The sequence below is a fragment of the Magnolia sinica genome, chromosome 1, assembly GCF_029962835.1.
Source record: "Magnolia sinica isolate HGM2019 chromosome 1, MsV1, whole genome shotgun sequence".
Taxonomy (NCBI): domain Eukaryota; kingdom Viridiplantae; phylum Streptophyta; class Magnoliopsida; order Magnoliales; family Magnoliaceae; genus Magnolia; species Magnolia sinica.
The window spans coordinates 105,378,575-105,500,470 of record NC_080573.1 but is presented as its reverse complement, the minus strand read 5'-3'; the positions used below and the strand labels follow the sequence as shown (position 1 = coordinate 105,500,470).

Sequence of the window (121,896 nt, the reverse complement as noted above, 5' to 3'; positions counted from 1 at the left end):
TTGTTGCTGCATTAATGCCAACAAGTTCGGTGGATTTGATCATGAGGTATGTGTTATACCACACCATTCATCCATTGGCAGTGTGGGACCCACCCCACACATGCTGCACATGTGGGGGTGGGGCCCACCTTAATGTATGTAATCTATATCCACATCGTCCATGGTTGGGACGGTGGGACTTCACTGTGATGTATCTGTTATCCAGCCGTCCGTCCAATGCACGGACGTGGGGCCCACCTTGGTGGATGCCTTGCATCCACATGTGTAGGGCCCTACCTTAATATATGTATTCTTTATACACACCGTCCATCTGGATGGTGCTGTGAGAGGCCGACCATGATGTATGGGTCCGATCTGCACTGTCCAGAGTGCTGGACGGTGGGACCCACCCCATGTATGTGTTGTATATCTAGTCTGTCCATCCTTGGATGGTACTATTTGGGGCCCACCTTTGATGAATGTATTGTACATCCACCCCATGCATCCGTGAGGCCCATATGATGTATGTCCACACCGTCCACATAGGATACGTGTTTGATCTTAGGTGTCCATTTGGTGGGGCCCATTTGGAATGTGCAGGGCCTACCTCAATATAATGTATTTGAGGCCCGATGTGTTGTATTTGCGGCCCATTTGGTGAGGCCCGATGTAATGTATGAGGCCCATATGATGAGGCCCAATGTGTTGTATTTGAGGCCCATTTGGTGAGGCCCAATGTAATGTATGAGGCCCATATGATGAGGCCCGATGTGTTGTATTTGAGGCCCATTTGGTGAGGCCCGATGTGATGTATGAGGTTGATATGATGAGGCCCGATGTGTTGTATTAGAGGCCCATTAGGTGAGGCCCAATGTGATGTATGTGGCCCATGTGTGAGGCCCAATGTGATGTATTATGATGTATATTAGGTTCTTGTGCGAGGCCATGGGCCCACTATATGTTTGGCTCTATGTGGTTCACTCCTTGGGAGCAATGATGGTTAAATGTCTACATTGATGGGCAATTATGGTTAAATGTCTTCATTCTGACCTTTCTTTAGGCCTTATTAGGCCCATTCTCATCATTCTCTAAGTAGGTTGACCCTAATCATTGGGCCCCATTTGCACGATCCATCTATTCTCATTGGGCTATCCCAAGATGTTGAGCCCCCATTGGTTGTTAGTAGGATTTATTTATTTATCTTGGAGTCCACCTATGATTTATTTGGGCCCCCTAGGACATCTAGCGGGCTATATAATAGTATGGAGAAAGAACCCTTTCCGGATCCTTAGGAATATAGGTAGGCCATCTAGGGCCAACCTTGATATGAGGAGAGTTCATCATCATCGTAGACGGATGGATCCGTGTTATCGAATTTAATATATCCATAGTTGAGGGCCGATCTTTATGGTTTAGATCGGCTGTCCATTTATAAACCTAGTCTTGTATATAGGGCGATTATCGATACCGATTATGAGTATGTGATAGCATAACATCATGATACATGCCCATACTCATCATCTGTATGCTTGATACGAGATGTGGTTGACCATTGCATATGCCATTGGGTAGGTTATTTATGGGACTTCCTGATAGACAGAGTTGTCCCACATGAGTGCACGGTATACGCCGGATTGATACATGATTGAACTGCGTGATTCATGTATCTTGTATTGTGTGATTATGATTACTGTACGCCCTAGCGACATCAAGGCTGTAGCCTCCGTAGATATAGCGTGAGCGATAGGATTGGATACCGAAAATTCTTGTTAAACATGGAGGCGCGACGGATGTCTCAGGGTGAAAGTCCCCAAACCCTTATGGTACCATGGAGGATGCTCCAATGCCTAGACCGAGTGGATATATGAGCGCATGAAGGCCGAATACTAGGAAGCCACGTCTTCCACTTGTTGTGATCGGTTGGAAGAGGGTGTGACCTTACCCGCCCGAGGGTAGGGGCAATTGCTAGCCTGAGTTTGACCAACTCATAAATGAGTCGGATAGGTATTGGCAGACTATTGGCCAAGCGGATAGTAAGGTTTCTTACACTCACTTGGACTGCAAACCCGGGAAAGGGGCAATGCCATTTGGAATGTACTAGACCCTGATGATTTTTTAGAGAGATGAACTATATTAATATGTGGATTCCAGCTAAGGACTAGTGTGCTTACGTTTCATCTTGCATATGACATTTGGCCATGTAGGCCTTGCATTGCATAGCCTTGATATGGCCGTTAGCATTCATGCATCTTGCATCGCATGACCTTGGTACAACTGATAGCATTCATGGACTTACTAGTATGTTTCCACATTACTATGATATTATATTCTTGCATTGCTACCTTGCACACACACTTTCACCACCCTTTAAGTTTTCTATAAGCTTATGCACAATCGTCGGGTGCAGGTGACGTTAGGACGTCGCAATAACAATGAGATTGGAGTGTGCAGCGGACTTTTATGCATTGTACTTAAAAGTTTTTGATCATAGTGGAAATGTGATGAAGTTGTTGGTTGTGGATTATGATTATGGTTATGCTTATTACGAATCAAATTCACATTGAAAATTCTCTTTTTAGGATCCTAAGATCGAAACCTGGTATATGGGTGTCGGAAGCCGAGAATGGGGTACTACGGAGGCTGTCGGCGCCGGATTCGGCGATTGAGAATTTTGTGAACCCGATTTCCAAGTTTGGGGCGTGATAGTTTAGATTGATTGGAAGGGGCTAATGGTCGGCTCGGGATGTACAACACGTGGGCCACTCTTTTAATTTCATGTCCCTGATCACTTGGGCTCGAAGATCCCAACCGTCCCCTCAACCACAAAGATGGACTGTCCAAATTAATTGTGGGAGAGTTGGTGTAATTGCATCAATCATGTGACTTTTTATTGCATATGCCTCTCAAGAGACGCTTTGTTCTAATAATCTTAACCAAAAGGGCTAATGGTCGTAAAAGTGGACCGTCCATATTGTTGACCATAAGAGGAGCAACACCCTTTTTACACGTTCCCAAGCTCTGTGGGCCGAGCAACTTTTCTGTATTACATCCACTCCGTCCATCAGGTGTGCTCTTTAATGCAAGGCCGTGAGGCCAAGGATCAATCAGATAGACAATTCAGGTGGGCCACACCACATGAATCAACAGAGACCGAATGCCAATGATATGATTGTGTGTGGGGCCACAATGGCATTTACCTTTCATCAAACCCATTCATCAGGTGTGGCTCACAGGGATGTGAATATAAAAATATTAGCCTGATCCAAAACTCTCGCAGGCCTTTAGCACAAATTTACATTGTTACCATTGGTTTTGCCCATATAAGTTCAGTATTGGGTTGATATTTTGTATGAAGTGTGAAATCAAGGTTATCACCTAATGGGCGGAGTGGATTCTACATCTACAATACGATGGGCCCCACCCAGTTTGAGAGCTTTACCCGCTGCCTTAAACATAGATGATTTCGATCAGGAAGGAAAAGAGGAAGACCGTCGTGTCTTGAGTTGTTAAGTTGGCAATAGCATCATCACTACCATGGCTCATCCTTCTCACATATCTAGACCATCTCTTAAACTAAAAAAATAAATCTCAACTATTCATTCCGTAGATTTTAAGTAGATTATTAGAAGTAAAATAGTGAATCATCTCAGCCCAAAAAGTACAATAAACAGTTACGATCACATTCTTGGTGTGATTTTTAAGTCATGCTCTAATCTAGTTAGGTTAACGATTTGAACGGTCAAGATCAATGTACAACCATATCATGTGTATGGCTCATAAGTTGCTGTCACTTCTAAAATGGGGCAAATTATCATAGAATTTTCTGTAAAATCACAAGTAGGCAGTTCCAGAAACGCCAAAATAAGTAAAATAACCGTCATACACCTGTGTACGGCCCACGTGATATTTTTGTGATATCGCACCCAAGATGTTAATAGGAACTAAAAAAAATTAAAAAAAAATCAATCTAAACATAAGGCGAGTCACATTATAAAAATAATACACTGCTTAAAAGCATCAAAATGTACGTGCAGCCCTTCTGCAGATTCAATCAAAATATTTTTTGGTCCTCGTAGTTATTATACTTGAGTGCATATGTTTGATAAGCTATATGTCATACACATATCATGTGGGCACCCGCACGTCCCACCACCACATGAGCATGCCTGGCACATTTGATAAGGGATCCAAACCATCCGTCATGGAGGTCCCACTTTGTTGATGTTTTTTGCTCAAGAATCATTTGGACACATTAATCAGATCTGTGATACTTGGCCATCCTTAGATGATGGTGACTCATCCACCTTATGTATGGTATACATGGATAAAAATCTGGACGTCCAAATCTTGAGGCCTATCATGGATGGAGTATACACCAAAAACTGATTGAATGATCATAGCCATCAATTAGACTGTCAAATAATGGACGCCTACAAACAAAGTTGTTAATCGTCCGGACGATCGTTACTCTTGGGCCATGGAAACATACTTCAATTACACATAGAGGCCAAGCACGATTTTACGACTCCGATTGAGTCTGTTACGACTTGTCTGAGTTGACTCGGATTGAGTCCGATATGACTCATCTGACTCAACTCGGACTTGGTAACACCTGATCCGTTTCGATACCAATGAATGGATTCTACAACACCTGATTGGGCAACACAACCAATGAATAGATTCTACACCACCTGATTGGGCAACAAAACCAATGAATAGATTCTACAATGCTTGATTGGGTAACACCTGATCCAGTTACAATACAAATCAGTAAATATGACTAACATCTGATCCAGTCCGATAAGAATAATTGAGGACAACATCATAGATGAGGAAGTAAGAAATATTTGTATGATATTTCTCCAATTAATAGACATTTTCATGCGTAAAGAATGGATGCAATAAGTGGATTTTGGGAATACACACGAATCACTCGCAACGGATCTAAATACAGGATAAATGTATATCACTATCAGGGGCAGGCACATTTGAATGGTCGAGAAGGTTACAATATTCTCCTTGACTTGAGATAAGAATACATAATGAAAAATGCAGCTACACCACCAACGATTATCCCAGCAGTCGTCAGCCAAAAGGCCCACTGCACCAAGCAGAATAGATTGTATTAGCAGTAAATGGTGATAGTTCACGACTGGAAAAGTTTTACAGGTTGAGCTTGTACCACATGCTCTTCAAGATAGGACTTCAAATTCATGCCAAATATACCTGAAACCACGGTCATGCCAATTTGGTACAACCATTTGTAAGTGCTCGATCAACTGAGAACACATTGGGAAGATTTGCAGAGTAAAGCTTTTTGAAAAAGAAAATTCAAATAAAAATGTAACAATGGAAATGTCAATGGGAACTTTCACAAAATCGAGGTCTTTATGGCCAATGAATGCCCGAGTCCAGACAGCATGTTAGGCATATACGCAGGCAATAATATCATGAAAAATAAAAGAATATATAGAGCAAGCATTGTAATTGTCACTTTGCTCAGAAATGACAAGATATAATTTCTCGACAGCAGTGAGCAGCAGCTAGCTACAAATCTTGTTTCGGCAGTTCCTCAGGAGATTTTCAAAATTGGACGTCTTTCTCGGGATATTGTTGGCAAAATCTAACCAAAAATAAAATATTTGTTGTAAATTAATAAATAAATTTGAAATCTAAATATTTTATATATAATGGTTTTTTTTTTTTTAAATTTTTTTAATTTATTTTTTTAAATACTAAATATTGAGATAATAATGAAAAAAATCATGATATTTGAAAATCTGCCGACAGTTTGACAATCTCAGGATAATGTCACAATAATATCATTTAAGTATTTTTCACAACACTATTGCAAGATTTTCAAAAACTCTGGGATATTTGTCACACTGAGCAACAGGAGATGCAAAGGACATGCAGGACTGAAATAGGTTCTGGCATTGATATATAGGTTTTTAGGAAAGAACAGAATGCTAAAGGAAGATGAATTCCTACAGTTAGAGAAATAACATTATACATCACTTTAAGAAAGAGGATTAAGAAAAGAAAAGATAGATTCAGTCATTCAAGGATCAAAATTTATTGATCATTCATGGAGAAGAATATACCGGCCACCAGAGCACCGATTGCAACACAAAATGTCCCAACCTGGAGAAGCAATTCCACTCTGCTTACTTCCAGCCTCCTTGAGCTGAAAACCACCAAAATAAAAATCTTCATAGGTCAAAAAACTACCCAACATCTACAATGACATGATGAATATTTGAATTGCCTGATTTGTCGACCACATAAATCTTTAGAAAGCTACTTCAATCATGCATAGGTGCAACATGCCTTTTGTGTTTGTTTGCAAACTATTACAATAATCCCAAATCATGTGCTTGCGATCATGTAGATGCTAGATGATAAAAAATCAGATCACAGTAAAATAAATGAAACTTTTTTGCACGTATCATGCTATGAGGCAGCACTACCAAAAAGAAAAGTCACATCGAACCCCTTAGCTGTTGAATTGATCGAGGTGCTCATGTGTTTATGTATATGTGAAAGTTCACATGCAGCCCCATCTTTCTCACCAATTGTGTCACGTGTGTTGGACATCTGACCCATGCAAAAGGTCAAACACAGATCATCTGATGACAAAATAATGTTAGGCAACTCACTAGGCAGGCCACACCGGAAAAATCAATGAAAACCAATGATTTGACTCAATGCACAGGTCTGATCTGCCTAATAAGGGAAACTGACTGATTTTAATGCTTGATGATCTTCATGGTGTGACCAACCTTTTGGATGGCTTAGATGTCCAACACACCAAGCTTTGGTAGGACAGATGGGGCCGTGTTTGAAAGTTCTGTGTGTGGGTGTGTGTGCACTCACGTAACGGCTGATATGCCCCCTGTAATGGTAAAAAAAAATTGTTCTAAAAAAATTCAAAAAAAATATCCATTAAATTCAGAAAATTCTAAATATTTCAAATATGCATTCATTTATAATTTTGAACGTGTTTATGGTAGTATAACAGTCTAATCTATGGTGAGAAGCTGTATCAGGTGGTTTGATGAATTTATAAACTTCCCTATGTCTTCAATTTGAAAATACAACAAAAAAATAAAAATACCAAATCAATTGCATAATTTATAAAAATAACATTTATATGTTCTACTAACATTAACACATCATATTCAACCATTAAAATACAAAAAGATTGAACAAAATTTGATTTTTCCTAATTTTTAAAAATAGGTCGAAAATAGTTTGAAAATAAAAAAAATACAAAAAAAAAATAGAAAATCAATTGCATGATATATAAAAAGAACATTTATATCCTCTAATATCATTAACACATCATATTCAACCATTAAAAAAGAAAAATATTGATTTTTTTCCTAATTTTTAAAAATAGTCCAAAAAATAAAAACCAAATCATTTGCATAATCTGTAAAAAGAACATTTATATGTTTTATTATCATTAACACATCATATTCAACCGTTAAAACAGAAAAAGATTGAGAAAAATTTGATTTTTCCTAATTTTTTAAAAATAGGCCAAAAATAGTCCGTAAATACAAAAAAAAAAAAATACCAAATCAATTGCATAATCTGTAAAAATAACATTTATATGTTCTACTATCATTAACACACAATGTTCAACCATTAAAACAGAAAAATATTAAAAAAATGATTTTTTTTTAATTTTTAAAAATTGACTAAAAATAATAAAAAAATACAAAAAAAAAATAAATAATCAGTTGCATAATCCGTAAAAATTCATATGTTTTAATTTGAATAACGCATCATATTCAACCATAACAATAAAGATTAAAAAAAAAAAAATTGTATAAATACCTAATTTTGAATATTTTTCGAAAAATGGCCTACGGAGTTTTGATTCAACAAAATCTTTAAAATATTTTGTTTTGATCCTCAAATTCAAGCTAAAAAATTGGTCAGAATTTGCAGTAGAATAGTTACGAAATAATTTGGAAAAGAAAAAGTGCCTTAAAATGAGAAAAATCGCAACTTAAAGAGACAAAAAACTAGCTGTTTATGACTGTTATGCCCTGACCGTTACGGGGCAGTAACGGCCGTTATGGGGGGTAATGGCTGTTACGGCCCCCGTAACGGCTGATCCGAGCAAAAACCTTAGGGGTCACCGCTTCGACCCCCATATTGCGTAACAGACTCGGCCATTGCCATTACGTATAGGCCATTATATAATATATAATTGATTTGGTACACCTCTCTCTCTCTCTCTTTCTCTCTCTCTCTCTCTCAATTCACATACATCCCATGCATGTGATCATCTCTCTCCACTCACACCCATGTGTGCGCACATGTAAGCGGTGGGTCACCATTGTCTCTCTCTCTCTCTCTCTCTCTCTCACAGTTCACATACATCTCATGCATGTGATCATCTCTCTCTACTCACACCCATGTGTGTGCGTGTGTAAGAGGTGGGCCACCTTTGTGTGTGAGTGTGTGAGCGCACATGCGTGTGTGCGCACATGTGTGTGTGCTAACAACCCCACCTTACAATGTTCCCAAAGCTTTTAAATGAGATTGGGGACAACCAATCATCAACATATTATTAATTTTCTTTTAGGGATCAATATTAAGCACTTCTTTTTATTTTTCCTTGCATTTGATATAGATTAATTGCTAGGGTCTAGGATGAGGATCCTTGGTGTAAATTGTTTATGATGACACGGTGTTGGTTAAAGAGACTAGAGAGGGGCAAATGCTAAATTGGAGGTTTGGAGGGGGTAGAGGCTTAAAAATTCATAGAACCAATATTGAGTATCTAGAATGTGAGTTAGTAAGTACAATTTAGAGGCAATGCTTGATTGTCAAGAGATTCCTCAACACGAAGTGTTTTTTTCACCCTTTATTCAAAATTCAAAAGGAGATTGATATAGATGTTTCAATAGAATTAAGCTGGGTCGATGATGTGATGTACCTTTGGGGTCTTTTGTGATCTCCGCATACTATTAAAATTTTAAGGGAAATTTTTATGAGGCATCTACCCGACCAGTTATGTTATATAGGACAGTGTTGGCAATTAGGAAGTAGAATAAGTAGAGATTGTATGTTGCAAAGACAAGGATGTTGGGATGGATGTGCGGAAAAACTAGGAACAATAGAATTAACAATAAGGTTAGCCAAGGAGAGTCCAAATAAGAAATAAAATTGTCAACAAATTGAGATGTTTTGGTCATGTGCAACAAAGACTAGAGATGGCTTGAGTACAGAGGGGAACATTGATTAAGGTTTGAAGGGCCTAAAAGGACGATGCGAGGAAGACACAAAAGGACTTGGATTGAGGTGATGAGAAGGGAGACGAAGGCTTGTTCACTTATCGAGAATAGGCCCCAAAATAGGATTGATTGCCGAAACAAGGTTGTAAAGCCAACCTAAAATAATTGGGAGAAGGCTATAATGATGGCGGCGGCAGTGATAACGATATATACCTTCCCAGTTTAGCATGCTTGTTTGGAACTACATGAACTAGACATCAACTATCCCTCCTACTTTGAGAAGACAACTACTTGAGCATGACCTTAATGTCTATGGGCCTTAGATAGGATTGCTTGGCGAAATAGAATTTGTAAAGCAACTCTAAATTGTCAAGGCAATGCTATTATGGTGATATCAATATGTCATACTTGATACCAAATTACCCATGTTGTGTTATATTCGACATGGGTACCCAACGGATTTGAAGGATTCATGTATCATTTCCCCTGTAATACCCAACGGATTTGAAGGATCCAGGTACCATTTCCCCTTCTACAGTGGAATCTTGGACAAAATATTAAACATCGCACTTCTTGATGCTCTTTTTTATATTTCCTCTTGTAGAGTTTTCAGTATATCTAGAGGGAGCACACCTAGGTGCATGAGGATGTGAGGATTGGGTTGGTGTGGACGAAAGAAAAATAAGGGGTATTCTCTGTAAAATCTTGGCACAAAGTTTTAGGCGGATCTTCTGAAAGTAGTCATGGTTATCATATAGTTTGGCGTTATGGCACTCTTCCAAAGTTTGCGGTGTTGGCTTGGCTAGTAGGTAGAAAAAATGTGCTTACAGTGGATAACTTGTGCAAGAGAGGAATGATTCTCCTGAATGTTTGTGTTATGTTTTCGAAATGCCGAGTTGGTTGAACATCTCTTTCTCCCTTTTGCGAGAGGTATTTGGTATGGTTTTCTACATATCTCTGGGTCGTCTGGGGTAATGCGGGGATCAATTGAAGCTTTCTTCTCCATAGACAAGGAGGTGGAGTGGGCGAATAGAAGTGGGTGAATTTTGGAGGTGCTTGAGGAGGTGAAAATCAAGTGTAATGGAATGGGCAATAGCTTCAATGTAGTAGCTAGTAGCCTTTTTTTTTTTCCTTTATCTGCTTTGTAATTCTTTAGGCTTTGACCTCGATACCAACAAAATAATTGCCTTTCAAAAAAACAATGGTGATGATTGGAACTAAATTATGAACTCCACTTCCAATTTATTTTTATAAATTTCTAGATTTTATTTTTTATTATTTTTTTGGACGATACCACCTTATTGTCATGGTTTCTTGATCTAGCCATGCCAAACAATTCTGTGGTGTCAAAGTAACTTCAGCCTCTTCATGCTTTCAATTAGTATTGTTATTTCAAAGAGTTGGATTTGTGTGTGTGTGTGTTTTTGTGTTTTTTTTTTGCTGGGGGGCGCATTTACCACATAACTTTTATTTATTTATTTATTTAAATTATCAAATAATCACCAAAATCTTCTTGTCATCACTAAGGAACGATCTTGAACCATTTTACCCTTTATCTAGTGCCCTTAGCAATGGCAAATCTTAGTTGTTGTGGTCTAAATATTAGTTGCAATGGCTAGTTTTAATTGCGCCAGCTAAATAAGCCAAAATGTATATTTTTTTTAAAACCAAAACTTTTACCAGTGGCTAAAGGGTGGAAATGTCAAAAGAAAGTCTTGATTAAAGAATAGGTTTGAGTCAATATTTTCCCAAAGCAAATAGGTTCTAGAGATACCCAAATCTCAAGCAGGTTAGGACATTAAAATTAAAAGCAAGTAGGCTTTGGTGATTTCCCCCCATCTTAACTCAAGTATGTGTGTTTTAGAAATGCTCACACAAAACTAGTTGTATGTCCAACTAGTTGGCATGTAGGCCCTACCATGGTGTTTGTATGACATCTTGCCTGTCCGGCAAGGTCATCCCACCATGAAATTGGGATGCCCCAAAAATCAGTTCAATCCAACCATTAGATGGGCACCCCCTGTTAATGTAAGTTTTTTGGGTAGTTGTTCATTGTTTTCTATGGTGGACTTGATTTTTGGGGCATCCCATTTTCATGATGGGACAACCTTGCTTGAAGGGCAGGGCGAGATGCCATACACAGTGGTGGGCTCCACAAGCCAGCTAGTTGTTTACCATCTCTCTCTCTCTCTCTCTCTCTCTCTCTCTCCCCAAATGTGCGTGTGAAAGAATATTCTTTTTTATAGTTTCCAGGGGACAATTGATGTTCTTTGAAGGATGTTTGTATTTCTGAAAATAATTACCAAGTGGCTTCACTATACTTTCCTGTAACTGGCTGTCCATTACCACTGATTTTTCTATTTGATATTCATTTGAACAAAAATGATATTTTTTCAACTTTAATTCTATTTTATTGGTATATCTTAATTAATTTTGTATGCTGTGCTCAGGTTCTGTCGTATATTTCTTTAAACCAATGGACTTCAACAAACGAAAACAGTAAGAGGTCAATAGTTAGGAATTTGAAGAGCCAAAATGTTGTTCCATTAATTGAAGCACTGGAAAATGAAATGCCTACAGAAGGAACTCATCAAACAAATAAATCAAAGGGAAGCATCAAACAGACCTTAGGTTCACAGCAATGGAGTCTTCCATTTCCCTTGCAGAATCAAGAAGCCTTTCTGCTTGACCGTGACAAGATTCACATCTGCAAAAGCATCAATATGATCATCAATGCTGACCACAACATGGTAATAGACAGTTGAAGGTGGCAAATACAAAATGCTAAACCTGAATAGTTGCTTGTTTGAACTTCGACGCTTTTATTTGGTACAAGCTAGAACAAAAATTAAATATCAAGAAATTTACTTATACAAAATGAATTTATCCGCGTGAAAGTTTAAAACAAGCTGACATCCAATGTTCTTGGCATACGCTGCAAGCCCCATTCAAAATGAAACTTAGAATAGTCAACAAACTTGTCTTATTTTGTTATGGCTGGCTTTGGGGAACTAAAGGTGTAGGTAGGGATAAGTTTACCATTAGCTGTTGTTTCAAGTTACTTGCTGTGGTTAGTTTCCTAGTTGGATTAGATATGGGGTTGCTATGAAACCATAATTTATATGTACCATCTGAAATGCGGCAGTCAGATTTTAATTACTTAATAGAAATATTGTTCTTTTGGTTTTTCTGCACAAAACCACACTGGTTTAGGAATTGCCCCATGACATCACGATATAAGCACATTAGAGGATGCACTGACTCTTTTCCCTATGACTTGAATTATATCATCATCATGACATCATCATCCTCATCGTCATAACCTTATCCATGGTTCTAAATGTCAGTATCGGACGGCGTATCAGTCTGGCAGAAAAATGATACGGTATGACGTCGCGTATTGATTTCAAGGCCGTTTCAGCCTGTATCGGTCAGAATTTTTTTTAAGCAAAAAAATATAGGAAAATATTATAAAAATAGAAAAAAAAAATGAGATATCCAAGAATCCATCTGTTTGTGTGTGTGTTTTGACCATGCATTCAATGGTGTATCGGATCATTCTTTGATGAGAATGTTATTTATCGGTTTGACTTGTTGAAGGTCAACTAAATAGGCCCTAATTGAACACAAATCAAGCATGATTTGGTAAACTAGGGCCCATTACATTGAAATACAACAAAAAGAACATGAAAATATAAAATTAAAAAAAATGAAGGTTTACCCTTCTTTCCGATTTGTTCCATAATGGTCTACTTCACTTCGATTTGTCGAATTCCATTCAAATCATTCGTTTTGATCCCAAAATAGGTCTAGATCTAGCCTAAAATGAGTTTTTAAGTTTCTTCCATGGTTTAAATGAAAAGAAGAAGAGGAGACAAGTGCAATTTTGAAAAAAATAATAATTCAAAATTGGGCTTTTATGGGTGTATCGGCCGATACAGGTTAGTTTTTTCGTATTGGGCCAATACAACCTTGTATCCCTTATCATCTCATACAGATACGGCCGTATCGGCTGATACGATACCGATATTCATATCACTGGCCTTATCCCAACTAATTGGGGTCAACTACATGAATCTTTTTACGCCGTTCCATTCTATCAATGGCCATAATCAGTTAGACATACGTCTTTAAGTCTTTTCTTAGTACTTCCACTCACATCCTTATAGCTGGCACAATTCTTGGTCTCCATTGTACATGACAAACCATCTTAAGTCTACTTTCCCTCACCGTATTAGTGATTGGTCCTACTCCTAAATTCCCTATAACACATTCATTTCTAATTCTAGCCTTCCTTTTCTTGCCACTCATTCATCTCAACATCCTCATTTCTGCCACACTCATCCTACGGTTGTTCCCTAACTACCCAACATTCTCTCACATAACACATGGCTAATCTTAAATGCCTTGTTAACTCATCCACAATTGTATATACTCTAAATACTAAACTCTCTTAGCAAATTAGTATTTACGATTTATTTTCTAATTTATACCTAATTTCGTATTATAATTGTTTGTCCAACCCATTTTCTTATGTATATTTTTCTCTTATATCCACATGAAGAGAGGATATACATAGGGCAAAAAGAAAATGTTCCAGGCTCCATGCAAAGCAACCAACATCTAAACGAGGAGTCTTGGCAAGTGTTAAGAAGCCAAGAAGCCATGATCCCTTTTGTCTTGACAACCTGGGTGTTGGGGGGTAAGTCATCAACGTTTGAGGGCAATAATCCATCATGGCTAGATGGATGTTGGAGCATTAAAGCTTCATAGGCAGAGAATTGGATAGTGTGCCCATCATGAATAACATCAATGGAAGAGGAAGAGGATGTTTATTAAAAGAGAGAATATTCAGTGTATGTAGAGGACAGAGATGAGGCGATGATTGCGCAAAAGAGGGAGATAGAGAGGATGATAACATTGAATAGTTAAATGCACTTATCAGCGGCTTTAAGAATTATGACAGTGAAAATTTCTTTAAACTATCAGTCATTTAATTATTTCTGATTGTCAGTGCAATTAAATTGGCACAGTTGTTCACGCTCAGCAACTAGTAGGCATGTCAACAAGGCTCATCACATGTGATGTAATACATTGTTCATGGACACAAACTAAGGCTGCATCGGGCACCAAGAAACAGCAGTTGCGCAGGATTGATTTGAAAAAAAAATGCATAAAACTGATGTCCCATGTATTTTTTAGCACCTAGACCAAACAGGCAGAATCATCCTTTTGGGCCAGTTTGACAGGCGAGAATCCACTTCATGCAGAATCCATTTTTGGTAATTTTCCAAACACCACCTTTCTCATGCTGGCTGGCCTCAACATTCGGCCAGAAACATAGTTGGGGGTACAGACAAAACACAGCCTAAATATACAAGAATTATCAATTGTCAGTCAATAGTTAGTTGTTTGAATGGTATTCATACTTATAAATGGTAGTAATTACAATAAAAGTAGTATAAGATAGTAGTTTTACAAGTACAATAGCTAGAAAACCATTCAACAAGTGATTTATAATGCTATCTATATAAAGATACATCAAGGACATGTATTTCACCTCCTTGGACACTGGGCACTGCTTTCAACAGCCATCTAGGAGGGGTAATGCATCAGATAATGTTTGCAAATGTTTGCAATAGTTAGTTGTTTTGCATAGTATTCATGCTTATAAATGGTAGTAATTACAATAAAAGTAGTATAAGAAAGTAGTTTAACAAGTACAATAGCTATAAAACCATTCAACACGTGATTTATAATGCTATCTATATACAAATACATCAAGGACATGTATTTCACCTCCTTGGACACTGGGCACTGCTTTCTACAGCCATCTAGGAGGGGAAATGTATCAGATAATGTTTGCATGTGCTAAACATGTAATGTTCTGGTGACACAATCTTAGGGGCATGATAATTGGTGGGAATCAAGCTATGCAACTAGTAGATGATGTGCTGTGGAATCATCTCATCTTTAACCTGTAATCAGATTCAACCATAGCTATTCCTAACATGTTTTTTAACAGAAAAAACCATTTGAAATGGATCCATCTCACCGAAAACTGCAAAGAACGCAACAGTAAGGTCATTTGCTAACCTACCATGGAAATGTACCATGTAACTGGACCATCAATTTGTGTAGCTGACCCCAATAAGTTGGATAAGAGATGATGATGATGATCACAAAGAAAAGAGTACAGGAGAAAAGACATTGTAACATATTGGTGAAGAAATCATACATAAACAGCAATCCACAAAGAAAGAACATGAACAGAAGATACATGTAACTAAGAATATGTTGCAACATTTTGTATATGGCAACATACAACATTCTCAGGATCTAATACTTCTGTTATAACACAACAAGGTAATAGAAACTAACACAGAGAAAGCAAAGTAATATAAGAATAGTTAGAGTTATTTAACATATAAGGATGATAGAATGAATTCAAAGATATGTATGGCAGGTTACTTGATGAGGACATCACGCGCGCACGCGCACGCATGCCTCCCCCTACGCACGTACGTACGAAGAAGGAGGGCCCCACCATCGATCTGGCTCAATGACAATGTCTAGAGAGGGCCTCCTAGTTAGAAGACGAAGTTTTGATTCACAAGGGTGGGCCTGATAGTCACGAAAAGCCCATCATGGGATCTCATGATCGTGGCCCATTAGTCAGATTAAGTTCATACTTTAGGTTTTACTTATTTATATTATTTAGAACATCATGAATGCTTTAGATTTCTTTGTTTGATTTTTTATTTTAGTTTACTTCATCGCCAAGTAAGAGGTTGCGAACATGGTGCGAGTTTATGGGTATAGGATTTTCCCTATAAATAGGCACCCCTTGTAGTTCTTTTGATTCATTGAAGTTGAATAAAAATTCCTGCGTGGTTTTTTCTGCTCTCTGAGTTTCTGAGTTGTGGAAAAATTAAAGTGGGTGCGAAGCCCTCTCTTTTCGAAGGGCTGAGATTAAGGTGGGTGTGAAGCCCTCCCTTTTCGAAGGGTTAACTACCGTGGTGCAAAGCCACGTTTATCCCCATCCGCCCCTCCATCTTATTTCATCTTTCCCACAATCATCTTTGCGCCCAATCCGTTTGTTTTGCAGCTGTTCATCCCTTCACAGCCCGTTTTCAAAATTTGGCCCTGCAGGAGGGCTAAAACTTCGACGGAGCACCACGCCCAGACCACAGCCTGGATCGACGTGAGATTTGGAAGTTTTGCAGCCCCAGCTTGGCCGATCAGGGCTAAGAAGCCGATTTGGGAAGGCGGGCCTTCATCGCATGTGCGGCGAGCCCATCTGCGCACGTGCGTCAGCCCCGGGGCACCGTCTGCACGCGGGAGCTATTTCTGGATCAGGTTTTTCTTTTGTTTTGCTCTTTTCATCCCTAATTTTATAAACCCTAACCCTATATTGCCCTAAATCCCCAATTTCTATCTCTTTTCTCACCCTAGGGTTCCTTGATTTGAAATTGGTGAATTCCTTAGATTAGGGATTGATTGTCATGCATATGTGGATGATTTCTATTTTCCTTTGAGTATCGTTTGGTTCATAATTTTTATTGATCCAGCCCTAACGTGTGTAGGCCTGGACCTACATAGATTCCCCTTAATTGAATATTTGGACTTTTATGTGGGATGTGGAATTTGGGTAATTGTTTATGAACTATGTGATCTTAAATCTGAAATCTTGCACATCATATCTGAATTTCATGTCTTGCATCAAATTTGGCATCAGAGCTTATGGTTTTTATAGGGGAATACATTACATGTTTAGGTTTAGTTTGTTTAAGTCCTTCATGCATCCAGTTTCATCACATATAGCTGTTTAGAAGCCCGTAGTCCCTGATATTAGTTGTCGAAATTTCTGTTAGCAGGGAGTTAGCAATTCATATTGCTGTAACTTTCTGTTATTCCCGTATTTTGCCAACTATGATGCTGGATTTTAGTAACACTGTGTAGTTTCCCTCATATAGAGTCTCATAGCATCATTTAGTCCTATCTAGTTGTATATAGTCATCATAGAAAGTCGTTGGGTGGAGTTAGCAAGTGTATGCCCACACGTACGAGTCATGGTTTTAGTTTGCACCCTACTCTAAACATGGAGCAACTGCTAGAGTCACTAAACAAATTATCCCAGCTGGGTAAGTGCTTGGAACAACATATAGACCAACGCTTTGATCAATTTGATGTGCGCATTACCCAACTAAAGGCCTCCGCCGGGACAAACCCCCCATTGGGGTAGATGTTCAATCTCAGACAGGTGGTCAGGAGGATAGACCAATGAATGGAATTGGCCAAGGAATCAGTTATGGGCGTGTACCCACCCCATGAGGGACATCAAGACCATTATTTTGAGGGGTACAACATGTGCGGCCTTATGACTGGAGAGAGTGCACCAGAGGCTAGTGTAGAGTTACGCACTGAGGCTATTTCGGTAGTGGATGAGTTTCGTAATGTCTGTCCTGATGATCTACCGGCCCCCTAGGAAGGATATAGAGCACACCAGAACATGGGACATCGTTATACCTACAGCCGAGTTTGCGTTTAATAGTTCTGTTGATAGGTCCACAGGTCTTAGTTCTTATGAAGTCGTTACTGGTTATAAACCTTGAAAACCTATTGATCTTGTCCCTATGTCACTGTCCCATAGGCCATCAGAGCCTACAGAGTTTTTTGCGCATCACATTCATTCATGACATTAAGAAATCAGGCAGAAGATCACTACTAGTAATGAACATTACAAATTTTCTGCAGACCAGCATGGACTTTTCAAAGAATTCAATATTGGGGACTCTGTGATGGTTCGCATCAGGCCTGAGCGGTATCCTCCGGAGGTCGTTTGTAAGTTACACGCGCGTGCCGCTGGACCCTTCAAAATTATAAAACAAAACAATCTCAATGCGTATGAGATAAATCTTGCACCTTCCATGGGAATTAGTTCCGCATTCAATGTGGAGGATCTAGTTACTTTTCAGGGGACCACTGAAACTTTGTCCGGCCTTTCGCCCACCCATCCTGATTCCCTAGATTTATCCCTTGATCCATGGCCCCCTCCCGACCCATCTTCCCAACCTCTAACTCCTATACCTACCATTCTCGACCCATTTTCCCAGCCTCTACGTCCCATACCTACCCGTCCCAACCCATTTTCCTAGCCTCTACCTCCCATACCTACCCTTCTCGACCCATTTTCCCAGCCTCTACATCCCATACCTACCCGTCCCAACCCATTTTTCCAGCCTCTACCTCCCATACCTACTCTTTTTGACATTTCTTCCCAGCCTCTACCTCCCATACCTAACCTTCACACACCCAGAGAGGAAATAAAGGATATCATGGACCAACAGATAGTTTCAACGTCAGACGACAGGATTTAGAAATACCTGGTTAAATGGAAGTCACGCCCAGCTTCAGACAGCACGTGGCTCACTGAGGAGGAGCTTCAGAGACTTGAATCCTGGATCGGTTCAGGAGTTTTATTTCGCAAGTGGCAAAATCTTCGCAGCTAGGGAGAATTGATGAGGACATCACGTGCACACGCGCACGCACGCCGCCCCCTACGGACGTACGTACGAAGGAGGGCCCCACCGCCGATCTGTCTCTATGACGATGTCCAGGGAGGGTCTTTTAGTTAGAAAACGAAGTTTTGATTCACAAGAGTGGGTCCGGTAGTCATGAAAAACCCATCATGGGATCTTATGATCATAGCCCACTAGTCAGATTAAGTTCATACTTTAGCTTTTGCTTATTTATATTAGTTAGAACATCATAAATACTTTAGATTTCTTTGTTTGGTTTTTATTTTAGTTTACTTCATCGCCAAGTAAGAGATTGCGCACATGACGTGAGTTTAGGGGTATAGGATTTTCCCTATAAATAGGCACCCCTTGTAGTTCGTTTGATTCATTGAAGTTGAATAAAAATTTCTGCGTGGTTTTTTCTGCTCTTTGAGTTTCTGAGTTGTGGAAAAATTAAAGTGGGTGTGAAGCCCTCCCTTTTCGAACGGTTAACTACCACAGTGCGAAGCCACGTTTATCCCCATCCGCCTCTCCATCTTATTTAATCTTTCTTACAACCATCTTCGCGCCTAATCTGTTTGTTTTGCAACTGTTCATCCCTCCATAGCCAGTTTTCAAAATCTGGCCTTGTAAGAGAGCTAAAACTTCGACGGAGCACCACGCCCAGACTACAGCCTGGATCAACGTGAGATTTGGAGGTTTTGCAGCCCCAGCCTGACTGACTAGGGCCAAGAAGCCGATTTGGGAAGGCGGACCTTCATCGCATGTGCGGCCAGCCCATTTGCGCATGTGCGTCAGCCTCGGGGCACCGTTTGCACGCGGGAGCTATTTTTGGGTCAGGTTTTTCTCTTGTTTTGCTCTTTGCATCCCTAATTTTATAAACCCTAACCCTATATTACCCTAAATCCCCAATTTCTATCTCTTTTTTCACCCTAGGGTTCCTTGATTTGAAATTGGTGAATTCCTTGGATTAGGGATTAATTGTCATGCATATGTGGATGATTTCTACTTCCCCTTGAGTATCGTTTGGTTCATAATTTTTATTGATCCAGCCCTACCGTGTGTAGGCCTGGACCTACATAAATTCTCCTTAATTGAATATTTGGACTTTTGTGTGGGATGTGGAATTTGTGTAATTGTTTATGAACTATGTGATCTTAAAACTGAAATCTTGCACATCATATCTAAATTTCATGTCCTGCATCATTATTGTTATTCCAAAAGTTTGATTTGATGCAAACATTTGAAATGTGACTAAAACAATACCTCTGTAGATAGTTTTCCAAGAGCATTTCAATTTCCTCCTCCTCTTCTGCATATGACAAATAAAATGTAAAATCAATGTGTTAGTTTATCAATAGAGAGTACGTATTTATGTGTGGCCTAAATAGATAAAATGAGTAATGATGGCTTATGCTATAAGATGGGCTTATAACCTATTATCAAGTGTACAAGGATGAGATGAATCAAAATATGGATCACTATGAAAGTCGTTGAGCTTGGCTCCAGAAACAAGTGTAGGAAAGAGCTTACTGATTTGGCCAAAATAAGTTTGACCATTTTTGCTGGACAATTTAATTGTTTGCAAATTTCCCTTTCCCAAATGCTAAGTAGGCTAAGGTGCAACGTTGGGCATGATTGTGATAGCATTTGAACAGTTTTTGGTACACATTAATCGGACTCCTTGATATTCCCTACAAATAACTACTTGAGCATGTCCTTTCCACTTTTGATCTGATGGAGGTAAATTTGTGTGCCCTTCATGAGCATGGAGCTTTGTGCTTAGAGGTTTTCGTGGCAACTGTCCCTCCATGACCCTCTTTTGCTTGTTCACCTATGGAGCCTGTGTGTGATATGGGGTTGCGGGTAAATACTGGTCGGACCATGCTCGCACGTGACTTGTGTCCATGGCTAGTTCCAAGAGCTCAGGTAAAAGATCTAGGTTGATGTCAGTCTAGAGGGCAGCCCATTGTAAAACTTTTGCTGACCAACCAATTTTAAAAGCCAACCCAAATTGCTGAGAGAGCCCAAGATCATGCTAATGATCATAAGCATACAACAAGTTATTATGTCAACTCCTTAAAGCATGATTTACATGCAGTTCATTGGATTATCAAAATCATAGGTTTACCATTTACCCAGGGTCCTGGTTTGCTTATGGCATCAAAGGTATCATGTGAGTTGATTGATTATGACTATTGATTATACAAAATAAGTAGACATCAAGAAGTGCACTACAGGGTACTGTGATGTTTCAGCACTTCTTTGATCTTTTAGAAGAGAAACAAACAGGGCAAACCACAAATTCTGCAGCAAAGTTGAATATAGAGTTGTATCTGTAGGTTGCAGTTACAAAATTTGGGTTTGTTTCTCTTCTTGCAGATATGGAGGTCCATTTAGAGAAGGCAGCTACATTAGCAGACAACATCAGAGCCATATACAATGGAATCAGTTTTGTCTTTCATTAGCACAATAAACAAACTCAAGTGGACAACTGTTTCGTTTGTAAAGAGCTTATAGAATGTTGTGTTCCTGGTACCGCCAATATTATTGATCATATAATCTGATATTATCTGTATGTCAGCGGTATAGATACAGGGTGTAATATGAAAAATGCATTGCATCAATCGATATAATCAATATTGCTGATATCGCATAATATTTTCCATATTGGGAGCTATCGACAACAGCCCTTTGAATAAATAAAATACAGTGCATCATTGATGCATGCAATAATATTGCCGATTATGTCGACAATACCAGCATCAATACCTGCCAAAATGGACAGAATAAAAAACCCCATTTTTCTCGATTTTTTTGCGGGGGATCTCTTCATAGGGGTGTTTTAGTGTATAATATGTGCAGGTTTATTGCATTATTTCTTAAAAATCAGAGCATTAAGTCACATAATTTGGGCCCTTATACAACAGAAACCTATTATGTATAGTTGTTTTTTATAATATTTTGAGCCCAAAGTGGGTAATCATGTGTCTGTCAACATCTCTTAAAGTTCCACTGAAAGAATTCCAACTTTTTCTTAATGTTTTCTTCAAACAGAGATACGCTCCTGGTATCTGTGATACCTCTCAAACAACGGAAACCTATAATGTATAGTTCCGCTGAAAGAATTCCAACTTTTTCATAATTTGGGCCCTTATACAACAGAAATCTATTATGTACAGTTGTTTTTTTAAAATAATATTTTGAGTCCAAAGTGGGAAATCATGTGTCTGTCAACATCTCTTGAAGTTCCACTGAAAGAATTCCAACTTATTCTTAATGTTTCCTTCAAACAGCGATACGCTCCTTGTATCTGTGATACCTCTCTCTTGTTTAGTCACCAATAAAGTGTTGCCTTTTTTACTTTCTTTTTTCTTTCTTCCTTCCATTTGGGTGGGTTGGGAGGATATGGCTCCGGATGCATATTTACATTCAAACTTTTCTTACCATCCACTTAAGGCACGTCCATTCCCTTTGTAATTTATTATACTCATATTAACCACAGAATGTAATTCATACTTCTCCAAAGCTCCACTTATCACAGCTCTTTTATCTTTTTAGTTTATGAACTTCAACCAGCCGATCTTCAAGTAATTCTTTCCATAAGAATTTTATTTGAAGTTTTCAATCAATTGCTAAACACATCGACCTTCATTCTTCAATGGAAATTGCCACTTGGGCATGAATCCCACAACCTATACTTCCATCCGACTACAGCATGAAAATCTTTAAATTCACCATCCCTTCTAATTGCTTGCATAGGATTCTCTGTGCACCCATGATTGGAAAGTGTACTCTAGCATATCATCATGTAGTTGTTGATTTTAAGCTGCTTCTCAATGCAAAATAAGTTGTGCATGTTGATATGTGTTGTTGGCGGTGTGACAAAACTTCTTTTTATTGTCATCAACTCTGCACACAACCATCACAATTGTTTAACGAAACAGATACTTAAGAATGACAAGGATCTCCAGAACAAACTTATTGTGGTGCCAAATTGATGCAATAAGGTTGGGAATGCAAGAAATCCAAGAATCCAGAACCAAATAATAAAGAAAGCCCCGAAAAAAAAATTCTAAGCAATCAATTAAACAAAATACCTTAAAACAGGAAAACAATCATGAAAGAAACTTTTTTTTTTTTTTTTTCCAAATTGCCAAAACTTGGGTCGAACGATCCAGAAACCTGTCCAATGATCCCATTAGTCTTAATTTATTGTTTTGGATTTTGGAGCTCTACCTGTTGATTCGCTTACTGCCGCTGAGGTTCACTTTTGTAAGTATCCTGTAGGGGATTACAGACCAGTTGACCATTGTGAATTTGTTTCCCTAATGTTTTCTCTTTGCAATCTTATTGCAGTGCATTCATTTCATGAGATTTAAAAAAAATAAAATACTGAGAGGCATTTCTTACTTATCGTTTGCAGTAGGTAAAACAAGAACTTTGAGTTTTTAAATGGTATCTCACACGGAATTAATTGACCCTCCTAGAAGGAAATTTGCTATAGACTACGAGTGGTTATAAAGTGTGGAGGTAGACCGTTGCGGGAGTTACAAGGTTGGCCCACCTTTCCCTAGAGAGGAACATTATAGTAGCTCACTGTTTTTCTATCTGCGGAGGTTCTGTGGTTTGGGCTCCCCTTGTTGTAGGGATCTGTTAGGAGAGGAAGTGGGTGATTTTGTTAGACTTTTGGACCGGTTGCAGGGTTGTTACCCCTCCCTGGGTGAAAAGGATTCAACAGTGTGGCATGTGCATAGTTCAGGTCGCTCCACTGTTTGATCTTTCTATAACTTAGATTCCGATGTTGCCTTCGAAACCGAAGTCTGGTCACCCTTTCTACTCATGGTTATATGGCAACCCCCTAAAAGTTGCGGTTTTTGTTTGGTTGGTGGGTAAGGAAAAGGGTGTTGTCATAAATAATCCCCAAAAGAGAACCACAATCCTTCCCAACATTTGTGTTATATGCATGGACGATGCCAAACCAATTGATCACCTTCTCATCCATTGCCCTTTTGGTCAAAAGTTGTGGGGGTGCTCCCTTGATTTCTTCAAAATATTGTACGTGATGTCGAAGTCTGTTGAAGACCTCCCATGGACTTGCCACGTCAAAGGAATAGGGAAGGAAGGAAAGTCAGTGTGGCAGCTCGTCTAAATGGCAGTGCTATGGGTGCTTATTATTATTATTATTTTATTATTTTTATTATTATTATTATTATTTTTTTATTATTATTTTTTGGTGTGGGCCACTAATATGTGTTGCTTTCATAATAGGAGTGGATCTATGAAAGAGGTGGTGAGGAAAATTAAGGTCGAAGTGGTGGGATGGGCGTCCAGCCTGAAGGCCGTGAATGTTTGTAATCTTTTGTCTTTCTTTGGGTTGTAATTTGGTTCTTTTTAAAATTTCCCTACCTTAAAAAAAAGTAATATATGATAAAGACAAACTACGGTGGTTCTTTTCAATGGCATAAAGCCTGTTAGGTCACAAATAGTTATGTTCAAGGGGACAGGACTGATTATAGTGAAGATGATGTCAATAAAGACCCTTCTTGTTGCAATTGTTGATTAGTGCAGATACTTCAGATGGATGTAAAGAATGCATTTCGTAATAGTGACTTGCATGAAGAGGTATGCATGAAGCCACTGATTGAACTACTCAATCTATGCATTAGGTTTGCCATTTTTATGAAGCATTATATGGACTCAAATAGGCCCCAAGAGTCTAGTTCAATAAATTTAGTTCAACAGTGATAGCAGCGAGTTCAATAGGAACAACTATAACTATATCATGTGTAACTATTGCAACTTCACAAAGAATAGTTATAGAGTCAACGCTTAGTTAAAATCAAGGACAAGGAAATTTACTAAAGCAACTTACTTCATTACATTGCCTATATAGTTCAAATGGAGAGATCGAAGAGGATAGAAAGAATTGGGGGGGATGAAGTTGGGATGTGCCTTAAAAGTGTTGTCTGATCATCTCATGATAATGGAGCAATTTTTTTAAATATAAGATAGGTACTTGAGCACCTATATTTTACAAGGCAGTGTTAAGCAACTAAGAGGCAAAATGAGTAGCGGAGTGACACAGAGATGGTGATGTATTGATGTGTGAAAAGACTGTAAGATAGTATCAAGAAAAAAGATGCCTCAAGCAGCCCCATTGTAACCCAGTGGGAAATAAAATGACAGAGACCTGATTCAGATGATTTGGATGTGTAAGAAAACAAGAGATAGCTTCCTTAAGGAGGGGAATTCTGACTATGGTTGACGAACCCAAAAGGAGGATAAAAAGTAAAACCACGAAAAAAAAAAAAAAAAATTCATCCCTGGACGTTAGTTGTGTAAATACCTAAAATATACTCAAAATCTCTACCCATATGCGTTCACTCATCTACCATGAACTTGAAATAAAACCAAGAACTACCATTGCACTAAAGACCACGAAATAATAATGTGATCAAATAAAAAAACACAAAGTGCAATAAGCTAGAAACTAATGAGCAAGTATGCAAAGAACTCAACAAAGGGTGCTTAAGCCATTTCTTTAATTGATTGTTGCATATAACATTTTGTAATTCAGTTTCTTCTATTCAACGTCATATAAAAACATTTTATGATTCATTTTACCATACCCGATGAGTTTTAGGCCCTCTCCACGAGAATTTCACAGACCTTTCAGATTATAAAGAACTTTTACTAGAAGTAAGATGTATTCAAATGCAAAAAAAAAAAGGAAGAAAAAAAGAACTGATTTGTGTAAGAATACCTTCCGCAATCTGCTTTTCAGTTGGAACAGAGCACTCCATCTCATTGTTTCCTTTTCTAACAGTACAGTTTCTTCCCATGATACATATACGCCGTATTTCATGGGGATCTTCTAAAAGATCAAGAAGCATCTGTTTGAGAGCCCCTGCTCGTGAACCCAATTCAACCTATACCGTATAGAGAATCAAATGTCTGAAAATTACTGAATACCACCAAATTCAAGGTCAGTTGAGTCATCAGAAAAGAAGGGTTAACACTATACCATACCAAGGTTTGTTTACTGATGCGGAGTTGCTCCAATACATTAGCTGTTAGCCGATTTGGCAAAACTTCAAGTAACGCTAAAACCTATTACCCAAAAAAGAGAATCTTAGTAGAAAGAATGTGCTGCATCAGAAAGAAATGTTATCAGAGCCTCACTCATTGCAATTTATACGCTGATTAAGAAGAAAATACATGAAAATAAATTGTCTAACACACAATGATTCCATGCTATTAAAATCAGGAGATTTGCTTTTCAATAAATTTCAACCAGCACATGAATAGGAAGGAGGAGCCTAGCTGAATGCCTTGCCTATTATGATAATGCATGAACTATCAATAGAAACCTAGCCTACCACGGTGCTCAGAGTACAAGAATATACTATAGAATCAGCAAAACTGGTAGCATTAAATTCCTAAAATCAGTTATAAAAATGTTCTTTTTTAGATGATAAGATGAAAATAGCTCAGGACCTAATTCCTTCACAAGTGACAAGCAACAAACACTTCACCATAACAACTATGGCACCAAGCTCAGGGAAGGATAAATAATGGAATCATCTTGAGGAACAATTAAAATGGATGAGTGATCCTGGCTTATATAAGTTTAGCAAAGCGAAGGTAGAAACTTAGGAAAAAAAGAGAGAGCAAAAGAAGGAAAAGAAAAGATAAGAATAGGGGAGAACAACCATTCTCTGAAGGTTGATCCATATGGGCTTATATAAAGTACAATTACACAAACCCTTAAACACAACAATGCCTATGCACGTGTAGAGTTACCCATTCCTTTACACTCCCCTCAGTGAAAATGTGCGTTGCTTGTTCCTCTGTCCCAATAAATATGACATCAAGTTCTGTCTTCTACCTCCTCTCTAATGAAGTGATGATCGATTTGGATATGCTTTCCCTCCCATGTAAAATTGGATTCATAGAATCACAAGAGCATTTTGATTATCGCAATATATGATACTGGGTCTCGACTTGTCCCAATTCCATAGAAATACTTCTTAACCAGGCAATCTCTTTAATGGCCCTATATTTTGCTTCAACACTCAACCTTGCAATAAATTTTTTTTTCCCACCTACACAATGAGACAAGATTACCTCCAATAAAGATATAATAATCAGCAATGCTCCTGGTAGAACTGATATTATCTGTATCGTTGGTCGGTGATACAGATGCTAGGTATAATATAAAAAATACAATGTATCAGTAGATATTATCAATAATATTGCCAATAACGCACAATGTTTCCGATATCACAAGATACCAACGACAGCCCTTTAAAATAAATAAATGGTATTGTCGATACATGCAATAATATTGGCAATGTTATCAATAATATCAACAATACCAGCATTAATACTTGCAAAACACCAGAAAAATAAAATAAAATAATAAACCCTTTTTTTTTTGTTGAATTTTTAGGAGGGACCTCTTCCTAGGGGTGTTTTAAATTAGTGCATTATTTTTGCTGAATTATTGCATTATTTCTTAAAAAATAGTGCATTAAAATCATATTTATTAATTATTTTTTTCTGACAATGCATACTTTGGGCCCCTATGCAATGGGAACCAATTATGTATAGTTGGTTTTTTGTGATATTTACAGTCCTAAGCGTGTAAACATGTCTTTTAACGTCTCTTGAAGTTTCACCTAAAAATTACACCTTTTTCCTAGTGTTTCCCCAATGTTTTCCTCAAGGCATGTTTGGATACCATGGATGTCATGCCAAACAAGGGCAAAGAAAAAAGGGTTTTTCTTTGATTTGACAAGTTGTGTTATTTGGATGGCAAGGGAAAAGGTGGATTCCACAAAGTAATCATTACATGTTTCCACAATTTGAATTCTTGGCACAAGAAACTAGGTGACTTTGTGAGAGGACCATGAGATATCTAGCTGCTATGCAAACAATAATGCTAAAATGGAATCCATGTTTTAATAGTGCTCATGGAAATCATCATTGAATAATTATTATTTTTTGCTTTCTTTTCCTAGGATTTCATGTATACAAACAGCCCTCAGACTAGGATACATCCCTTGACATTTGCGGTATTATCACTGATATCAATATGTATTTCTGATGGGGACATTACGCGCACACGCGCACTCACGCCGCCCCCCCTACGCACGTACGCCAGAAGGAGGGCCCCACTGTCGATCTGGATTGATGACGACGTCGAGGGAGGGTCTCCTACCTAGTAGACGAAGTTTTGATTCAAAAGAGTGGGCCCGTTAGTTAAGAAAAGCCTATCATGGGATCTCATGATCGTGGCTCACTAGTCAGATTGATTTCATATTTTAGGTTTTGCTTATTAATGTTATTTAGAACATCATGGACGCTTTAGATTTCTTTGATTGGTTTTTATTTTGGTTTACTTCATCGCCAAGTAATAGGCTGCGCACATGGTGCGAGTTTTGGGGTATAGAGTTTTCTTATAAATAGGCACCCCTTGTAGCTTTTTTTTAATTGATTGAAGATTAATAAAAATTCTGCGTTTTCCTACTCTCTGTGTTGTGAAGCCTAATTGGGTGCGAAGCCCTTCCTTCATCGAAGGACTAACTACCGTGGTGCGAAGCCACATCTATCCTGATCCGCCCATATCTTCTATCATCCATACTTCCCACCTTCTTCCATCCACATTTCTACTCTCCTACAATCATCTACGCTTCAAATCCATCTTCTATTGCAGCCGTTTTTCTCTCTACAATAGATTTCCAGAATCTGGCCCTACAGGAGGGCTGAAACTTCGGCGGAGCACGACGCACAAACCGTACATCGGATCGAGCTGAGATTTGGTGGTTTTGGAGTCCATCCCTGGCCAACCAGGGCCAAGGTGGCCTTTTTCTGAATAGTAGGGCCCACACACGTGCGGCCGAGATCACACGAATGTGCGTCTGGGCCATTGTTGTTGTCCACGCGTGCGGTACTTCTCCGGTTCGTCTCTCTCCTCTCTTTCACTCCGCTTTCACCCAAAATCCCTAAACCTAACCCTAAATTACTCAAATCTCCAATTTATGCCATTTTTCTTACCCTAGGGTTCCTTGATTTGAAATTGGTGAATCCTTTGGATTAGGGACTGATTACTATGCATGTGTGGATGATTATTTCTTATCTTTGAGTATCGTTTGGTTCATAATTTTTATTGATCCAGCCCTATCATGTGTAGGCCTGGACCCGCATAGATTCCCCTTAATTGAATGTTTGGACTTTTATGTGGGATATGGAATTTGTGTAATTGTTTCTGAATTGGTGTGATCTAAGCCTGAAATCTTGCATATCATATTTAACTTCATGTCTTGCATCAATTTCTCTATTGTAAATCACAATACATGTAACGGTAACAATACGTAGAACACTAATAACCAATGCTTGTCATTCTTGTAGTCGGATCACCTGTCCAGTCAGCATCAAAGCGACCAATGATAACTAACAGATTAACCATAGTCAACTCATTTTTTCTGCATAGTAGAATGCCACTGGGTGCACCCTTGATATACCGAATGATCCTCTTTACAGCTTCCATGTGCTTAACTCATGGATTATGCATGAATTGGCTTGACTTGGTTCACTTTGAAGGTGATGTCTACCCAGATAAATGTTAAATATTGTAGCGACCCACCAAGATATATTACTCAGATACATCATTGAACAATTTACCAAAATCTTCATAATCCCTCTAATCTCCTGTTCAACACTATTACGGTTCCAATTGGTTTGATACCAATCATCTTAGACCATTTTAGAAGGTGCATTGCATATTTTTACTAACCAAGAAGCAAATGATTGCTGCTCCTTTCAACTTCTATGCCAAGGAAATATCGAAGCTTACCCACATCTTTAATCTAAAATACCTAAAATAAGGTCCATTTAATACTTCACATGCTTTCTAAACAACTTTCCACTAAAACAATATCAACAACATATAGTAACAAAATCCCGATTTCCTTGCCTTGTATCCAGTACCTAGGTGAACATGATCAGCTCGTGCCTTTACTTTGCCTAGCACCTCAGACTATCTTAGGCTCAATATGTCGAAGCATCTCTCCTTTCATTCATCAATAGCCCGAATTGACTCAGAACATGGAAAGACTGCAACTTGAGGAACTTGCAAAGAGAGCAAGAACTAAGAAATGAATAATCCCCAATGTAAAATAATTCATACACATCTCTCGATGAGCGAACAACAACCAAACTAGCTTTGATACCTGGCATCTTTGTGTCCATAAGAAATGATGTCTCTACAACCACCCGACATGAGGCCTACCATAAACTTACACCTTGCAATCATACGTCATGAATGATAATAAGTGAAGAGTTTTGCATCAGTTTAGATCTCCATATAATCATTTGTAGTTAAGTTTTTTTCAAAAATAAAATTATATTGTTTGAAAAAGAGGAGTTTGTTACTAAAATTCTAAAAATACCACTGGTCCTTAAATCGAATACTTTTTTACCAGATAAAATATGTTAGTTAAATTGTAAAAGTAATTTTAGCATCGTGGGATCGTTATGCCAGACATGCAAATAAGTTTCAAACTTCTAAAACTCACAGAAATCATTTTTTAGTTCCTACAAAGTATTCACCACATTTGAGAATTGAGGGTGGTGGCAACGGGCCAGTTATGGGCAGGCCACGCAACACTACAAGGCCCCCAGCCTGATTGCAGCATGGGCCTAGCATGGCAAGCCCAAGACTGAGGCCAGAAAATTTGGTTGGGCATGTACCCGACCCAGCCCAGATTGGAAATTGATCAAAATCCCCATTAGTTGGTTTCAAGGTTTAAAGTGTCATCCGAAACTGGTACGCAGTGCCCAATACTTTAAACCTTGGTATTGACCCACATCGACCTGAAACGGCCCAATACAAGAGTGATATGAAGCCGTATTGGTGGTGAATGATATGATACACGATATGCCGATTTAAAATCTTGGTTGCTTCCCATGGTGAATGTTTCTATTCCATCCGTTGACCAAGTGGGCCGCATGTGCATAAGGAAAAAAACACCTAGAAAACTGAAAAGCAACAAAATACACATGAATATGTAAATAGACATAAAATCAGGCTAAAATACACATGAAGTTGGGCTGGGCCATGCAAAAATGGCCTGAGCCCAAGCCCGGCCTAAAAATTGACTGGGTTTACATGGCAGGCCCCATCCCTGCCCATGGGCCTAGCTGACAGGTCCAAGCAAGGTCCAAAGCTGGGCGGGTGGGCCTCTAGCCCATTGCCTCCCCTAAATAGAGGACTCAGAAAATTATTACCAGCAGTCTTAGGAAAAACTGGGCCACTTTAAGCTGCAAGTGTTAATTTTCTAGGAAGTTTAGTTATGAAACACTTCAGTACCAATCTAGAAAGCTTCCTAGCACTAAAAATTACTAACTCAGGTATAACTAGTGAACTTTCAAATTGGCAGCTCATTATTCCCTTTCGTAATTGACGACAAACTTACTTATCGTTGCTCAATCAAGCAATTTTTTTTGAGACGTAAAATAGGCAAAAGTTTCAAGCAATCAAGCAAGCAACTATGATTTTACACAGTCTGGATTAACCTTGTTCATTTCCTTGTAAATACCTGAATGAGGGTGAGAAAATGTATAGAAACTGGGAACACAACCTACTTGAAAGAATCAAGAAAAATATTGGGATGTCCTGTTAAATGCAAATGTGAACTACAGAAATGTGACAAGAATCACTTGAGATAGCACAATTTCAGTAGACAGAAAGTAAAAGATATACTCACTATGTTCCATACTCACTTGTGGTTCCACATCCATTAACCTTTGCTCCAAACGTTGGATTCTAGAAAGCAAGGCAGCTTCAACAACCTAGCGTGCCATATTGGAAATTTAAAGATGAATTAGGATTGGTTAGTTCTTACAATGACTAAAATACGCAAGGGATGAAGCAAAAACTGATTTATGGACTAAGGAACTTGAAACCATGAAGATACTGTACAATGCATAGAAGAATATAGGAGACGAGAGACTAGTTGAAGTTTAATCGTAGGAACCTCTTGTTCCCACTTCCAAACCTCTTCTTACTCCTAGTAAATATCGTGATACTAACTCCATCGAGACCACTATCAACTCAATCAAACATGAATTAGTTTGGTATTTGTTGAACAAATATAATGCAGCTCCAACAGTCTATAACCATGATTAGGGGTGTACATCGAGTCGAACCGAGTCGAGCTGGCCTCAGCTCGGCACTAGCTGACCTCAGCTTGAACTCGGCTTGGCTCGGTCCTCGAGCTTGACTGGCCAGCTCAGCTCGGTTCGGTCAGCAGCTTGGGCCAGTTCAAGCCAAGTTTGAGCCAAGATCGAGCCGAGTTCTCCATTGCAGCATTTTCACAAACACCTGGACTGCACCTTCAAAATCTCACTATATTTGAGACAGCAGCAATGGTTTTACAGGTATTTTATCAAACACCTTCTAAGCAACATAAAAATCAAGAAAAAAAAAGGATGTTGGTTTCATATACATACCTTCCTTGCCACCAGCCACACTTCTTTGAGTCATTTCATCAAACACTTGGTGAGCAACATCAATATCAAAGTAATCGAGTCACCAAACTGGTTCGATCCGAGTCAAGCCGAGCTGGGGCCAGCTCGAACTCCGCTTGAACTCATTTTCGAGCTAAAAAAATCAGCTCGACTTGGCTCAAACTCAGCTTCGAACCGAGTCGAATCGAGGTTTTTCAAGTCAAGTCGAGTCGAGCGAGCTAACCGAGCTAGCTCGGTTTGTGTACACCTCTAACCATGATTCTCTTCCTGACCCAGTAATAAGTAACAAAGAAGGGGCTTGAGAAGGAAGACAATAGTTCATATAAATTGGTGGATCCCAACAGTAATCGGCGGAGGCATATATTCCTTTAGTTCACTTCTTCTATTAGAAACAGATAGTGTTGGGTCAATCATATAAATATAAATATATATATATATATATATATTTATAGAGCTAACAGCAAATTCAATAAAAGGATAGAAAAAGGAGGAGATTAGCCCGCTAAGATAGCAGGCCAATTACCCTCCAGAGAAGCAAATTACAATGGTTTCAATTAACCACATTGGAAGCCCATTTAATAATATACCTATAAACTCTATTAATAACCGAGCCCACTAAACTAGAAACATTATTAAAAACCCTCCCATTTTGTTCTTCCCACACCGACCACCACACGGCTAGAATGGTCATTCTCCAAACTGTGGATGTTTGGTTGCCTAGAGCAGCACCATGCAAGCTTTCAACAGACGGCACGTCGAATTTGGAAAGGATCAAGAAACACCGAAGGAAGATAAGACTGCTGACCAAACCTTGGAGGGGGCAATGGATAAATAGGTGATCCACCGATTCTTCATCAGTCATACAACAGAGGCAAATATTCGTGAGAATCATTCCCCTTTTTCTCAAGTTGTCAACTGTAAGAACTTACCCTTCCCTACCAACCAGCCGAAGAACGCTATGTTTGGAGGGATTTGTACCTCCACACTTTGTCTAACAAAGGCATTCGAATATCATCTGCTCTCTTTTCGATGAAACTGTATAAAGACTTCACTAAAAAAGAACCTTTTCTGTCCAGTCTCCAGTACAGGCTATCCACAGAGCTCTGAACAGGAATACAAGTGTTGATACGACGAATGAGAGTTGCAAAATCATCCATTTCCCAATCCCGAAGATTCCTTCTGGAAGGAGGGTTCCAAATGATATCATTACCAAGACAGGAGTAGCAATTAGCAACCGATATAGATCGATCTGGAGCAAGCCGATAGATACTCGGAAATTCTTCTTTGAGAGCGACTGTACCAGCCCAAGGATCTTCCCAGAAACGGATGTTCTCACCTTTGCCTATGCAGAAAGAAATACCATTGAGAACTTCCTTTTTAAGAGAGAGAACTCCTCTCCACAGAGCAGAAGCCCTGTAGGAGGTGGAATCCTTAGTCCAACATCCACCTACTGATCGACCATATTTACATTTGACTAATGTATTCCATAGAGACCCCTCTTTCGATCCAAGTCTCCAGATCCACTTCCCTAGCAAAGCTCGGTTCATTGTTTGAAGGTCTCTAATGTCAGCGCCTCCGCCTTGGATGTGCTGACAAACCACTTTCCACTTGACCAGATGAAATTTCTTCTTTTCCTCCTTGTCGTGCCATAGAAAGTCTCGTCTAAGTCTTTCCAGGGTAGCCAAGATCACTGCTGGACACTTAAAGAGGGACATGAAGTATAGGGGCAGATTTGACAAAGCAACTTTAATGAGAGCAAGACGATCGCGCAATGATAGGTATCTACATTTCCATCTTGCCAGGTAAGATTCAAATCTGTCTATCACCTTGTCCCACAGACAGTTCGGGGGTTTGCCCATACATAAAGGCAGACCTACATACGTTATTCGAAATGAACCCATCGAGCAGTCGAAGAATTCAGTGAGAATTCTTGTCTCTTCTACGTCCATATTAATGCCATACATCTTAGATTTTTGCAAGTTTACTTTTAGGCCCAAGACTACATCAAAACAACGGACAATCATGCGCAAGTTGATAATTTTTTCCTGATCAACTTCACAGAATAGGAGGGTGTCGTCTGCAAACTGAACATGCGAGATCCAATTAACCATATTTTTAATCTTGAATCCATTGATTATGCCTTTGATCTAACCCTATCTCAACATTCTGGAGAGGGCTTCACCCACTATAAGAAAAAGAAAAGGGGACAACGGATCAACTTGACGCAAACCCCTAGAGCTGCTAAAGAAGCCTTTAGGAGATCCATTGAGGAGAATCGAAAAGGAGGCCGAGCCGACACATTCCTTCATCCATCTTAGCCACTTGACCCCAAAACCCATCCGCTGCAGCATGTATTGAAGAAAATTACAGTCTACATGATCATATGCCTTCTCTAAATCTAACTTACATAACAGACCTTTTGATTCGACTTTATGGCATGAATCTGGACATTCGTAAGCAATGAGGGCACTGTCGATAATTTGTCTTCCCGGGATAAACGCGCTCTGATTATCGGCAATGATAGAGTTCATCATCCCTCTCAGCCAAGAGGCCAGCACTTTGGTGAGGATCTTGTACGGCCCTCCAAGTAAGCTGACCGGCCTATAATCATGCATGGATTCTGCCCCTGGCAGCTTAGGAATAAGAGCGATGAAGGAGGCACCGAGCGCTTTGGAGAGACGACTTTTGTCTTGAAATTCACTAAAGAAGGCCATCACATTATCCTTTATAATTTTCCAAAAAAATTGAAAAAACAGGATTGGGAAGCCATCTGGACCAGGGGCCTTATCTCCACCCAAAGCTTCCACTGCTTCTTTCACTTCTTCCAAAGAGAACTGAGCTTCGAGGGCCCTGGCTTCCATATCTGAGAGGCTATCAAATTGGAGTAGATCAAGATTAGGCATGTGCCACCCTTCTTCCTGCAGAAGAGAAGTGAAGTACCGAATGGCCTCTTCAGTAATGCTGAATTTATCCTCCGTACGAACCCCATCAACTATCATAGAGCTGATCTTGTTCACTCTAGCCCGCACAGTGGCAATAGAATGGAAAATTTTTGTGTTCGTATCTCCTTCCTTTATCCATTTGCTTTGAGATTTTTGTCTCCAGGATATTTCATTTTCGAGAACCCAAGCTGAGTAATTTTGAATTAACTGAGATCTCCTAGACCAGCTATGGAGATCCTGAGGATGTAATTCAGCCACAGAATTTGCAATCATCAATTCCGCAAGAATAGCTTCTGTTTCTAACTCCCTTTTACAGAGCTCGGACGATTTCCACCCGATAATCTTCTTCTCCAGTAATCTCAACTTTTTACATAATCGGAAGCTCGCATAACCATCAACATAGAAACCTATCCACTAATCTTTAATTAACTGCTAGAATCCTTCTATCTTCAGCCAGGAAATGTCAAATCTGAACGGCTTTGGCCCCTAATTATCCTCAACAACAGAGAGAATCAGAGGGCAATGGTCCGAAGTCGGTCTCGGGAGGGATTACGAGAGGAGAGGGAAGACTTCGATCCAATCTGCCGAAACTAGAAACCTATCCAGCCTAGCGAGAGTCAAATGCGCCCGTTCATTGGACCAAGTAAATTTGGATCCAATGAGAGGAAGATCCACTAGTTCTTGATCGTCTATCCAGATGGAGAAGGAACGCATAGCAGGAGTGACTTTGCCTTCGTTGGATTTATCCTCCGCATACCTCGTTATGTTGAAGTCTCCTTCGATACACCAGGGGCCGCTGAATATCTGCCTAGCCACATTCAATTCATTCCAAAAATCTTTCCTGCTAGCTTCTTGGTTAGGACCATAAACAGAGGTAATAAGGCAACAAAAATCAGAGCATACCTCGCATACCTCTTTAAGAGTAACCGAAATGGAAAAAGCTCCAGACCAAGTATCCATCATAGACCATAACGACGACTTCCAAGCTACAAGGATGCCCCCTGCACTACCTATCGCATTCAAAGTCACCCACTTCACATTTGACGCCTTCCAAAGAGACCCCATAAGCTTATCATTAAAAATCTGGACCTTAGTGTCTTGGAGACATATAATTTCTGCCTTGCTTCTACCACAAATGTCTTTAATAAGACTTCTTTTTTGTTTGGACCCCACTCCTCTGACGTTCCACAAAAGAACTTTCATCTAGGAAACTGATCTACCCCAGCGTCCTCCTTTGGCGGAACTCATTCTAGAGCTAACACAGGGTTGCAGACTCTTGAGTTCCCTATTTCTGTCTGGCTTAGAGGAAGAAGTATTCCTGGGAGATTTAAGTCCCATCAATGGGCGGCCGCAATTCTCGATGCAGTGGAATAATGCGATGAAGTCTTTTGGATGGTCACCAAATGATAGACCAACGCACCAACCAATGTGGCCCATGGCATCCCTTATCCATCTCTTCTTCTAGATAGAGTCTACTAGGATAGCCCTTTGAGCTACTGCTTCCTCCCCCAAAGCTTCTGGGGAGGCACCCATCCTGAACTGAAGAGGCCCTGCTTCGATGATGTCTTCCCCGGAATCTTCCTGGAAGAGGGCTATCAAGGCTTTATCTGGCACGACCTAAGATTGGAACGAGAAGTTGGGCGAATAATAGGTACAGGATTCTACCCCCTCCAAAGACCAGGGGATAGGATCTTTGATGGATGAATCTCCAAGATCCAAGCGACGGGTAGGGGAAGTGGGATGGAGGGATGGTCAGGTTAGAGGTCCAGAGAGAGAGAATCTAAGGCTTGTGAGAGGAAAGCCTCATAATAGAGAAGCGGAGGTTGGGGATCCCCAAATGAAGTCTTGGGTTCTGAAAATGACTCCGAGCCAGAAGGCCTGGGAGCGATGCAATGGACGAAGGGAGGGTCTGTTTGCAGGGAAGGGTCCAAATTAGAGGTAGTAAGACCCGACGGGTCCGAGACACCCAATGTAGACCCGAAAGGAGAGGTAAGCCGAATAAGCGGTATCTGAGCCTCCCGATGGACGACACGTAGCCTATCGATGCTGCTACGATTGATGGCTGATGTAGTCGCCTGACAACTGTCTCCATCTCTCGAGGCAAGAGATAGGGCACGTGGGACGTTATCGTCCGTCCGTGTGGGGGATGGAAAACAGGATCGTCCCACAGGAGCTTGACACGTCGCACTTGATGGCCCGTGGAGGCTGAAAAGATGCCTACTCTGACGTGAGTGATTTGCTCCCACCACGGTAGCACTGTCATCGGTAGAATCGTGACACCTATTGAGGGGGGATTTTGGTAGTCCCGAGGTATATGAAATCAGCAACTCCTGCTGGATTGGTGAACCTCCGGAGCACCGAATACGTGTATCTTCTTCCACCTCGCTAGCTGACCTGAACGATTTGACCTCCAAAGGTCACCCCATCTAGGAATCAGATCTTCCTTACCCTCCCGTTGGATCGGGAGGTGTATCTTCCTGCCGTCGACCGAAACTTGGATGGCGGGGGGTAACGAATCACCCTTCTTCTTACAAATCCTTACTCTAATCACCCCCATCTCCTCTCCCAACTTCGTTTTGGGATCCAGCTCGATGAACTTACCCAATCTGGATGCAATTGAGAGGAAGAAATCTTCATACCATGGTTCCAATGGAACCCACCAAACCAATACCCAGACATCTTCATATCCAAACATCGAGAACTCTTCCCATCTCTGTATATTTCTAACCGGACCTTCCTTACGCAACACTCTTGCCATGATTAGGAGATCTATGTTGAATCTTGGATACGATCTGATCCAGAGCTCATTGAAACTGATGGGTTTGATGCAGTAGAACTCCGCCAGGAACCTGCAGCATTCATCCAGCCATCTCCTGACTCCAGCTATCAAAGCCCCATTTTTGGTGATAACACCACCGAATCCTGAAGCGCGGATTTGGATCAGTCAAATATTGCTTGATTGATATGAATACCCCCATTGTCATCTTCCACCATCTTCGCTTGATCGCTGTCCACCTTCTTATGAGGCCTCTCAACACTGGATGAGCCTATTTCTTGTGAGGAAAGAAGTTTTTAGAACAGAGGAGTACATCCTTAAAGGAAGATTTTCCTTACAGGGACGAATGACCTAGCTTTGGGAGTCGCTGAACTAATCGAATCGGAGTGAGAGGTCGTCGTTGTTTTACTCTGCGTTCCAGACCAAATTTCGCTTGTTGGACCATCATTTTGACACCCCCAAAGCTTTCTCCATGAAGAGTTTGAATCGCCATGTACATTTCTCTCTGATAAGTAAAGGAAATTTGTTTCACAAGTTAGGCAAGTTAAAGTTGTTTAAATTCCAGTTTTAGCTTTCCTTTTGTTTGAAGTGTCTAAAGTCGGGTTTTAAATTAGAAAAGCCAAAAGTGGAGTCCAGAGTCTTCATGGAAAAGACAATACCTATATACATGTAACCAAACGACCACAGGTTAGTTGATAAGATCTAACCAATCCAAGTGTTCATATTATCTTAACTAATGACCTAGACTAGATCCATGGTTTGATCATCAATCAGATAAGATCAATAGTTAGATTACGTTGCAGAGCCGATAGATCAATCAAGTGGCTAATAAAATCATGGAATGAATTTGTTTTCATTAGTTTCTAGGGCTAGATTAAGCAATGAGTTCTCTAACAATTTCCCCTTTTGTATTTTCGTCGTTATTTTAGTGGGCCATCTTTGGGTAATGAACAAAATCTGAATGATGTGAAATTGGTCTTGTTTGATAGCCCTTTGAGTCAGCTTTGAAATGAGCCCAATATCTCCAACACCATTTGAGTGGGTTATGGCCCATATGGTGGTTGCTTGGATACAACATACAAGAGCATTTTAGTCATTACCCACTTTGTTTGTTTATAGCCAATATAAGGTTACGTTTAGAGGTGTAAATTTATTTTTTTTAAGAGTGCTGAAATTTTATTGAAGGAAAACCCCAAGACGAAAGTCAAGGGAAAGAAATACAACCCTAGATTACATCTTTAAGAAAGCCAAAACTTTACAATCTTTGACCCCCTTAACACCAACAACCCAATCTAGAACATCTCTTTTGGACTTCCAGAAAACCTCCTCCTATAGACCTTTGCAATTAAGGAAGCACCTCCTATTTCTTTCCTTCCAGATGTTACATAAAACTACAAACAAAACCTGATGCGAAATAGTTAATTCCTCTTTCCCCAGCCCTCACATGCCAAGCCCAAAAGAGATCGGTAACTGAAGAAGGCCTTACTCGCAAAACTTCAAAGAGCATCCAGAACACTTCCTAGACTCCCCTTGAAAAAGGGCAATGAATAAAGAGATGATCGATTGTCTCCGTGTCTTTCATGCACAAAAGGCAAATATTAGGGAGAATCATCAAGCGCTTCTGAAAGTTATCAATGGTGAGAACTCTCTTTCTCCCCACCAACCATGCAAAGGCCACCACCTTAGATGGAGCTCTGTAAGACCAAAAACCATGAAAATAGACTTAGCTTGAAGAGGAGACTTCTTTGTAGATCAGCCGATAGAAGGCTCGAACTGTGAATGTTCCGGTTGAAGAAGCATTCCAAACCGGGAGAGATGGGGATAGATGACTAGGCTGCAGCCGCTCCAGTAATTTCGCGAATTCTTCCACCTCCTTGTCAGATAAATCCCTTTTATAAGGAGGGCACCACACCCCAATGGAACCTTCATAAGAATAGCAGTTAGCAACCAACATATTCTTCGATGGGACCAATCTAGCCATCAAAGGGAATTCACCCTCCAAAGGCCCATCCCCAAACCAAGGGTCCACCCAAAACCGAACACTAGTCCCATCTCCAATAGAGAAAATCAAACCTTGCTTGAATAACGGCTCGATAGAAGATATTGCTTTCCAACCACCCAAAGCTCAATAGAGAGACAAACTCCCTATCTCCCGACCCCCTGATTGCACGCCAAATTTAAAAGCTATAACCTTCCTCTAAAGCTGACCTTCTTCCAAACAAAACCTCCAAAGCCACTTCCCTAGCAATGCAATATTCATGGATTCCAACACCCCAAAACCTAGTCCACCTTCAGATATTGGTTTACAAACTTCACCCCACTTGAGAAGATGAAACTTGTAGCTATCTTCGACCCCCCTCCACAAAAACTCGCATCTCAACTTCTCTAGCTTATCCAAAAACATTTTTCGAGCACATAAAAAGGGGCATAAAATAGACAAGAAGGTTGGAAAGAGTTGCTTTGATAAGAGTGATACGCCCTCCTAGCAACAAACGCCGATTCTTTCTACTGGATAACTTCTTCTCAAATCTGTCAATTACCTTCCCCCAAAGGTGCTTCGCCAGTATACCCAAATTTAACGGAAGACCCAAATAAGATGAGGGAAATGATCAAACTTTGCATCCGAATAGTGCTGCAAACCTGAATACTTCTTCCTTGGATAGACATATCCCTAACATCTCGCTCTTCTTAACATTTACCTTTAAACTAGACGCCTCTTCGAAGCACCCAAGAATTTTCCTCAATTGCCACCATAGACATTTGAGCATCGCAAAATAAGATAGTGTTGTCTGCAAATTGCAAATGAGAGATGCAACTCCCTCGAGGTGAACCTTTGAAGCCTAAAATAAGACCAATTTCTTCATCTTTAGCTAGCATCCTACTCCAGGCTTTCGCAACCACTACAAACACAAACGGCAACAAGGGGTCCCCCCGTCTAAGGCCCCTATAAGCTTTAAAGAATCCTTAAGGCAAGCCATTAACCATAATAGAGAATGAAGCCGATGAAATGCAAGCCATCATCTAATTAATCCATTTACTACCACATCCTATCCTACGAAGCATGTAGCTAAGAAATCCCCAATCTATGTGATCATATGCCTTTTCTATGTCTAATTTGCACACCACTCCGCTCTTACCTTGTGTCTTGAATCTATACATTCATGTGCAATAAGAGCGTTATCAAGGATTTGTCTATATGCCACAAGTGACTCTTGATTTTCAGAAATGACTCCTACTAGAACCTTTTTAAATTAGGATGCTAAAATTTTGGCCAAAATCTTGTAAGGACTTCCAATCAGACTAATTGTCCGAAAGTCACCAAATCTCTCAGCATCTTCTCTCTTAGGAATGAGAACAACAAAGGATGCCCCCATCCCCATTGGGACCAGATCTAATACAAAAAACTCTTGGATAAAATCTGCCACATCCTTCTTGAGAACATCTCAAAACACTTGATGAAAAGATAAGGGGAAACTGTCCAGGCCTGGAGCTGTATCTCTACCTAATGAATCAACAACTTGTTTGATTTCCTCTTCAGAAATCGGTTCGTCGAGAATTTCCCCTCCAAACTCAATATACGAAAGATAAATTATCCAACAGTGGTCTTCTCACTCCCTTGCTTGACAACAATTTCGTAGAATTGCATGATAGCCGAAGAAACATTTCTTTTCAAGCCGATCTCCCTCTACCACTATACTGTAAATATGGTTATTTCTCGCACTAGTACTAGTAATGCTATGAAAGAATCCAGTATTCTTTTACTTTTAATCATAAAGCCCTCGATCTCTGCCACCATTTAATCTCTTCTTCTTTCAAATAACTTGAGTAAGCTACCGATAATGATGATTGATCCGGTCTTCCTCACATAGATAGAACACCTACTTCCTCCTTAAGTCTAAATCATGAATTTCACTGATCATACTTTTGGCTACCTCAAGTCTTTTCCCCAGAAGATCCTTTTTCCACACATTGAGCTTGCCATTAAGAAGTTAAAGCTTTTGTGCCAATCTGAACCCTGTCGAGCCTTTCGCTCTAAATGTTGACCACCAATCATTAACACGATCAGTGAAACCGTCCACTTCTAACCACATCAGTTCAAATCGAAAGGTTTTGGGAACCCAACTTTCCTCTTCAATTTATAATGAGTTCAGGCATTGATCAAAAGTGGGTCTAGGTAGCCCTTACAAATAAACTTTCATAAACCTATCGATCCAATCAACAAAAAGTATAAATCTGTACAACAAAGCCAACACTAGCTCAACTCTCCCATTGGACCGAGTGAACTTGGCTCCACCCATTAGGATATCAATCAACTTGTTTTGACACATCCAATCCTCGAAGCCCTGCATGCTTTTCATGATACAAAAGTTTGTAGACTTCTCATGCACATACCTGATGACATTGAAGTTGCCCCCAACACACCGAGGCACATTGAACCGAGAATGATCTAGTTGCAACTAGTTCTGTACAAAAAGGCCTCTGATCTAGCTAACAGGGGGCATAAACTAACAAGAAGAAAAACTTAAAATCAGAAGTTTGGTGTAAAAAAATTTATGATTATACACTAGAAATAGAAGTTAGAGTTTTTTAGCACTTCTTTACTTTGGAACAAGATTTTGGAGACGGGGTTTGTGTGATCTCTAGCATTTGGCTAGAGGATTGTTAGGGTTCTTCCATAAAATCTTGTTTGTGTCCCTTTGATCCTTTGCATCCACTTTGGGTTTAGCATCACCACATGTCATCATTGACCAACCTATAATTACATGTCTAGGTCATTTCCACATCATTATCTCCTCCATTGACCCCATCACAAACTAGCTTGCCAATCCCTCTAGTCCATACCCTTGTCACATGTACCTTGTAAGTTGTACCTTCTTCTCAACCTTTACCATGTGTGCCAAATTGCCAACCCCTTAATGACCATAGAGATCAAAAATTTTACTGACAAGTCACCGTCAAATAAGATTTTCACTCCTCCCACATTTAACACTTCCTTGCAAACCACCTTGGCATCTACACCTCCAATCAAGGTATCCCAACACAGTTATGTAACGATCGTTATGTAACAATAACAATGGTAACCATTAAGCGCCACCAGGCCATAACGGCCGTTACGGAAAAATTGACCTGTAGTTGTTTGTATCAACAAAATGGTTTTTTTTTTTAAAAAAAAAAAAAAGGAAAAAGAATGAAAGAAAGAAAGAAAAGAAAAGAAAAGAAAATAAAAAAAGGAAAGGAAAAAAGCCATAACGGCTATTACGGCCCGTATCGTAATGATAGCAGCGGTGCCATTGTGGCCACCATTACCAATATGGAATACCTTGCCTCCGATACCACTGCAACACGACCCCACTTCAAAGGTCTTAATATCTCAAAACTATATGCTATGGGCCCCTCAAACGGTGTCAGAGATGAAGAAGGAATTTCATCCATTGTTGGTGAAACACAACATTTTTCCATAAAATAATAAATGGAGGTGAAGAAACAATTTCATCCATAAACTTAGAATTCAAGACTCGCTAGTGGAGGATCCTTCATTAGACTAGTGCAAATTTTGTTGAATTTTATGAGCGCTTATACTCAAAAGAAAGTTTTAGAAGGACGACGTTGGATGGGCTGTCATTCAGGAAAATTCCGCAAGATATGGATAACTAGCTTAAAAGAAGTTTTTAAGAGGACAAGTTTTATAGGGTTATTGATGTAGGACAATTAATCACTTGTTCTAAAAGTTCGAACTATCAGAGTATGGCGAATTAATCCCTTTATCTCATAGCCCAGGCCCCACATCTCATGGGTTAGGACCTCGGCCGAACCCCCCTCGTGGGCCCCAAATCACATAGGCTGCCTACCCTAAGTGTGTCCCTGCATCTCACGGGCTAGCCCACTCGAGCCCGGTGTGAAATGCACATTAATCACCCCCGATGAGGAGTCTCGAACACGAGACCTCCCCCGTGGGCCTCAAATCACATGGGTCACCCACCCCAAGTGTGCCCCTGCATCCCACAGGCGACCCCACTCGAGCCCGGTGTGAAAATGCCCCTACATTAATCACCACCGGTGAGGAGTCTTGAACACGAGACCTCCCGCTCTGATACCAATTTGATGCAGGACAACTAACCACTTGCTCTAAAAGCTCAAACTTTTAGAGTATGGTGAATTAATCCCTTTATCTCATAGCCCAGGCCCCACATCTCATGGGGTTAGGACCTCGGCCGAACCCCCCTCGTGGGCCCCAAATCACATGGGTCACCCACCGCGAGTGTGCCCCTGCATCCCACAGGCAACCCCACTTGAGCCCAGTGTGAAAATGCCCCCGCATTAGTTATTAGAGAAATGGACATGGACAAGGCTCTAGGACCTTACGAATTCTCCATCGCATTCTTTTGGAATTGTTGGTCTGTGGTCAAGAATGATCACATGCTTCTTAAAGGAGTTTCAAGAGAGTGACAACTTGAACAAGGTATCAATGCAACCTTTATCGTGCTTATTTTGAAAATTGATGAAGCGATGGGCATCGAAGACTATCAACCCATTAGTTTGGTGGGTTGTATACAATGCTCGAAGTATTGGTATTGCTACAAGTTTCGCTGGTCGGGGATACAAAAACAATATCGATATTGCCAATAATATCGTTGATAACCGAAAATTCGATAAAAACATGGAAAAACGGTAGAATTTTCAATGAAACTTTAGGAGATGCTAAAATACACATATTTGCATATTTAGGAATAAAAAATTTGCAAAAATAATGTGTACACAATAAGTTTCCATTTAATGGGGGCTTAAAAGCATGCGTCGTCATAAGAAACAGTCTAACCATCCCATCCATCCCATTTAACCATCCAATCAACCATCCAAACATCTATCGATATTGCAAAATATCGACAACTCATGATATTTTAACAAGAAATCATCAACAATAGGAAAGGAAACTAAAGATTATGGTCTTGACATTGCGCATGTTGCGATAATGATAATATTGAGATATTATCAATATTAACATTGACAAATTGAAAACAGCATACAACAACGTGCTCATAAAAAAATTTTGAAATAGATTTTTTTTTTTTAATAAACAAACTTTTTGTGATATCTTCACATTGGCAATATTATTGAAATATCGCCTATACATTTGTGATACAAGCGTCAACTAGAATTTACACAAAAATATTGGTGATATCGATACATTGGCAATACAAGCGATGCCTGGAATTTACACAATTGAAAATATTGGTGATATCGATATGCTGGCTGTACTTAGCAATACATTGTTGATGCTTGGAATTTCTAATACTACCGGTGTTATCGGTATCACTACTGGTGTTATCGGTGCCACCAAGCTGGAGATAACGATAATATCGGAGATAATTCAAACAATGGTTGTATATAAAATCCTTGCCAGATGTTTGTTAGACTTAGAGAGGCCATGAAATATATCACATCATTTACACAAGGGGCCTTACTTAAAGAGGCAAATATTGGACAATTTTGTCAACAAGTGTTTAGACTCCAGGAAGAAAAATGGTGCAGCAGGAATTCGGAATTTTAGCCAATTTCATACAGGCTCTCTTCCTTCTTGATATTGTCCCCAGTCCCCACTCCTTGAGCTTTTCCTTGATAACCTATGCGCTTTGCCTGAATCCTGCCTATCCTTCCACCACACAATCCTCTAACCAGGAGGCAATCATATCGGTGGACCCTTCTTTCCCTAACCACCAGTTCTAGAATCTGAAAGGATAGGGACCTCATGCTATCTCCTTAGATTCCAAAAAGATCTGGATGTGGTCCAAAGCCAGACTAGGAAAAACTGATTGGATGACTCCACTAAAATGACTTCCCACTACACCGAGATTTTAAAAAAAAAAAATCTGTCCAACTTGCTCATGACAAGTTTTTGATACTTATTCGACCATGTGATTTGGCCTCCATAAAGCGGGAGGTCAATAAGACTAATGGCACATTTCTGCGTATATGTAGGTCCCAAAACGAATCTGATGGTGTTAGTCTCTTCCCAAATACCGTGAAAGCTCTCATATGAAATGGATATCCAAGAACTCAACCGAAAGCTCCTCCCAAATGACTGTGAGACCATATATCAGTGTCAACGTCCAAAGAAACTCCTCCCCCACCATCGAGCACTTAAATGATAACAAGAATTCCCCCTTGAACGTTTCAACCAGCTTCATGTTTGCATAAGGTTTTTCATCAAGGAATTAATTTGCAGATTAGAAATACACATGCTCATCAAAACTGGGAACATTCTTGTGTGAGGTTCCATTTTTTAACCAATATTTCTCAATATCTATCATCCTTGCTAAGTCTGTTTCACTTAATACAAATATTTATTACATATTTATCATTCCACAAAATGCATTCAATCTAGAGAGCATCAGAAAAAATTAGTCAACCTTCATGTCCAGATAGTTACATTAGTGAACAGGAAAAAGATTAATCCAGAATCTAGATTTTAGAAGCTTTAGAATCAAGAGTTTCTAAACAAGCATTCCAAATGGAGATCTAGAATATCAATCTCTTACCTCAAGTTCAAATGGCATGCATGACCCTCCATTCACATTTTTTGGGTTTAAACGGGGCAACAATAACTCTAGAAAAGCTTTCCCTCCTTTACTACAGAAGATAAACAAACATGACAAGTTTAGCATGGGAACTTACCGTGAGGTTGTATGAATAGAAACCACAAAATTCATGCCAGTAAAGAGCTTCAAATTGGTTTAAGAAGAACAAGGATTACCGATTATAATCAAATATGAGGACACGCTCTGGCATGGCAATTGCCCGTAGTGAGCCAAAATTTAATAAAATAGCCTGTTCACGGACCTATTATAGCATGACAAAAACAATGAAGAATAAAAAAAAAACTTGAAAGTTAATTGCTACATCAATCTCATTAGCATTTATAAAGAACTTGTTGTATACTATTTTGATAACAAGAAGCCATATAACCGTGAAATCTAAACTTTCACTATCATAACAGTTGACAGTCATCCTTTAGACAATTGACCAAAAGGATACCAAAAATACTTTTCCATTGATGAATATTTCAGAGATACCGTAGCATTGACTAAAAAACAATTCAAGAAAAAGAACGTACTCAGTAGTGAACTTAGAACTGAGAGTTGGAGATCACTGTTGAGAACCAAACAGTTTAGGGGATCATAAAGTTCTACTAATTAGAGTAATTAAAACATTCACTAGGATATTAAACGTATGCAGATAAGACATTTTAATTTTCACGGGCCTGTTTGGTTTTCCAATTTCCTATGAAATGCAAAGTAAATGAGCCATCATTATCCTTTCCAGGTGTATGTTTTGACAGGAATTATGCCCCGTAAATCAAGAGTCAAATACACTTGTAAAGGAAGTAGGTAAAGTAAATTGTAATCATTACATTTTTCACATTATAAAACTATCATTTTTACAGTGATTTGTGGGTGAAACAAACAATGTAGCAAAATAATCATCACAGTCAAATGTAGGTGATGTCACCACACAATTACAGAATAAATAATCAGTACCCATTTACAGCCATTTATGGGTGTAATTGGAAAAACCAAACAGGCCCTAAATGCATACACAAGCTACATCTCTCACTTCCACAGGATTGGGCAGCAAGATCCCGCTACGAAGATCATCATAACTCCCTCAAGTCTAAACGGAATCACACGATTCTTGTTCTTGCGCAATTTATCAATTGCGACAAATCAATGTGAGAAAACTCCTCAAAAGAACCCTAGAAACAACACAACTTTTTTCCAAAATTTTCTCTAGATTTGTAAAACCACCACTTAAAACTTACACAAAAGTCTCGAAAAAATAACCAAAATTCTATAAAATCATCATCTGTCAGTCTCCATTTTTTTTTCTCCTTCACTTCTCCATCTGTTCTTACACTGTTGACGTCAGTCATATATATGGACTGATGATGTCCGCAGTGGGTCCCACTGACATTGCCTTCTATCAGTCTAGGGTTGTAGGGATCCCGTGCAACAAAAAGCTTTGTGGGGTCCACCGCATTGTGTGTTTGCCACCCGCTCTATCCACCATTTGTACCAACCTATTTTAGAGCATGACCCAAAAATCAGGCCGATCAAAAAATCAAGTGGGCCAAGCCACACGGAGCAATGGGGATGGGACACCTACATTTTTTTAAAAGGATAACAGTGAATTTATTAAGAAGCGGTCAAAGGCGGAAATGAATGCCACCAAAACCAACTATAAAACAAAAGGAGAGGAAAGGATGCAGTTGTCAACAGTGTTCGGATTATCTCCAGCTCAGCGATACCGATAACACTGGTAGCGATACCGAGAATGCTGGAAGTATCAGAAATTCCAGGTATTAGCAATGTATCGCTAAGTATCGCCACCGTATCAATATGGCTAATGTAATCGCCAATATTTTCAACTATGTAAATTCTCTGTGTCGCTTGTATTGCCAATGCATCAATATCGCCAATGTATCACCAATATTTTCGACGATGTAAATTCTAGGTAATGCTTGTATCATAAGTGTATCAATGATATTTCAATAATATCGCCAAGGTATTGATATCATCAAAATTTTGTTTATTAGAAAAAAAAATTTATTTCATTTTTTTTCATAGGCACATGGTTGTATGGAGTGTTCAATTTGTTGTTGATAATATTGATAGTATCTCGATATTATCAATATCAGAACATGCGTGATATTGAGACCACAATTTTTCGTTTCCTTTCCAATTGGTGAAATATCATGTGTTGTTGATGATTTCTTGGTGAAATATCATGTGTTGTTGATATTTTGCAATATCGATGGATGTTTGGATGGAGGGTTGGACGGTTAAATAGGCCGGATGGGATGGTTGGACTGATTTCTTACTACAACACACTTTTTAAGGCCTCATTAAACGAAAATTTGTTATGTATGCATTCTTTTTACAATTTTATTTTATTTTTTTAAAAAAATTTTCTAAATATGCAAACATGTACATTTTAACATCTCCTAAAGTTTCGATGAAAATTCCATTGTTTTTCCCATGTTTCCCCGCATTTTCGGTTATCAACGATATTATTGGCGATATCGATTTTGTTTCCGTATCCCTGGCTAGCGAAACTTGTAGCGATACCGATACTTCGAACACTGGTTGTCAATGGGTTTGGTAGAGGAGGCCCAATCCACGACAAGCCATTTAATAGACCTAACAACACCGAGAGAAGAGTTTATCGTGTCCCGGAAAACTCGGTTATTCCTTTCCAACCAAATGACCCAAAGAGTCACCATGAGGGTGAGACACCAGATTGCAGTCTTTTCCTTCCCGAAACTCACTCCGCACCAAGCTGAAAGGAGGCCTTCGATTGATCTCGACATAGTCCAAGAGACTTGAAATTTTATTTATTATTATTATTTTTTTTAAAAGGACCTAGAGAGACACTATTGACATGGATTTTGGGGTATTAAGGATGATTTCCGTGGACATTCGTAGAGCATTGCCAAAATACACATAAAAGAAGGCACACCCTTCTTTTTTTTTTGAAGCAACGAGAAAATTCATTAAAGAAGAAAAAAGGAGAACAGGAGGAGGAGGGGAAGAGGAGCGGATCTACTGAGATAGCAGAAAGGCTCTAAATCCCTTAAAAACAAAGATCAACATCTTTTAAACCCTTTACATTAGCTGCCCATTCGACAATATGCCTCTTGGCTCTAAACCCAACGGCAGAAGGAGAGGAAGAGGTGTTATTGAAGCATCTCTCATTCCTTTCAAGCCAAACTGACCACCAAATGGCCAAAATGGCCATTCTCCAAATGGAGGATCTTTGCTTTCCGAATCTGAGTCCGTGCCAAGAAGCCAGGAGGAGATGAGCTGAATGAGGAAGGCACCAGGATATACTGAAACGTTGATAGAAGTCGATCCATATTTGGGAGATGAATGGGCAATGCACTAGAAGATGATCCACTGATTCTGCATTTTGCATGCAGCACAAACAGATGTTAACTATCCGCATACCTCTCTTTCTGATATTGTCAATTGTTAAGATTCGATTACGGTCCGCTAGCCAACTGAAACAAATAACTTTAGGAGGAGCCGGGGTTCTCCAGATGAAGGGGGAAGCATGAACTGGGGAGGTTGGAGAGGGGGATAGAGAGGCGTAGAGGGATTTCACCGTGAAGGATCCTGACTGATGAAGCTTCCAGATAAGTTTATCCAGAGCTGAGGGTTGTGGCATCGATTTAGAGATACAGTCCATGAGATCCACGAATTCAGAGATCTCATCATCGTTGAGGTTCCTAGTGCATCTCATTTCCTAGACTGTATTATTCGCTGATAGGGAGTAGCAATCAGAGATGAATTAGTTCTTGACGGATTCCATACGGAAGATGTTGGGGAACTGATCTTTCAACAACATGTCGCCCATCCAAGGGTCCTCCCAAAAGCAGATAGCGGACCCACTCCCCAGCTCAAAACTGATGTGATGAAGAACATATTGTTTAGCCTTAAGAATTCCTCTCCACAGGTGGGATGCCCTGTAGCGAGTTGAATCTTTAGTCCACCAACCTCCCTTAGAATGCCCATATTTACCTTTGACTAACCTCGTCCACAAGGCCTCAAGCTCTGTCCCTAGACGCCATGTCCATTTGCCTAGAAGAGCAAGATTCATTCGCCTCAAATTTTTGACATTTGCTCCGCCTTCCCGATAGATCTTGCAAACTTCCTTCCAGTCGAGGAGATGAAAGTTGTGCTGATTATCTTTGCTAGACCACAAGAAATCCCTTCTAATGACTTCAATGGCATTCAATACAGAAGGGGGGCATCTGAGAAGAGACATAAAGTAGAGGGGAAGATTAGCCAGAGTCGCGTTGATTAGAGTGAGGCGACCTCCAAGGGATAGGTAGCGAGATTTCCAACGCGCCAGATAAATCTGAAATTTCCCCACTATTTTGTTCCACATTGACTTGGGCGGAGAACCGATCGAGAGAGGAAGGCCCACAAAAGTGGTTGGGAAAGAGTCTGGAGCACAACCAAGAGAAGCAACAAAGGAGCGGAGAGTATCAGGCTGGACGTTGATCCCAAATAGTTTGGATTTTGCCATATTAATACGAAGACCGGAAACCGCTTCAAAGCAGAAGAGAGCAGTTCGCAAGTTGGATATGCAGGGAGAGGAAGCTTCGGAGAAAATAAGAGTATCATCAGTGAATTGAATATGGGTGATGGGGTGAGTTAGCCCAGGCATAGCAAGACCTTTTAGGATGCCTTCTTCCTGACCTTTTGTCATCATTTTAGAGAAAGCTTCTCCGATAAGAAGAAAAAGGAAAGGGGACAAGGGGTCCCCCTGACGAAGACCTCTGGTGCTCTGGAGAAACCCCTTGGGCGAACCGTTCAGCAGGACTGAAAAATGGGCGGAACTGACGCAGGCTTGGATCCAATTTCTCCACCGAGCCCCAAATCCCATCCGAACAAGCATATATTGGAGAAAGTTCCAGTCAACGTGGTCATAAGCCTTAGATATGTCCAATTTGCAGAATATACCTTCTCTGGAGGATTTCTGGTAAGAATGGAGGATCTCGTTGGCTATTAGAGCGCAATCTGTGATTTGTCTACCTTTGATGAACGCGTTCTGATTAATAGAGATTAGCTTCCCAATGACCTTGGCGAGATGAGTTGAAAGCACTTTGGCGAGGATTTTGTAGGGGGCTCCAATCAGACTGATTGGTCTGAAATCAGCAAAAGAACTCGCGCCCGAGACCTTAGGGATTAGGGCGATGAAGGAAGCACCTAGACCCTTGGAGAGATGACCACGTATATGGAATTCCTAGAAGAAAAGGAGCACATCATGGCGGACGATGTCCCAAAAAGTTTGGAAGAAAATAATGGGGAAGCCATCTGGACCGGGAGATTTGTCGCCTCCCAAAGAGTCGACTGCCTCCTTGATTTCCTCGAGAGAGAAGTCGACTTCAAGAAGGGTGGCCTCCGTTGTCTGCAAGTGACCGAAATGGATATTGTCCAAGCGAGGTCTGTCCCAAGATTCAGCAGAGAGCAGGCGTTTGAAGTGGTTGATTGCGAGGTCGGCGATAACCTGTTTATCATCAATCCAAGCTCCATTGTCGTTGATGCTGACAATAGCCTTTGATCAAGCACGCATACTGGCTATACTATGGAAGTATTTAGTATTTTTGTCTCCCTCGACAATCCATCTAGCCTTGGATTTGATTTTCCAGGATACCTCTTCTTGAAAGGCAGCGATCGAGAGAGCTTGAATAATATCGATACGCCTCCCTATTAAAGAGGCATTTTATTGATATGGGTTCAAATATACACTCTAGGCTGATTCTAAACTAGTGGGGTGAGAGAGGCCATTAATTACATTCCATAGGGAAACACCCTTGATTGCAAGGCAAAAACTACAAGAACTAAAGTATGTGCATGATATTGATCACTAATTTAAGCTCTGTGTCCCCCTCACCTTGTGAGATTATTAGTGTAAGCACACCGTGAATGTCATATTGGAGAGTTAGTAGTTTAGCACGCATAATGAATATTAAAGCAATCATTGGTCAGTGAATGAGCATGGAGCTTAGATCGAGTGATCAATGTATCATAAATAGGGCCCACTTGATGATTGTGTAGCCCATCTGGTGGCTAGCACTGTCAGATTTGCTCAATGACCCTCAATCGAGTGGTCCTTTTCTTATATAGAAATCATTTTCCCTAATTACAATGTATCCCTTAATTACAGTATCCCCTAATTACAGCACAGCAACATCTATATCCCCTAATTACAGCATAATATCTCATAATTACAGCAGCATCTATATCCCCTAATTACAGCATAATATCTCCTAATTACAGCAACATCTATATCCCCTAATTACAGCATAATATCTCCTAATCACAGCAGCATCTATTTCCTAAATAACTATACAACAATATATGGTAGGTTTGACAGATTTGATCCTACTAACATCCCCCCTCAAATTGATGCTGGTCGATCAAGAAGCATCAATTTGCCAACAAGAAACTGATGACGTAGTTGTGTCATAGCTTTGGTGAAGACGTCCGCTATCTGAAGGTCGCTGGAGACATGTGGAAGAGAGATAACCCGATTATCAACAGCTTCCCGAATAGAATGGCAGTCCACCTCGATATGTTTGGTACGCTCATGATAGACAGGATTGGTGGCGATCTGAATAGCACTTGTATTATCAGCATGAAGAGGAGTGGGAGTAAACTGAGGAAAAGCTATTTCAGCAAGCCACGGAGCCACATAATCTCCGAGCAGGCTGCCGACATGGCACAGTATTCAAATTCGATCGAAGATTTGGAAACACGATCCTGTTTCTTACTCTTCCAAGAGATAAGTGAATCACCAAGAAACATACACCACCCGGTTACAGACCAGCGAGTATCAGGACATCCTGCCCAGTCAGCATCGCTAAAAGCCACAAGGCGAAGAGGAGTACCAGTAGAGAAGAACAAGCCACGGTGAGAGGAACCCCAGAGATATCGAATAATTCGGCGGACCGCGGCAAGATGAAGCTGGCGAGGAGACTGCATAAATTGACTGACTTGCTAGACAGCAAAGGAGATGTCAGGCCATGTAATAGTGAGATAGTTGAGACTACCAACTAACTGTCGAAACACCATGGGATCAGGAAGGAGATCCCCCTCCTCACGTCGATACTTGACATTCACTTCCAAAGGGGTATCCACTGAAGAGGAGTCCTGCAAACCAGACAAGGAAATCAAGTCCTCCGTGTATTTATGTTGATGCAGGAAAACCCCATAGGAATCGGACTGAACTTTCAAACCGAGGAAATACCGGAGAGGATCAAGATCCTTCATATGGAATGAATCATGAAGATGCTGCTTGAGTTTATCAATGAGGGCAGAAACAGTCCCAGTGATGACAATGTCATCGACATAAACCAGAAGAAGAACGATACAACAAAAGTTGTACGAAGAAACAACGAAGAATCATACTGGCTTTGGATGAAAGAAAATCGAAGTAAGGTAGCCCGGATCTTATCAAACCAAGCCCGGGGAGCCTGTTTCAAACTATACAGAGAGTGCTTCAGCTTACACACATTCGACGTCGACGACGAGCAAAGGCCAGGAGGTGTCATGTAAACATCTTCCTATAAATCACGGTGAAGAAATGCGTTCTTCACATCCATCTGGCAAAGGGACCATCCCTGAGAGGCTACAATGGCAATAATAGTACGCACAGTGGTCATTTTAGCGACAGGAGCAACGGTCTCCTCATAGTCAACCCCATACTCCTGGCGGTTACCAAGAGCAACCAAACAAGCCTTATAACGGTCCACAGACCCATCAAGTTGAATTTTCACAGAAAAAACCCACTTACACCCAATTAGCTTGACATGAGAAGGACAAGGGACCATGTCCCAAGTCTGATTTTCTTGAAGAGCTTGAAGTTCTTCCTGTATAGCCTTTCTCCAACACTCATGTTTATCAACTTGTGAGTAGGAATTAGGAATTGACACAGTTGATAAGGTAGCCGTGAAAGATGTATGAGGGAAACCATACCTATCCGGTTGATGAGAAGTACGGCCAGATCGTCGAGGAGGATGCAAAACGGGATCAAGCGGCAGATCAGACTCAAGAAGGAGTAGAGTTGGTCGACGGCATTCATACACAAAACCAGGCTTGAAGCATTCAGGAGGGCACATCAAATCATCAAAGTGTAGAAGAACAGAAATTGCAGGAGATGATGTAATAGAACTAGGAAAGAAATATTGATGCTCAAAGAAAATGACATTACGAGATATATGAAATTTATTGGAAGAAGCATCATAGCACACAAATCCTTTTTGAGATAAGTTATATCCCATAAAGACACATTTCACAGATTGCGCAGAGAGTTTGTGACGTTGATGCGGAGGTAGATGCACAAAACAGATAGCCAAAAGTGTGTAAGTCAAAAAAGCTAGGGTGCTGTTTATGCAGACGATAGTATGGAGAGTCGAAATTTAGCACTTTAAAAGGCAACCTATTAATCAAATATACTGCTGTAGCTAAAGCTTCAACCCAAAATTTAGGAGGAACGGAAGATGCAAGTAACAAGGTCTTAGCAACATTTGACAAATGTCGATTTTTGCGCTCAGCCAAGCCATTCTGTTGAGGCGTATAAGGACACGAGCGGTGAGAAACAATTCCTTTGTGACGAAGAAACTTAAATTCATGAGACATTCTCCACCAGAATCAGATCGTAAAGTCTTAATGTTAGTGGTAAATTAATTCTCAACATATGCTAGAAACGACTAGAAAACAGCAAAGACTTCAGACTTATAGCGCAGAAAATATACCCAAGTATGCTGACTATGGTCATCTATGAATGTCACAAAATATTTATAATGAGGATGAGAAATGACAGGAGTAATGCCTTATATATCACTATGAACAAGGTCAAAGCAATTCTTTGCCCTACTCCCTAAAGAAGGGAAGGGAAGAATCTTACTTTTTCCGATATTACACGTAAAACAACCAAAAGACAAAGCATGAGGCAAAGAAGAATATTTTTTTCCCAACGAACTAGAATTTAGCAAATGAGATAAAACAACATTGTTTGGATGGCCTAAATGTTTGTGCGATACTTCACAATTATTGGAGACAGTAGTACAAGCTAAAGAAATGATACTAGGAATGGAAAAGTATAATGGAAACAGTCTCCCAACTTTAGGCCCATTCGCTATTGTCCTCCCCGACACCGGATCCTGCACATGACAACCATCACGATAAAACTGAACATTATAATTATCATCCACTAATTGTCCAACCGAGATAAGACTCATAGAAAGCCCAGGTGATACAAAAATATTAGTAAGTGATGGTGCGATATCACCAACCCCAGTAATTGGTAAACGATGGCCATTAGCAACTTGAATATTAGAAGAACCAATGTACTTACGAACATTGCTAAGCATATCAGGAGAATTGGTAATGTGATTGGATGCAGCGGAGTCAACAAGCCAAGATTGAGAGGGTATAGTATGTATAGTACCCTTACCTTGCAGCCCTAAAGCAGAAAATGCCGATACAATCATTTGCTGCACCATTTCTGGTGTAAGGGTAGGTGTAGTAGCAGTGGAAGATGACACTGGAGTGAGATTTTGAGTGTTGGTTACCCTATCCGAAGTGTGGCCAGTAGTAGTAGCATGATAAACATTCACGGGTCGATTTTGAGGACGTGTTGGGCATTCTTTGATGATGTGCCCCTTCTGTTTACAGTACCTGCAAAACTTTTTAGCACAATGGGCAGCAATATGCCCATAATCTTTGCAATTGTAGCGCTAAACTGTACGCATGTCTCTAACCCTCCCTTTGCCTTGAACAGCGTATGCGACAGCATTCTCTTGCGGAAGTGAAGATTGAGTAAGAAGAAGTTCCTCTCGAAGAAGTGCTCTAAAACACACGTCAAGAGATAGTGAAAGATCCCTGTGCATCAGGTTGGAGCGAATAGACTCGATTTCTGGCCTTAGTTTCATTAAAAACTGGTCTCTTTTGCTAACTTCATGGACTGCTTGAACAGCAGAGAGGGACTCGGCCGACACGTCGGCATACACAATGTCAGAAAACTCAGCCTAAAGATTCTGAAAACCACAGAAATATTCCTGAACAGAGAGTGTACCTTGGGAATAGGCAGCAAGATCAATTTCCAACTGAAATCGCCGGGCAAAATGATCGTGATGATAGACCTTTTTCAAGTACTCCCACATCGATTTAGCCGTCTTGTGTGGCCTTAAATTGAGTATAAGCAGTGGATCAATAGACCCAAGAATCCAAGTCATCACGCGAGCATCTTTCACCTTCCATTGAACCAACGTCATAGGATCGGTAGGTGCTGGATCACTCCCATAAACATGACCCCACAACTACTTTCCCATGACAAAAAGTCGAAATTGAAACTCCCAAGGAGCATAATTCTTCCCTGTAAACCGAGTTTGAAAGACTTCTGAGTTGGAGTTGTTAGCCATAACTAGAATCTCTCGAAATGCACCAAAAAAAAAAAACTGCAAACCAGAACCCGCACCCAAGAAACCAGAAAACCAGAGCCTAGAACCACGAAAATTGGACCAAAGACAAGGTTGCAAAGAGTGGCTCTGATACCATGTCAAATTTGCTCCATAACCCTCAATCGAGTGGTCCTTTTCTTATATAGAAATCATTTTCCCTAATTACAATATATCCCTTAATTACAGTATCCCCTAATTACAGCACAGTAGCATCTATATCCCCTAATTACAACATAATATCTCATAATTACAACAACATCTATATCCCCTAATTACAACATAATATCTCCTAATTACAGCATAATATCTCCTAATTATAGCAGCATCTATATCCCCTAATTACAGCATAATATATCCTAATTACAAATTTGGTTCCTAAATAACTATACAACAATATATGGTAGGTTTGACAGATTTGATCCTACTAACAAGCACGACAACTTGATTGGTGCATGTTAGGATGAGTGGGGCCCACTTGATTGTGCATCTGATGAAGCACTAGTGGAATGGGCCATCTGATGAAGGGTCAGCTAAATGATGACGACGATTACAGAGCCTAAACAGATCACCAGGAGGGTGTAGGCTCAGAGTGTTGATGAAGGCCCACATAATGGATGGTGGTGTAGGGCCTATGTGATAATTAGCATTGATAAGGGCCTGATGGACAATCGTTGGTTAAGAACATGGACAACCATTGATCATGTGTGAATATTCTTGATCACAAGAGGTATGAATATTTTTGGTAATATGGCCCACAAAGAAGGTGTTGGGACATGGGGCCCATTATGCAGACGACATTAGGTGATCGAATGTCGATCATGGAAAGTTGGACTAATGTAACCATAGGATCCAATAGACGGTCTTGATCTTATGATATGATGAAGGCGACACAAATTTCGAGACACCCTAGGTGGCTTTACATGTGGCAAACAGACACTGCATGAAGATATAAGGTTCTTAGTAGAGTTGGGCATTGAGTCGAGTCAGACCGAGTTAGGGCTGACTCGACCCAACCCGGTTTTGAAATAGACCTGACCCTAACTCGACCCGACTTGTTACCGAGTCCGGCATGCTTTACCTGATCCGAGACTGGGACTGGCTTGGGCTAACCCAAACCGAGTCTGACCTGGTCACAAGGACCGAGTCGGGTCGATTCAGGTCGAGTTGAGCTTTTTTTCCCTATCATTTTTTTTTTCTACTTGAGTTGGGTTGTTCAAAATAAATATTATCAAAGACTCAAAAGTAATTTGTAAAAAAACGAACAAAATAAATAAACATTGTCAAAACTCCAAAGTATGTTCAGAATCTCAGATGGAGTTCTACATACAAACCAATAAACCATTCATTCATTCAATATCCTCTGAATGACTAATGCCTTTGTGGCATGTAACCTAAGAAACCTTATCCATAATAGTAACCCCCTCCAACTTCGTTGCCAGAATTACCCTTTGGTTCTCTTTATACGGCTTGAATTGCGGGATAACTCTAGGCAGAGTCCGAGCTAGAGGTGTGTAAAAGATGGTTGTTTACCTCTTTTGAATTGGATGGTGGAAATGCCTTTCCATCATCCTCATTCATAGATTTAATGAGTTTTCTCAGCCTCTTTTTATGATTTGATTTGTACAGGATTCTCGATCGCCTATAGAATGCAGCGAGACTTATAAGAAATTTTGATGATTTATCGCCTGGCTTATGTCCCATACTCGTGCTTGCTTCGACATCACGTTGTCTCGGAGGGGGTTGATGTTGTTTGGTCCTGGATGCTAATTTTGAGCTTTGTTTTATGGCTTCTTTATAACATTGTTCTTCTTGTTCACTTAATAGTTTGTCTTCTTCTTCTCTACTAAGTGTGGAGATTCTTCCTCTGCTTGACCCTTCTTCAATGATAATAGGCCTACTTCTATATCTTCTGTGACTGGTTGTAGGGGAAGGGGTGGTGGAAGCCTTTGTATTTGAGTCGAGAATGGCTTGAAATAAATCCCGAACTTCTAGAAGAGCTTTACTACATGGGGCAACGTCTCCTCCTTGACAATCCAAATGTAATTTTAACCGATTTGTTTTGTTTACAAGCTATTTTCCACACAACTTGCATTGCAACTTTGTCTTTTCGTCCTAGGAGTAGACTTGGGCTCAATAATCCCAAATATCTGTTGATGGATCATCTTCCGATGACATATATATAAGTGTGAATTTTGAAAGAATGAATATTTGGTTAGAATGATGCAACATAAATAATTAAGGAATGAAAATAAACAAACGTAACCAGCCAACCATATGAGATTTAAACAACATTAAGTCATTTAAAAGCATAAATGAAAAGGGAAAAAATATAAAAAAAGAAACATTAAAATACATAAGCTGATAAGTGATAAGCATGGAAAATATCCATCTACATATTAAATGTTACAATTTAAGTCCACAAATAATAACTGTCAAATTGTCTTAATCAAATGCAAGGGAAATAGAAGGCATTGTCTCATCCTGCTTCATGAAATTGTTGCAGGTACTGTCTCATCCTGCTTCTCGCTCTTCTCTTCCTCGAACTCCTCATCAACAAAGTTGTCTTTTCCCTAGATCGGATGCAGTCAATCTTGTGTACAAATGAGCACTTCAACTGATTCCGGTGTGAGCTTCAATACTTGTTCACGACCCTACTCCTTGTGCAAAAAGCATATTCTGACACTATGGTTGAAATTGGAATTGATAATATGTCTCGTGCCATCAACAAGAGCACAAGGTTCCGTGATTCACGAGCTTTCGACTTCCACTAGTCTAAAACATCAAATTCTTCGCCTTTGTACTTTACAAGTGTCTCCTTGAGATAGTGGTCAAGTTCTGTTTAGGTCTCAACTTGTGCCATGAAAGAGATGAAATTGTCGATCGTGTTTCATTGTGCAACAACACTAGAACTAGAACCTACTTGAGGAGTCTAACCTGCGATATTGTCTTTTGCAGCCCCCAAAGTTTCTACATAGAAATTGTATAGACCTTCGACTACATCACGAATTTTATCGACCTCAGTGGCACTCTTCTCACCATACAACTTTTTAAAAATGAATATAACCATGAACATCTTGTATCGAGGATCAAGAACGAACGCAACAACCATTACCAAACTGCACTCAGACCAACACTTATCAAACTTTAACTACATACTCGTAGTCATTATTTGTAGAAAGTCTGGTCCACTACAACTTCTGTATGAAGAATCTTTTACCCTCCAAAGTTCTGACAGAAATATATTTGTTGTTGGATACTTGCTTCCTGAAAAGATCTTCATCATGTCGTAAAAAACAGAAAGGAACTTGTGAATTGGTTCAGCTCTTGTCCAATCATCATCAGAAGGCAACCACTGATACAAACTATCACGCTCCACATTGTGAGAGAATGCATCTCTGAAAGCTATCGCTGAATCCAACATTTCATAACTTAAATTCCAACGTGTCATGACATCCAACTTCATCGTTCTCTGAGATGACACATTCAACCGTTTCTAGATCTCATTCCATGTATTTGATTGTGAAGGTGACTCCCGTATGTACTTCACACTCTCATGTTCTCGATCGTTGGCTCAATTGTTGTAAGCTCATCTTGTACAATCAAGTTTAGGATGTGGGCACAATACCTAACATGAAATACTTTCCCATTGAAATACAAGTCACTGGTGGCCTTAAGTTGGTTCCACAAAATCATTATCACGCCATCGTTTGCAGATGCATTGTCTAAAGTAATCAATGAGATTTTCTTCTCAATGGCCCACTCCATAAGGCATATATAGATGTAGTCTGAAATCATCAAACCAGTGTGAAGAGGCACTAGATAGCGTAAGTTTATAACTCTTTTGCAGAGCCTCCATTTAGCATCAACGTAGTGGGAAATTAGTGACATATACCCCCTTTGTTGATTGGATGACGTTCATGAATCTGATGTCATGTTGATTTGGGAAACCAATGCCAACTATCCTTTCAACTTGACCTTCTCGCTTGCATACATCTTCATGCACACTCTCTTTATTGCTGTATGGGAAGACCTTCTCGTATCTAGGATTAAGGCCTCTGGCTAATTCGACAAAGGATGGACTATCTACCATCTAAAATGGTTTTTCATTTGCAATAATAAATCTGACCGTCAACTTATTCACATGGTCCTTGTTATACTTATAGGTGGACAAGGTACCTTGCAACGGATCTACCAAAGATTGGGTAAATGAAAGTCTATGTTGGCCTGAGGTATGGCTTTTCACTTTTTTTATGACACTTAAATAGGTGTTTCTTCAGAGTTATGGTAGACCTGTCTACTTGTTTAACATTTGAGCCTTTCAGTACTTGCATTGTATCTTCACTATGTTGTTCTTTAGGGTTACTTCTTTAAAATTTTCCTACCCCACCGATCATTTTTTTTTTCCTTTTACTGAACTTTGGGAGGTACTAATCTCAATGGTCACTGCTTCATCTTGTATACTTACTCCTTCATCCAACATCATTGACGAAGTGACTGATAAACCACTGGGGGTATTGGGAATTTCCTCACTAGTCATCTACTAATTGAAAGATACTAAATCAGACTAGCACTATAATGCCTTAAAAGTATATACTAAATCCTAAATTAGTCACCCATCTAAGGTTGGATAAATTGTAATACTTTCATACTTCCATTTAAATGCCTACTTTGAAATTCCGACATCTCCCCATGTCTCTCCAGATAAGTTGATCTTCTATTTCATTCCCATGCCAAATATCCAAGTAATGTAAAGATATTTGACATGAGAAATAAAAAGGAAGAAACATATTTAGAGAGAAATGGGGAGATGGAGCGCAGAACAGGCATGAGCATTTAAATAGGTTAGATGAAAACATACTATCTATCTAACCTTGAACTGGCCAAAATGGGACAATTTGAGTGATTTCTATTGCACCAAAAACACACCATATCTATGTCTGGCCACATAGAAATCCTTAAATGAGCAACTAATTGTCTAATTCACAAAAATAAACCACATTAAGCTAACTATGTAATGCACAATAATAAGCTAAGCAATAAGCAATGTAATCCATAATTCACAAAAATAAAACACATTAGTCGTTTAGGGTTTAGGTTTTAGGTTTAGGGTTTGGGTTTAGGGTTTAAGGTTTAGGTTTTAGATTTTAGAGTTTAGGTTTTAGGGTTTAGGGATTGGGTTTAGGGCTTGGGTATAGGGATTAGGGATTAGGGTTTGGTTTTAGGGTTTAGGTTTTAGGGTTTAGGTTTTTGGTTTTAGGGTTTAGGGTTTTAGGATTACGTTTAGGGTTTAGGGATTAGGTCTAGGGTTTAGAGATTAGTGTTTGGGTTTAGGGCTAAGGGTTTAGGTTTAAGTTTTAGGTTTAGGTTTAGGGTTTAGTGTTTGGGTTTAGGGTTTCAGGTTTAGGTTTAGGTTTAGGGTTTAGAAATGGCTCAGCCCAAGCCAGCCCAGCCGCACCGGAGCCAACCCGGATGCACCACATGGTCCACACTTGGCCCGACTGCCCGAGCCAGCCTGAACGCACCTGATTTCAACCATACCAGACCCTAATTTCACAACTGCCCCTCACCCCCTCTCAAAAAAATTAAAAACTAATACAACAAAAACTATATAAATTAGTAAATTACCTTAATTTGAGGCAGAGCCGATGGCTGGGTGTGTGTGGATTGTCCGGACGAGCTATTGTGGCGCTGCTTGAGTTGATACGAGCAGATGTCGAGCTCGGGAGATGAGTTAGGGAGTGGAGAGAGAGAGAGAGAGAGAGGAGGGTGGCCTGGTGGCTGGTGGTGGTGGACGGCTACTGGGCTCGGGAGAGAGATCGAGTCGGGTGCGGTCGTGCGACGAGTTGGGTAGGTTATATAATTAGATTTTTATTATTATATATATACCACCCGAACCCGAGTCAAGCCGAGTTTCGAATCGAGTCGAGTCTGAATGAGTCGGATTTCGAGTCGAGTCACCAGGTGACTCGAACTTGACTCGGTTTGAGTTCGGATCAGGTGAGGTCTACTCAGTTCGGATCAACTCACCCACTCGGTTCGGGTCAAGTCGGGTCTGAATGGGTCTACCGAGTCGAGTCATCCCGTGCCCAGCTCTAGTTCTTAGGTGGTCGTTGCGCGTAAATGAATAGTTGTCGAGTGAATAATGGTCATATCTCGAACGTGATAGATGGCTCTGCATGAACCTCTGAACATGGCACACCTGATTTGCTTGATGAAGGTGAAGGTGCGACACGTCCGATCTCGATGCTAACAGTAGAAATGGAGATGCAGCCCATGGAGATGGACACTAAACATGCTGGTCACGATGGTGCGAAGGTGTAGCCATGGCTGAAGGATGAAGGTGCTGATTAAAGACTCGGAGATGGACAGCATGGATCAAGGATCTGGATGATGAATGGTATAGATTGAGTCTAGTAAGGGCCAATGGGTAACATCACGCTACATGTCATGCAATGAGAGAGACAAGTGCCACACGGGGAGAGACATGGTGTTGCGCATGAAGAGATGGTACCGCGTAGAGGGAGAGATGGCAGTTGCATAGCAGGAGAGATGAGAGCCACATAAGGCAAAGAACACGAATGTAGAGCAACACTCTAAAGGGTGGAGTACACGAGCACGGATTAGCTCTCTCTCTCTCTCTCTCTCTCTCTCTCTCTCCTTCCTTGCTAACAACCGAGGAGCTGCGTGCGAAACTTCTGCTAGTTCTTAAGGGTGGAGTACACGAGCGTGAAGCAGTGCTCTCTCTTCCTCTCCCTTCTTCCCTTCTAACAACTGTCTGCCATGGACAGACTCCTCTTCCTTCTCTCTGTTCACAGTCGTCTGCCACGGACGAACTCTTCTCCTCCCTCTTCCTACTCACAACGGCCTGCCATGAACAAACCTTCACCTTCTCTCCTTCTCTATTAGCTAATAGCCCACCATTGATGAACTCCTCCCTCTCCTCTAATATATGCCAATGCTCTCCCTTCCTATCCTAGTATTCGTGTGAGAGCACTAGGTGTTAAAGAGGATGTGTGATGGCATGCATGAGGTGGAATGTAATGCATGCATGACGTGCCTGAATTGTTACATGCAATGCATGAGATGAAGCAAGAGTTGTTGTGCACGCATGAGGTTTTAACGTGATAACATTAGGTATAATGCAATGCACGTGTGATGGGTGCATGTACTGGATACACGTATTAATGTGTGAGTGGCCCATCGGGCACATGTGAGTGCATGAGTAGCCCATTTGGCATGTGCGAGTGCATGAGATGCTTGGCCCCATGTGTTATGAATGGCCCACTCGGCACAATTCACTCTGGGTTCTTTCATGAAAACCCTCGTATTATTCTCGACCCTAGCACAACTTGGGAAGGTGACTTTTCATGCCCTAACAGACGCCCACCATTGAACCCTTCCTACGGCACATAATGATGTTTATATGTCATTCCACCCATTCATAAGGTGAGTCCCCACTAGAATGAACAGAGAAACCAAATATCAACCTAATCCAGTACTTCTATTAGCTCCAAGAAGGTTGAAATGGCAGGCATCCCCATCCCCACTTTTCTTACGGTGTGGCTCACTTGCATATGATGGTTTAATACCAAGGTGTTTTGTAGGAAGAGAATACGGGATGATCTGAGAGAGAGAGAGAGAGAGAGAGAGAGAGAGAGAGAGAGAGAGAGTAGAATTAGGATGAAGGATGTGTTAATCTTGATGAGTTCTGCATAGTAAATGAGGAATTGAAGGAGAATAAGAGAGAGTAGAAAAACAGGTGAGAATATCAAGATAAAGGTTAGACATGCCCTTCCCCACTCTTTTATTATGTAATCAAGATATTATATATGGCAAACTTAAGAAGCGCAAAAATATAGACGTGTTGTTGATTGGGCGACTAGCTCTAGATGGGCTAGCCAATGCTGTTGAATGGCCGATCAACCCTTCTAGTGGAGCGGCTGGCCCTAATGGCGTTTGGTCAATGTAGCTTTTGGGAAAAGAAAGGAAAGGAGAAGAAAAGAAGCAAAAAGGTAGAGGGGAGAGTTACGGGAAGATTTGAAAGGAATCTAAGCCCACTCTGGTACCATAATCATTTCTACGTAGTAGAAGTGGAGGAAAGAAAAATAGGAGAGAATATGATGATAGGATTTGACCCTCCCCTCTGCTCTCTTTTATTAAGAAATGAGAGCTATTACATTCAGTACACCTGAGGAGCACAAAAATATACATGCATGTGCACACACATATTTCTCTACAAGTCTAATTCAATAACACTCTTATTAGTATAAACAAAGGAGACCAACAATACTAAGCATGATTACATAATACAGTGTTTATCACCATCTAAGCCTTATCCAAACTAATTGGCGTCAGCTAAACAAATCTTGTTGTGCCATTCCATTCTATAAAATAGTCATACAAAGAGAAAAGGAAATGAAATAGTACTTCACATTACTACACATGCCTCTTTATGATCATATCATAACACAAAATTACATCAATGACAAAAATACCAAGAAAACGCTAATAGAATTTGTTGCCACAATACCAGCAAAGAAGGCATTGAGTTTGTCAACCACAATGATGGATCAACACTCCTAATATCTCGAGGGCGAAGACCTGCAACAATAACAATCAGAAAAAAAAAATTAGGAAAAAAGGAATCCAACAATATACCATCAGCTCATGTATATTAGTAAGATTTCTTCGCAACAAAGAGATCAAAATAATAATGAAAAGTTTACATACAAAAAAGGCTAATTCATGGGCGGATGTTTTGGCCAAAGATGGAGTTGAGTATACTTCTTTGTAAATCAGTTGTATTGATTCAATTGCCTTTAGATTGTATACCTTCTAGGGGTGCAACTTGGAGATTAAGTCAGGTTAAGGATCAACCCAAGCCCAACCGGACCTCAGACTGGGTCAACCCATGGCCCAACCCAACCCAATCTGCCATATTCCCAACACTAAGTCACTAACACATGCCGTTTTGGATCAAGATGGTTTAGGTAAGTTGGGTTGAGATAGGTTAGTTGGGTTGTGTTAGGTCAATTTTTGAAGTGCGGTCCATCCACATTGGTACACACTAGATGGATTTGGATCACGCGATTCATGAGTTATGAGTTATACTTGCCGACATGTCTCAAGGTCGGATTCTCTATAGCAATTGTAGAAAAAACTTATTCTACAACTTCAATTGTGGGGCCCACTTTAGTTTGTGTAAAGAATCCAACCCAAACACAAGGGTCATCCATACTAATTTTCTACAAAAGTTAGTGGGGTTCCAGCCTCCCATAGAGATGAAGATTTTTTTAAAAAAAGAAAAGAAAAGAAAGAAAGAAACTACTTCTTGAGATCTTGTTCTTGTTGCAGGCGCAACTTGAGAGAGAGAGAGAGAGAGAGAGAGAGAGAGAGAGAGAGAGAGAGAGTAGATGACAGGGAAGTTTCCTATTCATATTCAGCAATGAGTGAGTAATGTAAGGCCTCGTTTGGGAGCTTGTATTTGGTACGAATTGGAATTCAATTCACTATTACCATGGAATCAATGTGAATTGGAATCCTCAATTGTGTTTGGCAGCCTATAACTAGAATCCATTGCTCGATGACGGTAGAGACAGAGAGGTGGCAAGGTGGTAGGTTCCAGTGCTAGTACTCGGCGATGGTTGAGAAAGAGAGAGAGAGAGAGAGAGAGAGAGAGAGAGAGAGAGAGAGAGAGAGGGTAGTTGCTTTAAACAAAGCTTTCCAACAGTCGGATTTTGGATTGTTGGACAAATTCGTGGTACATGACATTGAATTCAAACCTAGAGGGAGAGATTTCAAAATGGAGGATTCAATTGTAATTGGATTCCATTTCACACCTCCCAAACGAGTCACCTTTTTGCATTTCACACCAATGCACACCAAGTCGCTGCTGCAAAACAACCCTAAGAGTTTGTTTAGCCTTTGTCGTGACTTAATATCCAACATGTGTCACCGAACACTAGGGCCCGTCGTGACTCAATATCCAACATGTGTCACCGAACAATAGGGCACATGTGCTGAGTGGCTCAATGATCTTAACTATCCATGTCATGTAATCTATGCTATAAGGCCTACTATAAGAAGTAAAGAACTAATGCTGAAAGGATGAGTGCAACCATCACTATCTGTAGGGCTGTACACGAACCGAGTTAGCTCGGTTAGCTCGCTCGACTCGACTCGACTCGAAAAAGCTCGATTTGACTCTGTTCGAAACTGAGTTCAAGCCGAGTCGACCTGATTTTTTTAGCTCGAAAAAATTCGAACCAAGTTTGAGCTTGCCCGATCTCGACTCAACTCGGATCGAACCAGTTTAGTGACTCGGTTACTTTGATATTGATGTTGCTCACCAAGTGTTTGATGAAATGACTCAAAGAAGTGTCGGTTGGTGGCAGGGAAGGTATGTATATGAAACAAATACCCTTTTTTCTTGATTTTGATGTTGCTTATAAGGTGTTTGATGATATACTTGTAAACAGTTGCTGTTGTTTTACATACAATAAGAAATTGAAAGTGCACTCCATGTGTTTGTGAAAATGCTGCACAGGCTCGCTTTTGGCTCAACTCGGCTCTAATTGGCCCGAGCCGTTGATCGAATAGAGCCGAGCTGGGATTGCAGGGGCATTTTCACATTGGGCTCGAGTGGGGTTGCCTGTGGGATGCAAGGGCACACATGAGGTGGGTGGCCCGTGTAAGGTGGGCCCCACCCGCGTGAGACGGTACGCATGTGATTTGGGGCCCACGAAGGGGGTTTGGCCAAGGTTCTAACCCATGAGATGTGGGGCCTGGGCTATGAGATAAAGAGATTGATTCGCCATGCTCTAACAGTTCGAGCTTTTAGAGCAAGTGGTTAATTGTCCTGCATCAAATTGGTATCAGAGCGGGAGGTCTCGTGTTCAAGACTCCTCATCGGGGGCAATTAATGCAGGGGCATTTTCACACCAGGCTCGAGTGGGGTTGCCTATGGGATGTAGGGGCACGCTCGGGGTGGGCAGCCCGTGTGAGGCAGGTTGCTCGTGTGAGGTAGTACTCATGTGATTTGGGGCTCACAAGGTGGGTTCGGCCGAGGTCTTAACCCATGAGATGTGGGGCCTAAGCTATGAGATAAAGGGATTGATTCGCCATGCTTTAACAGTTCAAGCTTTTAGAGCAAGTGGTTAATTGTCCTACATCAGCTGGCCAGTCAGGCTCGAGGACCGAGCCGAGCCGAGTTCGAGTTGTGGTCAGCTAGTGGCCGAGCTGAGTCGAGTTATGCCAAGCTCGACTCGGTTTGACTCATGTACACCTCTAACTATCTGTAGATGAATTCATAACAATGGAAAAGAATATTTTCAATGGCTCACATTCAACTCTAAAAAACAAATCCAAGCATCATCAGTGGAATGTGATTATGGGATGAGATCTTGTTCATAGTCGAAGCAAGCACATGGCCAGTTCAAATCATCGAACCATCTTAGCATGTGCACCCCAATGTGCGGCAACAGACGTTGGATCACAAATCGAGACAAGGGCAAAACTCATTGTGTATTGTGTAAGCTGTAAGGTGATTTATTTGATACTCCAACTATATATGCTTTATGCATGGGCACTTGGAAATCATACACGAGGCATACATTAAGTCACATCGAACCGACTAAATTGTGAGAAAAACTATCTCTAAGCCACAGTCCCAAACATCAGATTGTTCAAACAAATCCTAGACTCTGATTAGTGGAAACTTGTTTGCCAAAATATGATCATTGGATATTTTATTTTTAACTATACAAGCAATATATATGAAGTATAGGTATTACTTTAAAAAAGAATGTTATACAGCAACGGGTTGGATTGGGTTGCACAACGCCTCAACCGAACCCAACCTGACTTGGAATCTGGTTGCGGATTTCAGCCTGAGCCCAACCTGATGGTAGCCCAACCCATGTTTCAGGTTGGGCCAGTAGGGTTCAGGTCGAGCACAACCCAAGATGCACCCCTATCCCTCTTTTGCTTGTTTAATAAATTATGTTATTAATTAAAAAAGAGTTAAAAAGAAATTATCTTCTGTGGGGATACATGGCACTAGACAGTAGTAAACAACTGGGCATCCTTTAATGTCTCCTTTTTGCACTAGAATCAACCTTACCGCTCATTTAAGGTCATGATGATAGCATGTTGTGTAAGAAAATTCCCTTGTGATAGAACAAGTGAAAACAACATTGCAATTGACCCATAAATATATAGGAGCATACGAGAATGTTTGAGCAAGTTTTTTTTTTCAGCATACAGTGCTCACCACTTGATTTCAACAATTGCCGTCTATTAATTTTTTTCTTAGACATTATCCCATCCGACCTCACTTCTATCACCTGAAATCACATTATGACAGCATAAGTACATAGACATGAAGATAGTCTAGACCCATATCTCAAATAGTAATCTGAGCAAACGGAAGCCAATATCTAGCCTATCGAAAAGAAGGGAAAAAATGAACAACGAAAGAATGAATGAAAGCCTATGTTTTATAAATGCCACATTGAAATGAATTTTCTATAAACACTGCCAAAGAATAATTTCAAGACCTCTGTGTCGAGATCAATTGTTTCTACAAAAACTGATTGCTAAGTGCAGAAAAAAATCACTGATGAATTTAAATAGCAATAAGTAGCAACAAGAAAAAAAATAAATCTAAAACAACAATCAGCATTGGAGTGTAGGTTTCTCAATGACAGACTGGGATAACATCATGTAGGCCAACCGTAGAAGCCCCAACATGCATACCCAATGGAATAAACTTACCAACCATCAGAGGAACAAACTTCTGTTTGTAAAATCAATTGAGTGATAACCAGAGCAACTACAGATGACCTATTAAAACCATAGCTTTCAAAGGAAACTGAGACAATTAAAACTGACAACATGAAATTATCCCTGATTGTTTGAAATTGTTAATAAACCACAAATTGTTATTAACCCATCGATAACTTGTGGACCAAATTAAAGGCCTCAAACTATCAAAGGTTGCAAAAATTGTCAAAATAACCTTCATAGATCCAAAGACACTTCAAACCTGCAACAAATAATCCAAATCGAACATTTAGATGCATCCTTACACCTCCCAAAAGGAAATCCCTAAAACAAGAACTCCTTCAAAGTAACAGTCTTGAGCTTTGCAGGATTTGAAGATCCAAGATATCTTTTCCCAGAGACTGCTATTGTGGACTTGGGGCATCAGTTGGCTCTTGATTTTTTATCCGCAGCCTATCCAATACTCCTATGTCAGCCCTCATATTCTTGGTTTGGTAAGCCTATCACTTGATTGCATTAAAAACAAAAAAGGTTGAACATCAAAGGAAAGATAAACTAAAAAGTGACTTTTGTGTTTAGAAACAATCACTTGGAAGCTACAGTAACATTCAGAAAGAAACAGGACCACTTGAATTTGATGAGAATTCAAATTCTGGGGAGAGAAACGGTACCGCTTGTCAAATTTGAATTTAGTGATTGGGCTAGGTGGTGAGTAGAAATTCAGAGTTATTCCAGGAAGAGAAAGGAAAACAGGTTTCTCTTCCGACAATCAGGAAGAAGGAACCTGAATTGGGGTAAAAGGGGGAAGAAGAGGGCAGCTGGAAAACAGTATTGCGGATAAAACTGTCTCAACATGAAAATGGAGACGGAAGGAAGAAACCCCATCTTTATCTGAGTACCCCACCCTTTTCGTCAAGGGTTACCCGGAAGGGTGGCTGCCAGTAAACTTTGAGAGGGTTTTTGTATGTGCATTACAGGAATCGTGATGTAAGTAGTAATCCCCCGGGAAAGGAATATTAACGAACTAAGAGGATTTACATTTGTCCGTATGAGCTCAGAAGTTGAAATCGAAAAGGCATTCTATGAATTGAATAAAGAAAGCTTCGGGGGAAAGAGGTTGAGAGTTCAACGGGCAAGATATAGACCAGAAAGGAAGTTTTCAAAGGAGGGGAAATGGAAAAATCAGGGGTCAGTAGGTTCAAAAGGAGAAGGAAGATTTCATCTCGGATGCTCCAGAGGTGGTTCGAGGACAGTCCTTTAAAGATGCAGTTCTGAACAGGTCAGGACAAGGACCTGAAACAGTAGAGAAGCAGCTGGAGGTAGGAAACAAGTGGGTTTCGAGATGGCCATCGGGGGAGATACCAGAAGTGAGAATCCATCCCAAAGTTCTCGAGGATTCTATGAAGTCTTTTGAATTTTGCCTTGCAGTTGAAGTCAGTCAGCACATCTCAGAGAAGGATCTGGTAGAGTGGATATTCTTCATTGTAGTGGAGGAAGAAGATGTAGTGGCAAAGAGGATTCGAGTTGATGTTCTGCTGTTATCCTTAGGATGCCAAGATCACGCTGATGCGGTTTTTGAAGAGTGCTCTTCAAGATGAGAAGGGGATATTAAAAGAATACATAAAGAGGAGATGTGGTCAGTGTTTGGGTGGGAGGAACATTGGTACCAAATATGGCATATTCCTCTAGAGCGGTGGATGGATCAAATTGTCAGAGAGATCGGAGCTTGCCTTGGAGTGGAAATGGCTATCAATAGTCAAATGGATCCAAGCGAAGAGTTATGGTACGCAAGGATTCAGATAAGGAAGAAGAAGTTAGATCGTTTCCCACGGGAGATTACCCTAAAAATTGATAGCGCGAAGATCATAGTCTCGGTATTGGAAGAGGAAGAAGAAGTTCAAAGGGACAAAGAAGATGAGGAGCTTGATTCGGCAATGGTGGTCAAAGACAATGACGAAGATGGAGCACGTTCCCCATGCTCATGTGGACTACGGAAGACAGACGTATGCTGTTGTTGAAATCTCATTGGACAAGAAAAAGAAATGGCTCTCTTTGGTGGAAATCCTGATGTGTGGAGGCGAGAGTAACGTACAGCCGACGCGTGGCGAGAGTGAAAATGTGACACACAGAACCCCTATGGAAGGTTTAAATGAAAAAGATCATTCGCCTGAGCACAGGCTGAGAATGGGGCTTATTGCTTGGGTTCGTGCGGACATCCTTCCACGTGCCATTCCACAACTATCTCCCACACGTGCCTGAAGTTTTAAGTGCCCGCACGTGTCTCCCAAGTATGAATTTAAAATCCGAAATGGTGGTATTTTGCCCAAAAGTTTCACGACAGGAGTTGGGGTCTGCAGCGAGGGAAATAGGAAGAAGACCGATGCCTACCACTCTCTTCCTTGATTCGCATGTGATGCCATCTTCGACAAGTGCGATTGAAGTTGACAAGGCAGAACCGTCCCGTCAAAACCTCTCAGATGATCAGCATCAAGTGTCACAATCAGAGAAGGAAAGTTCCCAGATAGTCTTGGTTAGCAGCATCCAAGCATTAGAAGTTCATCCGGAGGGGTCATCCTATGTCTTCAAACCGAGAAGCGATGGAAGTTTTATGGCGGAAATGCAAACAAGTGCAACATATACCACTAATAGAAAGGTATATCATGGGATGTCCAAAGGCATGTTATCGGAAGAGTTTGGAGATCCTCAAATGGTCCCTCCCTTGGCTATAGATCGGCAATTAAATGCAGTATAGGTGGCGGGGGTTGTAATAGAAGTGGAAAGGGGGAGTCAAGAAGCCACTGTGAGGAATCTTGGTACAAGAATGTCTATGGCGCAAGGTATGCAACACATCAAAGTAGTGACTCTGGAGATAGCTCGACTAGTGGGAGTAAGCTTTGGGGACGGACTAGAGGACTATGTGGCCTTGCTTGAATTTGTGGAGGAGAGAGGAAGACAACCCTTGCAAAATCACACACAAGATAGTAGCAGAGAGTTAGTTCGAACAGAATCTATGAAAGGAATGGATGAACCTAAGGGAGCTATTGGTGTTGGGGGATCAGTTGTTTGTTAATGAAGATATTCAGCTGGAATATCAGGGGTTTGAGGTGTCCTCAGAAAAGAGGCCAGATAAAGGATATATGCAAGAGATTTAAAGTTCAGCTAGTAGCCTTTCAAGAAACAAAAATGCAGGGGATAGATTAGAGTCTGATCAATTCGATAGGGCAGGGTCAATGAAAGGAATAGCAGGCTATCAATGCGGTGGGTTCAGCAGGGAAGTTTGGAATACAAATATCTGGAACAAAGAGGATTGTTGGAAAGGAAAATTTTCAATTTCAATTATGTTAAAGGAAATCTCATCGGCCATCAGGTGGGTGTTTACAGCAGTACATGGGCCAAGTAGGCCAAGGCTTAGAGATGAATTTTGGGCTGAACTAGACATTTGTTGGATCAAATGGGGATTACCATGGTGTGTAGGTGGTTACTTTTAATGTGGTCAGATTCCTGTATGAGAAATCAAATGGGGGTCAACTCACAAAAAGCATAAAAAAAATTCGGATTGGATCACCAGTAATTAGATGATTGATTTGCCAATGGGTGAAGTTAAATTCACATGGTCCAATGGGTAGGCAGAGCCAATTAAATCCAAGTTGGATAGGTACCTCATTTCCTTGGAATGGGAGGAAATTTTTCCAATGGTACATCAAGAGGACTGCCTAGGCCTATTTCATATCATTGTCCAGTGGTTCTTGAGATGGACGAAGAGGATTGGAGCCCTAGGCCTTTTGGATTTGAATTAGCATGGTTGCAAGTAGAGGGTTTTGCGGAAAAGGTGGACGAATGGTGGTGGTCTTTTTCAGTGGAGGGAGGTGCGGACTTTATCCTTTTTAAGAAACTTAAGTTGTTAAAAAACCAGATGTTTGAGTGGAAAAAAGATCATTTTCAAGGCCGAGAAGAAGAAACAGCCACGTTGCTTCAACAAATTCAATCTCTAGACTCCAAGGAAGATATACAAGAATTATCAGCGGAGGAAAGATGATGTAGAATTATGGAAACTACCCTAGGATGCAAGATGAGATATAAATTTACACATTAATTTTAACAATCAACATGTAAAATCAAACATAACCACATAATAGATTCAAAAATTCATATTTATAACACGAAGGTCCTAGGTTATCACACATTGTGCATGAAAATATAAAATAATTCAATAGTGACTCACTTGGAAGTAGGGACTTCCAATCTAGCATGGGTAGTGCAACAACTGCGTGGATAGACAAAGATGCAAGCAAAATTCTGATTTGAGGAAATTTTCACAAAAATTCATATTTCATTGGAGTTTTGCATTCATGGATGGAGAATTAGGAATGGGGTTTTTAGGGATTCAAAGGATCTAGGGATTAGGGAGTTTTGGAGGAAAATCAAAAGGAAAAACAACAAACGGCGGTCCACACGTGTCTAGTTAAAGGAAGAGAAATAGAGGAAGGATTGAATGGGGTTTTGATGGGTTTAAAAGGTTGTAATGGAAGGGGAAAGAGGAAGACAAAAGAAGAATAAGAATACCTTTTGAATAAGAGAAAGAGGAACGATGTACCTTGGGGAATCTACCACCAAACAAGTTTCTACCCTTCTATAATTCAATTGGAATGGAGGGTTTCTCACAAACCCTAAAACACAAGGAGGAAAATTCCTTCATACAAGAGAGTTTCTCTCTTCTATTTTTTTTTCTTCTTAATAACACCACTAGGGTTGGATCCTCCCCCCCCCCCCTCATGCTTTTATAATTAAAAATTCAGAATAATTATAATTATGTTACTCACTTAAGTGAAATGACCGATCATCCAAAATAAGAAAACTAAAACATTTATTATCAATATCAACCATCAAATAAATTCTAAAAATAACAAAAAAAAATATAGAGAAAGCAAGATTATAGTCCAAGAGGCCCAAATCTAGAAAATTTGGTGGCCCGATTGCCTGATCGACAAGATCCAACGGTCGGATTGACATAAAATAAAAATCGTATGACAAAAATAGTCTCCTAAGCAGCCCACATGCATCATCCTAAAGTAGGGTCTTCCTGATGCACGTCCAATGTATGTGAGGTTTTCAAAATGGCCTGGTGGGCCCCGTCTGGAACTTATCTCCCAACCACAAAGAAAGTTGCGCTGATGTGGGTGGTCGTCTCTATCTCTGGTACACCTGAGTAGGTTCTCTGATGTCCCTATCAATTCTCCCCGACTGCGCCACTGGAGAAATAAAGATGTGATAACGCTTGAGGAGGTCAAGATCAATGCACTGGAACTCTACCTCTGTAATCCAAGTGTTGTCTGACTCTGACATGTTTTTCCACTTCACAAGGTATTTCTAATATCCTCCATGACGGGTAGAGACCGGTAGGTGGTCTAGAACATAATCGATCTCTTATTTCAAACCAGGTAATGACGGAAGAGAAAGCAATGGGTGGAAAGTAAAGTCTGTTAAAGGCCATGGGCGGGGGACGAGGTCAGGGACACCATCATCTGGGATTGAAGAAAGGTTTGCAGGAGGGCTATAAGATAAATGTGTAGGTCCGTCATAAGGCACAAGGTCCTCCAGGTTGAATGTTGCACTAATGCCCATGTCAGATGGAAGATCCGTGGATACACATTAGGGCCTACTCTTGTCAAAATTTTATATGGACCTACACTACAGGCATGCAATTTCCTCACGGTTCCCTGTTGGAATCGTTCGGGCCTAATGTGGACCATGACGTAGTCACCCACCTGAACCTCCTTAAACCTATGATGTGAATCTGCAAAGATTTTATAATGTTGATTACTAGCATTAATGTGCTTCTTAATCTCAATATGCAAATCATGAATATGTCGTGCAAATGCATTTGCAGAATCAGATGGCCTATGTGAAACGGACGTGGGTATGAGATCTATAGGCACTCTAGGCTTATACCTAAATACTATCTCAAATGGACTCATTCCTGTGGACCTCTTGATGGAATTGTTGTATGCAAACTCAGCTATGGGCAAAACTGCATCCTACGTCTTAATATGGTCTCCCACCAGACATCGTAGCAGATTCTCTAAGCTTTGATTGACAACCTCCATCTGACCATCAATCTGAGGATGGTATGCCAAAGAGAACTGTAACTTAGTCCCCATCATGTGCTATGGAAATTTCCAAAAATAACTCATAAACCGCACATCTCGATCTGACACAATGGTCTTCGGCAAACCATGTAGACGAACTATCTCTCCAAAGAATATCTTCGCCACGTTAGTGGCATCAAATGTTTTAGAACATGGGAGAAAGTAAGCCATTTTCAAAAAACAGTCCACAACTACAAAAATGGAATCATGCTTTTTAATCATCTTGGGGAGCCCAAGCACGAAATCCATGCTAATATCAACCCATGGGACGTGGGGGACTAGCAAAGGAGTATATAAACCGGTGTTCTGCTTCCTCTACTTTGCCAAGTGACAAGTCCTACATTGCCCTATAATGTTAGCCACATCTCGCTTGAGACTTGGCCAAAGAAGTGCTCCTCTCCAAGGGCAATAGTCTTGTCATGCCCAAAATAACCAGCTCTCCCTCCAGCATGAAGCTCTCATGCGAGAAAGTTACGGAGGGACGTACGGGGTATACACAATCTATCACCTCTAAACAAAAACTCACTAACCATGACAAAATCACTACTACCCCTAGACTGACCATCTAACAACGATACATACACCTCTCCAATATCTGGGCAACTAGGATAATCTTCCTTTAAACGCTCAAACCCAGTGACTTCGACACTTATGGAGTGAAGTAACACAACCCTACGACTCAATGCATCGGCAGGTTTATTCTTAACCACGGTCATGTGCTTCAACACAAAAGTGCACTCTTTGAGAAATTGGACCCACTTGGCATGCCTCGGGTTAGGCAATGAGCTATGGACTGAGGCCGTTAACACGGCCTTTTACTTAGTGAATCGGTCCTTGTCTACGATGATCGGTTGTAAATTTCCAGAAGTGTGGAGTTGTCATGATGTTGATTACTCAGGGCTGCAAGTTTTTTGTTGCAATGCTTACTGTCATGTACTGTCGGTTGAGAGAGATTAGCTAGACCAAAGGGCTAAGAAGTGTATCCTTGTTGGCTACAGTGATGGTGTGAAGGGATACAGGCTGTACGACCAGGTCACACGAAAGATTACGATCAGCCACGACGTCGGGTTTGGTGATGATTCTTTGTTCCGTAAGGAAGAACACAATTAATCAGAAAAATCAGCAGTGATGGACATTGAAATTAACAAGGATGAAACACAGGTTGAAGCTGAGCAGCAGAAAGAGGTACAGAAGTAAGTGGAGGAGCCATTTGTGAGGAGAAATCCATTTAAAGGTCGCAGACTACCAGTGAGATACAGGGATGACTCAAACATTGCAGTCGCCCTTATTACATATGAGGGGGATCCATCTACCTTTCAAGAAGCACTGGATGACCTGGATGATGAGAAGTGGATGGCGGCGATGCAAAACAAGATAGACTCTTTGTACAAGAATGAGACGTAGGAGTTAGTGGAGCTTCTCGTTGGGTGTAAAGCGATCGAGTCTAAGTGGATTTAAAAGAAGAAACATGACAGATACAAGGTAGGGTTGGTAGTGAAGGGGTTGCTCAGAAAAAAGATATTGACTTCAGTGAGATACTCGAGCCGGTTGTCAAGCAGGTATCTATTAGGTTTGCGTTGGCGTTGGTTGCCCAATACAACCTTGAGCTGGAACAGATGGATGTAAAGACTACTTTCCTGTATGGAAAATTGGAAGAGTAGATCTACATGAAGCTAGTAGAGGGGTTCAAAGAAAATGGGTCAGAGAATAAGGTTTGCAAGTTGAAAAGGTTATTGTATGGCCTTTAACAATCGCATAGGTAGTGGTACAAGAAGTTTGATGCTTTTATGGTGAATCAGCGGTTTATCAGGAGCGAATATGATCACTGTGTCTACTTTAAGACACCGAGTGATGGAGGATTCATTATATTAGTATTATATGTTGATGAAAGATTACAGTTATCTCAGGCGGAGACATTTGAAATGAAAGATCTGGTGGGTGCAAAGAAGATTCTCGGCATAGACATACATAGAGGTAGATAGATGAGCAAATTACAGTTATCCCAGGCGGAGTACCTTGAGAAGGTATTAGTGAAGTTTGGGATAGACAAAGCTAAGCCAGTTAGCACACCTCATGCTACTCACTTCAAGCTTTCTTCAGAGCAATGTCCGATTACAGATGAAAAAAAGCAGGTTATGTCTCATATGCCTTATTCGAGCGCAGTTGGCAATTTGATGAATGACATGGTCTCTACAAGACTAAATATTTCACATGCCGTCAGTGTTGTGAGCAGATACATGTCAAACCCCGACAAGAAACATTGAGAGGTAGTGAAATGGCTACTTCATTATCTACAAGGTACAACAGACTACGTCTTGACATTTCAGGAATCAGAAGAAAAGCTTGTAAGCTATTTTGATTCGGACTACGCAGGGAACATGGACAACAGAAGGTCGACTTCCAATTACTCATTTGTATTAGCGGGTGAGGCAGTCAGTTGGATGTCGAAGCTTCAATCTTTGGTTGCTCTTTCAACAACATAAGCTGAGCATATGGCAATAACAGAGGCATTCAAGGAAGGCGTTTGGTTACATGGAATGATAAACAAACTCAGGCTTCAGCATGAGGCCATGCCAGTTAATTGTGATAGCGAAAGCGTGATCAATTTGGTGAAGAATTCGGTTTACTGTTCTAGAACTAAACATATTGATGTTCATCACCATTTTATCTGACAAGTGCTCGAGGAAGGAGGTGTCACTCCAGAGAAGATCCACATGAGCATGAATCCGGTGGATATGCTGACAAAGGTGGTTCCCACAGAGAAGTTCCGATTTTGTTCGACTTCGTTGGGTCTGACGAAAGGTTGATGAAGACGGAGTGTGTACGAGAAGCGACGACAATGGTGAAGCTATGATGGAGGCGATTAGAATAGAGCTTAGAGTTGTGGTTCATGATAATTGAAGACGGGGTGGAGATTGTTGTCAGATGTCTTCAATTTGGCTAGGATAGTGTCTATCAATGCCATCGATGGACATGTTCGATCCCATTGAGAAGATCCCGATTTATTCCAATTGCTCGCTGGACTGTTTTTGGGGTGCTACTTGATGTCATCGAGAAATCTTATATCCAATCAAATGGCCTTTGATGGTTGTCGATCCCATCGATAAAAGCGCGTGGTTTTGTGGAATTGCAGGAATTGTTTCCTATTCCAGGTGCGACACTATATATTGGTGTAATTGCGGGATTAGGGTAATCATAAGCTATTCTAAGGAGGAAAACGTTCTGAGGGCTTGGGAAGGTGAAAATGAGGGATCTTGAGTATTGTAAGTGATTCCATCTCTTGTACTTTTTCTTTCATAGTGATTCGTTGTCACTTTGTGCCATGGTTTTTTCCCACAAGGGTTTTTTTCCACGTAAAATCGTGTGTGCTTTGTGATTGCTTGGTTTTCGTTTGCTTAATCTCGTGTGATCCGAATTCGGCGTTTGCTTCATCATATTCCGAACAGAATCCAGAGAACAGCTCATCATTTCAATTCTAACTTCTAACCATTCATTCCACATCCAGCATCGTACCTCATAAACAGGTTCCTTGATCCCAAGAGAGATCGACTCCATCGAATTCCTCGCAATGGGGCCAGGACCGGGGCCGAGATCGGAAGACGGCGCCGGCTCGACTGGGCCCCACTCCCTCTCTGCGAGGCTCTGCCCATCGCCGCTCTTCTCCTTGGCCGAATCTGCTAGGTTCTTGTCGCTGGAGGCAGCGCATAACAAGAAGCTAGGATTTGTGGGGAAGATGGGGCTGTTGATATTTCTGCGGAAGGAGATGTGAGATGAACGGAAGAGGCGGCAGCTAACGAAGTCGGAAATCAATAGTAAATGAGATTCTGAAGAAGAAAAAGAAAGAGAAAGAGATGGGTTTTGGAGGAGAGAGCAGTGCGAGGAAAAAGCCATTTCCTGCACTACTCATGAGAGAGAGCTTTTCAGCTTCCTAACTTCCCCACTGGCATTCCTCTGCAAGCTCCCGCGATAGAGTTCGTTTTGCCTCCGTCGCGGCGCAGGACGCACGGTCGGTCGCAGCGACGCGCATGCCTGTCACGCTGAGCTCGGTGGGGCCCACCCTGATGTTTGGATCATATCTACTCCGTCCATCCATTTCGTCAGCTCATTTTAAGGGATAAACCCGAACATGAGGGTTGGAAACTGTAGGGATGAAAATATCCACCATTGAAACCTTCGTAGGGCCCATCCACCCTGGTCATAAAGTGAAGGGATAACAAAATATCAACCGCATACAAAGCATCCATGGCCCCTAGAGGGTTTGAATGGTGGGCGTTCAGTCCTACTCTTCCGTATCGTGGCCCACTTGAGTTTTGGATCTCCCTCATGTTTCGGATTATGTCCTAAACGGATCTGATGAAATGGGCGGATGGAGTGGATAACACACAAACATCACGCATGACCGCAAAGAGGTTAGGATTAAAGGGGATTCCATCTGTAACATAGGCAAGTCGCGTGCGTGCGTCGCCACCAATTGGGGCACCCATGATGAGATGCTCCGGTGATTCGATCCGTTCATACAATAATTTCCCATAATCACTCTTTCTTGATGACCTTCCCCTTTGATTTTCATAGTTGAATGCGAGACATTGAAAATGTTCCTTTCGTTGCTCCACATTGATCTATAGATATTGATGAGAATAATTATCATTTCTCCGGAATTTTCTCTTGAGCCTTCATAGTACAGATTCCACAGCGTGGACGGTTCCGATCATTCTAAAACTCAACATGTGGGCTGCAGTGGGTAGCGACAGACGGTTGATTCTTAGTCGCGAGAGAGGAAAAACGAACTCCCTGACAATGGGATCATTCAAACGATAAGTGGAATTATGAAGTTCCGATGCATCAGCTCGTGAATGGTGATCTCTGCACATTTAGATACAAAAGGGCCATGTTTCCATTCATCCTGGCCATCAATATCATATTCATTTTTTCGGATGGAAGATTAGTCTAAAATGGTCTACATTAGAGATCCAACCCCTTCTGTTAGTGTCTCAAAAAATACACGGTTGACACACAAAAAATCGACGGTTGAAAATATTGTATGATTTAATGGCTATGATCTTCAGATCTGATAGACTTTTTTGTCATTTTCGATCTGAATTGTGCCATATGAAGATCAGCGGTCGGGATCAAACTAAATGTGAGCGTTACTTGTACTATTCGGGCCAACCATCATAACGTTATCGGCGATTACTATGCATCAGGACTATATAATTCTTCTTCCATAAACTAAAAGTAAAAAATAAAGATCAAAGATATCCATCCGTTTGAGGAAGAGATCCAATGACTCCTAGCGGCACGGGAATTTCGTACTCCCATGTCGTGTATCTTTCACATGTCACACGTGTACAATGATCTGAACCATGCATCCCGTGGCCATGGGTTTGACCATTGATCGGGTCTTGACCTGAATCTCAGACTGTCTTAGGGCCCGTGTGGCCGGGTGGATTGGAAGGGATTGAATGGTACTCGGGTGGATGGCATGGATTTCTAGGTAAGGATGGTGTTGTCAGTGGATTGTCTTGGATTGCTCTATCCCTGGATTGCTATATCCAGTCTGTTTGGCACACCCGGCCAATCCTAGGATTAAATCTTTCCATCCCTTCCAATCCCTCAAACCAAACACGTCCCAGGCAAATTTGAACGGATTAGGGTGGATTGGATGGGATTCAAAGGTAATGATGGTGTTGCCAGTGGATTGTTTTAAGATCCATGGGATTGGGATCAGATCACCGACTCTGTTTGGCACACCCGGCCAATCCTGGGATTTAACTTCCAATCCTTTCCAATACCATCTAATCCCTTCCAATCCGACCGGCCAAATGGGCCCTTAAGCATTTGGTCTACGTGCATGGTATTAGATGGGATTAGGTGAGATGGAATTGCATTCGGTCCTGTGCTAATTCCACTCAATGTTTGGGAAGAATGGAAAAGCTTAGAATTATATTAGATGGAATTGCATTGGTCCCATGCCAATTCTACTCAATGTTAGCAAGTCGTGTGGGCCCCACCATTAGAGGTGGGCAACTTGGGCTTGATTCGGTGGATCTGACCCGACCAGACCTGACTCGATACCGTTTCGAACAGAACCGACGGTTTGATCAGGCCTGATCGGTTCTGATCGTTCAGATCCAATGGTATTTCGAGTCGGGTTCGGATAGCACTGTATATGGATATGTCACGCCCCGAACTCGGAAACCGGGCTCACAAAATTTTCGATTGCCGAATCCAGTGCCGACAGCCTCCGTAGTACCCCATTCTCGGCTCCCGGCACTCATACGCTAGGTTCCGATCCTAAGATGCTACAAGGAGGATTTCTAATCAGTAATTTGATTTGTAATGAGCATAACCAAGCATAACCCATGAACAATAACCACAAGAACACCATCACAAAATTCACTATGATAAAAAAACTTTTAAGTACAATGCATCTGAAGGGAATACAAGATAATGCAAAAGATAGAAACTCCAAAGCTTGTCTGCATGCTCCTGCTGCTACTATGCTACGGCTACGTTCTGGCGTCACCTGCACGCATCGATCGTGCATAAGCTTATAGAAAGCTTAGAGGGTGGTGTAAGTGTGTGCGCAATATAAGAGTGCTCAAAATGTAAGGTCAGAGTAATGCGATATCATGGTGATGAGTAAATGAATGCAATCAGCCGTACCAAGGCTATGCGGTGCAAGATATGAATGCTATCGGCCATAATACGGCCATGCGATGCGAGATGCAACTCAAGCATGCTAATTCTCATCATATATCAGTACAGTTCTCATTCTGGATAATCATCGAGGTTTAGTACACTTCAAGTGGCACTGCCGCTCTCCTAGCCGCACAGTCCAAGTGAGCGTAAGAAACCTCACTATCCGCCTGGCCAATAGTCTGTCAATACCTATCCGACATGTTGATAGCGGACCTCATTCACGATTTGGTCAAACTCAGCCTAATATTGCCCCCTACCCTCGAGCGAGTAAGGCCACACCCCTTTCCAACCGACCACGACACAGTGGGAGACGCGACCTCCTGGTATTCGGCCCTCATGCGCTCATATATCCACTCGGTCTCGACGTTACAGTCATCCTCTGGTACCATCGGGTTTAGGAATTTTCACCCATTGACAGCTATGACGCCCGTATGCTAAAACCAAACATTTTCGGTATCCAACTCAACCACCCACGATGTGTCTGTGGAGGCTATAACCCTGATGTTGCTAGGGTATACAATAATCATGATCACATAAATGCAAGTGCATGAATCACCTTACCAAACATGCAATAATCATGCGTGTACCGAGCGCTCATGTGGGGTAATTCCGCCTATCAGGGAGCCCATAAACGATCTGCCCGAAGGCATATACTATGATCAGTCACTTCTCATATCAGGCATACATATGATGTGTATGATCATGAATCATGGATCTATGCTATACATGTTATATGGCAATGGGCTTTGATCAAAACGAAGATGGGCCTAGACGGCCTATATGCTACAGGTATGAGCCTATTAATGGGCCCTAGGGAGAGAGTGATAATGCGGACATTTAACCAACATCATCATTACAATGTGGATATCAAACCATCATTGCTCCCAAGGTATAGCCCGCTATAAAATCAACACATATACCGTGGAGGAATCAACTACAATGGGCCTTATGTACATCCTATTGGGCCTCGAACCATGGGCCCAAATACATCAAATGGGCCTCAAACCATGGACTCATATATCTTAAGTGCGCCTTAGTGGGCGGGCCACAAATACATCAAGCTGGGCCTAATCACATGAGCCTTACATACGTCACAATGGGCCTTATACAAATCAAGGTGGGTCTCAATGAACGGCCCACAAATACGCCAAGATGGGCCTTATCGCATGGTCTTAAAAAAATTTCCAAATGATTGGACGGGTTGGATGAAACACATGCATCATGGTGGGGCCCACACTAATGGAGGGTGTGGTTTACAATACATACATAAGTGGGTCCCATGTGGGGCCTACCATAATGTTTATTTTCCTTCCAACCCATTAATAAGGTCACTCAGACCTGTGGCCCACAGTAATGTTTATTTGCCACACAACCTGGGCCCACTGTAATATTTATTTGCCATTTAACCTGTTTATAAGGTCACGTGGACCTGGGGTAGGGCCCACTGGACTGGGGCCCATCGGAATGTTTATGTTCCACCCAAACTGTTTATAAGGTCACACGGCCAGGGGGAGGGCCCACCGTAATATTTATTTATATATTTATTATTATTATTATTATTTTTATCATGTGAACAGGGAGCCCACCGTGATGTGGTTCACAAATCCAGCCCACTCATCATGTGTGTCCCACTTGGCTGAGGGTATAGACCAAGTTTTAGCCGCATCCAAATTTCAGGTAGGCCCCACCAAGTGATTTTATATGTTTAGGCATGTCTTCACATGATTTTAAATGGCGTGGCCCACCTGAGTTCCGTATACAGCTGATTTTTGGATGGTCCACAGCCAGGGAGGGGGACCAACAAATCGACGGCATGGATGTAGAAAACACACATCATGGTGGGGCCCACAGCTGGACCGTGGGTCCAGCCCGTCCGTCCGCCAGCGCGCAGGCGCTGCCTGCGGCGTCCTGACAGCAGCAGCGCTACTGTTGCTTGCTTTCCTTTTTTAAAAAAAAAATCAGATTTTCTGTGGTTTTTCACAGGTGGGGCCCACATCGAGGAAATCCGCCCCGCCCATTGTATTCCCCGGCTCGATACAGTCAAACAGAGTCCAATATGCGGCCTGTTTTTGGTGAATAAAAAGATCCAGGTGATTTTCAACGATAAACACCACTGTTTCCTATGGTATGGCTCGCCAAGAAAAGGGATCAGCTTCATTTTTCGGCTCAACGCCTAAAATGAGCTAGGGAACGAAATGGACGGCTTGGATTATATAAAAACATCAAGGTGGGCTCCATGAGTGGCCCACTCCAAAGGTACTTTTTATAATAATAATAATAATAATATTATTATTATTATTTTGCTAGCTTGAAGTACACACCCACGTCAGTGCATGCACTCCATGTTAGTCACTGTCCAGCGTCCAGGACGTTGGACGGCGTGGATACACACATTGTGGTGGGTCCCACATGGACATGGCCCACACATCAAGGTGGGTCCCACATGAACGTGGCCCACCGATTGGATCAACATGATATTTGTGTCTTCCTTCATCTTAGCCATCTAATGGACCCACTACAAGGTGGGCCTCATGATCGGGCAGCCAAGATCGCCTTGCACATGGTGGCCACAAGACATCACACCAAAGAAGAAGAAAGAGAGAGAGAGAGAGAGAGAGAGAGAGAGAGAGAGAGAGAGAGAGAGAGAGAGAGAGAGAGAGAAATGAGCGGTGTAGATGGAGGGACCCCGCCACTATGGGTCCCTCATATGATTGCAACACATATATCAAATTGGGTCCCACATAAATCATGAAATCAACAGTAGAAACTTAAGGATCACCCACCTCTAGGCCTTCTCCTTGCTTCCTTGGTCTTCTAAGCTCCTTATCTTCTCTTTTGATGGTGGTAGATGATGGATTAACGGTTGAGATGGGAGATGAGAGAGTGGGGAAAGTGGGCCACACTTGGCATTTGGGAGAGAGTGTTGGACGTGTGAAGTTTTGTTGTTGGGAGTGAAGAGATGGAATGAGAGAGAAAAAATAATAAAAGGGATGGGATGATGTAAGGAATGGGATGGGAGGTATGTGTGAGTTTCATTTTTTTAGAAAAAATGGATGGGTTTGTTTGAAAATTGTAAAAAGGAGGAATGGTGAGGAGAGAGAGAGGTTTGACTTGTGAGAAAAGGGAAAGAGGCCACTTGTACTTGTTGTTGGGTGATGTGGCATGGAGGTAAGGTGGTGTACTTGTCTTGATTTGATGTGACATTTCGTAGAGATTCCCTCGAAGTCCGCAATGCGTGGCGTTTCTTCGGAATGAACGCAGGTCCACATCTCCTAGCCTGGGTATCGGTTCGGTACGCGAGTCGCGGCGTTGGAACCGCGGCGGCGACACGGTCGCTATGATGCAAGTTTCGGTTCGAGCCGACTCGGTATGCGGGACCCGACTTAGGATCGCGCACAAACATCGGATACGGTTCGAAGGTTGCCGGAATTCGACCGGAAGGACTGTGGAAGCTAATGGAACGGTACGGACTAGGACACGGGTCTTACATGACAGATCCAGCTTGAATACCCGGACCGAATGTGTCTGAACCAACCTAAACAGACCCGACCCGGAACGACGTCGGGTATACTATAAATACCCTTTTTTTCACCCAAACGTTTTACCCCAGCTCATTTTTTCCTCCAAACCTCTCTCTCTTTTTACCCTAGCTCAATTTTTTCCCCAAAACTCTCCTGCCCGAATGAGAAAGTGCGAGCTTCTTCGGTTCTTCCTCTCCTCTTCTTCTTCGATGCTCGTCGCTCGATCGGAACTACTCCAAGCCACCACTCCAACCCGATGTTTGTCGCTCGATCGGTTCTTCCTCTCCTCTTCGTTGCTGCTTGCATCTAATCGGGTAAGGGTCGGGGTGGTCATGCTCGCTGCCCATTGGTGGCCCGCTGCCCGCTAGTGGTGGCCCGCTTCTCGCTGATGGCCCCCTGTATTTCCATTTGCATTTCATTTCTGTCTGTCGATCTTGAAATGTAAGTTGTTGGATTTTCAGGTTCATCGAGTCCAACCAAAATCTCACCAACGTAGAGAAATTGTAAGGCCTTTCTCCCTTATTTCAGAAACACTACATGATCTCTATTACAGAATATCTCTAAAAAATGATTAACTAAAAATGCTTATTGTGGGTTGCTTTGTTTCATTCGACCTCTTTGTATACCACGGTCATTCTCGCCTATTCCGGGTTGATTCACAGTCATTTCGGCGCATTTCACGGTCAAGCCCTTTTACTTCACGGTCATTTCCGCGATTTCACGGTCCAATCGCTACACTTCACGGTCATTTCCATGCATATCACGGTCATTCCTACCTATTCCGTGTTAATTCACGGTCATTTCGGCGCATTTCACGGTTATGCCCCTTCACTTCACGGTCATTTCGGTGCATTTTACGGTCATGCCCCTTTACTTCACGATCATTTTCGTGCATTTCACGGTCCATTCGCCTCACTTCACGGTCATTTTCATGCATATCACGGTCATTCCCGGTGATTCTGTGTTGATTCACGGTCATTTTGACGCATTTCACGGTCATGCTCTTTCACTTCGTGGTCATTTTTGCGCATTTCAAGGTCCAATCGTTGCACTCCACGGTCATTTTCATGCATTTCATGGTCATTCCCGGCCCATTCTGTGTTGATTCACGGTCATTTCGGCGTATTTCACGGTCATGCCCCTTCACTTCACGGTCATTTCTGCGCATTTTGCGGTACAATCCCCTCACTTCACGGTCATTTCCATACATATCACGGTCATTCCCGCCTATTCCGTGTTAATTCAAGGTCATTTCGACGCACAGTCATGCCCTTTCACTTCATGGTCATTTTCGCGCATTTCATGGTCCAATTGCTTCACTTCACGGTCATTTCCATGCATATCACAGTCATTTCCACCTATTCTGTGTTAATTTACGGTCATTTCGATGCATTTTACGGTCATGCCCCTTCGTTTCATGGTCATTTTCATGCATTTCAAGGTCCAATCGCTTCACTTCACGGTCATTTCCATGCAAATCACGGTCATTCCCGCCTATTCCGTGTTGATTCACGGTCATTTCGGCGCATTTCACGATCATGCCCCTTCACTTCACGGTCATGATCGTGAAATGCGCCGAAATGACTGTGAAATCACGGAAATGCCCCTTCACATCCGTCCATCCCATGATCGACCATACCATTCACCTGCTTACGAACGGTAATCATCCCCGATCAGTAAGATTCCTTTCAGATCATAGATCATACGAGATTAAAGTTGAACGGTCTGGATTACAAAGGGACAGGCAGATTGGGCGAGCCTTTGGGGGAGAGTCTTGCTAGCAAACTTGGAGGGGAAAAGCAGGTGCCCGCACTAAACTCGTGGCTCAAAATCCATCCAGCGTATCAATCCCAGTACGGCCGGCGGCTTGTCAGAAAGAGAAATTTCCTACTGTGCAGCCCTTTATAGCCCATCAGCCATTTGAAGCCCACCTCTTTTTAAGCTTCCAAGAAGGCAAGAATACTCCCCTGTTTACGGCCGACTTTTCAAGGGACCAAAATACCCCCGTCATTCATTCCTTCCAGAAGCCGATTAGCTGGTCTGCGAAGACAGCGCTTACGCTCCTCGACATGGGCCCCACAATAATGTATTTATTATATCCACACCGTTCATCCATATTTCGAGATCATTTCAGAGCATTATCCGAAAAAAAAAATCATATCCAAAAATCCACTGTGCCACACCACAAATAGCAGCGGGAAACTTGATTTTCACTGTTAAAAATTTCATAGGGCCCACCATAACATATATTTTCCATCAAATCTATTCATAATGCACAAATACGTGGATGAAGAGGAAAAACAAATTTCATATTCGTCTAAAACTTCTGTGATCCCTTAAAGGATTTCAATAGTACACGTTCAATCCTCCGCCGCCTTTTATTGTGTGGTCCACTTGATAGCTAGATCTGTCTTATTTTTCATCTCAAGCCTTAATACGAGTTCACCAAATAGATGGACGGTTTGAATATAACACATACATCATAATAGGACCCATAAAAAGTGGTAAGATTACAAGAGGAAAAAAAAAAAGAACCAGCCTAACCGGTCGACCCTGACCCGCTATCCCACTTGTGTACTTTAAATTTTATTTTATTTTCTTATGAGGAGAACTTTTTCTCTCCTACATTTTTCTCTAATATAAATATGTATATATAAACGTATAAAAAAATTTCTCTCTTTTTATTCATTTCTTTCTTTATTCATTAATAAACATATCTCTTGAACCAGAATGAGTTACTTGACGCACCATAAAGGATTTTGGGGTAGGAGATGACACTTTAGCTAACCAACTTACTTATTTTTCAAGATTCCATCAAGTCGATGATCGAAAATCCATATCATTTACTTCGCGGTCAATTTCAATCAGTTCGCGATCAATTTCATTTATTTTATTCACTTCGTGGTCAATTTCAATCAGTTAGCGGTAAATTTCATTCATTTCATTTCACGGTCAATTCCTTTCACATTCATGGTCAATTCGCTTCACTTCATGGTCAATTACATGCATTTCATGGTCAATTCACTTCACTTCACGGTCAATTCCGGCAATTCCCCTTCCCTTCACGGTCTATTCCATGCATTTCACGATCAATTTCCTTCACTTCACGATCAATTCAATGCATTTCACGGTCAATTCCCTTCACTTCACGATCAATTCCATGCATTTCATGGTCAATTCCCTTCACTTCACGGTCATTTCCATTTACTTCACGGTCAATTCCGGCGATTCTCCTTCACTTCACGGTCAATTCCATGCATTTCACGATCAATTCTCTTTACTTCACGGTTAATTCAATGCATTTCATGGTCAATTCCCTTCACTTCACGGTCATTTCCATTTATTTCACGGTCAATTCCGGTGATTCCCCTTCACTTCACAATTAATTCTATGCATTTCACGGTCAATTCCCTTTACTCCACGGTCAATTTAATGCATTTCATGGTCAATTCCCTTTACTTCACGGTCAATTCCATGCATTTCATGGTCAATTCCCTTCACTTCACGGTCAATTCCATGCATTTCACGGTCAATTCCCTTCACTTCACGGTCATTTCCATTCATTTCACAGTCAATTCCGGTGATTCCCCTTCACTTCATGGTCAATTCTATGCATTTCATGGTCAATTCCCTTTACTTCACGATCAATTCAATGCATTTCATGGTCAATTCCCTTTATTTCATGGTCAATTCAATGCATTTCACGGTCAATTCCCTTCACTTCACGGTCAATTCCATGCATTTCACGGTCAATTCCGGTGATTCCCCTTCACTTCACAGTTAATTCTATGCATTTCACGGTCAATTCCCTTTACTCCACGGTCAATTCAATGCATTTCACGGTCAATTCTCTTTACTTCACGGTCAATTCCATGCATTTCATGGTCAATTCCCTTTAATTCACGGTCAATTCCATGCATTTCACGGTCAATTCTGGTGATTCCCCTTCACTTCACAGTCAATTCTATGCATTTCACGTTCATTCCCTTTACTTCATGATCAATTCTATGCATTTCACAGTCAATTCTCTTTAGTTCACGGTCAATTCAATGCATTTCATGGTCAATTCCCTTCACTTCACGGTCAATTCCATGCATTTCACGGTCAATTCCGGTGATTTCCCTTCACTTCACGGTCAATTTAATGCATTTCACGGTCAATTCCCTTCACTTCATGGTCAATTCCACTAGAATTGACCATGAAGTGAAGGGAATTGACCGTGAAATGAATTGAAATGACTGTGAAGTGAAGGGGAATCACCAGAATTGACCATGAAATGCATGGAAATGAACGTGAAGTGAAGGGAATTGATCATGAAGTGCATAGAAATGACCGTGAAGTGAAGGGAATTGACCATGAAGTGCATGGAATTGACCATGAAGTGAAGGGAATTGACCGTGAAGTGAAGGGAATTGTAACGCCCCGAAAATCAGGGGTAGAGTAGAAGCTCAACACCAGAGTTCCAACACATCACTTATATAACATAGATAATGATGATTAAATGTTGTCTGTATTAGCACATCAAACATGAATGAGATTACACTAAATTAGTATATCATACTCTAGAGACAATTAAATTATGCAAGCGGAACACTGTGTAAGTATATAGAGCATATAAGTGGTAAGTCTCCAGAGTATCAACATGTCGTTAGGTTAAATAAATTACATGTATAGTTCCCAAAATTACAAAATGATAAAGTATAAGGTCTGCTAATCCATATCCTTGTAGCGCTGATGACACAACTCCAGGTCTACATAGACCTGCCAGAGAGTTGCAAATAGGAAAACTCCTCCTCATCATCATAGAAGACAGGCTCCATCTCGTAAGCCTTGTCACCACCTGAAGCTACAACAGAGTCTAGTTGGTGTTTTAAAACACCGTCCTAGAGTGAGAGTGAGTGATCAACTCAGTGGAGCTATAAGGCAAAGGTTAACATGTTATCAATTCAATCAAGCAGTAATGATAAAGCAGTACAAAAATCATATCCTAAGTATTCTTGTTAATGCAGGAATGATATGCGATAATGATGTATGCTCTCACCTACACTCCCTCAGCGACATCATCCCACGATCATGGCATGCACCACTCCGGACAAGTGCACTTCCTTGCCAAAGCACATACAATGCATGTATGATCGTGTTAGCCCATTTCTTAAATAGGTTTATTCAAACAGCATATTCGGGAAGCTAAGGTACCTCCCTATACGTCACTTAGCCAAACAATGATCCATTTAGAGTCGTCAATCCTAGTTAGTCTCTTACAATAGGCAGTTCGAGAGTTTACACTCTAGGTCGCTATGAGAGGCTCGTCACCGTCAGTGGAGGCCTATTTTGTACTCGAGGTCACACCACCAACGCCTTACTAACTGGCAGTCTATTTTCGAAGTCTCGTCACCAACCCGATTGGGGACCACAATCAGGCTGCGCTGGGGTAGGCCGACAACTCGAATATAGTGTCCCATACCATCGTATTCGACTCACGAGTTTAGGTTGCTCACTGGTCACTACGGGAAGGCTCGTCACCCCAGCGTAGGCTGACAACTTGACCATGGTGTCCCATACCACCATGTCCGGCTCATGAGTCTTAGCGGATCATGGTACCATGGTTGAAACGGACTTTTACATTGTAAGTGGTACCTTAGATTTAAGCAGTAGCGTTCATACATGGTAAACACACAATAGGCCCATCGGTTTATTAGACAAGTTCAACTGGTACGAGCGTACACTGAATTAATCGACACGGTACCACTGTCGACAATCATCGTACGACTCGAATTCATCGAACGTGTCTTGTGTGACAAAATGACCTCGGCCACTAATTTGGAAATCGTTATCGATTGCTTGGACTACGTAGTAGTCCCAATTATATTCAAACACAATCGGTATTCATATGTGATAGTCAAACAGTATGTGACAACCAATTTCAATATAATTCTTATTTGAGCATTTTAACAAACACATAATACACATATTGTCATACGTATGCATTTCATCCATAAAGTACGTAGTAGTAAGATAGGTTATGTGAAGGAAACTATAACTATAGATAAGGTAATTGAGAATTCTATCTTAACACCCTCATTAAATATATTTCAACAAACATTTTCTCATTCAGGCATTTTATCAAACACTTAGACTACACATAATCAACATACATGGAATAAATTAGTTATAACATATATTATAGCACATCCTTTCACAAAAGATTTGTCACACATACAACAATCATATATTCTCAATCAATAATCATGGCAAGCACAAATCATAATTCCATATTCATTCGGACATTTCAACAAACACATGGAATGCACTATATTCAACATAGTTCATATATATATGTAATACACGAAAAACATCGCATCTAAACACATGTAACAGCAATCAAGTCAGTCATAAATCATTAACTAACATTGAAAGCCTTGAAAACCATAACTTAAACATTTATAGTCCGCACCTTTCGTCGATAAACTCACTTCAAATTCGGTTCGAATCCTACGCTTCCGTCTACAGAACAACGGCTACCTAAATCACGAAACAGGTTAGCTATTACGTCGATTACTCTATTCAGATTCCTAAATCAATATTAGGGTTATGGTTTCTTACCCAAATCGAAGTTGGATTCAACGGTGTAGCTAGATGTAGAGGCGATTCAACGCGTGGAGTAGCAGGAAGGAATCACAGTAGCAAACTCTAAGAACTTCCCTTCGATCTCCACTCCCTTCTCAACTTTTCTCTCTTCTCTCTCCTAGGGTTTGGAGAAAATCGTATGAAATAGAAATGGGGTGGTTTAAGGCCCTTATATAGGCCCATAAGTGGTTCAAATGGCCCAAAGGCCATGATATGCTTAAGTTATAGCCAAAGGGCATCTGTTTCGGGCCAACGAGGCTCATTTGGAGGCCTATTTTTTATATGTAGTCTAGTGAAAGTTTCCTGACAATGGATCAATGTCAGGTTAAGATTTTGGTCTGATCAGATTTATGGATCGACCGTGGAGGACCAGTTTCAGTTCAACGGTCATCGTTACTCGATCAGGGCCACAAGTACACTGACACGCGTAGGGAATTTTTCCTGATCCAAGGGTGTTGTTGGGTCAGAATCTGACGGTCTAAAACCTTAAATTTGGCCTACAAGCGAACCGCCCAATTCACTTAACTTTGAGTTTAGTTTCTAAAGATATTCACGTTTCTCACACACTTCGCTCCGGGCTCAAGTTGTGCATTTCTGAATACTATTTGGACTTGATTTCTGAGAGGGTTGTCAAGCCCAGTAAGGCGGTCATAATCGTATAGTTTCACGGTAATCGGACTTTCGACGCGCGGTCTAAGTCCGATATGAAGTTTCAATGCGCTCTTGAGAGCAACCGGGTTTTGAGATTGATGTTAGATTTTTAGGTAACGTAGAGTTAGCGATTCTACTGGTTTTGGGTCTTACAAATCGTATAGAAAGCCATTCAAGCTAATCTACCAATTAATTCAGCTTAGTACTTAATTTTTGTTTAATTTCTAAAGGATTCGGTCCTTAGTGATTTCTTCCTGAGGTGGTACTTGGGTCTTAGTATGGATTTTTTTGGGACGTTACAGGAATTGACTGTGAAATGCATTGAATTGACTGTGAAGTAAAGGAAATTGACTGTGAAATGCATGGAATTGACCGTGAAGTGAAGGGGAATCGCCGGAATTGACCGTGAAGTGCATGGAAATGACTGTGAAGGGAATTGACTGTGAAGTGCATAGAATTGACCGTGAAGTGAAGGGAATTGATCATGAAATGCATGGAATTGACCGTGAAGTGAAGGGAATTGACTGTGAAATGCATGGAATTGACCGTGAAGTGAAGGGAATTGACCGTGAAATGCATTGAATTGACTGTGAAGTAAAGGAAATTGACCATGAAATGCATGGAATTGACCGTAAAGTGAAGGGGAATCACCGAAATTGACCGTGAAGTGAAGCAAATTGACCATGAAATGCATGGAATTGACCATGAAGTGAAGCAAATTGACCATGAAATGAATGTAATTGATCATAAAATGAAGCGAATTGACTGTGAAAGTGAAGGGAATTGACCGTGAAATGCAAGGATAATTCACGGTCATTTCCATGCATTTCACGGTCATTCCCGACGATTCTGTTTCATTTCACGGTCATTTTGTAATGCCCTGAAAATCGGGGGTCGAGCAGAAGCTCAGCTCTCGAGTTCCAACGCATCACTTACGCAACATAGATAATGATGATTGAATGTGATTCATATTAGTGCATTAAACATGAGTGAGATTATACCAAAACAACATATCATACTCCAGAGACTGAATTTTGCAAGCGGAAGACTGTATTAGATGTATAAGATATATGAACTATCGCAAGTCTCCAGAGTGTGAACATGTTATTAGGTTAAATATATACATGTATACTCTAAAAATGGACAAAATGAATATACATGGTGTTCCAAAAGTACAAAATAACAAGTGTAATGACATCTAATCAGCATCCCTGTAACCCTGTCGATCAGATCATGGTCTACATAGACCCGCCTGATAGCTGCATATAGGAGAAACCCTCCTCATCATCATAAAAGTCCGGCTCCACCTCATACGCATCGCCATCATCTGAAAATAAAACAGGGTTTGGTGGGTGTTTAAAACACCGTCCCATAACGTGGGAGTGAGTGATCAACTCAGTGCAACAATAAAGAAAAGGTTAACATGTTATCAATTCAGTCAAGCAGTAATGATAGCGTAATACAAAAATCAGGTCCTAAGTACTCTTATTAATGCAAGAATGATATGAAATAATGATGCATGCCCTCGCCTGCGCTCCCTCAGCAACTTCATCTCATGATTGCGCATGAAACACTTCCTCAGTGCTTGACCTACTACGCCCAACGCACACGTAATACGGTGCATGAGCGTGATTACCAAGTTCTTATTAGTCCTTTTCATATAGTAGGATTGAGAAGCTAAGGTACCTCCCTTATATCAATTCCCAAATAATGATCCATTCTAGGGTCGTCAGTCCTAGTAATTCTCATACGATGTTGCGGTTCTAGGTCACTGTAAAGGGCTCGTCACCTTATCAGTGCAGGCCTAGTTTGTACTCTGGTTGCTACAGAAAGACTCGTCGCCTCAACGCAGTCTTAGAGTACACTCGAGGTCACTACCACCCACACCCTACCAACTGACAGTCTATTTTCGAAGGCTCGTCACTAACCCGACTGGGGACCACAGTCAGGCTGCTCAAGGGTAGGCCGACAGCTCGAATATAGTGTCCCATACCACCGTATTCGGCTCACGAGTTTGAGTTGCTTACTTGACGAGCTCGACCAGCACAAGCGCACATCGAATTGATCGACATGAAGTGCACGAGCACTTCGTGTGGCCTAACCACTGTCGACAACCGAAGTACGACTCGAGCTCATCGAACACGTCCTGTGGGCGAAAACAACCTCAACCACAAATCAGAACCTGTTACTGATTGCCTGGACTATTTCATAGTCCCAACCACACTCAGTACCAATAAGAGTTAATGTGAGATAATCAAGCAGTAAGTAATTCAAATCCTATAACCATTTAAGCATTTTATAAAATACAATATAAACATGAATTCACATATATGCATTTCATTAGTAATCAGACAATATAATATAAGGTATATAGAGGGATTTATGCACATAGTTAAGGTAGTTGAGAACCTTATCTCAATGCCCAAATACAATACATTTCACCAATTACTTACTCATACAGACAATTTATCAAACACTTATACTACACCTATTGACATACATGACATATGTTGATTTTTAATATATACTTGGACAAATCCTTCCGACAAGGAGTTGTCACATACACCATCATCATGCACATACATCCCATAGCCACAGTAGGCACAAATCATGATTTCATATTCATTCAGTCATTTCAACAAATACTTAAATTACACCCTTCAACATACATGATGTACATCGGTCATAACATGTATTTGGATGGATCCTTTCGCCAATGAGTTGTTACAAATGTAACTATCTCCTATCCATGACAGATAATCATGACAAACACGAATCCCAATTCTACACACATTCAATCATTTCAACAACAACCTAGAATACACTATAGTCAATATAGTTCATATATATCTGAAACACGAAACAAACGACGCATTTGGCATGTCAAATAGCACCCACGTCAGTAATTGAAAACCATAACCTATACGTTTATAGTCTGCACCCTTCGCCGGTAGACTCGTATCGAACTCAGTTTAAAAGCTAAGTCTTTGTCTACGGCACAACGGCTACCTGATTCATGAAATAGGTTAGCTATTTCGCCTATTGCTCTATTTGGATATTTATATCAGTTTAAGGTTAGGATTTCTTACCCAAAAATGGAGTTAAAATCAATGGTGTAGCGATGTGGGAGGGTGAATCAAGGCGTGGAGTAGCAGAATAGAAGGACGACAGTAAACTCCAAGGATCTCCCTTCGATCTCTACTCTTTTCTCTCCATTTCTCTCTTCTCTCTCCTAGGGATTGGAGAAATTCGTATGGGAGAGAGAGAGGTGGGTTTAAGGGCTATTTATAAGCTCAGAATCGATGTCAATGGCCCCAGGGCCATGGTATACTTATGTTATAGCCAAATAATGGCTATGTCAGTCCAACAAAGCACTTATGGAGGCCCCTTTTCTACGTGCGGTAGATCTTAAGCTCCCTGACATTGGATCTATGTCAAGCTAAGTTTTCGGTCTGATCGAATTTACAGATCGACCGTGGCGGACCGGTTTCAGTTCAACGGTCACGGGCACTCGATCAGGGCCACAAGTGCATTGCCATATATGAGACATTTTTCCTGATCTGAGGGTGTAATTGGGTCAGATTCTGACGGTCTGAATCCTTATATTTGGCCCGCAAGCGATACGACTCAGATTACTTAAATTCGAATTTTATTTATAAAGATATCCACGTTCCTTACACACTTTGCTCTAGGCTCAAGTTGTGTATTTTTAGACACAATTAAGACTTGATTTCGGAGGGGGTTGTCAAGTCCAGTAATGCGGTCATAGCTGTATAGTTTTGCGGTTATCAGACTTTCGATGTGCGGTCCAGGTCCGATACGGAGTTTTGGTATGCTCCCGAGAGCAACCGGGTTTAGGGATGCATTCTAGATTTCAGGGTAATGTAGCATCAATGATACTGCACAGTTTGGGTCTTGCAGATCATATTTAAAATGATTAGTGCTAATTTCATAAGTACTCTAGTTTAACACTTGCTAATATTGACCCAATTCTTAAAGGTTTTGGTCCTGGGTGATTTCTGCCTAAGGTGGTACTTAGGCCTTTGTAGTTTGTATAGAAAGTGATCCAAGCTATTAATACTTAACTAAATTATGCCCTAATTACAACAGAATAAGGTCCTAGAGCAGTTCTACGTCCAAGGACGTCCATTGCCAAGTTGGGAAAAATCCGGGATGTTACAATCTACCCCCTTAAAAACCAATTTCGTCCCCGAAATTGCCTAAGAGGAATAAGTAACGATTTGATTATTTCATTTGCCTAAGTTTTATTTATTTCAAGTTTATTCGCGTGGTAGGGTGTACATTGTCCATGCTAGTCTGGTACATTTTAGTCTCTACCCCCCTTAAAAACTTATTTCTTTATCTCTTACTTATATCCTGATGGTTTGCTACAAAGAATTTCTTTTCCTATTTGGAGTCTTGACGATGATTCCCATTTATTTAGAGTAAGATATTTGTTTTCAATGGTCGACCAACACAGAGAGAGTTGTAGTGGGCTTGATCCCGATACATTGATCATCTACCTGACCAGGATAGAAGACTCATGTATCCCTTCTTAGTCCTGGTAGATTCTGGTCTTCTACTTGGTCAAAGTAGTGAGTCCATTGGTAGTCGCCTAGGATTGAAAATTGGGTCAAGCCACGAATGTTTTGCAGTTGTATATTTCAGTAACTCTGTAGTCCGATCACTCTAAAAGCTTAGGGAATGCCCATCACTGAAAGGTTTAAATTTCCTATTTCTAAGGTTGCCCTTTAGGTCTTGGTCTAAGAGAGTCCTCATTTTAATCTATGTCCGAGGAAGGGGTAAATCAATATCGTAATAGATCATCCTAAGGAGATTTCTAATAGTATAGAATTGGCTGAGGTTTCTATTAACATTTGCGGATACAGTAACTTTGTTTATTGTGACTTAACTCGTAACTATTGTTAAGCCTATTCTTTAATATGAAAGTTCAACTCCTATTCAGTGACCATTTAGTAACCTATCCTTTCGTCTAACCTGGATCAATTTCCTTCGATCTTGAGCCAGTGGGGTAAGGGCCAACCACGCTTCCGCTGAGCCACTTTGATTAAATGGAAGCATTAATTGACCTAACTAGATTGGGCTCATAATGTTCTACCCCCCTTAAAAATTATTTTCACCCTCAAGGCTCAAGGATCTATGTCCTGATCCTATGTTGGAACAAGGTGTAATTTAGGACCTATCCTTGACATGAAATGGGATACGATCTCCCAATACATTGGTCTTCCTTCCATCGATGATGTGAGCTATGGTATTGGTACCTATGGTTATAGAAAGAAGCTAAAATGATGAGTGTTGTGGTTGATTCCAGGGGCGGGTGTGAGTTTGTGGCAAGATGTCTAATTCTACCCAAGAAGGAACTTTTGCTATGGTCTTGACTTACCCTCTTTAATCATGTCTAGTTTAATACCGTAAGATAATCTATACATTGGTAGTACATAAGGAAGTTGGACAAAACAGGTTAATGGGCAGACTATCCTTCTAAGTTCATATGTAGGCCAAAATGGTCTGTGATTCGGGATCTAATTCCTAACCGTCTGTTGCCCATTTAAGAAATTTCTTGGGCCTAAAAGGAAAAATCTTTATTGGCTATATATTCTCAACACCTCTTAAAGACGAAGTATGAAACTTGCGGTTGTAAGTGGTTGGACCAACACGGAAGGAAAGTTGTGTAGTGGGTCTAAATCGGATATATGGACCTTCTGCCTAGCTATGACAGAAAGTTTGTCGTATCAGTTCTTAATCCTAGTTGATCCCGACTTTCTGCTTGATCAGAGCATTGAGTTCATGGGCAACTACTAAGATTGAAAATTCAATTTAAACCGCGAAATTTTTGCTCATATATAGTTCTTCTACTCCGTGTTCCCGAGTGTATCAAGTCCTTGAGAAGGCAATTCTATGGGGTGTGTTGATTTGACCTAATGTTCAATCTGATGAGTTGTTCTCAGAGTGTGACTAGTTTTGAATCAAAGCAAGCTTCCTAAAAGTTATTAAAGAAGCCTATAAGTATTAAGAGAGTTCAACAAAGGAACGAGGTCTCACTCTAACTTAATCATGACAACTAACTAAGTCTATATTTCAATTACCTTAGCATAATTAGTCTTTTACATTCCTTAGTATAACCAGTATTCTAGTCTTAACTTGGGAATAGCTGTACTCCAATAGTTGTAATCTAAAGTCTATGCTCATACGCTAGATGATTTCGTACCATTTCTAATACAAGAATATGTTTTATCACTTATGGTCAAAAGTCGTCTGGTTGAAATTGAGTTACCCAAACTTGAATTTAATTACACTCGAGTACTACACATATGCCCATACTATCCAAGGAGGTCCTAGGGTTCAGGCTATTACATCAGTAGATTTCCTATATGTTAGATTTTTTCAAAATTTAGGAGTACCAACACTTAATGTCGTTCTAGGGTAATTCTGTCCTTTTTTGGTACTTTTAATTTGCATATTATTTTAATTATTTTTCTAGTAATTCATCATTAAGTCCACTTCATCCCTACCAAATTTCATTAGATTTTGTGTCGTATAAAAATTCTAAAAATTCCAGAAGCAGCAGTTGTCCAAACTAATGATTTTCTGATAGTTACCCCAGTGACCTATATTTAACTATCTTAAATATTTTATTATACTTTTACTTATTTTTATAAAAACTATACTTATCAAGCTTCAATATGGCTTTTGAATCACCTAAATCGGAGTTATAACGAGGGAGATATGAATTTTCAAAGTTGGATGTATATTGTAGAATTTTTCCGCCGAAAACGGGCCGCCGGCCCGCTGCGGCCCTGCCAGGCCCGCAATTTGGCGAGGCCTCGCCGATCCGACAAGGTCCTCGCTGGTCTTTGGACCTTTCGGTAAGAGGGCACCGGTGGGGCGAGGTCCTCCCCCCCGGGGGTGCTGGATACATGCGAGACCCACCTTGCGTCCCCCCGATTTGTGTCGTTTGGCCCCTGCGTCCATGTGAGGCATTTTTGGGGCCAATTTGCAAAACGGAATGAGTTTATTTGACATGCAATATATGATTTTGGGGTAGGAGATGCCAATCTATCCATCTAACCTATTTATTTTGTTAGATTTCAAAAGGTTAAGGGTCAAAAACCCATTTTATCCATTTAGTTACTATTTATGGTAAGTTTTAATTTTGCGATTGTTCTTCATCATTTATACCCTAGGATTGGTGTGTATTATGAATGTTCTTAGAAAAATTTAAAGGATAGGATGGTGAAATGTGAGATTTCGAAGGAAAAAGGGTTAAAAAAAGGACTTTACGCTTTGGGATTGAGTTCTAGAAAGTTAATAAGGTGTTATGATCGATCCATTGCCTAAGGACATCTATTTCCAAGTTTAAAATTTGTCAACTAATGATTCAAACTCGTCAACTGACGGCCTAGAGGTGACTTAGGTCAATTCACGTGATCGAAGATACGTTATGGACTAAATTACGCCTATCGGTGAAACTTGGGATTCTAATGTGGTTTCTAAATTTTCATCGCCCCCTTCCTAAATCAGAGTGCGTTAGAGTGCGTCGTGTTACCATAACCCAGGTCCAGTTTAATCCAAATCATGCTCTGATACCATCTTGTAACGCCCTGAAAATCGGAGGTCGAGCAGAAGCTCAGCTCCCGAGTTCCAACGCATCACTTACGCAACATAGATAATGATGATTGAATGTTATTCATATTAGTGCATTAAACATGAGTGAGATTATACCAAAACAACATATTATACTCTAGAGACAGTGAATTTTGCAAGCAGAAGACTGTATTAGATGTATAAGATATATGAACTGTCGCAAGTCTCCAGAGTGTGAACATGTTACCAGGTTAAATATATACATGTATACTCCAAAAATGGACAAAATGAATATACATGGTGTTCCAAAAGTACAAAATAACAAGTGTAATGGCATCTAATCAGCATCCCTGTAACCCTGTCGATCAGAACATGGTCTACATAGACCCACCTGATAGCTGCATATAGGAGAGACCCTCCTCATCATCATAAAAGTCCGGCTCCGCCTCATACGTATCGCCATCATCTGAAAATAAAACAGGGTCTGGTGGGTGTTTAAAACACCGTCCCATAACGTGGGAGTGAGTGATCAACTCAGTGCAACAATAAAGAAAAGGTTAACATGTTATCAATTCAGTCAAGCAGTAATGATAGCGTAATACAACAATCACGTCCTAAGTACTCTTATTAATGCAAGAATGATATGAAATAATGATGCATGCCCTCGCCTGCGCTCCCTCAGCGACTTCATCTCACGATCGCGCATGAAACACTTCCTCAGTGCTTAACCTGCTACGCCAAACACACACGTAATGCGGTGCATGAGCGTGATTACCAAGTTCTTATTAGTCTTTTTCATATAGCAGGATTGAGAAGCTAAGGTACCTCCCTTATATCAATTCCCAAACAATGATCCATTCTAGGGTCGTCAGTCCTAGTAATTCTCATACGATGTTGCGTTTCTAGGTCACTATAAAGGGCTCGTCACCTAATCAGTGCAGGCCTAGTTTGTACTCTGGTTGCTACGGAAAGACTCGTCGCTACACTTGAGGTCACTACCACCCACACCGTACCAATTGAAAGTCTATTTTCGAAGGCTCGTCACTAACCTGACTGGGGACTACAGCTAGGCTGTGCAAGGGTAGACCGACAGCTCAAATACAGTGTCCCATACCACCGTATTAGGCTGACGGGTTTGAGTTGCTCACTAGTCATTACGGGGAGGCTCGTCACCCCAGCGTAGGTCGACAGCTCGACCATGGTGTCCCATACCACCATGCCCGGCTTATGAGTCTTAGCGAATCAAGGTACCAAGATTTAAGGGGTTTCCACTGGTGAGTTTGGTACCTTAGATTCAAGTAGTAGCGTCCATACATGGTGAACATATATCAGGTCAATTGGGTTACTTGACGAGCTCAACTAGCACGAGCGCACATCAAATTGATCGATATGAAGTGCACGAGCACTCCATGTAGCCTAACCACTGTCGACAACCGAAGTACGGCTCAGGCTCATCGAACACGTCCTGTGGGCGAAAACAACCTCAGCCACAAATCAGAACCTATTACCGATTGCTTGGACTGTTTCATAGTCTTAACTACACTCAGTACCAACAAGAGTTCATGTGAGATAATCAAGCAGTAAGTAATTCAAATCCTACAACCATTTAAGCATTTTATGAAATACAATATAAACATGAATTCACACATATGCATTTCATAAGTAATCAGATAATATAATATAAGGTACATAGAGGGATTTATGTACATAGTTAAGATAGTTAAGAACCTTATCTCAACGCCTATATATAATACAATTTACCCATTACTTACTCATACAAACAATTTATCAAACACTTATACTACACCTATTGACATACATGACATATGTTGATTTTTAACATATACTTGGACAAATCCTTCCGACAAGGAGTTGTCACATACACCATCATCATGCACATACATCCTATAGCCACAGTAGGCACAAATCATGATTTCATATTCATTTAGTCATTTTAACAAACACTTAAACTACACCCTTCAACATACATGACGTACATCGGTCATAACATGTATTTGGGCAGATCCTTTCGCCAAGGAGTTGTTACAAATGCAACTATCCCCTATCTAAGACAGATAATCATGGCAAACACGAATCCCAATTCTACACGCATTCAATCATTTTAACAACTACCTAGAATACACTATAGTCAATATAGTTCATATATATCTGAAATGCGAAACAAACGATGCATTTGGCATGTGAATTAGCACCCACGTCAGTAATAAATCATTAACCGACATTGAAAGGCTTGAAAACCATAACCTATACGTTTATAGTCCGCACCTTTCGCCGGTAGACTCGTATCGAACTCAGTTTAAAAGCTAAGTCTTTGTCTACGGCACAACGACTACCTAATTCATGAAATCGGTTAGCTATTTCGCCTATTGCTCTATTTGAATATCTATAGCAGTTTAAGGTTAGGATTTCTTACCCAAAAATGGAGTTAAAATCAACGGTGTAGAGATGTGGGAGGGTGAATCGAGGCGTGGAGTAGCAGAACAGAAGGACGACATCAAACTCTGAGGATCTCCCTTCGATCTCCACTCTTTTCTCTCTATTTCTCTCTTCTCTCTCCTAGGGTTTGGAGAAATTCGTATGGGAGAGAGAGAGGTGGGTTTAAGGACTATTTATAAGCCCAGAATCGATGTCAATGGCCCTAGGGCCATGGTAAACTTATGTTATAGCCAAATAATGGCCCCTTTTCTACGTGCGGTCGGACTTAAGCTCCCTAACATTGGATCTATGTCAAGCTAAGTTTTCGGTCCGATCGGATTTACAGATCGACCGTGACGGACCAGTTTCAGTTCAACGGTCACGTGCACTCGATCAGGGCCACAAGTGCATTGCCATGTATGAGACATTTTCCCTGATCCAAGGGTGTGTTTGGGTCAGATTCTGAAGGTCTGAATCCTTATATTTGGCCTGCAAGCGACACGACTCAGATTACTTAAATTCGAATTTTATTTCTAAAGATATCCACGTTTCTCACATACTTTGCTCCAGGCTCAAGTTGTGTATTTTTAGACAGAATTAAGACTTAATTTCTGAGGGTGTTGTCAAGTCCAGTAATGCGGTCATAGTTGTATAGTTTTGCGGTTATCAGACTTTCGATGTGCGGTCCAGGTCCGATATGGAGTTTCGGTGTGCTCCCAAGAGCAGCCGGGTTTAAGGATGGATTATAGATTTTAGGATAATGTAGTGTCAATGATACTGCACGGTTTGGGTCTTGCAGATCATATTTAAAATGATTAGTGCTAATTTCATAAGTACTCTAGTTTATCAATTACTAATATTGACCTAATTCCTAAAGGTTTTGGTCTTGGGTGATTTTTGCCTGAGTTGGTACTTGGGCCTTTATAGTTTGTATAGAAAGTGATCCAAGCTATTAATACTTAACTAAATTATGCCATAATTATAACAGAATAAGGTCCTAGGGCAGTTCTACATCCAAGGACGTCCATTGCCAAGTTGGGAAAAATTCGGGATGTTACACATTTCCATGCATTTCACGATCAATTCGCTTCACTTCACCATCATTTCCATGCATTTCACGGTCATTCCTAGCGATTCCGTGTTGATTCATAGTCATTTTCATGCATTTCACAGTCAATTCCCTTCACTTCACGGTCATTTCCACGCATTTCACAGTCAATTCGCTTCACTTCACCGTCATTTCAATGCATTTCACGGTCATTCCTGACAATTCTGTGTTGATTCACGGTCAATTCCCTTCACTTCACGGTCACTTCCATGCATTTCACGGTCAATTCCCTTCACTTCACGGTCATTTCCATGCATTTCACAGTCATTCCCAGCCATTTCGTTTTGATTCACGGTCATTTTCAGGCATTTCATGGTTAATTCCCTTCACTTCACGGTCAATTCGCTTCACTTCATGGTCATTTCCATGCATGTCACAGTTATTCCCAGCGATTCCGTGTTGATTCACGGTCAGTTCCATGCATTTCATGGTCAATTCCCTTCACTTCATGGTCATTTCCACGCATTTCACGGTCAATTCACTCCACTTCACGGTCATTTCCAAGCATTTCACGGTCATTCCCGGCCATTTTGTGTTGATTCATGGTCATTTCCAAGCATTTCACGGTCAATTCCCTTCACTTCACAGTCATTTCCATGCATTTCACGGTCAATTCCTGTCACTTCACGGTCATTTCCATGCATTTCATGGTCAATTCCGACAATTCCGTTTCATTTCACGGTCATTTTCATGCATTTCACGGTCAATTCCCTTCACTTCAGGGTCATTTCCATACATTTCACGGTCAATTCGCTTCACTTCACGTTCATTACAATGCATTTCACGGTCAATTATGACGATTTTGTTTCATTTCACGGTCAATTCCCTTCAATTCATGGTCATTTCCATGCATTTCACGGTCAATTCTGGCGATTCCGTTTCATTTCACGGTTAATTCCCTTCACTTCACGATCATTTCCATGCATTTTTTCCTAAACAAACAAGCTAAAATATAGGACAACTACTCCGTTACAAGTCATATTTTGTATCAAGCAATTTATTTGGGAGAGGAAAATCTGACATATCTTGTTAGCTTGAGGGAGGCATTGGAATTTCCTTTGCCTTCAACACAAATGATCTGCACTCAATTATAATTAATTTATAAGGAACTTATATATTAATCGGGTTTGTGTTGGGTCAGGCAACCAGAGACCTCAACTCAAGCTCAACCCAAGTTTTATCAGGTTGGTGTTTGTATGGCCCAACCCCAAGACCAAACTCGAAACATCTTGCCCAAGCCCAACCCAATGTCAGGTCGGTCACAGGTTAGTCGGGTTGAGTTGCCCAACTTTCAACCCTAAAATCATATATGGTACGTCAAGTAACTAATTTTGGTTTAGAAGATATTCTTATTATATGAATAAAGAAAGAAATGAAAAAAAGAGATAATTTTTTTTATATGCTTATATATACATATTTATATAAATATGTGTTAGAGAAAAATGTAGGTAGAATAAAATTCTCCATGTAAAAAAAAAATTAAAATAAAAATAAAAAAATGGATAGGGATACGGTTATAGCTACGGTTATAATCCATATCCATAGATCGGGGGTGGAATCGAGGAATCCGCGATTGATCACCGTTTGGGACATGGACTTGCGGTGGAATCATGGGAGCCGTGATTGATCGTCGAGCTACGGCTATCTATGGCTACACATTATAACCGTAGCTATAATCGTATCCCATGATTGATCGTCTATTTTAGAGTAAGGACATTTTCGTCATGTGCAAGGGAGTCCGTATGCCTGGGGAGTATTATTGGCAACTAAAAAGAAATGGGCTTAAAAAGGTTGTGGGCCATATACTGGTCGTACAGTTAGAAAGTTCTTTGCTAGAAATGCTTTAATACTCCGGCAGAGAATGAGTGATGCGTAGGCATCAAGAAAAATGAATACGTAGCATCTAAGTAACATGAATTAAATTGTCCAAGTTCTGGAGACCAGTTTACATACACCGCAAGATAAAAATTAATGTATTTTATCATCAAACATTTAGTGGATAGCTATATAACAGGTGATTGACGTCAGCAAGTTATGTGGGTTCCATCATGAGGTATGTGTTATATCCAAACCATCCATCCATTTGGCGAGCTCGTCTTAAGGCTTGGGCTAAAAAATAAGACATATCTAAAGATCAATTGGACCACAATGCAAAAAACATTGGAGGATTGAACATCTACCATTGAAACCCTTTTTGGGGGTCGCAGAAGTTTAGGATCAATATGAAATTTCTTTTTTCCTCTTCATCCTAACTTTATTAACAGATTGGATGGAAAATAAATGTATGGTGGGCCCTACGAATGTTTTAACCATAAAAATCATTATCCTTGCTGCTGTTTTTGGTGTGGTCCATTTGAGCTTTTGATATGAATATATTTTGTCTGATACTTTAAAATGATCTTGAAAAATGGATGGACGATGTGGATATAATAAATACATCATTGGGCCATGTAACTTTGATCTCCTTTGAACCATTCGTACAACTCAGGAGCTTGAGGATCGTCAGCGCTTGTCTTCACACTACACGTATCTACACAAGTTATAAAGTGGTGTGTGGTACACCAGCCAATCCGCTTCAAGAACTATTAGAATGGGAAACGGATTGGCTACTGGCTGATGGTTAGTGCTCTGTGGCACCACCATGATTTATGTGTTTTATCCATTCCCTCCATATATTTTTATAGATTATTTTATGGTATGAAAGTGTAAATTGGTGCCCACACTGATTGATATGTTATGGAGTAGTGGTGGTGGGGGTGATTTGTGAATGTTGGATGTTGGAGTCACCATTAGCCGAATAATCTTAGAATTCCTCAATCGGCTAGAACCGCGAAATAATTAAGGTTGGAGAAATCTGACGACTCTCCTTCCTTGGGTTGACTCCTGGTTTGCGATCTGAAATTTCGGGTAAGGGACCTTGGTTACAAAGAGGGAAGGGGTTAGGCACCCTCTCTGCTCGTACAAATGTACGGTCTCTACTTAGTGTGGTAAAATAATCTCAATGGATGATGATGCTGTGGTCATGATGAGACTAGTCACACGTGAATTTCTGATGTGGCAAGATCTGAGATTTCGGTAGGTCACAGAGCATACGTCCAACAATGTGTCTAGAAGGTGGATGTGATGATGCGTGGAATAGATCACCTATGAATTTCTGATGTGACAGGATCCTGCGTACGGCAAGTTATAGAGCCTACGTTCACTAGAGATTTAGAGTGGCAGGGAGGTTGAGAAGGAAATAGATGTCATGATGAATGCTTGAATGGATCTTTAGCTTGATCTTCGAGTAGGCTAAGACATAGATCGAACCATGATCAAACTGGACTAGGTTAGATGGGTTGGAGAAGTTAAGAGGAAGGGCTAAAGGGGGTGGCTTAAAAAATCAGAACTGTGAAGGCTTGGGACCTCCTTTCCTTTCCTTCACTCTTTTCCTCACTCTCTTAAGCTTGGAAGTGGCTTATTGGTTGGGTGTGTGGAAATGAGAAGAGGAGAGGGCTATTTATAGCCTTCTCCAATGGTTCTATGGTAATTTTTAGGTTTGAGAGGGGTAAAATCTAATGTGGCAAGTGGTGATTGGTTGAGGGGAGAGATGCCACGTGGCATGCTTCCATTGGCTAATGGGGTTAGTAAAAGGGTAAATAAGCTCAGATTGGGGGGTAATTCCAGGAGAAAGTTGACTTTCGGGCGCTGGGATAGCTGTCCCCAGATGTCCACACGTGGGCCACGAGCAGAGGTAGTCCTAGTATCGCCGGCGGTAGTCAGACTACCGCCCAGGCCTCGCTCGGGTCGGGCTCGAGCGTGTGGCCTTTGTTCGCAGTGTTGGTTCGCCTGGGGGTCCTCTTTTAGGATTTTACTACTCAGATAGGTGGGCTTAGGTTTGGGTAAAGGGTTCTAGTCTGGATATATGGTACAGGAGGGGACTATATGTGGACTGAACGGTTTGGATTATGGTTTCTGATTGTGAATTTTAAGGTTTCGAGTCAGGGTTTAAGGTTCAGGCTAGGATTAGGGTTTGGTTTGGGATATGATCATGATTCCTGGATTGTCTTAGCCTTCTCAAGAAATTAGCTTGGGTGGGGTGTCTACAGATGCCCCTCTTTGACTGAGGTTGTAAGCAACCGAAGGTCAAAGCGAGTGGACACCCCACCTTTCTGGTCAGAAAGGATAGTGATTTGAATATGTTACCTACCATTGTATCATTGTCAGCATGGCGGTTTGGAGAAAGATGACTTACACATATCATGAGGGTTGAGGGAAACGTTATGATTGTCCCCTGCGCATTTGTCGCAGCTTTACGAGCCACCAATCACAACCTTTTCACGTCAGATTATTAATAGCATTGGAGGGTAAGTCTGAAAAGTAAGGGGCCTCTGCGCGTTGGTGCGGCTTTACGAGGATTCCCATACTGTTTGGCCTGTCGTTTCCTTTGCCATATAATCACCCTGGGAGTATTCAATCTGTTTGATTGTCAAAGTGCTTAGCTGCCCTGCGCGTTGGTGCGGCCTTACGGGGAACTCTCTACGCTGACTTGGACTTAATCAAATTTTTTGAACATCCCCGACTAGGTATGTGCAGGTATTCTTTTGCCATGCAGTCTGCTGATTTTGATACTTTGGTTACAATGGATTGTTGTCACTTTGAGTTTAATTATTCTCTCCAGAGAGAGATCCACTTACTTTTACTAGCATTCATACAACTGTCTAGATATAGAGATCGGGCCAATCATACATGTATCATGTACGGATTTGATCATCCTCTGAAAAAACTGGGAGAGATCGAATCTTATTTAACTGTTTGCACTAACCACAACTAGAGAATATGGAAGATTCCTCAGTTTACTGCGCACCGCGTGCGTTTTCTCTTTTTTTTTTGAAGTTTTGAAAACTATTTCCCTTAAAGCTAAACTCTTTGGAGATTTTATTTGAAAATATTTTTAAAATTTTTGAAAAATATCAGTTCGATTTCGCAGGTGGGCATCGTCGTTCATTTTTTTTTTATTTGCACAAGTTAAGTAAACCATCGCGTTACCTCCACTGATGAGTTAGCGGGGCTAACTGTTTTTATTTGAGATATTTTTGAAACATCCGTACGATCTCGTGGGAGGGCGTCGTCGTCTGGTTTTTATTGTATAATGATCTGGATTGAATAGCCAGATGGCCTCCACTAATGAGTTAATGGGACAATTGGGGAACATGGGCTTGATTTGGACATGTGGGCCTAGGAAATGGGCTTGAAAACATGGGCCTTGAACCATGGGCCTTTGGACGATGGGCTTAGTGGGTTTTTGACATGTGGGCCTTGTGGACTTTGAACTTGTGGGCCTTGTGGGTTTTGAGATGTGGGCCTCTGGGGCTTTGAACTTGTGTGCCTTAAGATGGGCTTGGAGGATGATGGATGGTCTGGATTTTGGTGGGCCGCTTTTGGTTGTTGGGGATGATATGTTGGCAGGAATGGATTGGTTTGATGGTGAGGATGGTATGATGATGGTGACAGATAGTTTGGTCGGTGGATCGATGGTTATAGGGTGGTGTGGATGATGGTACAATGAAAGTAGATAGTGTGGATCGAGTGGATCGGATCCAGATGGGTGGCGGGCCCCACCTTGATGGTTCGAGTGATTTGGATTTAGCAGGTGACGGGCTTCTTGTGGATGGCCTGGGTCAGATATTTGGTGCAGATTTTGGGGCACTGATGGGATAGTCAATTACTGTCGGGATACAGGGTAGAGATCCTGTCAGCTACTAGGATACTCTAGGCGTTGCAACTCCTGGGGCTTGTTCATTTCAGATTGCTCCTGATGTGGCAATTGTTGGTGGCTCAAGCCCATCTGTTACAGCTTTTCAGGATACTTTGCGGGATGCGATGGGGGAGTTAGGCTTTTTCCGTTAACATGAGATTAACCTACTGGACGAGGGGATGTCCATCTTCGATGATTCTCCTGTGGATCCTGGGTTCCAGATTGTTGAGGGTGTACCTGTTTCGACCTGCTAACTACAGCCATGCGGTACCTGTTCAGAGCGGTTACATATTTGGATCGAGAGTTTGACTGAGTCTGAGATTTTTAAGTTGGGCTCTTTAGGCTTCAGAGAGGTTCTCCATTTTCATCGAGTTCGCCTAGATTGGAGACTTTTGAGTGCGGCTTCATATGATTGGGTTCTAGTGCTGAACCTATTTTCTTTCAATGATCTAGAGCTAGGCCCATCGTTGGAGGAATTCGCACGCTTGTTTGGTCCCCTCTCACCCGGGAACCTTATGTTCCTTCGTCTGAGCCGTTTCATCCCATCGACCTGATCTCCTGGTTTGGATTTCTCGTTGCTGTTCCTACTGTCGAGGATAGGGCTGGTGAGCTTTCGCTTGAGCTCCTGTATGATCATTGTTCTACTTCCTGTGGAGGTCCTGGGTCCAATCGCTAGCTTCAGTGCTTGAATGCACTGATATTCTGTGTCTTAGCCAAGCTGCTTTTCTCAAGATGGCAACAACCATCGCTGGAGGTTTTGCTGGATGTATTTTGTTGTGTCTTGCATCGGAGGAGCATTACTTCCACGGTGCTGGCGGAGCTCTTTTTGGGGTTGACCGAGTGCTCTCTTGGACGCACTAGTATCCTCCGGGGTTGTTGTTCATTCCTTCAGGTGCTTTTTGCTCTGATCCCTTCCCTTACCCCCTTTTTTTGTTTGCAACTTGAGCCTGACTTGTATTTTCCAGGTGTGGTTATGGGAGCATCTTTTTATAACCCATCCGCTTGCGTGGCCCAATTCCCGTCGTGATGATGTGTTGTGCTTTCTACTTGATGGCCTTCCCCTTGGTGCTGAGGCCACTGAGTTGTTATACCGCAGTATGCTCTCTCAATTGCTGGGGTGAGAGATTAGTTGGGAGGCTCCCTGGGTCCAACGCTCTCCTTTGATTTGCAGTGCCGCTCGCACTCCTTTACTGTTACTGGGACTTCGGGGGTACTGCTCTTACCATCATGTGCACTTTTTTCGGCAGTTTGGCTTCTGGCAGGATATTTTGGACGTTGCTTTTTCTGGATTTGGGCATGCCCCTCTTCCTTCTGATTTGACTGCTTTGTACAGACGAGTCTAGATTTCTTGGCAGGGATCAGGCGACGATTCTAGGGCTCGAGTCTTGAGCTCCTCCTTTGGCCACAATGCTGTGCCAGCGATGGGTGGTAGAGCAGTCACTTTATCGTCAGGTTCCAGGCTGGCATTTGGCAGATGAGACTGCTGATCAGGATATAGTGGGCGATACTGCTTCGTTTTCATCATGTGTTGACGACTCGTTCGAGGCCTTCGAGGAGCAGCCTTTCATTGATCTGTCTTTCTTACTTGCCACACATGGTCACCTGATCACTGAGATCGCTGTCCTTCGCCACACATGTGAGGATATGGCTCGTCGACTGGCAGTGGCACGATGGTAGGATGAGAGCATGCTTGCGGCACACTGCCTGGAGAGAGACGAGGCCTTCTATCTGCGCATGGAGATTGAAAGGCTTAGGCAGAGATTATCGATGTACGAGAGATAGGAGTTTACCTGTGATCCCCTATTTTTTTTAGCCAATTGCTTATTTTGCATGCATGAAGGATTTTGTTTTTGAGAAAAAATAGGGAAAGAAAAGCAGTGTACTTCTAAAAGACTTTAACAGAACGAAAGATTTTGTTTATGCCAAACTTGCTAATATTCACTCGACCTCGCTTTCTTGCAGTACCCAGAGTGATGGGTTTTCAATTTTGACTAGTAGCATTGCTTCCATTCCGTATACAAGTTCGTAAGGATTTACACCTGTAGCAGACCGTACAGACGTCCAATAGGCCCAGAGTGCATAAGGAAGCATTTTTAACTAGTCACGATATGTCTTCACCATCTTTTCTAGTATGCGTGATAGTTTTGTTTACAGCCTCGACCCCACCGTTCATTTAAGGACGGTAGGGGTTTGACCGATGGCGTTGAACTTTGAACTTGTCGAGGAAATTGCTTATCCTTTTATTGACGAACGGAGTTCTGTTATCAGTGATGATGGCCTGAGAGACCCCGTAACGGCTAATGATGTTGTTCTTCATAAACTTGACCACATGAGATGCTGCGATGGTGGTGTAGGATGCTGCCTCTATCCATTTGGTGAAGTAATCTACTACCACCAGGATGTATTCATGCCCGTTTGAAGCTTTGGGGCTGATTTTGCCGATGATATCCAGCCCCCATACAGAGAAGGGCCATGGTGCTGTCAAGTTGTAGAGTTCAGAAGCAGGCGCATGGATCTGGTTCACATGTTCTTGACATTTGAAGCATTTCCTGATGTGTTTGCAGGAATCTATCTCCATTGTAAGCCAATAGTAGCTGATTCATACGATCTTCTTTGCCATCATGTGTCCATTCATGTGTGGGCCGCATAATCCTTCGTGGATTTCTGACATGATTTGTGCTGCTTCCGTCTCATCCACACAGTGGAGAAGGACTTGGTTGAAGGATCGCTTGTAGAGGATGCCCCTAGTGATTGTGAATTGAGCTGCTAGCCGCTGGATAGTGCGACGGTTGGTTAGTGTTGCTCCTTCCCGGTACTTCTGGTGTTCTAGGTATTCCTTGATATTTGTGTACCATGGCCGATCATTTGAGGGATGTTCAGCTTCGTCGATCTGTAGGCAGAATGTAGGTTCCTCCTAGAGTTCGATGATGAGTTCCCATTCCGCAACTCCTTTTGGGATCTCTAACATTGAGGTGAGGATAGCTAGAGTGTCTGCAAATTGGTTCTTGACTCGGGGCATGTAAGAGAATGTGATCTCATCAAATTCCTCAAGTAAATTTTTCAGGTAGACATGATATGGGATCAACTTTTCATCCTTGGTCTTCCAGTCGCCATTTATCTAATTAATGATGAGTTGTGAGTCTCCGAAGACTCGTAACTTTTTTATGTTGAGGATGATGGTTTCTCTTAGACCAACAATACATGCTTCATACTCAGCTACATTGTTAGTGCATTGGAATTCCAGCCTCCTAAATATGGGAATTGGGACGTCATTGGGAGAGTAGAGTATGGTGCCTGCTCCACTTCCTTTTGATTTTGCGGCACCATCGAAGAAGAGTGTCCACTCTCCTGCCTTTCTTTCTTCTTCTTCCTCAATCTGGAGGATGTCTTCATCAGGGAAGAATGTCTTCAGCGGTTGGTAATCAGGCAGAGAGTGTGCTGCTAAGTGATCGGCCAGTGCTTGCCCCTTGATTGCTTTCTGAGTGACATAAGTGATGTCAAACTCTGAAAGTAGTAATTGCCATTTTGTGATCCTACCGGTTAGTGCTGGTTTTTCGAACAAGTATTTTAACGGGTCCATGCGAGCAAGCAGAAGGATTGGATGAGCGATCATATATTGTCGTAGATGTTGTGTTGCCCAGACTAAGGCAAGTCACGTCTTTTCTAAGCTGAAGTATTTGGCTTTGTAGCTTGTGAATCGTTGGCTTAGATAGTAGATCGCTTTCTCCTTTCTTCATGTATCGTCGTGTTGGCCCAGAACGCATCCGATTGCTTCTGCCGCGACGAAGATATATAGCAGTAATGGCCTACATGGAGTGGGTGGCATGAGCACTGGAGGGTTTAGCAGGTACTTCTTGATCTTGTTGAAGGCAGTTTAACAGTCGCCATTCCATTCCTTTGGCGAGTTCTTCCGTAGTAGCTTGAATATGGGCTCACAGACCGGAGTGAGCTGTGCGATGAATCGACTGATATATTAGATCTGCCCGAGGAAGCCCTGAATTTCTTTTTTAGTCTTGGGCGGTGGCATTTCAATGATTGCCTTACTCTTGGTTTCGTCTACCCGGATGTCATCCTCACTGACAATGAAGCCTAACAGCTTGCCTCTGGTTGCACCGAAGACTCACTTTTGCGGGTTGAGGCAGAGCTTGAACTTTTCTAGCCTGTCGAAGAGCTTCATGAGGTCTTCAAAATGTCCTTCGATCGTGCTAGATTTAATGATCATATCATCTACATAGACCTCTATTTCCTTGTTTATCATGTCGTGGAACAAGGCGGTCATGGCTCGCTAATATGTAACTCCTACATTCTTCAGCCCGAAGGGCATGACCCGATAGTAGAAAGTTCCCCATGGTGTGATGAAGGAAGTCTTCTATCGATCTTCGATGGCCATCTTGATCTGGTTGTAACTGGAGAAACCATCCATGAAGGAGAAGATCTTGTGTCCAACAGTAATATCCACCAGTGTGTCTATATGAGGCAGAGGGAAGTCGTCTTTAGGGATTGCTTTGTTGAGGTCCCTAAAATCGATGCACATCCTGACTTTCCCATCCTTCTTTGGGACTGATATGATATTTGCGAGCCATTCTGGGTAGTTGGAGACTACCAGGAATCCCACGTTGTATTGCTTGATGACTTCATCGTGGATCTTCAGAGTCCATTCTGGCTTCATTCTTGGCAGCTTTTGCTTGATAGGCTTTTTATATGGCTTTGTTGGTAGATGGTGTACCACCAAGTCTTCATCGAGCCCTGACATATCCTCATAAGAGAAAGCAAAGTTGGACAACCTCGGTTTCAGAAATTCCATCATCCTCTGCTTGTGTTCCGAAGAGAGTGATCTTCTGATGCACACCTCTCTGGGGAGTTTCGCTGACCCTAAGTTCACAATTTCGAAATCGTCTGCCATAACGTTGGCCTTTGTTTCGAACTTTTCGAGAGAATCCTCAAATTCGAGAGTAGTATCATCATTTCCCTCATCTAGGGCTTCATCCAAACCCATGAGCTCGAAGTCCAACTCTAGATTGAAATCATATGAGTTGACCTCAAATTCCTGCGTTGCATGTGAAGTGTTTGGCATGGTGATTTTTAAAGATTTTTCTATTGTTTTTGTATTTTGAAAATTTTCTGATGTTTTGTGGTTTTGAGGAATATTTGATTTTTTTTTAATATTTTTGGGAATATATGATGTTTTTGTGTTTTGAATTTTTTTAATTTTTTTATGTCGCCAAGGTATCCTGAACAGGACGGTGTTGCAAACCATGATTGGTCTTGTCTTAATTTGGGGTATCAACAACTATTTACATTGGCATTTTTTGGAGGCCGGCATCCATGAATAATTCGTCGGCTAATTCGATCGTGTTAGGGGGATGGCTGACCATCATGGTTCTTTCCCCTTTTCGATCCTGCTGTTCTGACCTGTTTATTCTTGTGGGTCATCTGTCTTTATGACCATGATGTCTGCTGGGCTAGGCTCAGAGTTGAAATCTGATTCAATCTCTTTGCCCAGGAGTTGGAGTTCTTCTAGCTCCTCAGGTTCATCCGGTGATGGGATCTGGACATCTGTCTAGTTAAAGGCAGGCCACTTCCCTTTATCGATCCAATGGATGGGCTGCTTCTGCCCCTTGTGCTACTGAGCTGGTGATGGGGATATGTCCCCTTGACTGTGAGTGGGGATGGATGCTTCCCCGTTTCTACCTGTATCCTTTGTAAGTGGCACCTTTGGTTCTGGGTCCTTTATGGGTGGATCCTTTTCCATGCCCTTAGCCTCATGTGGTGGGTCTGGGGGTTCTACCCCTAGTGTTAAATGTGCTTTTGATGCCCTGAGGATCCTATCCCATCTTATCGGTGGCCAGACGGACTCCTGATTGGAATATTCCGATAGCTTGAGTCGCTGGAGGTGATCCTCAAGAGAAATTGTTGTATCTCCACAAACTACCCCAGCCTTGATGAATTTGATGAGTATGCACCTAAACGGTTGACCCTTTTTGGGTCTTTCATCTTGATCTTCTGATGTTGGCTGATATCCCAGTCCCCATCTCTACACATAAGCACGTGCTGACTTTACCATCATACCTTTTTCATGGAACATCGTACGGTAGTTTAGGATTAATCGCTCAGCAAAGGGATGACATATTCGGTAGCGAGAGGCCGTGGATTGGTGATTGTGTTCACATTTCGAATTCGAAGCTGTGATATGATATGTCTCCCTCTGCATGTTGGACATCAATCATTGGGATGTCGGTTTCTGGGATATTGACCATCACCGGTAAGATGGTTTCTGGCTTGGCCAGTACTGAAATGATTCGATTTCCCGAAGGGAATTTAACTCTTTGATGGAGGGTAGATGGGATGGCTTCAACAGCATGGAGCCATGGCCACCCCAACAGAAGATTAAATGAGGCAGGAATGTCGATGACTTGGAACGTGATAAGGGTTATGTCTGGTCCGATTTGCAATTCAAGGTCGATTTCTGCCTCAACCTGCCTTCAGGAGTTGTCGAAGGCTCTAATGCTCATGGTGCTGGTCTTGAAAGAAGACAATTCTATCCCTAATCGTTCGATAGTCCTCAAAGGGTAAACATTAAGGCTGGATCCATTGTCGATGAGCACGAGTGGGACTTTGAAGTTTTTGTGGTGGGCAACTATGCTTAGTGAGCGTCCATGTTTACGCCCTTCAGGTGGCAGTTCCTCGTCAGAGAAAGTGATGGCCCGAGGTGTGAGGAGTTGTCCAATCATACTTGCCACCATTTCAGGAGGTACATCAAGAGAAATATAAGCATCATTCAATGTTTTCGCAAAGATTTCTCGATGCGATCTTGATGTACATAAGAGTTCCCAGATGGATATTTGTGCGGGAATGGTTTTGAGCTGGGCTGCTATGTCATAAGCAACATGGTTTTGCCAGTGGTTCCCGACAAAGTTCTCCAAGTTTCTTTTGGGTTCTGGTTATCTCTCCTGAAATACCTCTCGTTGTTGCCCACTTCAGCGCATTCTGGGTACTGCCACGGGACTGCTTTTAGGTTGTAGGAGGGAATCGTTCTTCCTTCCAAGTTTAACATTGGTTCTTGATGCTGAGAGATTGTGACTAGAACTATTTGTGATGGACTTGACGATTTCTCTTGAGGTGCTACCAAGTCTTGAGCGGTTTTGGTAGCGGAGTTCTCTTCACCCTTTTGTTATATGGGAAGGGTCCTTTGGGCATGTGCCAGTTGGTGAGGCATTAGGAAACTTGGTGTTTGAACTGGGGGTGCCCCTTGTGAGGTTAGCGGGGCTAGATCAGGGAGGCCTATTGAGAGAATGACGGGTTCAAAATTTGACCTTTTTGTATGTACTGAGGATGGAATTGAGTGTGCCCCTTAGGGGACGAGATGCTGAGGATGTGACCTGTTAGGAGCTGCTTCAAGGAACACGAGAGGTTGTGTTGCGGGTGCTGCTTCCAAGAACACGAGAGGTTGTGTGACGGGTGCTGCAACAAGGAATACCCGTGGTCTAGGTGATGGCGCCTGTTGATATCCCTATGTCCGATTTGCTGTATCAGGCATGATTGCTTGTATGAAATGATATGGAGAGGAGTGTATGGGTTGCCCTCTTTCAATATGGTTGACAGTAGAGGTGCTAGGTGTGCTGGGTCCTGCTTGATGTGGTGGTAGGGGATTTTGGAGAATGTTGGCCTGAGCTGTATTGTTGGCCTATGGGGTGATCGTAATCTTATGGCTTTCAATTAAATCTTGGACCGCATGTTTCAAAGCGAAGTAGTAGTCTATTAGATGGTCAGGAGCCTAATGATATACACAATACTGATTTTCATTATAACTAGGTGGCAAGGGGTTAGATGGGAGTCGAGGCTAGAGTGGTGTAAGAAGTTGTTTTTACATTAACATTGTCAGAACCTGACTATATGTTTGTGCTAAAGGGGTGAACTTCTTTCCTAACATTGCCTATTTGTAAGGGCCTTGCGCATTCCCCTTAGGTTGTTACAGTTGTTGTTGAGACGGCTGTGCCTGATATCCCTGTTGGGCTTGCTGTGGTCGGTACTGCCTATTTGACTGTGGCTAGTACTGCCCATCTCGCTGGGGCTTCGGTTGCGGAGTGTATTGGTTGCCTTGAGTGTTGGCGACGATGTTGTTAACTTCCGTAGTGCGCTGCGCGGGAGCAGTGCTGTTTCCATTCCCATATCCCACAGGTTTTCCCTTGACTTTGTTTCTTTTGATTGTGGGGGTCTGATGTGGCCATGGGAAAATGGTTCCGGCTCTGATCCTGGCTTCCACTTGTTCTCCAGCCCGGATGAGCTGAGAGAAGTTTATGTAGGGGTATGAGATCAGGTATCCTGAAATGCTAGGATTTGCGGAATGTACAATCATGGATATTTTGTTCTAGAGGTGGTCATTGAGCCGAGTCGAGTCGAGGTGGGCCAATCTTAGCTTGGCTTGTCCATGATGTACTCGAGTTCGAGCTCAAGCTCGAGTTTGGCCTCGAGCTCAACATTGAAGCTTGGCTTGTTTGCCAAAGTTGTCGAGTCGAGTTCGAGTCGAGCTAGTGGTTCAAGTCGAGTTGAATTTACCTCGAGTCGAGCTCGAGCTTGTTGGGTGAGAGAGTAATGGATTCTGTTCTTGATCCTCCTCCATTGATGAAAAATTCAAAAATCTTAAGAGAATCAAAGCAAAACCCGATGAAAAAACCAAATAAAGCTTCGAATCGGATGAGGAAACCTCTAAGAATCGATCTGTTCTTGATCTTCTTCCACCAGCAAAAATCCAAGTATTAGAAAAGAAATAGAGCAAAACACAGATTAGAAATCTAAGTAAAGAGCTCTAGCTAATCAGATCATTGGATTTCCTTGAAGCTCTAACAAATCTGAGAAGAACCCATCTCGAATTTCTTGGGTTTCTCGCCTAAGAAGTAGATCTCAAGAGATTGAAATCATATTAGTGTGGAGCTAAAATGAAAACTGGTGGTGGTGGTCGGGGCGGGCTAAACTTAAAACTTATATTAATATATATATATATAATATTTAACATTTAATATATTTATTAATCGAGCCGAGTCGAGCTCGAGTTCAAGCTTCGAGTCGAGTCGAGTTGAAATGCCCCCTGGTCGAACTTGGCTTGAACTCAACTCGAGCTTCAAATAATTAGCTTGGCTTGGCTCGAATTGGCTATTTAAGCCGAGTCAATCCGAGCTGACTCGAGCCGAGTCGAGCGAGCTTTTCGAGCTAGCTTGACTCATGAACAACCCTAATTTGTTCTTCGTCATCGATAAGGTTTCTCATTCGGGTTACCATAGCCTGCCATCGTCCTACGTATGCTGACAGTGATTCGTCACTTTTTTGTCTCAAGGCAGCCAGGTCAGATCTTCTCGGAGCCATATTCAGGTTATATGAGAACCTGTCAATGAATGCCCGGGAGAGTTTTTCCCAGGTTCTGATTTGATGGCTGTTCAGTGAGGTGTACCAATCCAAAGCGTCACCCTTTAGGGATTTCTGGAAGAGTTGTATTAAGGTTCCATCATTCCCTGTTATCACATTGAGTTCCCCATAAAATGCTTTCAGGTGTGCTGTGGGGCACCCACTACCGTCGTACCTTTTGAGTTTTGGTACCTCGAAGTTTGGAGGTACTCGGGCGTCTGGGAAGGGACAGAGATCCTTGAACTTGGTGGATGGGTGGTCCACTCCTTGTTGCCTCTGGAGTTGATTTTACACCATCTGTAACTGTTCTCGTAGTTCCTCGATCTCAGACTTACCTTGCGGTGGATATCTTGCCCCTTATTGTAGGGCTTGTGCTGCTTCCTCTTTGTATGGATCGAGAATGGGGGGTTGTTGAAAAGACGGTGGACTCCCGGTGGTGGGAGGTAGCTGGAATTGAACGCCGTTCCCTTTCGGAGGAGGGTGTGAGTTTGGAAATGGCTCCCGCCTGGGTTATCTACCAATCCCGAAATGTTACTCCCATTAGGGGGAGTGAGTTGGACTCGAAATTGGCCCCCTTCATGGGCATCTGCCAGTTCTTGTCTGTGGTTCCCGTTAGGGGGAACTTGTGTTGTAACCTGATTGTTTGATGTACTGAGTAGAGAGGTGCGGGAGGGTTGCTCTATTGGTCTTGTGCTTACCCTTCTAGGAGAGGGAGCATGGGGTTTGCTGGAGGAATGAGGGAGAAGGCAAAGGGAGTCTGAGGGAGTGAGTTGTTCTGTACACTAGGCAGGGTTACCTATGTATTCGATGTGGCATTTAACACTAATCGAAGCAACAACTCTTGCATAGCTCAGAGACTCTGGGCCATCTCTTGCATGGTGGTGTTGGCTTGTGGGTCTGCTGGAGTTACTAGTAGCGATGTGGGTGTGGGTGCGAGTATGGGTGCTAGTGTTTTGGAGCTGGTTGAGCTACCGGCTCTTCTTCATGGGTTGCTTGAGAGGTCATGGCTGTGTGGGATCGGGTGGTCATAGTTCGAATCTGTGCCCAAGAAAGTGCAAGCCAAAAGGTTTTCTTTTATTTTTGTACGAATGTAATGATGATTGCTCTTGAAATTAAAGTACCACACACTTTTGAGTCGGGTCTCGGCTAGTGGGAGCTAACACTTCCCCAGCGGAGTCGCCATTCTGTAAACACTGGAAATTGGTGCCCACGTTGATTGATATGTTATGGAGTAGTGGTGGTGGGGGTGATTTGTGAATGTTGGATGTTGGAGTCGCCACTAATCGAATAATCTCAAAATTTCGCAGTCGGCTAGAACCGTGGAATAATCAAGGTTGGAGAAATCTAACGACTCTCCTTCCTTAGGTTGATTCCTGGTTTGCGATCCGAAATTCTGGGTAAGGGACCTCGGTTACAAAGAGGGAAGGGGTTAAGTACTCTCTTTGCCCATACAAATGTACAGTCTGTACTTAGTGTGGTAAAATAATCTCAAGGGATGATGATGCTGTGGTCGTGATGGGACTAGTCACACATGGATTTCTGATGTGGCAAGATCTGAGATTTCGACAGGTCACAGAGCATACGTCCAACAATATGTCTAGAAGGCGGATGTGATGATGCTCATGTAAAAAGGTAAAGAAAAAGTGGACTAGATCACCTAGGAATTTCTGATGTGACAGGATCCTGCGTACGGCAAGTCACAGAGCATACGTTCACTAGAGATCTAGAGTAGCAGGGGGGTTGGGAAGGAAATAGATGTTATGATGAATGCTTGAATAGATCTTTGGCTTGATCTTCGAGTAGGCTAAGACATAGACCAAACCATGATCAAACTGGACTAGGTTAGATGGGTTGGAGAAGTCAAGAGGAAGGGCTAAAGGGGGTGGCTTGAAAAATCAGAACTTTGAAGGCTTGGGAGCTCCTTCCCTTTCCTTCACTCTTTTCCTCACTCTTTGAAGCTTGGAAGTGGCTTCTTGGTTGGGTGTGTGGAAATGAGAAGATGAGAGGGCTATTTATAGCCTTCTCCAATGGTTCTATGGTAATGTTTGGGTTTGAGAGGGGTAAAATTTGAGTGGCAAGTGGTGATTGGTTGAGGGGAGAGAGACACCACGTGGCATACTTCTATTGGCTAATGGGGTTGGTAAAA

The 121,896-nt window shown here is 41.4% G+C and overlaps 1 protein-coding gene across 5 annotated transcripts; it reads right to left on the bottom strand.

The window, feature by feature from the left end:
• Positions 1-4,808: 4,808 nt before the first annotated feature.
• Positions 4,809-79,944, bottom strand: LOC131253147 (magnesium transporter MRS2-A, chloroplastic). 5 transcript variants are annotated; one of them, XM_058254001.1, is made up of 13 exons: positions 79,478-79,930; positions 69,307-69,379; positions 65,566-65,636; positions 46,761-46,846; positions 46,546-46,636; positions 31,544-31,612; positions 25,787-25,867; positions 25,521-25,686; positions 20,021-20,066; positions 11,860-11,940; positions 6,084-6,166; positions 5,162-5,205; positions 4,809-5,080 (listed from the first exon to the last, which is right to left on the bottom strand). In XM_058254001.1, exons 1-13 carry the CDS (start codon positions 79,853-79,855, stop codon positions 4,985-4,987), a joined length of 1,365 nt encoding a protein of 454 aa, XP_058109984.1. In that variant the 5' UTR covers positions 79,856-79,930; the 3' UTR covers positions 4,809-4,984. The 5 variants fall into 5 exon arrangements, 4 of the variants coding, with proteins under 4 accessions (XP_058109984.1, XP_058110003.1, XP_058109991.1 ...); XM_058254020.1 differs by lacking the exon at positions 79,478-79,930 and adding an exon at positions 70,490-71,837; XM_058254008.1 differs by lacking the exon at positions 31,544-31,612 and having other exon boundaries at positions 79,478-79,934.
• Between the last annotated feature and the right edge of the window lie 41,952 nt (positions 79,945-121,896).

Coding starts and splice junctions, on each gene's coding strand:
- LOC131253147 (XM_058254001.1), bottom strand. CDS start 79,855: ATGGCTTTTTCCTCGCACTGCTCTCTCCTCCAAAACCCATCTCTTTCT. Junction 65,637..69,306: donor GCAATTGTTGAAATCAAGTG/GTGAGCACTGTA, acceptor TTATTGTTGCAG/GTCTTCGCCCTCGAGATATT. Junction 46,637..46,760: donor CTCATATTTGATTATAATCG/GTAATCCTTGTT, acceptor TATCTTCTGTAG/TAAAGGAGGGAAAGCTTTTC.